The sequence below is a fragment of the Necator americanus genome, chromosome I (assembly GCF_031761385.1).
Source record: "Necator americanus strain Aroian chromosome I, whole genome shotgun sequence".
In the NCBI taxonomy this organism is placed as follows: domain Eukaryota; kingdom Metazoa; phylum Nematoda; class Chromadorea; order Rhabditida; family Ancylostomatidae; genus Necator; species Necator americanus.
Genome location: NC_087371.1, coordinates 23414909 through 23539341, shown reverse-complemented (window position 1 = coordinate 23539341; position 124433 = coordinate 23414909). Strand labels below are relative to the sequence as shown.

Below are 124433 nucleotides of genomic sequence, written 5' to 3'. Positions count from 1 at the left end.
TTTCTGTCTGAAGTACATCTCCTTCTCTTTACAAGTTTCTTTTGACAAAAAAAAACTTTTAATTTAACTGAGAATTTGAATTGTCTGATTCTTAGCTTTGAGGAAAGTGTGGAACGTAACTGTTGTAGTAGTAAATGGAAATCTCCAACCGTAATCTTAATTTTTAATGATAGGTAATAGTCGACTGATCATTTTCTGCCCAGACTACAGTCTGCGACTTTTATTGGAGGATTGTAAAGAGAAGGCAGAATGGGCACTGAGAAGAGAAGTGTGCGTAGCAGAGACGTATCGTGCTCAACAGCTTGGGTGCTATAAAAACATTTGCGATCAAAAATGAAATGAATTTTTTTATACGAATAAGAAAGACATTGGTACAGTAATATCATACAGTCGGGTCAAAACGACATGAAGCCCGGTGCATTTGTGTACGCGCTTGAAACGGCGCGGTGGAGGCGGCAGTTGGAACCGAGGTGGGACCATCGCAAATTGCAGCAATGTGCAGTCCCAGTACGCTTCTAACCGCTACACTTCGCCGCACCGCTTCGAGAGAAGCAGCGTACGCAATTGCGCCGTGGTTCATGTCGTTTTGAAACTACCATACATCCATGAAATATCTTTCAAACACGGCGATTTTCCGACTAAGGTGGGTTAAAATCGAGGGGAATATTGGTAATGTTTACTGGAATGATGGTATGATCGAGTGAAACTCTGTGCGGTTGCGTAAGCAGCGGCGCTCAAATCACTGGGATCGTGATAGGATCGTCAGAGTCAGAGTGAAGCCAGCGATGGTCCCACCTCGATTCAACCACTTGCTCAAAACGAACCGATTATAATTAGAAGTAGTAAAGATTCATTTAACGGGCTTTCGCAGATAATGTGTTTGGTAGTGAGCAAGTAGCATCGAAGCTAGATCCTAGTCCTAAACTGGAAGAGAATTTAGTTCGGGAGGAAGGTGGTGAGGGAGGGCACTCAGTCGCGCTATCATTTCTGGAGGCTCGAACTTCCTTCTTTCCCTTAGTAACTTTAGCTCACATGTGATAGATCCTCTAAGAATAATGCTTAGGTCTTAAGGCCCCTACTGATTTAGTTATTTACTTCCAGAAATAAGAGCACGACTCAGTGGTCCAACTATTATTGCTCCTGCTGTAAACATATACTTGATAAGCACCGTCCACGGGCAAAGTGATGAGCTGAATTAATTGGAAAGGGATGTACACCTTCGAAACGCACTTCTCTTCTCTTGATCACTTTAGACGTGGAAAAGTAGGATTTTTCTCCCACTATTAGAGACTTTTGGTCTCCCTATTCTATAGATAAAAATCTCCTTCGTACTTTGAAACCAAAACGGGTTAACGAAGGAATGAGAAGTTAGTGCAAAGAAGTCAGAACACGAAAGGAACAATATTCTTTTCGAAAAAGTATGTTTTTGTTAGTGTTCTATAACACTGCCATTTTATGTATGACTATATACAGCCAACTTCATTTCTGGCACCTCATAAGAGAAGGAATAAAAAGGAAATAAATAAAGCAGCAAAGAGGAAGTAAAAGGGAAGAAGAATTGAAAGGAATAATTAATGAATATGTAGAAGAAAAAGAAATACCTGCATAGCAGCAACGATGTATGAAGCAGTAGAAGCATGGAACAGTTCGAAACAAGCTGCTGGATAGTGAGCTGGACAGCTCGAACATTTCTCCACTTTCTGGAAAATTTTCTAATTTATTCAGTCACCAGTAAAGCGCCAGGAGGAGTGCGGTACCGTTACTAAAGCGTTTGTCATGTTCCTCAATGCCCTTCCTTACCGGCACAGGAAGATTTCTGTTTTCTGAAACTACGTGGTCTTGAAACGGTAAGAGATGAAACTGAAATTATAATATTACGTGCGGAATGTTCAGCGGATTATCGATCGTACTGATCGTAGCAGTTGACCTGGATTCTTCGAGGGTGCGCGATGACGATTGCGTGAAGCGATCGATACTCGTAAAGGTAAAGGTCATGAAAGGTAAGCAACACTAAACAGGTCTTCTACGCTCTGGTCATTTTGTGTCAATTTATTGATGACATCCAGATTTATCATTTGGGTTTTCGATGAGTCAAAATTCTGTACTACTTAGTTAATCCCATAAATGCTCGCTTAGTTTGGAAAAACTAGAATTTCTTCTTTTTGGTCCGGGAATATTTTGAAAGTTTTTCATGCCTATTTTTTCTAAGAAATTGCTTCATACTTGTATTTGGGATTTAAAACCATTTTTGGTTAGCTTACACCATGGCATATCTCAAGTTAGGGATCCTACAAAATACATGATGAGTCAGAATTTCTCCTCTTTTCTTTCTCTTCATTTTTAGTTTGATTCTTTTTTCATGGATATTCTGCTGCAAAGAATTTTCCTACAAGAGTTTAGATGTTGAAAACACCTGATCATTTACAAAACTCATCTGATACGATACGTGCACTCGTCAGTTTCAGCGAATTGCTATTGGATTTCGATCAATTAATTTTCTGATGGGGCGGGTGTGGTGTAGCGGTTAGAGGTTCCGCTTCCTGCACAATCGATCGGAGGTTCGAATCTGCCCTAGTGCTCACCAAGCCTTTTATCCCTCCGGGGTCGATAAATTGGTACCAGACTAGTCTGGGAGGATAAAAAAATACTGGCTTGACACATCGGCTAGCCACCGCAAGTCATTGTATAGGCCAGATATGTACACGTTCGTAAACCTCAAACGATTCCGAATTGAAGTGAACGCGGGGGCGCATCCAAAGCGGATCGATTAACGCCAGAAACCTTATTCCTTATCCTTTAATTTTCTGCTCGCCTTATCAGCTGAAACATGACATAAAATTTTGGAACAGTGTTTTCGAGAATAAGTATGAGCGAGTATAAATATTCGAAATCAAGAAGACAGTTGTAAAGGTTCTTAAGACTGATAAAAACCTTAAGAACTGTCTTATCGATTCTGAATATTCATAAATCTTAGCTAACTCCTACTAGCGATCCATAGATAATTTTAATTCATTTTAAAGACTGGTTTCATTTAAATAAAACATAATGATAAAGATTTAATTGAAATTCGAACAACAACGAAACAACGCAGCGATATTGTGCTTTTTAATTACCACATGTAACAAAGACCTCAGTACCCCAATCAGAAAAAAAACAAAAAAAAAAGAAACTCCCACACGATTAGTTGGGCAATAAGACAACGCGGTAGTATGATTAAAAATGCTGCACAGTTAAAAAGCGAAACTGTAATCGATTTATTCATTTATTTGTGAACACAACTAATCACATTACGTATTTTATAAAGTGCGATTTTTACAGATTATTGATCACGGTGAAGTATTTATTTTATTTTTACATTTTATTTTTTATTTATTTATTTTCTTGTTATTTCATTTTATTTTACATTGGTTACAGAATCGTAATGCTTTTTCTTTTACAGCGATTCCACAAATCCTTAAGACCAATATCCTAACACTTTGTGGGTTTATGTGTAGCACTGCTAAATTTTGTACTGATTTCCCATGTTCAACCTTCGGGAATAAAGTTGTGCATCCGTCAAAGGTAACGCCTCGAGACAGGTGCGAATTTATACGCTCGCAAGAAGCTTTTTACTTATTCGCTTGTTGCACTGGCTACTGTACCACAAAAAGTGGATCTGTCAAGGGAGTCTAGGTCCGTGAGAAACGTGGGGCGAAATTCCTTCACGCAGGTCCTGTTCGGAGTGATCGCGATCCATCCACTTCGAGACCGACGCACACCACTCGTCCAACCATCACTTCTGCCAGCCGTCTAGTGGCTTCTGACCTGGATTAGCCGTAGCACGTTGTATCTCTTTATTCAGGATATGTGGTGCCTGAAGTGTGCGAATCCGGTTCGACGAATGTGAAGAGGGTCGGCCTCGCATTCACGACGATATCATCTATCCCGCATCGCTTTTCCATACAGTACTATGTGTATCGTGTGTTTTCGGACACATTCCGCTATTAATCCTCCTTATTTCACAGCTAATCCAGCTGGTGTTTTGGCGTATTATCGCCGTTTTTCACTCACTGATAGGGAGGAGCAGCGCTGATTAGCTGCACAAACAGCTCGCAAACACCCCGCACGTGTTTCTACGCCTTTCCCCATTTGTTTTAAGGGAAAATTGTTAAAACTTCACCAGTATATATTAGTTCTACTGTAGTTGATTAGTCGTCAGCTTCTGTGTTTCCGCAAACACTTCAGGTAAAATCAATTTGTTCGGGGACCAAGTCCTTTAAGTCGCTCAACCAAGACTGTTCTTTGAGTTTGAAGTGAAGAATTTCTGCTTGTGGTAACTAGTGTTTTATCTTTTTCTTCCTTGCTTGAATATGGTTTCTGTACTGATTAGAACCAAACCGAGTCCCGCTGTTGTATCTCTTTTTTTTTTCGTGGTAAATTTGCTCATATTTTTTTCTGGGGAGAATATCACGTCTTTTCTTTTGTGGTTTCCAGACTCTCCCTTGAATGAACTAAGGAGATTTCTTCGCAAACAAATTTTTTGTAGTCGTAAGTAGAGCTTGTAGTGCTTCTACTTTTTCTAAGAATTAATAGAGTAAAAGGATAAAGTGAACGGCGTTGATCAATCCCTATGGGGATGCGCCTACGCATTCGACTCTGAATCGTTTGATGTTTATGGAACCGTATGGAGCCTTAGAATGACTTGCGGAGGTGAACCGATATGTCAAATCAGTGTTTTTATCCTCTTGGACAAATATGATACTAGTTTATCGACACCGGGTGATGAAAGGCTTGGTTGGGTCTACGGCGGTTTCGAACCATCGACCGCTGGTGCAGTTACAGCCGAGTCTTTTACCGACTGTCCCTTCTTAAGTGCCAGATTTACTTAATTTAATTATTTCCTTTATTCGTAAATTATTCCATCGATTTAGTTACTATCTTTACAATTTATTAATTTAAACATGAAATCAAAAGCAGCGGTGTACTAGGAGCATTATTTCCAAAATTACTTCAATATTATATTCCCAATATTTTGAATAGTAGACGGACACAAAAGCTAGGCCTTCGTATCATTCCAACGGAAAAATGGTTCTTTCTTTCTCGAGGTGGGTAAAAACATTGAAATGAAAGAAAAAGTTTACTTTTACTACTCCCGTTCTTCTGTTTCTGCTAGAAATTTTCACATCACATAAGAAAGGAGCGGAAGTGTGAGTCATTCAGTATCGTAGTCGCCATCTCAACACACCATTGAATTGGAACCCTTTGTTCGACTGAAAGTATAACAAATGTTTGAAATTGAATAAATAGCAAATGTGATCGTCATGCTTAGGATCCGCTTCTTTTTTTTGTCAGATTTTGCACTGCGAGTGCTACGCATGCCCTGCTTCCGTTGGAAAATTTGTCTAAAGGAAAAGGTGTGATGTTGTTGGTGTTGGTGTTGGTGTGATGAAAGTGAGAGTAAGAACCTATCAGTAATGTATAGCTATGTAGCTACAGTATCCTATCAGGAAAAAAAACGGTGCGTATGTTATTATTGTTATTTAATTTAATTTAGTTTAATGTTATTATTATGCATGTTTTTTGCAGCAAAAACAAAATATACTGCGGAATAAAGATATCGAGAGTGTTCGGGACTATTCGTGATTTACCGTCTAGAAAAACAACAAACAAAAGGAAGGAAAAAGCAGGAAAAAAGATTTGTTTTGGATATTGTTCAATCCTCAGGTTGAGATAGGTTTTTGTGTAGTTCAGCTCAAGTAGAATGATCTGGATTCCACGTGCAAGTGGCATGTCGATTTTTGAGGATGGAACTGGAAGCAGAAATTTTTCGAGAAGTCTTCGTGGAACGAATTCCATAAAGAAACTCATTTTCCATGCTGAAGAGCGGGATGGATGTGCTGCTCCGTTGGAGCCAGGTACTGCTCAGAAAATTTCTTTCATCTGGTCAGAGAAGAGCAAATCTTCCAAGCCTTCTGAGTTCTCGAATGACATAGCTCTATAATGACCGCAGAAATTATTCAGTTCACGTTGCTTTCATGGATGAACGGTTGTACAGAAATAGCTGCAGGCGATTGGCACGGTGCCAGAATTGCTTGGATGGATTAAGAGTACTTTGTATTTCCGATATAAAAGGTAAAATGCTTGCGAGTCAGAATTCCAATCCTCCCAGACAAAAGTGGAACCAATTTATCAACTTCTGAGGGATGAAAGGCATGATCGACCTAGGGCGGTTTCGAAGCATCGATGCTGCTGTCGCAGCAGAAGCAGCCTCTTACCACTGCGATAGACCCGTAACAAATCTTTCGCATATGGTGTGATTGATGGGCGTAAGTCAATACTTTACATATCGCGAACAATCATGTAACCAATTTCCGTCGCAGGTTTTTCGATAATGTCCAACAGCATCGTACTGTAAGTGAGCGAAAAACTGTCGCCATAATCGCTTGCGCAGTAATCGCTAGTTTTTATAGTGCACACACAATCCGTGTAACTGGTACAGATCGTTGTTATTTCACCGTTAAACTGTGTAAACCTACATTTCCACATTTCGATAGCAAGTAAACCAAAACGACCTCCAATTCTACGATAATTCCCCGTTTAAAGCCCAGTCAGGTGTTACGAACTTAAGTTTGGGGTATCGTTGACGTGCAGGTACTTTTTCAGATGATCACAAAACGAGCGGTTCCAGCTGTGAGTTATGCGCACTTCTTTGCGTTTTGGACGATGACAGTAACTGGTTCTCAGTTCGCTTCTCCTCGTGTAACCTCCCTGTCGTTATCCGATATAATAGTAGAGATTTAAGGTCATCGATGACATCTTCAAAGGAATCGAGCTGTACGTTTCTGAAAGAAATATGGCGAGTCGGTTTTTCTGTCCGCCTGCGCTTCGTATTGCAGGACAGGATTCAAACGCCAAACCAAACAGATTATTGAAGAAAAATTAGTATGGATTAGTTGAAAAACAGGTTATATAAAAATCGCATGGATTAGTCGAAAAAAAAAAACCAGATTGCATTATTTCAATCCCACATTCCATTATCTAGACGTGTTCCAAATATATTTTTTCGTCATAATTCAGAACTTCTAGCAAAGTTGAAATTGTGTACTATTTTTTGAGCAAATCCAAGCTTGTTGTTTATTTTGGATAACATTTCGGCATCATCGCCTCCTTTAGAGCCTGAAAAATCGAAGGCACGTGTAACCTACCCCTCAAACGCCTCATCACCTCAAAAGATATGTCTCAGAAAGCTGACTGCTAAAAGTCAACTTCAGAAAGCAGACCAAAATAGTGGTCGTCTCGATAACCAAAGAACCGTGAGGTTAGCGGACCACCGGATGCTAGAGTTGCGCCGCTTATAGTAGCTAACGATGCCCCTTGCATCTAGAGGTCTAAACCCGCGAAGGTCCGCGTTTTTATCCACTATTCATAATTGGAGCTTTGGCTGTTATGCGAAACGCCTCCAATGTTTGTCGTACTAAAACCTCGTTCTCGCGTGCCAAGATCGTCACTGCTGTATTGAAATGGGTGTTGTCATGACACTGTCTACAATGAGCGCCTAAGGGGGCTGCTGGTTTTTATTTTAAGAGCACATTAAGGTGCTCATTGACAGGAGTACATGCTGCTCTTTCTGTTTCGCCAATGTACTCAGCCCAACTTAATTGACAGCAAATCAGATAACACCTCGCAACCCCCACAATTCCCTTCTCTTCCATTCGGACAAACCACACAATTAGGTGTCTCAAAAAGCCCTGCATAGGCACAATAGTGGACTAGCTGCTTCTTCAGGTTCGCAAGTGGTATGTCCACTACTCTGACCGAGTATTGGAGATCCGCGTGTGGTGAGTTTGTTCGCACTGAATTGCTCATATCATCCGAAATAAAAGGAAGGCGTTCTACTTTGTGGCACTGGCCTTCTGTTGCATTGTTCCGTTTTAAATGGGAAATCTTCGCTGGGTACCCATCAGACTAAGCAATGTGTGTTTTTAGCCATGTTCACAGATGCAATACGCCCTTGAGCCTTAGATGCAACCACTGCGGATGTCTCAAGGCATCAAACCACGAATCTGACGTGGTATGGATTTCCGATGGTCAAAGAGTATATAGAAGTGTAGATTGCAAAAACGGGTGGGACCTCGCTAATCTCTCCCTGCATCACTGTAAACAGACGGCTCCGGAATGCGGTTCCTTGTGCCCTGCCCCCGCCTGCGACTCGTCGAATGAAATGAATTGTCTATCGGGGCATCCGAATGGATTTCCGACGGATCGCAGGCGGGGGCGGGGCATAAGGGTGGCGCGTTGCAATAGAGGACGTCGTAAGGGACCGCATTCCGAAGCCGTCTGTTTATAGTGATGCAGGGAGGGATGAGCGGAATCCCACTAGTTTTTGCAATCTACGCTCCCGTATAGTCTTTGGCCCTCGGAAATGCATATCACATCAGATTCGTGGGGTGATGCCTTTAAACATACTCTTAGTGGGTGCTTTTTTTGGTTTTCCAGGGGTGCACCGAATGGGAATGAACTAGAATGTTATTGCAGCTCGATTTTTGGTACCACTTTGTTTTTCAGTTTTCCCCGGACAAATAACCTGAGCACTGAGACGCAGGAGCCAAATGTATTTAGGTTTTGAAAAAAAAATTGTCGATAATTTCCTAGTGGCAAATTTTGCATATTTTCGTACGTTGGGACATTTCTGGAATATCTGAATAACTTTCGCTGCTTACCACGCTCTGCAAGTTATATAGCACGTACGTGCCGCAAGCGTATACTCGAACGTCAGATTGTCTTTCGTGCAAGCAGCGCCACCGCGAGCGGGTAGCAAGCAGTTAGACCCGGATACGCGTTCCAAACACAACGGTGTAGCCTTTTTATTCTTATCGCTTTCATTTTTACTACGTTGATGTCTAACACACATGCGTTGTGGTTGTTGACTTAATTTCAAAACTTGGAACCACTAGTTTCACATAATGTTGTATTATTATGCTTGTGATGTATTGTCAATGCAAAAAAGAGGTGACGTAAGAATAGAACCAGACGAAAATGTCATGAGAACTGACAGACAGTGTCAATCAATCTTCTTCTCAATGTCACACATGATTTTTCCCTCTTCTGTTTGTAAGCTTCAGTCAGTTAGTTTCCGTTCTATCATTTATTGACATGGCTAGAATTCTCTTCATTGTGAACTTTTCGGTATTTTTTTTTGTCAAACCTCTTGTAAAGACAACGTTTTTGACCTTCTTGATTCACTCCGAGTTATCGTTTCACATATGTCACATTTTTCCCTACTGTTGGTGTATTAGTATTTAATTTCAGTTTTGTCTTCATAGAGTACTTCACGGTCGATCTCCTGGAGTGCTAGCAGCAGTATGTTTGTGAAGAAAAAAAAGATTTGAAAAATCACCCAGCTCAAATGAGCAGAAACTTTAACTGATACACCCAGCGATGGTAATTTACTCAGCGCTTCAAATGTCCATAGCTATACTTCTGAACGTTTCGATCATTGGCGATAGTCATAGTTGGTGGCAGATATGTTCAGCTGGGTGCGCTCGCGCGCAGTGAATCTGCGGCAACGCGCGCTATTTCTTTGCTTTACTCCGGCTCTCTCTCTTCTATCCGCTCTCCACCGATCATAGAAGAATCGCGTCCACTCGGCTGAACATACTCGGCGCCAACCATAACTCGATGAATGAGAATTAGTGGATGTGAGGCGAAAATGCTCTCTTGGGCAAGAAAAATATGGATTGTGTCTATCAAGTGATTGTAGAACACTTTCTCCTGTCCACCATTTTCACCTCTATTTTCTTCTGCTTTTAGCTCTAAGATGTACGAAGCAACGATCAACAAAAGACAAGAGGACCGTCTAACTGTTTATTTAACGTTCTTCAGATGAATCTTTTCAAATAATTATCAAAATTTGCGGAGTTTGTTTCATTGTGTTTAGAAGAAGCTACCGTAAGTTCGTGGAGGTTTGTCGACGGCAGGATTTATAGGCGTAGAATTAGTTCCTTGATAGTATTTACGTGAACGAATGAAGATGTTCACATGGTGGTTAAGTAGTTTCAAAACCACTTTAAGTAGCTCATAACGTCACCCACCCCGTCAGGAAGCAAAGCACCAAAGATGTATTCCTGAACCTGTATCAACTATCTTCCATCGTAACTGTTCGCTTTTTTCCCGTATCCGTTTAGGTTTTCCGGATGATTAGCAACATTTTCCTCTAAACAGATATAACTCCATGAGATAAGTTTTGTTTTGACTTTCAGACCTCTGTTTGCAAATTATTCAAACTCGCAAATGTCGCAAAACAAAGAAGAAAAGAAAAGAAAAAATATGCAGACGCAGACGTAGACGAAATAATTCAGGCTTTCAAATGGTCCTATGAGGCGAGGAGCTTCTGCATTCGTAGGAAATTTCTAATTTTCATATTTTTTTCTCAACTTTCCATACTCTTTCAAGAATTGCAGTCCATAGAATTCATAGAACAACCTTCTTTTTCCATGAACGAGAGTTTCTTCAGTTCCATTCTATTTTCTGTCGGCTGGACTGACATCTTCTGGGATAAATGCACATAGTCGTTTATCGTTTCAGCACCTTCTCTCGCATCCATTTCAGTGTGGTTTTTCTGTGTGAGACGTAAACGATATCTCACATAATTGCCTGTCTAGTGTGGTGTTCGCTAAACGTTTTGTGGTTTCCTGCTGAATTGTTTCGCAGGTAAGACCATAGCTGAAGTATACGCGTTTCCGTTTCTTAGGCATCACACTTCACCCAATCCCGTTTATCGCACGCTTCGCAGCCGGAAATCTTCTATCCTGCTTCTCAGGCTCAGACTTCGATTCACTCAGCTCCTCACATCTTCGACTGCATGAACCTCGGTTCATCTCTTTAACCGTCACACTACTAATTAAAGTCGGATTATCATTCATTTATCTTCTGCCAGATCTTAGCTTGATTTTGTCTCATTACTTACGCAAATGGCCATTTCCAGGTTCACGCGAGGACCTCATTAGGTCGCCGCAAGTTGTTTGTGGACAATGATGGGTGGGCAATCAGTCCCAGAAGACTTCCGATGCCAGTCGAAGCAGCTGTCCCCATTTTAGTACGTCGAGTTGGACTAACAACAGCCTTGGAATTGCTACTCCTTTTTCTCTCAGCTGTATGTTTTCCTCCTCGAGGATATTTTTGTCAATCGCGCCTCAGTTTTGAATACAACTGAGTGATGCGACTTCCTGTAGAATTTAGATTTATTGTGTGGAGAAACAAAGTTCAAAATTCGCTCGAAAACTCAGTTTTTGGAGATGTTGGATTCTTTTTAACCGTAGAGTAGGTCTGGGGCGTGGTTCACGTCGGCTAAAACGTGAAATACTCCAAGCAAACTCAGGAAATGTAGGACTTCGAAGCGTTACGGCCATCAGTTTATCCAACGAAGCAACTCTTTACATCCACACCATTGACGAAACGGAACCATATTAAGCGGATTATTAGTGAAATAACCCGATCGAACAGGTCTTCACGTCCGTGCACACGGTAAAGTGTACTTCACGAATTCCAATCTAATGGACGTAATGAGTCGTTTCGTTGGACAAACTGATGCCTCCGATTCCTGGATTTGCAAGGAGTGTTCCGTTTTTCTGTCGGACTGTTACAAACCACGTCTCAAACTCGACCTCTTAGTGGAAATGCTCCAGCATCGAATATCCGCTAATGCTGTCTTTAAGAAAGCGCCTGGGCTGAATCCTTGATCCAGCACCTAAATAGACAGCTGTTTAAGTAGAAGAGCTGCACTTTCGACGAGTGAACTCAGACTTGAACCAAATCCTCCTTAATGACATTCTTCTGACTCTGAAACACGTTTCTCATTTTACGTCTTGACGTCAAATCTCCCTATCGTGGAGTTAAGTGCTAATACCTGAAGCGTCTTCTTCTTAGCGCGTTTCTTCTAGCAAGTCGTTTGACAAATCTGCTTGACATTAGGTGGATACGCCCTGTTGGACTTTCTAGCTGATGTAAGAGTCCTTAAAATCTTGGAAATGACTTCTTGAAGAAGTCGGTGGAGGAAGTGCTAACAGCTGTGATATAAGACCTTACAGGCGCCATATCATCTTCATAGCCGCCACAAAATCTGTTCAACCTCGTGACCGCGCCGCACTGCTGGAACGCACGCACTTCCTCACTCGGCCTTACACTTTCTATTCTTTCTGATTTGATTCTTCTCTTGGTGAATACGTTCGACATCAATCGTGTATCTTTTCTTGGGAGATCCATCGATATCAGTCCTATAAGACGCCAAAACCAATTGTTGGTGTTTTTAGGACTGAGGACGTGCAAGCTCTCCTGTTAATTGTGAGAGACAATTGGAAACGGCATCGTGTGAAATGAAGACATATGTGAAACTCGTTTTAAGGACGTCGTTATGTAACAGCAAATGGTTCCGCCATTTTCCAATCACATTTTTCCCGCTACCAAAACATGTTTTGTGCGATAAAACAAAAACGGACACAGTGCCTTCCAGCAAGAAGATCAATAGGAAAAAATCATCTGAAACTCAAGGGCTCATTTTATTTTGCTTTCATTGATGTTTAATAGAAATAGTCCTTTACAAGTACACAACTACAACAAATCGTTGTTACCGTGTACAAAACTTTCTGAAGCTGTTCTCCACAGGTACCTCGATAAAAAAGTCGGAAACAGTTTGAATGTTTTAAACCAGAGCGCCTGTTGATTTCGGTGAAGTACTTGACTTAATCAGCAAGCTCCTACTATTTCCAGACGCGGTCTTCGCCGAGCCGTGTCGTCCTTGAACACAGCTCTGTCCACAGCACCTCGATCTACAGCTGGAGTTCGCACAGAATCCATCCATTAGTCCGTGCTCCATATCCTGCTTGACTTGGTGTCTCGCGTCTCGCGTGAGCTGCCTATCGACACCGAGTGACCCTCAAGTCCTCAGCACAGTGTCCGGGAATTCAGCGAAGCGAAACGAGAGTACCGAAGATTTCACGCTCTCTCTTCGACCTTTTTGAGTGAGTCTTTGGGAGTGTGCTGGACGACAACACCTTTCGCTACATCTGGGTAAGTTCCACCGTAGAACTGTGCAAGTTATGCAGCTCGTACGTGCGCAGAGCGCATACTCCAATGTCTGATTTACATTGGCAGAACCAGGGCCACCGCGAGTAGGCAACAATCAGACTCGGATGCGCGGCCGCTGATTTCGATTATTTTTTTCACGACCGACTCACTGAGAGTTGAAGTAGTGAAATATGACTTTGCACTACGATGCTTTTCAAATTCAGAAGAAAAAACCTCCTGATTCCAAGGCCAAGTTCGCCATTTGACAACATTTATGTACAAAATAATAGCACCAAGTGCTCTTTTTCTTCTCGATACTTATCCGGTGGTTTTTCCATCCATTAACACAATGACCTGCTCTCGACATTCACTCTCCGCTCAAATTTCGCGCAATTAGTGCTTTTTTCCTAGCTTATCTACTATAGGATCCAGAACTTGATGGTGTATGGAGTGTTCGAGGATCGTTTCAAAAAACAGGAGCACTCATTTTGCTGGGTTTTCGATTGGATTCTATTCTATTTGTCTTGGAATTCTAGTCGTTGAAAACTCTAAATTGAAGTTTTCCTCGAAGCAGAATTTTTCGTCAATACTTCTGACATATGAAGTAAAGGATAAAGTCCTGGCGTTGGTCAATCCGCTTGGGATGTGCACCCTCCCTCCCCCCGTTCACTTCAATTCAGAATCGTTTTGAAGTTTACGAACGTGTAACTGGCCTATACAATGACTTGCGGTGGCTAGCCGATGTGTCAAGTCAGTGTTTTTATCCTCCCAGACAAGTCTGGGACCAATTTATCGACCCCGGCAGGATGAAAGGCTTGGTGAACACTATCGCGGATTCGAACCTCCGATCGATCGTGCAGGAAGTGGAACCTCTAACCGCTACACTACACCCGTACTCATATATTTAACATAAATTATTATTATTATTTAATATATTTATTATATTTATTTAGTAGTATTAATTATTCACTTATTACTTATTTGGCGCATGTTCAGTATTTATTGGACCTATTTTCACCAGAAGAAATAACGACGATCTTGTTGAGCGCTGAAATCCCTTCGGGATCAGTTTTTTTATCATAAGCGTACGACATCTACGTGTATTAGTTCATTTGTAGTAGTTCTAAAACTACTGCCTGAAGAGTTCCTACTCGGTTTTTTCTCCCTTTCCACTTCTGTTCTTTCTTAGCTTCTTAGAGTTTAGTTCTTTTGAGTGTTCGAAGTTTCTGAGCACCTCTGTGTTTATTTTTCTGTATTCTGTTTGGGACGGATACAAATCCTTATGTTTTCCTCCGTTGCCTTAATTTTTTAAAATGGTTCTTGGAGATCCGTGTAATGTTTAACAGCTTGTGTGAGCGGACTTGACGAGGATGTGTCCAAACTTAGTGAATTTACGAACCATTGGTAGGAAGCAACGCGGATGCTAGGGAAGATCCCAGTTATTTCATGGAGCTTAAACTACTCGGCGAACAATATGGAGACTACGCTAGAGGATCCTAGACAATATGTGCGCTTCGTTATCGCTCTCTTCTTTTTTTTACCGGCCAACTTATCCGAACAAGCGGCTTTTTTTCCCCGAGCACAACATCTGCTTTAAACACCCTGCACAACACTACGTCGAGTAAACAATTTTTGTCTTCAAGGAAAAACAAACATAATCGGCTGAAGCCGTGGATAATACACGGATTAGGCAGGCCTGTTGAGTTTTTCATTAAGCAAATACCGTGAACACATCATCATCTTCAATAAATTTTCGAAAACAAATTGTTTCACTTTGCAAGAAACTGATACAAATGGTAGTATGAAATAATATAAATGGAATCGTTTCTTATCCTACGTGCTCCAATTCTAGAGCTCACTGATGTTGTGAAAAAGCTCGGTCTGGATTCAACATAGATTTAATTCGTAGGTAACTTAAATTTTCACTTCAGACCTTGCTTTTTCAGTTTCGTTTTTTTTGTTTTGAAAATTTCGAGATTTTAATACAGATAATACATTACATTAATTACATTACAATACAGATAATTACATTCATATGAACATTTTCTATCACAAGAATCTACTTTTCCTCGTTTTTATGAACAAGGAGCGAGTTTTATCAGGGGAAATCAAGAAATGTGTCGCGTTCAGCATTCTGGTGTGCCTTGTGATCAGCAGACATCCGGTAGTATGTATGTAGATGAGTGTTATGAGGTTTCTTTCTATTACGGCACCGTCATTTACTTTTTTTCCTCACTACTACTACATACTCTGTTTCCACGGTTGAATCATATGTGGCTTGTCGGAATTTATTGTGTTCAGAAGAAGTGTGATAGCTCCGTGGAATGAGTGAATCATGTCACTCACATACTGCTACAGGTACAATATTTCTTCACTGCTATAGCTACGTACTTCGAGGAGCATTAAGGAGTTCTAAGGAGAATCTTAGGAGATGGTCAACAGAAAGTCTTTCACCTCTATACACTCCGTTGTCCGTTCCATGATCGCCGTAGAGGCGACACACTTGTTTAGCTTTTTTCCCAACTTTCAAATAGAAAAAAATAAAATTCGTTTGTATCTACGGTTTTATGCACTGTATTTTTACATTTTTCACTTTTTTTATTCACATATTACGGAAAGGAAAGAAAAGAGACCGTCTCGTATGTTCAAACAAAAAAACTCTGTCGTATGAACAGACAAAAAAAAAGAAGAGAAATTGATCTGAGACCAGCGAGTTTTGTGAAGCTTATCCTGGAAAACCTCAAATACCTATGAGTGATTGCTTCGAAAAATATTATATTTTTAGAAATTTCAAAATATACACGACTTATTTTGATGCTAATTTACGAACTAAAATTAGTTAGTAGTGGTGTTTTTACAACAAATGAACAGTATTGCAATAACCATATTTTTTTATTTATAAAATGTGTGACTTAGAATTAGGATAACATTTGTGACGAAAAAGTGCTGGAGCTGCTGGTGTTCCATGTGGATGACTGGACTGGAGTGCAAAGGGTTAATTTCATCCTAGAAAAAGTGAAGAAGACAAGTGTAAAGGACAAATGTTTTGTGTTAAAAACAATAACGTAATCCTATACCTTATCAACACGCTTCATTTTTTGAGACTGTATGTCCAGAACAAATCTTTATTTTCTTATCTTAGCACATTGCGGTCTTTAATTTTTATGCATCACGGGAGCTGGGTGTTATTTTTGATCTCTCGTGTGCAACCACTGGTGGGCTTTGTACTGTCCTCAGTTGTGGTAAATTTGTATGCGCACGTCTTTTTTGTTCTTTTTTTGTCAGTTTTTCTTTCGTTTTGGGTATAATAATGGAGGAACAGGATTACGCACGTAATTACGGATTGTCCAACGCGCCCAAATGTGTGCGATCCATACGTAGGTCGTTTTGTCATCAATGTGTGTTCCATGGGGTCACCGACTGTTTTCGAACGCATGAATTTCTCTCAAGGCTTTCTCTCAGAGCATTTTTTGCTAATAATTGTGGATTTCGCTGCAAAGGAGATTTCATTTCTGTTTTTTTCAATTTTTTTTTTTGGTGAAAAATTGAAGAACTATGTGTTCGTGATTCAATGAGCACGTTGCATATGAAGCTCGTTTTCTTTTCACAGCGCCTACGGCAACTACGTAAAAACGAGAAGGAAATTGAAAAGGAACAAAAAGAAAAGATAGAAGGGGAAGGGAGACGGCGAGTACTTTATCCCTTAAGGTTTTCTGTGTGTCTGGAGTTACCATGGAAATAGAACCACTATGGATCATTAATAAAATATTACAACGTAATATTGAAACAGCTGTTATTGAAGGGAAAAGTCTTCTGCTTATCAATATTCAATTCCGTGTTCTCTCTAATGCTAATAATTCCTCAGTTAAAGCAAATTTGTTTTATATTCTCAATGAAATGTTGTTATGATTGTCACGAAACCAGCCTGCAAACGCTCCGTTCTTCAGCTACATTACGAAAAAAATCGGAGAGGTTAGGAATGTACTTCTTTTACGTCTACGTTGTTTTTCTTAGCGCATTTTTTTTAGCTCAAAACTTCTTAAGTTTTCTATTGCTTCAAAGATGTTGCATGGATTTTTTTTCACAAGCTTTTTTTCTTTGATAGATTCAAAAACCAAAAAATTCCGCAGCGTGTATGAACAGTCGTTAACTAACTGCACTTACTCTTCATGAGGTTAATTTAAGAAGTGCCAATTTGGTTATTTCATTCTTCCAAACGTCGGAATAAATTTAGAGGACTGTTAGTGCAAAAGAAATCCAAGCATCATCCATCTTTCGCTCTTATGCAAATCGTACCCCTAGACGCAAATGAGTGCACTCAGTGGCGCCCAGCTAAGCTAACGAGGAACTTCAAAAGGCAGCTGCGAGGCCGTTTATTTTCGGGTAATCCATGAGTATTCGATTCTGGAGCTCTCCCTCGCTCTGTCCTGACCTTTGACGAGCAAATGCAAATCTGGTGACGCCTAAGTGGTCCTTAACGTCCGCTAATGCGTCCCCTTCTGTCACTGGAAGTGCAATCACTACGGCAATCGCTAATGGTTTCTTGTTAATCGTACGTAGTCTAGCTCCCAGACGTACTTCACCGATGCTAGGCGACGCTGCCGTCGTCGTCCTTGAAACCACTTTCGCCTCATTTCAAGTATGATGGCGAAAGCATTTTCTGCATCCGTAACAATAATAGTAGTGTGGTTCTCTTGGATCTGCCCGCAACCGGCTGCGAAACCGGTCGGCCGAAACAACCCTCAGCCTCCGAATGAGGACACTTTCCCATGGCATTCGGCGACATTCAGTCCATCGTCGTTTTTTTTTCTTTCAGCTTCGAACTCATCCATTTTCCTCTATCGACATTTCGTCATCGATTTTGTTGCAGCGTGAGTGTGCAAACTAAGCAGCCCGCTTTCACGTGCTGCTGTCTGTTCGTTTGGTCTGTGAGGTGAGCATGAGGTGGAACTATGTCGGCTGAGTTAACGCTACTGCCGAGACTCAGCAGCAGCACATTGCTGACATTGCTGTGATGTGTCGCTCAGCTGACTCAGCTGCTCGGAGAACGTTCCTCGCGGTCTGTTCCACACCTCCTTATTTTTCCCTTGTTTTCGTCCCACTGTTTCATTCCTAACTACGCTCAGAGCTCATTTCCCCACCTCACAATCACTGCCTGACGATCGACTACAATTCCTACCGTAGTCACTGGATCACATTCCACGGGTTGATCTACTTCAGGAATCGAAGGAAGAAATCCTCGGGGAAGTAACAGAATGACTCACCAAATCTACAAAACGACTTCTTGCCGCGTCCTCGGGGTGACGGCACGGCACACCTGTCACTCGTAGGTCCGTAATTAACCTCCCACACATCACACGCAGCGTACTCTGCCTCTCTGTCGTCTCACCTACAGCTGATCCTTCCTTATTTCCCACCTGTCTTTACGAATGCCATTGTCACTTATCCGAACCTCTCGATTTCTTTGCTACGTTTTTCTTCTCATCCTACATGGATTCCAGTGCATTTTCGCCAGGATAATCCTCCAGTGTTCTCTTTCCGTCTATCCAATATCAATGTTATTGATGGCGCTGTCTGGGCCACCATGTACATTTGCTTTCATGAAGAATTAAGTCTATTTTTTAGGGGAATGTTTTTTATTTGGTGGTTATAGGTCTCATGACCTCAGCTCCCTCTTTTATTTAATCTGCATGTGTCCTTTCGTATTTTTTTCTTCACGAGAATGTTTGTTTTGCTCTCCGCTGCGAGACTTAAGAGATTCTTATGCGTGTGCAAAGCGTGTCATCGTTCCTAACGGAAATTCGCACTTTCGCAGGATCGTTTCCTCAATTTTCACGAATGATGAGCTCCTTTGTGTGGACGACTTCCGTCCAGTGAAGTATGCATCGCATCACACACACAGAGGGAAGAAATTCGTTCGGAGCTCGTCATCGTGGCGTAGAGTGCTTCCACATCACTTCACCACTGACCTCCTTAACTATTCCTGTTTGTCCTGGAAGGTTCAAAATGCAGATCCTTGGTGTTCGGCAGGTATTTCCTGCTCGTTCCTTGATAGCTTTGCGTTCTTCGTTCGTTTCTGAGAAAGATATGTAGTGTTTCTTCTTGACATTGGAGTATTTCATTGTTCATCTGTGCACCTAAGATGAATGCTAAAAATTTCTGGGTGATTTTCTGACGTTGTGCACGCTCCACTGGTGCATTACATATGAAACCATTATTTACTTTGAAATGTAAGAACATTCCCGTAAAGGAGCAATGTTTTATGATCGCTTCCTTATTTTTACTCCTTCATCTCAACTCTTAGGAAACCTCTTAGAATACGTCGAGAATATATTCTGAAAATTCTAAAACAGTTTAAAACTAGCCATCAAAAAACTGAAGAATTCTGCTCTGGTTCTTGCTCATTAGAATTTTTTCACTTTAATTTTCTTCTTTGTTTTCAAGAATTCGTTTTGGGCTGTTGTTTTAAAGCGCATATCATTAATTCATCAGAGAGGTTAGTTGTTTGGAAAAAGGAAGAGAGAGCGGAAAAACAATCAATTGTCAAAGAAAGAACAACGTGGAATTTCTTCTTCTGGTCTTTGGCACTCCTTATTGTGTTACGTCTCCATTTTGCTGAGCTCTGCTGACGTTTTAGGGCAGAGCACAGCGACAAGAAGCACGTAATCGAGGACTCGTTCTTATCGGCGTCAACCCCATCGACACTGACGTTGTTCCAGTTGTCTCGCTGTGAAAAACCATTGTTGTTTGTTTTCGAAGAAAATTTCGCTGCAATTATACCGTCGTTTAAAATCGTTTGACGAGTGGTGCCGGTAATTTCCGCGTATTTGTTCCGTGCCGGGCACAAATTACGTATTATTCTGGACTTTTAGGAACTGTATGTACAATACACTGGGCTTCTTTTGAGAACGTGGGATGAAAACAGTTGGATCTTTGTTCTATATCAGTTTTTTTTTCGAATTGGAATTCTTGTTATTTTTATCTGATGTGACTGTTTAGATTTTTTTCCAAGAAAAATACTGTGAAATCTGTTGACAATGCCAAAAAAGGACATAACCTACTTTGTAACGAATAATTCCTGGTGTAGGAAATCTTCTCTAAAATCCTCTTTTCATTCTTTTCATTCTTTATAACTTTTCTACAGAACATTACATTGCTACCACTAATTTCTAACCGTAGATTCAGTAGAGTCACCCAACTTCCCCACTCCTCCTCCTCCCACCCTCACATTTCTTTTCTCATATGGATTCTGAAGATAAGTTTTCTCTCGCCTTTTAGTCCAGCTCCGCAGAGACTCTTCCCATTGACGTCAACTGAAATATTAGCTCGCCTTTAGCCGTGATATTGAAGCACCTCCATTTCTAGGAGCTTCTGCCTGTCCCCGTCCGCATCTGTCATAGGGCAGTATCATTTCCTGTGCTTCCATCAGGCAGCTAAGCGCAATTGAGCCGAGCTGCGACGCCAGCGAAACTATAATCCTCCACTTTTCATTGCAGCCACCCTCCTCGCAAAACACCTCCGATACAATTGCATCGCCCCTTCGAAGAGATTCCGCGATTGCTTGCGATTTTTTTTACACCCTTTCCATCCCCAGCTCGCATAAAATAACCCTTTGTAAGATCTTATTGGCCGTTCGTAGAATATTTAGTTGTTTGTGCTTGGAAGTAGTCTTTGGCTGTTCAGTAGAGCCACAGCGGACGAATGGCCAATGCAATTATCCGTCCGCTTGTTTCGTGAACACATGCACTGCATGCCAGAAATTTCGTACATAAGACCTTCCGACTACTCACCTCACGTGCACGCGTTTTTATCGATGAATTCTCATCAGAATTGCATAGTGCGGCCCCGTTTGACAGGTACATAGAAGCCGATTTCGACCCAGATCTTTAATACGGGCTAGCGTTTCCCTCTCAGCTCAACCGAGTTCAGCACACCACTTTTTCTTCTCGACCACATAGTTATTGCCGTAGGAGGAGCATATTCATCTTTTCTTCCTTGTTTTCTGTTCTTTCTGAGGTATCAATAAAGCTACCTGCGAGATTTTAGCAGAGAACTTTCTGGGATGCCCCTGTGATGAGTTTGTACTTTCTTCTAAATTTCTTTTTCCAAATCGCATAGTCATTTGTGTTCGTATCTTATTTGATTTTTTCTGGATATTCGGAATCTTCTGTGAAACACTCTTATTGAAACTCACACAAAGATTTTCCTTTTGTCAAGTTTTTTTTCAGTTGAGAACTAGGAAAATCTGAAGTTGGCGCTGCATTACCTTATTAAGGCCGGCGATAAAAAAATCCACTCTGAATATAATGTTCTAGTAAAAACAACTCTGCAGAGCCGTTACAAATCTTATATGCAACCTACGCTATGTAATTCAAATAGCTAATTATCATTTTCTTGGATAGTGTAATTTTTGAATTTCGTTCCATAGAAATGTACTAAATTCTACTTGAATTTCCGTCTTTTTATTAGAACTCTGGAATTTCTCGATAAATTAAATTTTAGACGAATTGCATTTGAATGGTTATCCGAATTTGACATTGTCTCCGAAATGGAATGTGGGTAGAAAAAATCAGCTCTCCACACTCTTAACATGTTCTGATTTCCAATCGCATTCGCTTTCCAATCAGGGGAAGAACGTTCTCGGAATGAACAGCACACTACAAATCTGTGAGAAAACAGAAAGCTATGAAAAAAAAAACAATAAAGCAGCGCAGCTAATCGATAATATGTTGTCATTGCCCACCTACGAGTGCAAGATCCACTGTTTTTTCCTATCTGCTCTGCCTCTCAAGTAAGAAGCTGCGTCAGAAAGGTTTATCTCGAGGTCATGTCCTCTCATGTTCTGCTGTCCTCACCACGAAGAAAATTCAAAAATACAAAGATTCCAAGATAAGAGGAAAAGAATAAGATTTTAGTTGCTCGCATGGGTACAAGAGAGGAGCAGAATTCCGAGTTCCGGTCCCGAAATTTCGGGAATTCCGGCGTATTTTTGCCCCAGAATTCCGAATTCTGACTTCAGAAATTTCAAGGCCGACTTCCTCTCACCTTTGGTGGGCACAATCTGCGCAAATTATTGTCTATTAAATATTGTTATATTAATAAATTGATATTATTGTCAATTATTTCATTATTATTGTTACTTTATTTATTATATTTTTATTAATTATTAATCATGTAGATTTCGACTGTCTGATGAATTTGAGCGTTCAGCTATTCGTGTGAAGACCAAATCGAAAATTCACCTCTTTTTGGAGCCAATGTTCGCCAAAAATTTGAGAAAAAAAAACACACGATGGCATTAAAATAACGACGGCATGGCCATATAATTCATGACATCATCTTTATTTATAATCTAGTGAAAAGTTCTGAGATTTCGTAGTTGTCCACGAATTCTTCAAGAAGCTGTAAGCTTATTTCGGATATTGTAACTCGTTACTTTTCTATTCAAAATGAAACTACTATCAAATTCTGCGAGTTATTAGAGGTTTGTGTCAAATTCTTTTTTTTCGGAAGGGAACATGGAATTCATGGAACTAAGTTGGCTTTTATTATAATAATCTATGTAGAATCAAACGCATGAACGAAGATATGAAGGAGTGGAAGAAAAGCAAGCTTTGCTCCATTCTTTTGTCTCCGCGACAATCCTTTTTCTTTTTTCTGTTGTCCCGCTGTAATTTGTCACAGCCAGGATATGCTTCGAGACGAAAACTCGTGGGTGAATATTGCATGGATTTCTAGATGTGGGATCAGCAGATTTTGTCGGTGTTTACGAAGATTTACGACACTGAAGTGAAAAATTCAGTGAAAAAATGATATTCGACCTGTACTGCGTGCTACTTGGAATATTCATTCGCTTTCTGTTGCTAATTATCGTGGATTTCTTTTGTAGTCGTTTCACAATGGAGTATCCACTAAAGAAGAGTTAATCATTCGTGCAAACAGTTGGAGAAAAGCGAACGAAAAAAGGCTACGGATATTGCAGGAGGTGTCATCCTTCATATCTTTAATCTCCGATCTGTAGTAATGATGAATCACCGTTTACAGCGCGGTCAAACACATCTTGATTCATGGTGCAACATTGCGTAAACGGCTGCGTACTATCTGTTCAGTCCTTATCCTCTCGCTAGTGGTTGCGACTTTACTGTGGAGCTGGAGCCAGCGTCAGCTTGACGGTGAGGTTGGGGCGAAGGTCCCACTGCCCAGACATTCCATCGAAATCAGAATTTGTCGCGGCACAGAGATTGCTGACTTCGCTTCGGATTACCTTTTAGCTTAATCCTCTAATCCATGGGGAGAGATCCCACCTGGTCTGATATCTTCCAAGACTAATCAAGCCTTTCTACGGGCATTAACCTATGCAGTAGATTTGTCATCCAGCACTTTTTGTTTTCCAGGGGGCGGTAGTGATCCTTATCTTTAATCGCTGGACTGTAATAGCCATGAATCATCTTTTGAGCCACCCTCTTCACTGTTCGATTAGAAATTTTCGTTGAAGTTTGCAGCGACTGAGCACCAACCGATTTATTCCTGCTTAATCCATAACCACGATATTCATGGATTCGCTGCGGTCGCATCTGATCCTAGTTGTTGTGATGCGGGTGTTTTCATCCTGACAACAGCAACTCATTAAACGAAAGTCATGTTGTTATTTTATACAGAATTACTCCCGGAAATTGCATGTGTGGGTTCGGGATTAGCAGCATTTCAGGCCGCAAAGCATCTCCTCGGACGGAGAAAGCGCAGCAGACGTTGCCACTGCGATAATTTGGACCTCTATTGTTCGCAGAGAGCGTTCTGAGTGGTCCCGGGGGTGCTCGGGTGAGAGCCGTTCGTCTATCGTCCGCTATCCGCCCAGTGTGTGCGAAGTGTCCTCGCCGAACCACAATTACTGCTCATTGCTGCACTCGTGCTCATCGGTTCTATCCGAGTTCCTAGTTACTGTCCAGTCTTCTTTCCATAAACAACATCATTTCTTCGTTGATATTGATCGTGTGGTTATGTTTTTAAGGAATCGACGGGGAAAATTCAATTGCCAGCGTCGCGGGCGCGATAGAAAGCCGAAGCGGCGATTGTGCTGACAACGATTCATCCATCTAGCCGACCAACTTCTCATTTCTCCTCAAAACATTTCGATCAGAACTTCAATATACATTCCTAGGATTTGACTCCACAGAAATTTGCCTCGCTCTGTCATTTAAAAACTTTTTAATTACGTTTTTAACTTTAATTTTAATTTTAATTTAGTTTTTATTTTAAATTCCTCTAAAACAGATGGAATCTGGCATTCCTAAATGCTTCATTTCCGGATCTCTGTTGTTTAATTTCTTTCTTCCCCTCCCGATCAGATATTTTTCTCGTAGAAGTCAGAGTGGCTACTCCAACGTCGCTCCACAAATAATTAAAGGCAGCAATTACGTAATTTCTATAATCTGAGGTATTATCCTCTGATGGTAGCGTTGCTGAGAGATGATGAGGTGGTAATTACGCGCTATCTGATACCGCAGGCAACTGTGTTTCCCACAGCACAACTGCATTTTTGGTGGATTATTCGAGAAATTTTGGTGCTATTCTGTAGACTATGGAAGAAAAACTCTTCTGCTGAACGCACAGGTCCCAGAATTCTTTAGCAATCTAGCTGAAAAACTGAGTAGGTCGATTTTCTTAGTTCTCTCTTTGGTTCCCAGAAATAGACAGAAAATCGATGTTAAGTTAATTTTCGTCGTAAATTTCTAATTAAATTCTCCGAAAAGAAACTTAGGTGCTGATTTTTGAAATGGATTTTTGACGTTTACCTACTCTCTGCAAAATATTGATGATCTAACGAATTGGAAGACATAGCGGGTAACTTGGCGAAAAAGAACGCCTTAATTCAGAAACATCTACTGTAACATACTACTGTAATGTACTGTTGTCGTCGTTGTGTTTTCTTTTTGTTTTATTTATGAAGGAAGTAAGCGTGGAAAGACTTCCACTTCAATTTTTTGTTATTTTTTGCTTTGTTTACTCTTCTTTTACGCTGAAACATGTGTGAATGTACATAGAATTTATGCAGATCTAGAACTGGAGCATTCTGGGGAATCATATTCCAATTTCCATTTTATATTTGGTGTATTTTTTTGTTTTCGTGCACTTAATGAGCGACTCATGAACGATATTTCCATCGTTTCTTTCCGAAGAAATCCTGCATTGTCCGCTCTAAAAGGGCAATGCATTTAGTCTCATCACAGTAGCCTTTTCTGGAAGCTGAATTCCCTGATATTTCATGCTATTCTCAAGCAATATTTCGTGAACAAACGAGGAATCAAGTGAGAGCGTTATTTCCGATGGTGTTTGTTTGGAATTTCAACTAATACTTCAGGAAAAAAACGATATTTTTATACTCTGCAAAAATAGTCCGATGTTGTTCATTGTGGTGTCAAATATTGACGATTAAGTAGCTTACTTTTTTGTGAGGCAAAACCTTTGTTTACTCCTCAGAATTTCTTATGTGAAAGATCAAAAGATAAACAGCGTGAGTTCATACATTTTCTTCGTATGATCTGCTCTACGGTTGATTTTAATGCAATCCTCCAGGGAATTGAAAAGAATGCGATCCAGAGCTCCGGAGCGAAACAATTCCACCAAACACAATGAATAATCTTTGATTTTTCCTGAATCATTGTGGTGTGTGAGAGCGCTGCCGTGGATTTTTCTCATTACTCGCATAATATCCACCAGAAAAGCTTACTGGGTCGGGGTAACACAACGTCGATGAAGTAATTTCATGGGAAAATATACCTATTGAATTTCTTCTTTGACGGAAACAATTACGTTATCCTTCTTATTCTGTCACTTATTTACTTTACTATAAGTAGAAAATGATGGAATTTTTCGAAAAATGAATGTTTTGGGGTTGTTTGAAGTTTTAGTTCTTCGTCTTTTCCTCGTTTTTTTCTTCGTCATTTCCTTGTTCCTCCTTCAATCTTTCGGCTTACGGCTTGCTTAATTTTGATCTACATTTGGTTCTCAGATGAAACAAATCCCAACAATCTCAAGAGAAGTCTGTAATACCACTCCGTTATCTACTTTTTTCATTTCTCTTTCTTTTTTTTCTCTAGAGAACGGTGTTTACCATTTTACCGACGTTGACTTATGCGTCTATCACGTGAATGGACGCCATCTGTCGTTTCTTTCCAAAATTTTCTCTCTTTGTCAAGGCAAGGTCAAGACCTCCAAACCCTCCATATTATCCCTCATGCGAAAGTGCTCTCTCACATCGAAAAACATTTGTCTTGCACAAGATTTCCAATATATGTCTGGGAAGCAGTAAATCTTCTCCCGACATCACTTGGTTTTTCTCTTACCGTAGTTTTATTTGAGGAGGATTATTCTCGTCAGGCACATGGCAATAAATCAAATATCAACGGGTATTGTTTGTAGATTAGAATAATCCGACTTGTTGCATGGTATTCCAGCACGAGAAGAAAAATTTTTGTGTGTTATTCTGAGTTTCTCTTTTGCTATACTTTTTACATTTTACGTTTACATTTACATTTATATTACATTTTACTTTGCCGTTTCCTGAGAACACAAATATAAATATTTCCAAGGAGCTGATAAGCTGCATTATCTTGGGGGATATTTATTTGGGCATTTACTGATGATTTGAATATTTGTATTCTGGCCTTTCCTCACTGTTATATATTGTATTACTAATACTAATATTTGGAAAATAAACGGATAAATAAATAAATAGAATAGGTGTCTTAGATCTTGAAAAATCAGAAAAAAATTTCTCAGAATTTAGTTTTATATTGAATCTATCACGATGGGAGGAAAACCTATGCAGTTTTGTTTTTCAGACAGGCATCTCTTTCTAGTTGAAAACTTATTTACTGCTTCAATATCCTAGAAAGTGTCCAGTATTCTTTAAAGAGCACTGTGAACTACGTAAAGAAATCTGGATTCGTATCTTGTAATAGATTCTAGTTAACAATTTGCGAAGTATGATTAAAGGAAAGCGTTTCCAACGCTTGCAACTCTAATAATCTTCGGTCAGAAACAGTCTTGAAATATTTTTTCCTTGGAGAACAGCGATTTTTGCGGAAATTCTTAGGGAATTTTTCCGATTTTTCAAGGCCTAAGATACCTATTCTATTTATTTATCTTGTATTTTTTTAAGATTATTAGTGTTGATAATGCAATGTATAAATGAGAAGGAGCCAGGACGAAGGGATTCAAACTAGATCAGCAAATTCCCATGGAACTCCTTAAAAAGGAGGACTATGCAGTTGAACGGTTACTCTAAGTGTGCATAATTACAAGCCAAGGAGATCATAAACCAGCTGTTTAATGGTGGTTCTGGAAAGAAAAGACGGGCAGTTAGTTGTGTTTCGAAAAAAAAAAACTTACACGCTTTATCCTAGCACACATGGTACCGTTGCTTTGTTTTTTTTTTTTCATTACCCTAATTTTCTATGTTCAAGCCCGCTAGATCTGGCCAGGAGCATCTCTTAAGTGCCTCTTTATATCTATTTTATATATTATTTATCACATAATATTATATTTATCTTTTTTGAATGTAGAGTTGACCAGGTGCTTATGTTTACGTTTATAAAAGTTAGCATAGTGTTTTTTTGTTCCTAGAGAGTTGTTCGGTGCAAAAGACTGGTCTCAACCACGAGAAGTTAGGGCAGCTCCCTCACAGCTCACTCAAAATGAGGAGTTTTTAACGAGAGAAAGCACAGCATAGCTTTTACTGTTTTTCTCTTCATTTACCAATTTGCTTAACAATCCTGAAGATTTAATGAGGCGAGATTTATAGCGTACATCAGAATAACTGGTAGTATCTGTAGAAATGAAACTGAGCAAGCGATTATTTTTCTATCTTTTTTTTCGATGATTCCTGAAGCTATACTGATCACACTGCTCGTGCATCGAATTTCTTTTCCCCTTCCGCATCCCGGCAGCGATCATATCCGATTCCCGGATGTCCTTGATTTTTGTTGCTTGAGCTGTGTTGCTGTGTGCTACCAGGACAAGGAGGCCGACTCACGGCGCCGAACAGGTGTCATCGCGATCGCCAGGCCATTGATCACTCCGATCAAATCCGACGCCAACCGATGTGTTGCCAACGCCGACTGCATCACTCGGCGGTCATTATTTCCGGCTTGGAAAAGAAAAGCGACTCGTCCCTCCCCCTCTCTTCCTTTTTATTACTCCAACAGATCCACTAGCACATCTGGCTGACGGAGTCCTAATGTTTATAGCCGCTGTTGTAGCGAATTTCACACTATCGAAATCGTCATAAAGTCGATTTTATGGACCTCGTTCCGCATCCTCACAACTTTCTTCTCACGGTGATTTTTGTGCTTAGCATTCAAGTCGGATTTTGAGACATTCATGATAATCCCAGCGGTACTGAAAAATTCGACTCAACTTCCGCATTCTATCCTTAAGAAGTCTTTTGCTACCCTAAATGGATGGATTTGTTAGAAGCACAAATTTCATATTTCATTTACTTAAAATTAGTCTATATTTTTTTCGCTAATATGTATTTCTCACAAGTGAGGATGTAAAATCAGCTCCTTATTCATTCATTGAGAATTATCCGGAAAATATGCGACCACGAATTTCTTAGTACTTTATAAACTATGTATTAAGATCCAGCGAATAATACGTCACATCTCAGACACTTTCTTGGGTGTTTGTTTTTGATTCCATTATACGGATGTGTATGTATGTAGTTTTTCCATGAATTTTGGAGTTGTTTACTCAGAGATCAGTTTTTTGAGGAAGAAGATGTTTGTTGGAGTTGGTGGTCGAAAATCATAAATCAAAATCATGCGGTAGAATCGTATGTATCTTTATGGTTCTGTTCTAGGATTACTGTAAAGTTTTGTCATTTTTTCCTGGCTTTGTAGACTTTTCATTTATATAGAAGAAGATTTGGTTGCGTTATTAATATCTCTCCTTAATAGAACGAGAATATCATAGGATTTCTTTACAACACCTTGGCAAGGTTCGGGATTTTTTTTGGCAAATTCGTGCGAATTACGGTAGCACGTACATAATGCTATATGCTTAGAGGAGTTTGGATTAAGGGGAACCAGTTGGATTTAGTGGGCTTAATCCAAAGATCGTCCAAAATATCACATGTGTTGAGCTGATAATAGTTTTTTTTGGAATCTTAGTTTTCATATCTGACCTGGATGTGAAGAAAAAAAGCAGACCTTCGTTGTTTCTGGTCCTCGAAGGACATCCAATCGCTGCTGTTAAGGCGCGTAAGGCTTCAGAAATTCGAACCCAGTGGTGGCTGACTCGTTGGTTGTGGTTGGCAAAAGCCGAGGAGGTCATTGATCCCCGCGTAGGACGCCTGGTCTAACACCACTCAGCTTCGTGTTATTGGATATGTTTGTAGTGTGGAAACAGACACAGACAGCACTGCGTGACCCTTGCGATATACCCGAAACGAGGAAACAAACATCGCAGGACGACCTCGATCGCACCTTGCTCCATTGTTGCCCACCTCCTCCACGTCCTCGTCCTCCTCCTCTTCCCCTCCTCTCAGCGTTCGTCGGACTTGTAGCAATTCGCCATCGCGTCTCCGCTCATTGCCAGTAAACATTGCCCGCTAACCTGTCGTCGTCGGTCTGCTGTGTTTTGTGGGTTTTCTAACGTTCAGTTTCTGAAGGGTATCCAAGATTTCCGTGGCGTCAGGATTATCAAAGAGGCTGATATCTTCGAATTTCTCACGGGCAAAAGTGTTCAGAATGAGCATGTGCTAGTTTGCCGCAAAAAAAGAACTGATCCCTGCTCAGATAAGTGAATAAAAAATTATAATGCTTCTCCTTGACGAGAAAATCACCTGATTGTAGCATACTTTTTCGTAGAATTTTAGAAAATGTTCTTTCAAATTTATTTCACCCTTAAAATTGCCAGTTTTTCCACAGCTTATCATTCATTATCTCCATTCCAGTAACCGGCTCTTTTCAATCCTTGGATAATTAGTAATTAATTACTGACTAATTAAATTAAGAGTGACAAACCCGACGTTATTGAACGCGGCGCTCGATTTAAATAACGAGACGTTTTTGTTATTTGCAACTTATGGAAAAAATCTTCTTATATCTCCAAATTTTTTCGAAAGAAGACGTATCCAAAAGACTTCCTCCATGAAATGAGGATGTGTCCGCCAAAGGGAATGAAACAAAGTAATCGACCTGTAGAAATTTAATTATTTGTCGTTCAAGGCAAGGATTTAGTGTTGGTTCGGTGGAAAAAATTCAATTCCCGCTGGCAGGCTGATTGAATTTACTGGCGTGTCCTGATGGAGCTCTATTGTGCAGAAAAGAAGTTATACTGAAAGGTTTAGTTGTGCTGGGAAGAAGACGTAGCTAAGCAGGAACCGCCCACCGTCAGCTCGCTCATCCCGAAAAATAGAGAACATTCGCTGAGGAACATCTTCACGTCATCGATGTTCCAATAACCACACTGTGCTACATTTATAATGGGGATATCCGTCATTCTATCAGATCCAATGCCTTTTTCTTGTTGAGACCGATATTTTTGCGATGTCCTCACGCTGATTTACCGCGACCTTGTCTCATAATCTTCACGCGATTATCGCACGTTTCCCCAATTCTCTTTGTTGCTGCAGTTCCATCTCACGTACGTATTTGCACTTTCATTTTCGCAGTTTTTGGTTGAACATATAGGATGTTCCTCTGGAATCCTCCGAATTCTCACGCTCATTCCGCATTTTTGTAGCTTTTCTGCGATCACGAGGCGTCAATTTCCCAGTTTTACTTCATCAACGCGCTTATCGCTTATCAGTTCGCCAGTTTTTCTCAGCACATAATTTCATATCGATTTTGGCGTTTGCTGAGCATTTTTGTGAGCTCTTGAAGGATGTTCCGGCGCGACGGACGGAAGACGACCCGATCGCACGTCATTCGTGTTCCTCCTCGTTACATAGTCCATATATCCTCTTACATCCGTGGTAATTTGCCGTAAATATGCACGTGTTCTCACATTCCAGAAGTGTTCGCGATGTTTTTCGCTGTTTCACGCGTTTTTACACTTGGAACGTCATCGTTTTCTCAGAATTTCTACATAGCATATTTCAGCCCTTTCAGTAGCGTGTGAGGACTATGCTTCTGAGAATTTTTTGACATTTATGGATACAAGGCAAAGACGACTCAATGGCCAAGCGAGGGTTTCACGATGCGAACGGTAAGCCGAGCATGTTTTTCGTAAATTTTTCTTCATATTATCATTTTTCGTTCACTCCTTCATCCTTCGTTTATGAGCCCTCCTCTTGCGAGAACCGCTAACCTAAGCAGAGAACTTCTCTGCGGATTTTCATGTGAATCTCCAGAATCTTCTAATGAGTTTAGAGACCCGTTTCAATCGTCTGTATGTTTTTAGGGGTTTCTTGAAAAGCGGTTTTCCATATCTGTCTAAAAACAACCGCAGGGAGAGTTAAATGTTTGTCTGAACTATTTCATTCATCTTTTCTAAATATCAATCAAAGTTGTCGGTCCGAACGAGAACAAAGTTGGACAGTCGCTTCGTGAGTGCATGTGTAGCGCTGTCAGACGCTCATCCCATGGGTTGCTTTCCGAGAACCCCTTCAACGAGTCCATATTGGGATGACTAGACTGGACAAGCAAGCTTTGGCAAGCTCAGTTCCTCTGACTATGACTGAAGTAAGAAGTCGAGTGGGTCAAGCTGCGACGACATTGACGGCCAATCTAGGTTTTGCGGAGCGAAGTGAGTTTGGACGTAAATTGCTTGCGCTCGAAGCGGATGCAGCACCTGCAAAATGCGCTTAAAATTCATCTCATCGGCAATTTCGATGACGAATTCCAATTTTCACTCGAACACCGTGGTGCAGTCCATACAATATTACGTAGTAATACAGCTATCTCTCTCTCTCTCTGAGAAGATCTCAGAAGAATTCTACGGCGACAAATTTCCGGATTTTAGATTTCACGGAAACTTGTACTCAAATTTCCGCAGGATTCATTGTTGTAGTTTTTGATCGAAAAGGAGGGTTGTGCCTGAAAAGTCACCCTTGGATTTGGGTACCTGCCTTGGATTGCGATCTGAGGAAAGTGTGGGAAAGGCGGACGCACTACATGACTTTCTCCTGCATGGTCGCACGCGATGTGTTCGTGAGGCGTGACAGCTGCTTTGCTTGATGCTAAAAATAAATGCGTGAAGTTGAATTCCAATGTTTCAAACGTAATTCTTAACTTGGATCCTTGGGATTCAACTTTTGGGATTTTGTCTGAGATTTTGGCATCGTATTTATGTGTAGAAATTTGTTAGTTCAAAAATATGATCTCTGTGATTCAACAATTTTTGCTCGCAAGCACTAATTTTGACACAGTGGATTTGTTCCTGAATTTGTTTTTGCACTACATATTTTTTGATATAGATTCCGTAGTCTAAAACAATTAATAAATTTGCACGTGATTGAAATTTTATTTTTTTTTGCTGACTAAATATTGTCTGTAACTCATCTTTTCATAATAAACACTGGGTTCGTTTTTCTAATATTTATGCTATGTAAGTCTAAAGGGAGATTTTTGTGAAATTAATCCTAGTAGTAACAGATTTTTCCCTCAAAACAAGCAATCTTGCACTCGCTAAGAAAGTACTTTCACTTTTACTGACAACCCTCGGCCAGCGCTATGAATTCTTGCAGTTCTTAACTATCCCGGAAGTGCATTTTTGTGACCCTCTAAGTACCCTGGTGTTAGTACGGTACTCTTCCAAACCTCGGGTCAATGAGTGAATCCATTGTAATTTATTGCTCGCTGCTTCCCTATGAATCGTGCGCATTGCCCGGCTCGCATGTCATATTTCTTTCGAGGAAATTTATCGCGGAGAAGAATATGATTCGGTGCCTGGGGACTTCTTTGTCGATATTCGGGCGCATTTGGGAGTTTCAGCGCTAAGTGCGACCCTTACGTCATCGAACGGATCCGCTTAGCAATTGCTGGAATGCACTGAGCACTGCCCTTCTGAGATTTTCTTTATAGAAGCTGCATAGAAGAAAAGAAGAAAAATCAAGAGAAAAAGTGTGCATCGGAATTTTGTTTTTCTTTTTACTTTGGGATTTTGAAATCTTTTCGATTTGAAAAGCAGGGGAAAAAATTGTTTTCCGGACATATTCTATACTTTCAAGGAAGTAATTGGCGAAAATGCAATTTTTTATAAAACGCTGAAACGAGTAGTTGTGACAACATTCTGGAACTCTTCTAATTTGTTTAAAACGAACAATTTCCAGAAAAAAGTTAGAAGTCCGGACTGGGTTTTTTTTTAGAAATTTCCGCCAAATCTATGCACATTTTCTAGATTCTTCTTGTTTTCTCTTTAATATGGAATTGGCACACGTCTGAATATACACGTAAGAAAACATGTTACTGTAGTAGGTGATAGGACTCCGATACGTTGAAGGTAAAAAAAAAAACAGTAAAACAAAGTCAATGGTCGTTCACATAATCTGGAGCGAATTTTCTTTTGGAAAAGAAATATGAATGCGCCTAAAGTTGTCGATCCTAACGCCATATTGTCATATTAAAAGTCGTTCTCAGAACGATGCTTAGAGTTTCTTACTTGAATTGTTTTTTTCTCTCGATAGATTCTTTGCTTTAGCTTCAAGCTATCATTAAAAATGAAAAGGAAATATTTATTATAGCTAACAGGTGACATTGTTCCCAAATACTTTATTTTCTAAACCGTTTTTTGTCACAATTTTTCATTTTCTCTCTTAATTCCTACCCTGGCCATCGGGTGGCCTCTCTCGGTCCACTTCACTAGCTTTTTCTCACCGACGAGTGTTCCTCGATTTTGATTTACTTCCTTCACAAAGCGATGGAACAACTTGAGAAGAAAAACGTCAATGCGTATTCCATCGTTCTGAGAGCATTAGAGTAAATCCGGATGCAGTGAAGGATGCCGCAAACGCATCTATTTCCGTTTTCTTCCACCATTTCTTCTGAACAACTTCCGCCGGAGCCATAAAGCTTCCGTTGCTTAGAGAGGCTTTTTTTTTCGAAGAAAAAAAAATGCTTTTGACACTAGTTACTACTCAAATGGTGGTGTATTCACGACACTTTTTCAAGCGTAGGATATAGAAAAACTCTCTGCACTTTGGATAATGATATTCGTACTTTGAAATATGAATAGGCATCGTCTTCGATGCGGAATCTAGTAGAAAGCTCCTTTGAATGATGAAACTCAAGACGTCGTACATATAACATGATACTTCAGCGGTTTTTTGTTTGAAAAGGACATAAATATTCCATTTCTACCCTATATTTAAAAATAGGGAATATGTACTAGGAAGTTGAGCTAAAATTCTGGCAGTAGACTAAATATGGGTTGTTACGACGTTTTTTTATTTGTTTATTTGTTTATTCATTACAACAGTAGCTCATGTATAATTGAAGAGTCTCCAGAAGGGAACAGTACAGAGACATGTAAACTCCAAAATGACTTAGTTTTTCACTCGATACAAAGAAGAAATCCCGGATTATTTGCTGGTCATGGAAAATCCCTTAACAGTTTCTTCCTTTAAATATTGAAAGATCAACAAGTCCGGAAAACCTTCTGCTCGTAATCAAGTAGCCGGAACTAGCTGTTCTACCGATACAAGTCCTTTTTTTCAGGATACGACTGACATTTCATGACCGCAACACTTCACTTTGTATATTAATTTTCGTCTCATTACTTGCTGTTCTCGATGCGAATGAGTTTAATTACGAGGTAAGCGGTTTATTTTCGTTATTAGTCTCTATTTCTTCTTTTCTATTTTGTTCACAGTTCATCTAATCCAATAAAATAGTTGTCATCATTCAAAAAAGTACACCTATTGATATTACAGTATAAATAGGAGTTTTATTTAGTTGAAATAATCTTTTCCACAATTCTTACGCTTAGTTCACGCACAACAATTAAGAAAAGCTTTTTTGTACTGGTATCAAAAATACTGTTCAATCTTTTAGATCAGTTCCTACCCTTAAGTCCATATCTGCTGTAGCCACAAGTTTACAAAATTCTTTTCGTCCCGTTCAGACTTCCAAACTTTTTAATTATCGAATAATTCTCTAGTTTTTCTGTTCAGGCTTCCTTTCCTTATATTGTAAAAATCTAAATATTGGAGTAAAAATTTTGTGCTCAAAAAAATGTTGGGTTTCGGTCTGAAGGTTCAGTTTCGAAACAAGGGTTAATTATTCTCCCTTTTTTGTTTCTTGCAAATTTCGTTTTTTGGCTAATCAATCCAAATTGTGCCCAATTGAGGGAAAAAAAGAAGAAATTCATTTGTAGCAAAAATTTAGCATTCGATTTCTGCAGGATCAAATAAGCACTACGAGTTCACAAGCGTCAAGCCTTCGAAAAGCTTACACCAACGAATGGGCGGTCAGAATTGCTGGCGGCTCTGATGAAGAGGCTGCGCGACTCGCGGCCAAGTACGGGTACCAGAATTTGGGTCGAGTAAGTATGAATTTCCTGAACCTCTCGTTACTGATTGCGTGTTTGTTCGTGCGTCAAACAGATTGGAAGATATGTCTCGTTGAAGTACGAGTTTTCTGCCAAATTCTTATGACCATCGTTTTTGGGACACCAACGCTTTCGGAATCTTCGACGGAAACAAATCGTTTCTATTCACTGCATTGAAATGACCTGACAAAGTGCAAACAAGGATAAAAAGTGCAAGAATGTTTTCTCCATCAAGTTTAAACGAATTGTGGTGGGACCTGTCCTTTATTGCTACTGCTGGTGGGACACCTATTGGTGTTATTTGTATGACTAAATAGATAAATTTTAGTCCATGCCACGATTTTCTTGCTGAGAAGGGCTGCATCGGATCAAACAATTGAAAAATCCAATTTCTCCATCGGAAATTATCAAAAGCGCCAGTAAAGCGCTGTTGTTAAGAAGCTCGAAACAATTTTCAAAGAGAGCACAATTGTCCGTATTCCATTTCCCGAAAATATTCCCTGCACTTCCATTTTAACATGGTAGCGTCCATGAAGAAACGCAACGCGGACATATATGAATTTTCCATGGGACAGGCGTATGATTTGGTCCGCGATTTCATGGATCAAACCACATTCTTTCAAACTTTTACCCCAACTCCTTTTTCGCAATTGACATCCTATTTGTTGAATTTGAATTCTGGGGAAATTCTGGGGAAGCAACGAGCCTTGACCTTTGGAATCATTTATTTCTGCCGTTCCGTCCCAAAGAACACCGTTCCATAGTTTAGCACCGATCAGCGCACTTTTTCCACTAACTGCCGCATGTTTTGCTTTGATGGGTGCCGGATTCCAGTCCCTAATGCCAAAGTAGATCCTTTTTTGATTCCACCGGCTCATGCTTAGAATTTCGAATTCTTTGCATAATTGCTAGCATTGGAATGGAATTTACTGCCGTTGAATTCCGTCGTGAACTTCAACAAAAGGAGAACGAGTCGGTTTCCAAGGTGTTCGTCATAGTTGAACGCTGTTTTTCCGTGACACCACATCGCCCATTATATGCGTCAACGTCTGGTTATAAGAAAACTGACGTACTTATGGTTTCCGAATATTGGGCTTCCTGAGCGACTAAGTGGGTATTCAAGGGGGAACAAATATGTGTATGACTTGCACAGTTTAGAAGCAAAATCTCTCCGAATAGTCTCATCCTGAAAAGGCCAGGGCACAGATATTAATTCTATGAAATACGCATTTCGTTTATTTCCTGGCAATTTCCGTGATTACTGTCAGGTCGTGGTCGACAATACTGGTTTTATTTTTTTCTCCTCTTACCACCAGGTGTTTCGGAACTATTCGTACGCATGTTGTCACCGTACACAACGGAACTCTTTTTTTCGCACTCAGTCTCTGTGTTGTACGGAAAGAAAGAAGCGAAAAACGCGCAACGCAAATAAACGGAGAACCCCGCTGCTCCGGTAAAAATCGCGCTTAAAAAAAGAGACGAACGTGAATCAGAACTACCGTATTTCTCGCTTTTTTCAGATCATTCCGGGTGAAGAGTATTTTTTGTTTCGCAATGTCAACCAACGAAGTCGTTCATCACGCAAGACACGAAGTCTGCAGCTGAGTCGCATCTCGCATGAACCTGAGGTGAGCTGACCGCACACTTGCGCCTTTCTGTGCCGCTAATCGCGTTTTCGCCGCCTCAAAGGACAACCCGGAACCGCCAGGCAAAGCCGTTTATACAACTAATGACATCGAATTCCGCTACGGGATCGCCTTACTGCAGTACATTTGCGAACAGAATTTTTTTCCTGAGGAAAAACTCTTGAAGGTGTCAGCCCGAAGAAAAAGACTATATAAAATTTGTTCGGGCCTAACGAAGAAGAAAAGTTAACGCAATATCAAGCCAAGGTTCACGGATAAATGTACCTGGAGATTTTCCAGTAGAATTTTTGTTTTCTGAGGGCACCGACTCCAAATTGAACGACTTTTTTCTGTTGTGATGTCATTTCTGCCACCGAAACTTGTGCAGCATAAAATGGATGATTTTAGCGCATAGAAAAAAGAAAGAAAGAGAAGATGAAGAAAACTTCTTATCTGTGAAAATGAAATGAAAATAGGAAATGCTTTATTCGCGTTAGTTCAAAGAGAAAAATAAGTAGAAGAAAGAAATTACTGAGGGCAGTGAGGAGACACAAAAGAGACGTTTGGTGCTAAAAATTCACTTAGTAGCCAGAAATAATCGGTAAGCTTACTGGAGGTAAACTCGACTAGTACATTTATTGCTCTCTCTGAAGACGTTTCATTTGAAGTCACGTGCTTTCTGTAGGTATCTCGTGAATTTTATGAGATTTATATATCTGTTAAAGAACGGAGAAGGAGAGAAGCAGGAAAAGGGACCATTCCTATTGCCGTAACGGCCCGGAAAAGGCTATTGTTTGGCGCACCATTTGTACAAGAGGTTGTGGCGCAGGTGCGGCGCGCATTCGGGCCGTTTTACGGCATTACGTGCGTCTAGTACCATAAGTACCCACCATCCCCCAGATTCGGGTCCTTAAGGTATTGCAACGCAAAAACTAAAACAGGATAGCGAAACGACTTCCAGGAAATTTTATGGGGACAATTTGAGAATTTCTAGAACGTAGAACATTACCTTAGCAGGTACTGCTAGAACATTCTTCATTTCTGGAAACCTAGGACTAAGATGAAGCGTTTCAAATCATTCCTAGTCACCGTTGATTTAAAAAAAAAAACATTGTTTTTGGTTGATATAGTTTAAGTTTAATTCCAGTATTCCAGAAGAAGCCGAAACGTCAGGCAAATAAAAGGTTTCATCTAAAAACCTCGCAGGCACTATTACAAAACAATTCCAATATTTTTTTATCGTGAGAGTAAGGACGCCTGGTTGAATCGCGATGGGCTGAACGGCGACTGTGAATGGGATGTTACTGAATCCCTCAGTAAAGGCTGCGATCTTGCAATCTCGTCATTCTTTGCCCGCAAAATCCCACATAAGAAACATACCCACAGCTGAATGGCCGAACTTTTCCAGATCCTGTGGATGGAACAGCAAGTGGCGAAGAAGCGTGTGAAGCGCGACTACAGGCAACGGCCGCGGCGAGGTCGACCTATGAGCGTACGTGCTTGCACCGCTACAACGTATTTCACGTCTTATTTATACTCTTTTAGGAGAATGACATTGCTTTCGGTGAGGACGAAGCTTTTGTGAGCAAATCACGAAACAGAAAACAACCGGACCCAAATGATCCTCTTTGGACCGACATGTGGTACCTGGTGAGTTCATACTTTCGAGGAAACGGACATAACAGCAAAACAATAACCGCTTTGTTAAGAACCGCGCTGAGATCACTGGGAACTCAAAGATGGACCATAATGTGAAGGAAGCGTGGGACCTCGGCTATACAGGTCGCGGCGTTGTGGTGACGATCCTTGACGATGGCCTGGAACGAACGCATCCAGACATTGCGCCTAATTACGTGAGTAGGGAGTGCGTTTTTTTTCACGGACTGAATTCCATGCCTAACGGTTTTTCAGGATGCGCGCGCTTCCTATGACGTCAACGATCGCGATGACGACCCGATGCCTCGCTATGAGTATTCGGATGAAAACAGGCACGGGACAAGATGTGCTGGAGAGGTGGCTGCTATCTTCAACAACAGTTTATGTATCGTAGGAATCGCCTACAATGCCAGGATCGGAGGTATGCGCCTAAGATTTCCTAGGTTTTTTGATATCGGGTAAAATTTGTGGATGTAGGTATTCGTATGCTTGATGGCGATGTCACGGATGCTGTCGAGGCAGCGTCATTGGGCCATAACTCGGACTACGTGGATATATACAGGTATATGGGTTCATAATTCAGACGTCCTAGTAAAGTCAATACCTTAGAGATATTAGTACTCATAGCGAAAGGTGTATACATGAAGGTGTCATGGTAATTTACTGGATTTTCAGTGTTGTGGACAAAATGTTGCTTTTCAGTGCCTCTTGGGGTCCGGATGATGATGGACGGACCGTCGACGGCCCTGCAAAGCTAACAAGGGCCGCCTTTGAGAGAGGAATCAGAGAAGGACGTCGAGGAAAAGGCTCAGTTTTTGTGTGGGCTTCCGGCAATGGAGGGAAAGACGCAGATTCATGCAATTGCGACGGATACACGAACAGGTATGGACGCCATTAGGGGCGAAAAAAGCATCGCATAGGAAAATGTTCATGTTATGAATCAATTTCCTTTGTTTATGTTATTGTGTTTGGATTGTTGGGTTTGAGAGCTTGGTCTCGAATTGTTTTTTCCCTCATGTACATCGGAAATGATCTTTTTTGTTTTATTTTCGTGCTGAAATGAGTCTGAGGACATATTTGCCTTCCCGGGGGCTCTTTATGCTTTGATTGCTAAGGATTTTTTTAACGTAGTTTTTCTAGTTGCATAGTGTTCGGAGCAAAAAGGAGGAAAATGAGGCCTGACCACTCTCGAGGAGTTTCATGCACATGTTTTCTATGCATTATCGGCTGCGAAAGTGTAGAACTGGTTGAGCGCGATGCGCATTCGATTGGCGCACGGCAGAGGGAAGGAGGAGTGTGTGAGTGTGTCAAGCAGAGAAAAAGCGTGTGCTGCGGCAGACACGTCGCGCTCATCCAGTTGAACACATTCTCCGCTGACCATCCACATATCATGTAGTTTACTTCCAAGATATTAGAACAGACGACGAGTCTAGGGTATGAGCGCGTGGATTTACTGGATATTTACCTCAAAAACACAGCAGAAATTGCAACAGTTACTACTTATTTTATTGTTTCTTTGGTCTTTTTACTTGAAGGGATGATGGATTTCGTCACCACTAGATTTTTCTGACATTGTTTTCTGACACGGTGGGATTTTTTTCGAAATAGAATCGAAAATCGTCAAAAAAAAAACACTTCAATTTGTTACCGTTACATTTACATATTATGATCACTATCCTAAAAAAAGGAGGAGGAATCTTGTACGAAGTACACGACATATTAATACGTATCTGCGAACTAGATCCACACGATTCCACTTTAAACTCGAGGGGTTTTTTTGCGAACATTGTTATTATGAAAGACGAAGAATTATACAAGTGGAACTGGATCCCAGTGTTTCAGTATCTACACTCTCTCCATATCAGCTGCTACTGAAAACGGAAACATTCCATGGTATTCTGAAGCGTGTAGCAGCACATTGGCAAGTACATACTCGAGTGGAGCAACAGGAGAGAAGATGATCGTCACCACTGACCTACACCATGCTTGTACTAACACTCACACTGGCACGTCCGCAAGTGCACCCTTGGCTGCCGGAATCGTAGCGCTTACACTTGAGGCTAATCCGGATCTTACGTGGCGCGATCTTCAGGTGAATCCATCACATAAGTTTAATTGCTGCTCTTCTCAAAGGACTTTTTCTTTAGCATATCGTCATTCGAGCAGCCAAACCTATAAATCTCCGTGCAGGCGATTGGGTGACAAATGGTGTTGGAAGAAACGTCTCGCATTCATTTGGCTACGGTCTGATGGATGCTGGCGCAATGGTACAGCTAGCTAGGAACTGGACAACTGCTCCTGAACAACACAAATGCAGACAATTCTACCCCAGCAGATTTAAGTAAGCCGCGGAATGTAGAGTAGGGTTAGAAAGAAATGAAGCACGGCGCAGTTACGTAAGCGCTCGTAGCGATGCCGTGGAGCTAGCGGCAAGAATGGACCACGTGTCAAGGACGCAACTCATCTACAGTGATGGAGAGCTGGGAAGGTACCTCACTCGATCCTAACCGCTACGCTCCGCTGCACCGCTTCGAGCGCAACCGCTTACGCAGCTGCACAGTGCTTCGTGTGGTTTTGACCCGACTATAGTACTCTGTGAACAGCAATCTCAGGAAGTTCACATAGTTACTAACAATGGTTTCCCTTCAGGACTATACCACACGGCAATCGCCTACAGCTGCAATTGTATACGGACGGATGCGCGGGTTCTCCCGATGAACAAGTTGTGTACCTGGAACACGTACAGGCTATCATCACGCTGAAAGCACCGAAGCGGGGTGACATCCAGATCTACCTCACCAGTCCTTCAGGTAGCGTGGTGTTGCTTAAAGATTTACTTTTTTACTGGTCCCCTTAACAACTCGGCTTTCTATTCAATAATTTCTTATAAAGAAACTACTTTTAAAAGAGAATATTTGTGCAAACAATCGGAACGTAGGATGTCATTCTTTTAGGTACAAGGTCCACACTGCTGACGAAGCGGGCTCGGGACACAAGTCGAGCGGGCTTCATCGAATGGGCCTTCATGACCACTCATAGTTGGGGAGAGCTTGCCGCTGGTTTATGGACGCTTGAGGTTGACAACGACGGATGGGACGGTGAGTTTCGGTCTTCTTCTCTTTATGAATACCTTTTCGTTCTTTTGAGGTTGTATCAGCTTTGATTGCAGACGCCGAACTTGTCAAATGGGATTTAGTGATGTTCGGGACTGTAGATGAGACTACACAGTATGGCGGAGGACATAACTCAGCTCTTACTGCCCGATCCTTGGCTCACATTGAGGAAGTCCGCAAGAGCACTGCTCTGTCTACGTTGAGGCGTTTATTCGCATCTCTTTCGTTGCCCATGTTAGTTCTTCTTCTTCGATTATGACGTGATTGTGCTATCCAACTCTAGTGGCCTTAAGATTCTTTCATATGATTCTTCTTTTTGTATTTCTGATGACGTTCGCCCGAGACCCTTGATTTATAGACTACTCACACTATCGACTACTTGTTTTCATTTTTTGTTATCATTCTTTGATCTCCTGCTGAAGGGAAGCGAACATTCCAGCGGTTTTCTGAGGATTGTCCCCGTTGAAAGAGGATTAATCCGTCCCGATTCCTTCGCACTCCCCGTTACGGTACCGGATTCGTTTGTGATTTTTCGCTTCACTTTCCCGTCATCTTGTCGTTGTTCCACGTTTCTGCCACCTCCAGCGTATTCTCTAGTCGTCATCTCCGTCGTGTTTATACTTAGATATGAGAGCTTTATGATTCCGAACAGTGCAAATGATTTGTATCCTTTCACAATTTCGAGAAAGAGATAAAGTTGTATGAAAACCCGTATTTTATGAGTTCTATAAGGGATTGCGTACGAATCTCACAATATCCTGACTATGAACGTCCTGCACTCGTCGCAAAAGTGGAGAACAAGCGGAAGAACGGCGCACGGAAGTTTCGGGTATTTAGTCGAGCTGTACCTCTTCTGCCAAATAGGTGTAGCTGAGATTTCTCGACGTAATCCATCAAAACTAAGCGATATTTGTGCAGCATCGTCCTCTAGTACTGAAATTTACTTGTCCAAAACAGCCATGTGGATGTTTTTGGAGCGAAGGCTATTTTTGTTTAGTCAGATACCTAACAATCTGTCCAAACAATCCACCAGATGACTTGGTTTGGTTTATTCAAATCATATAGTCACATGAGCTCCCCAAAAAGAGCATAACATCAGTTTTATGCGGTTATGAAGGTGTATGTGTACTTTTTGAAAGAGCAGCATGTGAGTTATTCAATTTGAACTTCTACGAGTAAATGAGGCCAAAAAAATACTGGATAACCAAAATTATTTGCTAAAAACTCACTTGTAAAAGAATTTCCAAGTCTTCTTTTAAAATTTCATTGAAATATTCGCAGAAAACAGAACAATAAATAGCGATCAGGTGAACCAGATGAGCAGTGCACATTTAATAAGTGACATAGTAAAGTGTCTCCTAAGGAAATGAATGCTCGAAACTTTCCTTCTGAGCGGAAGCAACGAAAGGAAAGGCAATTCTCGACAACAGATCAGAGCAGTATAAGACGCAGGAACTTCAAGATGAATAACCAGAGCTTCCAAACAGATTGTAGGCTTGATCGGGAGCTGAACCAATCGCAAAGGTTCGGAAGCCGTATGAGCGGAGTTGACGTTGGTCGAGGATGAGTCGACCGTCAAATATCGACGCCGGATGCTGCATCGATTTGTAGATTCGCTCGTAGTCGAGTTCCTACAAATAACTATTCAACTATACAGTATAGTACCAGTCGTTGCTAAGCGTACTGCGTCGGCATGACGCGCTACCTTTGAACGTTAACGAAGAAAGATTTTGTTGCATTTACGACTACAAAGTAACCCTAATCATGCACAAATAAAGGATAAAGGATTAAGTTTCTGGCGTTAATCAATCCGCTTGGGATGCGCCCCCACGTTCATTTCAATTCAGGATCGTTAGAGGTCCACGAGCGTGTAACTGGCCTATACAGTGACTTGCGGTGGCTAGCCGATGTGTCAAGTCAGTGTTTTTATCCTCCCAGACAAGTCTGGTACCAATTTATCGGCCCCGGAGGGATGAAAAGCTTCGTGAGCACTAGGGCGGATTCGAACCTCCGATCGATCGTGCAGGAAGCGGAACCTCTAACCGCTACGCTACACTACACCGGCCCTCATGCACAAATACACGAAAACAAAGAAAACTATTTCAAAAAACAAGAAAAAAAGCGCTTTGGGGAGTTTATTGGCGTCATTCTATCGAACTATCGACTGTGATCCTATCGATCAGATTGTCATCCTATCTAGGCGGGGCCCAATGATGCCTCCGTCGAGAATATTGCGCGTCGCGCTCGGCGGGGACTGTACAATTATGCTATGATGCGATAATCGAATTTCTATGAAAGAAATTCCAAAAATAATCTCGTTAAGACAGCAAAAGATTTCCGTACCCACCTTGAAATCATCCCATTCGGTGAGGACGACAATAGCATGCGCGCCGTCTGCCGCGGTGTACGGATCTTGATGAACCGTGACTAATTTCGACACTGAACACTACCGGGTTAAATTTGAAGTGATAAGTCCTAACGTTCCGATAGGACCCACCTTGCTCCTCCGGTGATCTTTGTTCTAACTCCCAGCGCATTTGCGTTTCGGTCACCTAAATACAGAGTTGTACGTAAGATACTTCTGTACACTAATTTCAGCAAACACAAACACTTCCGACTTATCTTGTAAGGAAACTCTTGTGACATTAGCTTGGATGGATTACGATACTTGATTGTCTCCATATAAAATAATAATAACAATATGTAATTTTAAACTATGAGTAATACCTACTTTAGGATCGAAGATAGAAATGTGGGCATGTTCCTCGAGAAGATGACTGATTATGTGAATAGCGGACGACTCTCTGAAAAAAAAAACCCTCAGCTTTGCCCTCTTCCTGCACGGACACAGTCGAGTCAAAAGGAATGAATGGAGCAACTTCGAATGCAACTGGGTAGTTGCGAAAGTTCGAAGTTGCGCGGTGGGACCCTAGCTGAGTTCATTGATCAGGAAGCCAGCCACTCGCTGGGGTACAACGCCGTATTGTACCATAGGGCAGATCATTTTGACTCAACCATATGGGTATTACACAGAGAGAATTCGCTCACCTAGTGTCCCCGGTGTTCTTCTTGAAAGCAAAGCCGAATACAGCAATTTTCTTATCAGTGACGGTGTTGAATAATTCGGCGATGATCTTGTCGGAGAAACGGCGACGTTGCCATGTGTTGATGTCAATCACCTGGACTCAAACTACCTCGTAGTGGTGTTGATTATACAGTTATAGTTGGCGCCAATTATGTTCACCACGGTGCACGCGACGCGCTTGCCGCAACTCCTTTGCTTCACTCCTTGACGCACGCTCCCTCTCCCCTCTACCCTGTCACTGGTTAAAGGCGCATCGCATTCATCTGGGTGATCGCAATCGACTCCGATTGTAATTTCTGACTCACCCCCATCCAGTAATCAGCGACCTTACGCAGATTAAGTGATTCACACAGATAAACCAGAGATAGCACATCTTTCTGGAAGCAGCTTCCACCGAATCCTGAATTTTCTGATTTGTGAAACAGTGCTTTAGACTCTCATTTCTGTTATTATTCCTCGTTTGGTACGTACCTACACTAGCCTGCAAGAACTTATTTCCAATCCTAGAGTCAAGTCCTACAGCGTGCGCGACTTCCTTCACATCAGCACCAGTAGCTTCACAAATAGCAGAGATAGCATTGATCGATGAGATTCGTTGGGCAAGAAAAGCGTTCGCAGCCTTTAAATCCATAGAGATGGTACTCACAGACAGTAATCATGAAATCTAGCATCTAAAAGTACCAGTTTGGAGAGTTCTGAGCTCCAGGTGTTAGTGGTGATGATTCGGTCACGCGGAACCCAATTCTCGTACACGCGAACCAGTTGGGCTACAGCATCCGCTCCTGAAAGAGTGGACCATTAGATGAAGTTAAATTTTTTAATTTTAGATCATTGATTAATTTCTAATTTAATTTTTTTAAGATTGGATAGATAATGAAAAATATAAAAGAATAATAGAAACAATAAATTTTTAGTCTTGTAAAAATAAGACAGAAATGTCCTACAAGGTATTTCTATAGATTTCATTTATGAAAAACATAAAAACTCCTTTAACTCACCAGTTATTTCTAAAGGGAACAAAATTAGAACATTAGTCTCTTCTGCAACATCACGTACTAACTAATACAGTAACTATCTGAGGTCACAATACAATTTCATAAGTTTCGAAGGATATTTATACCTTCAGGGGACGATTCTCCACCAATGAGAACACGATCTGGATTAGACAAATCTCTGATAGCTGTGCCTTCAGCGAGAAATTCCGGATTGGAAAGCACCTAAACGTTCGTATAAAGTTTTCCGCAGTAGCCAACTGTTGCCAATGGCAACACAGTACCTGGAACTTCAGGCTAGGATCGTTTCGTTGAGCCTCTCTGAGTATCGCGTTGATACTCTCAGCAGCTCGAACGGGTACCGTACTCTTTTCAACTACGATCTAAACAAAAACAATTGAGCAATGGGCGAAAAAGTTAGGAAGTAGCACATAAACCTTTGGTCCAACTGCATGTTTCGCGATTGTACGTGATACCGACTCTACGTACTTGAGATCCGGAGCCATTCCCTGTAGCAGCGATACTTCCAGAAAAACCGGTGATCAGCAGAGAATGACCACTACGCTCACCTTTCCTCTACCGTAAGTCTTCGTCGGTGTATTCACGGATATAAAGATTAGATCCGCTTCCCTGATAGCTTTGGGAATATCAGTGATAAAATGCAGATTTTTCCCACGTGCGGAGAACACAATCTCGTCCAAACCAGGCTGAAGAACAATAGATGGGACATAGCCTTTAGGACAGCAATCAACCAATTAATTAACCAATTAACAGCAATTAAGTAACGAACCTCAAAGATTGGCAGGTTTTCCGAGTTCCACTGTTCGATCTTCTCGAAATTCATGTCCACGACAGTGACCTAAGCTGTAAAACTTACAGGATAAGTGGCCAAAGAGCGGCTAAGAGAAGCCGAAGCAGTACCTGAATTTCTGGACACTTGTGCGCAATCATTGCACAAGTGGGACCTCCAACGTAACCAGCACCTACGCATGTGATCCGTTCCACCTAATAGTGGAAATATGATGAAAAGCAAAATGATTCTGGTGACATTTCACCGGCAGAGGAATTTAGGTAGATCTCTGGATAGCACCGTGTGAACTGAGGCGCTTTGTAAAACGCCGCCAGCACAAATTTGGTTAGGACTTTTTGTAAACAGTGTACTTACACAACCTCTAGCGGAATTCAGGTGAGCTGCTGATAAATTCCGCCTATTTTCGTTGCTTGAAAGATTCTACCTGAAACCCTCTTCTGTTTTCCAGTTTTTAACCATGCAGAGAATGCTTTCATCGATGGTTATGACGCGATAATATCGTATGGTTACAATGACATTTTGCATTAAATTCATCACTGAACAATAATGACTACTTCCACAAGAATTTCCCATTTAACTATAAATCGTTATAAAAGATGTTGATTTCACGTAGAACATTATTGTTGCCATCGCAAATGGCTACAGCTACCTAAAGCGAGCAGAGAAGGAAATTCACGATATGGGAATTTCTCCAGAAACCTGGGGTTAGAGGCGTGGCTCATGGGAGCGAGCAAGATCACACTTAAGTCGTCCTAATTGTCCTAAAAAAACATGGGGCGTGAAGAAATCTTGTCGATCAGGTTTTTCTATGAGGCACCTTGCAAGGCACCACCTTTACCTATACGCTGCTCTCCTCAGCTTAATCATCAGTTTTACTCGAATGCGCTACTGAGGGAATCTCATTGATTTCCGTTCGTTTGCTCGCAGACGCGGCGCGTGTACGGAGGTACCTCGTAGGAACATTCGATTGATGAGGCCGTTTTCTCTCCTCAGTTCCTCTGGACAATTAAGGGGATTGAGCGTGAAAACGCTCATACTCGTGATTTACACCTCTAAACCTTTCTTCAGAGATCCGAACATCTTATCCTAAAAAATATGGGGCGTGAAGGAACGTTATCGATCGATCGTGATATAATGCTTTAAAATATCAGGAACTCATTAGGAATATGGACGAAAATTCACTGGAATTTGATCGGAAAGTAACGGGAGAGTCTCTGGGAAGCATGACAAATGATAGGTATAGCGTAAGGCGGCTGTAATCGGAGAAAAGCATAATTACGGGCATCTCCCAAAATTTATCTGGAATCCTAAAAAGTTGTGAAACAATCAAAATTTCCGTCATCTTCTATAACACAAAGTATTTAAATGCTGTGTTGAGCACTGTTTGGAGCAACAAGGATGCAACTACACAGATCGACTAGAAAAAACTTTTTCAAGAAAGCGTATCAAAACGTCTATTCATTTATTTATTTTAGAAAAATTAAAGTGAGTGTGCTCCTGCAGAGAGCTGTCTACCCTGCCTACTATCTACTGCCTACATATACTCGCTATGCGAACTTTTAACATTGGCGGCGGCAGCGCTGAATATGAGAGCTACTCGCCTTTGATTGGGGAAAAACTGAAAGAGATGTGGTATGCAGATCAAGCAGGAAAAGAGCGTATGTTGCGGCAGACGCGTTGCGTCCATCCGCTTGAACGCATCCGGCAACGACTATGTAGTCGCTTTTTTCTACTATTATCCAAAGGTCAGCGCCGAGATAAGCGGAAGGTTGCTTTTTTTTGTTGTTATATATTTTCCAATCAATGACCTACAGTCATATGTAACTTTTAGGGTGGTGAGCCTGAAAGTACCCTTGGGTTTCGGATGCAGTGCCAAATTAGCAGTGTTCTGGATTTATTGGAAGTTACCTTGCCTAATTCTATAGAAAAAGGGATGGGAAAGCCAGGCAGAAGGCAAACGATCACAAAAAGACACAAAACCAATAGAAACCAACGGAGGAGATCAATCACGAGTGGTCTTTATGGAATGAAACCGACCTTTTTGAACATTGCTCTGTCTGCGCCCGGCTAGAACTCGTCCTCCTGTCCTGGAACAGGACATGCTTCAGGGAAAGAGTGTCAAAAGAAAGTGAAGCATGAGCGAGAAGAAAAAAAGTGACGTGACATTTATACTGAAGTGCCCTTTTCGAAACGTTGTAGACGTAAACTTTTTCGTTTCGTTAATTTAGCGAATATTCATACTTTTAAGAGAGGAGGAAGCAGCAATGAAGAAAACGTGAATAGAAATGAACTTAAGATTCTCATTAAAGTACCTTATTACCTTATAGAACTTTTGAAAGAAGTTAGCTTATAACCATTCTATTGAACAAATAAAAATATCCTGATTTCCCGAGAATTTCTAACATGAGAATTCTTAACGAGTCGTGCTACGTTAAGTTTCCCAGCATTCAAAGAAAAAAATCTAAAAAAGAAAACTAAAACGAAAACAAAGAATTCTGATTTTTAGCTGACTCTTTATCAGCTTTTTTATTTCAGAACATATTGAAATGAACGCTTGTTTGCCATTAGTGCTAAGCAAAAGGTGCTCTCGTATGGTCTTTTTACTATTTACCACATAGAAACGTTAAGTAACGATTTTTTGAAGAGTTTCAGGAGAACTTGTAGTATAAAATGTGATGAATAGTGGAGAAAGAAGAACTTGGAGCAAAACTTTCAAACTGGCACATATCGGAAAGATGAAGAGATAACGATAGTCGATGAGAAATCTTGGGAAACAACTGCGGATCGTACACTTTTTCTTTTCTCAAAACATTGAGGAACGGTTGAGAAACTACGAACACAAAGACAATACATGAAAGGAATGGAAATAAAGAAAGGACGCTAGTATCTTCTTTTTTTTAGACTTTTGGACTTTGAGACCTATTTCAAGTGATTTTTTCTTGGATGTAGCTAATTAGTTGGAACTAGTTCTGGCGCGGTGATCAAATGCAAAAATGATGTTACAGTAGTAAGTTACAGAAATTTAAAATTAAAGAAATTTCAGAAACTGTACGGCAAAATCGGGCTAGATTCGTTCGAGTATGTAGTTAATCTCATCGTAGTAGAAAACTCGGAAAAAAGATCGCATCTGGGGGGATCATTAGAGAGATCCGCAAGAATCGTTTTAAGAAAACCAGAACAAAGCAAATGTTTTTCTTACGATTAGATGAAACAGGTTTGAAACTCGCCATGGCTCCGATTTCTCGTCTGCATGTGCGAAAGAACATAAGATCAAATTTGTTTGTAAAAATTGTCTATGAACAGGAAAACTGTGTGGTAGTGAGATGAAAATATGAATAATAGCAGTGATCGGAGCGGAACGAAAAATCCAAACGCTTATTCACCCCGTTCACCGACGACACTTCATTCAGCGCATGCATCACACACGGAAGCGCTTCTGTGTCAGATCACAGGTGGGCGTGGTGGACACAGGAGGGGCGTAGCTGTCCGGCTGGTCAGACTTTTCAACAACGAACATTAGATTTCAAAGAGAACAAATCGGACCAAAATCCAGCGTGCAAATGAAAGAGTGGGACAAGGAAACACTTTTCTCCAGGAGCCATTTCGCCCACCTCTCCAACACATAGAGAAGAATAAATGGAGCGATCCAGGAACGCAGAAATGGATGCGACAGATCCAAAAGTGAAGGTAATTTCGGCGCAAAAAATACATCCACAACCTGCGCTGTAACAGAAAGGTTGCCTTCAAGTAAATATATAGAGCAGAAAGAACTCTCATCTAGATACTACACGCATCTACATACATCTACATAGACGAATGGAGGATTTAAAGGAATTTCCAACGTCGGATTTTCCCTGATAGAGGTTTAGAAGTCTTTCGCAAAAAAAAAAACAAGGACAAACGGGAAAGAACATCTAGATTCTGGAAAAAAAGGAAAAAAAGAACCATAGGCAGTTGCAACGAAATCAAAAGTATTATGAAAATCGCATGTTTGCTACCACTTTCGTTCAAGCATCGTTATGGTGTAAAAAGTTTTTAGTCAAGAAAACTCTTGCCACTAACTGCTCTTTGTCCTGTAGTTCCTGGATTTGTGCAGAGCGTCGCTCCTTTTTTCATTACACTCTTCGCAAAGTGCATGCCGAGCTCTGTCTGGCGCTGCGAAAATCTCAACGTTAAAAATTCCCCCGAAAGCTACCTTCAACAGAGCTTTCCTAGAGCAATTGGAGGTCGAAATAGGCAGAGAAAGTATAAACTCACTAGCGATGCAGCACCATCTATAATAAAAGATTGCTGGATGAATAAACAGAAGACAGATGGCAAAGTTCGACAAAGCGTAAACGATTCAATGACGGCTCGTGTTCACCGCACGTGCTGGTCAAACTTTTATTGCTATGACCAGCTGTTCAGGAAAGAACAAAGCACGGGAAATGTAACTAGCCCCAAGATCTGCTGTTTCAGTAATTCTACTCAAACGAGCTCATAGCAACCGAATCATGCCTCCAGGAAACTAATTTCCTGAAAGAAAAATTCAGATTTTTCATCTTATCACCGAATAGGATTCAGAAGCTCCAAAATTTAACAACAGCCATGCAAAATGAAGTTTTGAAATTATGTGGATTCGGAAAACAAAAATATGATGGTTAAGAAGATAGTGGTTTGGAAACACACAGCTGCGACCGACTGCAGTCCAGCGGTCGATCGATCTGTGCCTCCATTCACTCACTCCAATTCCTCTTTTGCTCTTTCGGACACCTTACAACAACGGATCAAAGAGTAGAGCAGTGAAGACTACCGAGACATCATTCATTCCCTCCCTCTGATCTGATCCGCTGCTATCGATTTCCTTTGCAACATCAACTTTCTGAATTTAATTGTTTATTTTTTGTTTTTGTTGTTTTCCAGGAGATGTTCGACTTCATAGCGTTCGCAGTGCAAACGAAGAGGCGACAAATAAATAAGGATAGCGGGAACTACGTGTGTTTTTCATTTCGTGTCTTGCAAGCGCTTGTTTGATTGGCAAACTGCCAACAAGCGAGCAAAAATGCTTTTCTCCGTAATCTGCTTGAAATCTAATCCCTATAATGTCACATTATCGGCCGATCAGAGCAGTTCTCCGATGATTCACTGCATTTCGAGGACTGTTCAGGGAAATTAATCCAGAGAATGTCCACAAAATCCTGCAAATCTCTTAATGACAGATGGAAATTTCTGGAGATTTGCTAGTAAAATATAAGTTCATTATGAATCAGAAAGACTTGGTAGAACTCTAACAAATCTTCAAAGGAAAGATTTTTAGGGGTATCAAAAATGCCTTAAATGTCCTAAAAAAATGTCCTAAAAGTACAACTCTCCATAGAAAATAGGCAATTTTTTATCCACTGATGTTTATATATTTTATTATTCGGACTCCTTCCTGCTAATTCGTTGAGAATTTAGAAATGTTTCACTGACTCTTGTATTACTAAAAAAATTACAGGAAAAATTTCACTCCCAACCTGGACAGTAAAATAATTCTTTTGAGTCTACCACTAGTAATTTTTCATTGGTATCTTCGACTTCGAACCACTAGAAATTATAATTACTTCAGAGAACGTTACCTAATTAAGCTCTTTTCTCTCTCTTTTATTTTTCCTTGAAAATGGAGGAAGGAAATTAAAATTACTAACGGGATTTTCGCCCAAGAACAATGCAGAAAATGAAAACAATTAAGCAATCTGCTCTATTTTCACACAATAAAAATTATAATATCTGCTTCCCTTCATTAAAACAGGAAGTCATAAAAATTTACTCTCCCCATTTCCATGTTGTCCACGGGCAAAAGAAAGATAAAAAGGAAAGAGATGTTCAATAACGCGATTTAAACATACCACTTAAATTTCAAACAAGTTCGAACGAAGCAGCAAAGCAAACGCAAACAAACCCCAGACACCTCAACGTTGGTAAGGGCAAGGTTAGTACAAGAGGTTCATGGCGCTTTCTACAAGGTCGACGAACTATGCTGTGCTCGAATTGGTTAAAAACAACCATGTTTGCTGTCCAATATTATTTCCTGACGAATCCAAATGAAATTTTCAAAAACAGCGCTCCACGGAATTGAAGGTGTTGGAATCTCTCCAACGTTAAGTTTAATTCCCCTTATATAGTGCAGAAAAAGGCGTATGAAACAATTTCGGTTGTACCGGTCTTTCCTACGATGCAACTTATTACGGGCAGTAGAACGAGACTGCAAAATGTGTCTCTTCTGCCTTTTTTACAAGAGAAAATTGAGCGTTATCAGGCTCATAATCGTAAACTACACCACACATGCATGTATTTGCAGTGAGATGCCAACACCGTCAATTTCGTGATAGTCTGTTCTTCATAATACTTTTTATATGACCAGATAAATCCACGTATAGAACAGGAATCTTTCTCTCTTACAAAATTCCTCAGAGTTTGCATAATTTCTCAAAATTTGTCATCTCAGAGTACCCAAAATGATATGCGTACTTTAAAAATCAAGACTAGTTGAGATACCGCTACCGCAGCAGAAATACGCAGAAATACGATTACTACATATCTGTTCCTTCCCATTGGAAATCACATGAAAATTCTAATCGTAGACCCTTTGACCCCTAATGATCGAGCATTTTCCGATCTTCCTATGCATGTGAAGTTGCTCTTTTACACGTGTATCTCTGTTTTTTCTTTTTCTGTTTTTTTTACAAGTGGAGACTGATAATAAATAAGTAAAGTAATGGTGGTGAACGACGACGACGTTTTGTTGGATTTTCTAAAATCCTCTGAAAACGAACCAAAACACATTGCTAACTATTCCTCTTGAAATTTCGGAAGAAAAATAGAAAGTGTTAGAAAAGTGGGAAACTGGGAAACAGTTACGCCTGCAAGTGACACAAACGAGAACATTTTAGGAGCTCATCCCCGTTTCTGTCGGTCGAGTTCTCCTCCGTTATAAAAAGAAAAAGGTTTCTGGAAAAGCGTTGGATCTCATTTTAAACTTCAAGAAACTATCCAGTAACGTTAAAAAGGGGAAAAGATCATCACTCGGCAGCCCAGAAGCACAGCACAGAATGAGGAAACCCAAACAAATCGCTAATTCCAGAAACATGTGCCCGTCAGCCTCGATCTCATAAATAAACTACAAATAAACTATGGATGGAGAAGGAACACACTGATGTACTTTATGTTTACAAATCGTTTCTGCCTTCGCTTCCGGCTCCCTCACATGCTGTGAAAGCGCAGACATTGACGTCCGAGTGTGGTCGGCCACCGCCGGCGAGGAGCTCAAGGCATTCGGACGAGATTTGTGGCCGGAGCGCAAAATCCTCCGCCGCGGCGGTCTGTTGGCTAAGCAACTCCTTTGTGAGATTGACGCAAACATTCTGTTGTGCTCAGATGCAAAAAAGTAGAGTGATATTACCCTTGAAAAAAGTTTTTAGATATAACTTGCTGTGGGGATCCCGTTTGGGAAATCAAAAACACATAAAATGCGGGTAGAAGGTAATTGGAAGGGGCAGGTTAGATTTCTAATTTTTTTTCTAAACTTTCTAGCCGTCCGAGACTAATTCTAGGGTTATTTTACACGCTGAAAGCGAATATGAGATCAATTCGGGATATAAATCAAATCAATGAATTGTTTTCGAAAAAAAGTCGAAATCAGCCAAACTTGATTCTCGTGGCTAACCTAAGTATTTTGTGTAACTGTTTTGAATTGGAACTGCATTTAGTTCAGAATTTTACAATATGTTAGTGACAGGTCCGGATTTTTCATCTGAAATTTCTCCGGGAGAGGCCTCACCGACCTCAAAATGGGGCCTCGCCTAGCCCTCTCCTTCCCATCATTAACAACCTCAGCACTAAAATATGTAAAAAAGATTACGAATGATGAAATGAAAGGTGAATTTGGAAATCTGCGTGCCTGGAAGACAAGAGATCGACTTGCATCAGTTTTAGCTCAGTTTTAAGGCCTAACTTCAACTGATTCTTAACATACATACTACAAAGTCAAAGTCAAGACATCACGTTTTCAATAAAAATGCTCAAGTAAATTAGAAATTTGGAAGTACTTGCAAAATTCGAGAACAATGGGATCTAATCCCTTAATTCTGACATAGATATTAAAAAGAATATTTACACCCTTGTATGTTCCTCATGTACGTGTACTGTCCTACTCGAAATGAAGGGGTGAGGTGAAAGAACAACAATTAACTTAGATTGAAAGTGTGTAATTTGTTCTAATAAAATCGATTGGAATAAAATATGTCTACATTACCAGTAATGTTTTCTAATACGCTACGATATGAAAGGGCGAAAATTCTTCTCGCTTCAGGTTCAGGTAGGCTTTAAAAGGCTGGAGTTGCCAGAAATTATGGATTCAAAGACTCAAGGAGCGAGGAACAGCAGCGTCCTTCAAAGATATAAGTGAAAGGTTTCATGGCCTTAAGAGGCTGCCTGTCTAGCACAAGTTAGGCTGATTTTCTCTTACTGCTTTGCTAATTTACTTTATTTCAGTATTAATTTAAATCTTACTTAAATCTTCAATATTTAATTTAATATTAATTTAATTTAAATTTGATAAAGCACTGCCCGAGATCGCCGTAGAGGAGCACCCCGTTATTCCGAAGCCTTGACTTCGTTAATAAATTTGGAACAGACTGCGGATGAGGAATCAAATGGACCCCCACAGTTCTCCTGTCCCTCTTTGATGCTTATGTTCTACCACGCAAAAGACGGTCATCTGAAAAGAAAAAGAGAAGAGAAAATGACGAGAAGAAGAAAGTTCTAGACACAATAGACGTTATATGTTTGCGTCTATTTCCTTATGTGATTCACATTTCTCCTGTGCACAATAAAATGTAAAAACATACTAATATTCGACAGCAAATTCGTATTTTCTCGGAAAAAAAAGCTGGCGAAACCAAGGACGCCTGGACAGAACCTCTCAAACTTTCTGACATCTACACACGAGGACACCTTACCGAACCAAATGTGATTGCTGTTCCGTTTTTTACGAACAAATGGAACGAATACGCGACATCCAAATTCATAACTCTCTCTAAACAGGAACTGGCACTCTCGCGCTCAATGATTCTTATTCTAAGTACTCTAAAAGTGTATTCGTAATTGATGTATTATTACTAGTAATAATGTGTTATTAGTATCACGCACTTCCAATCTCGTTAACAGACAACTTTTCGTACATGTATTAGCTTCAGGACACCTCAATCAGAGTAAATCCATAGCTCCAAGGAGGGGCAGCTTCTGTTGTTCATTTGACTTGTACTTATACTAGTTGATTCGCGGACGTCGGAAGAAAGCGGAACTGTTTTTACCGCGCAATAAGTTGCATCGTTAGGAGAACAGGCCCACACGGATCTACGAAATAAGGCTTTTCTTGGACTTTAAGGGAAGAATGAGCGTGATTATGCCCATAGTCATTCACTACAACTCTAAACCTACAAAGAGATTTCAACATCATTAATTTCTGATGGCTTCAACTCAAGTAGGTCAAATGCGACTCTCCGGAAGGCGAAAGGAAGGTGAATCTCGGGAATTCCGGCGACGTTTATCCGAAAGTTGCGGAAGGAACAATTATCATGCGTAAAATTTACTTCCACACGAGAAGCAGTGTGGAGTGGTGAGCTAGCGCAAAAGTGGAGTTCTGCAGAAGTCGTGAGGATTTTCACTAGGAATGGCAATATCTAAAAACAAATTCAGGTAATCGTCCATGAAAAAGAATGAAAATTCGAAATAACCGGCAGTTGGTTAGAATTAATAGCACGAAAGACAGTGAAGCTTCCTTTTTTTCGTTACGGGGAAGTAGTCGGAGAATGGATGCGCTTTTAATATTCAAGAAATTCGGCAAATGCGTCAAAAAAAAAACTAAGAGAACTAAGGCGGAAGTGCTGTTTAACGGAAACACGAGCAGTCAACCGGCTATTTGAATAACGTAGTTTTTCCGATGTGGTTCGGTAGCGACGTTCTGCGCACTATCTTACAATACCAATCAAAAATAGCAAATTCGCGCTACGACAGTCAACATTTGATGACGCATCACACCAGAAAAGAAAACAATGTGCGGTCGGAGAGGCGCAGCACACCAAGTCACAGGGACTATGCAGTTGCGATGACCGAAAAATGTCGAAACGCATATCCTAAACCTGAAAAGGGCGGAGCGATATAATACGCGTTTTTCTTTACACTCCACCATGGTAACCTTGGATGAGCGCTTTTCAGTCGTCACAATGCCGCTCAGCAAAAACGGCATATGTATAGTGCGGCTGGTAACGAGTGACAGGTAACTCGCATACGAAGTGAATGGATTTCGGACACTACTCCACGAACACACAGCCAGTTACTGTTTATAATCCAATATCCAGATAAAGAATACAAAATGAAATAGAGTGAAACAGTTTTAGCAGTGCTGAACGCATATCTTGTACAATCAATGCCTATTCAAATTATTAAGAATACTCCAAGATGGTGCTGGATGCATATCAGTCATCGTAATACGGCTCTTCTTCATCCATCCTGACGTTAACGCTGAGAAGACGACGATCGTCAAAGAAATAAAGTCGACTGTCAACAGGATTGTAGTGAAGCATGGTGAGGCCTTGGTACGGATTGTACCATGCCACTTGTCCAGGAATCGTCTCGTTCCTGAAAGATTTGTATCAAAAAATTGAAAAAAAAACCACACGAAGCAGATCCGAAATACGAGAATGCATGGGTATGGTTGAAATACAATGTATAAGCATATAGTTGGCCCAAACCACTTGAAGCCCAACGCAACTGCGTAAGCGCACGAAGTGGCGCGGCGAGACCCCTTCTCATCTCCGCAGTCTATCTAAGGCAACAAGGTCCTGGTTCGATCGCAACCGCTTAAGCAAAACTGCACCAGGCTTCACGTCGTTCCAACTCGACTTCAATTTAAAATAAATTTTTGAATGAGGCCACGTTTATGAGTCTGATTGCTGTCAGCAATCGGGTCAGCATGACATGAAATGGTCCAGTTCGTTTTGAACCGACTATACCTGCTTGCGCTGGCACTCCTTATAGTAAATGCAACTGAGGTACTTGGATTTACTTTCAGAGCACATACCACCTATACAACTTATCGTTCCGTTTCGTTACGGTGAACTGCCGGAGCTGTCGATCTGAAGTATTCAGAACACTTGGTTCTAGCGAGACACCAAGTCTCGCAGGAAATGGAACAGTGACACATACACGATTTCTGTACGAGCTCTCGCTGTAGATCGAGAAGGATGAGCAGAGCCGCGTTCAAGAACGACACGCCTCGGCGAAGATGCGGGCAAGTCGGATAATAATACCAGCCCACCATTTTAGTCGAGTAAGTCGAATTTTTTGAAATTTGAAAAATCGGGTACAGAATGTGAAAACGAGACGATAGTCATTAATCTCCATTTTAATGTGCAGGCGACTGTGCTAGAGCGGTCAAAGATACGAGTTCGATCGGTGCAAGAATTACAGAACGGAGGACGTGTAAACCCTGAGAAGAACGTGCGTTGCGGCAGACGCGTCACGGTCACTCGGTTGAAGTACTCGTGTAGGCACTCATCAATGGTTACTTTCGAGAAAAACGTTAAATGCAAAAAAAAATCTAGATGCAAAGGACTAGTAGTTGTCTGGTGAAAATCCTTCAAATACTTAATTAATAAAGTTCTTCTTATTAAAAAGAGTGTTTTTTTTTAACCATACTGTTAATGGAAGCATTTTTTGCTTGTTTTATTTGCAGTAACAATTATAATAGTTTTGCAATAAAAATGAATAAAAATAGAACTGGTCACTTGAATTTTTAGGATAATTCCGCGTTCATTTCTTGAAATTCAATTCATTCAAAGTTAGTCGACATCGTCCTAACTCCTCACCTATTTCGACTAATCCAAATTTCAATATTGAAAAGAAATATGTGTTCTCAACCTTCCAATTCAATCTGGAACTCTAGAATCTATACAGGGTTGCTACGTGGGATTTTTGAAGGCGACATACAAACCTTTCAAAAGCGTCCGTGTCGCTAAATGTACCTTTGTTGTATTGAAAACTCTTGAAATCTCTTTAATTCCGCAATGACGAAAAAATCAAGCAAAATTTTTGCTCTGAACATCCTACCATGCTGCAGAATCCAAGCATCACTCAGAAAATCCGCATTTCATGTCCAATACATAAATTAGTGGACAACGAGAAGCTTAAAGTTGCAAACCTGAAGAGATCGTAAGCGAAACTGATCCGAGAATCACGAGTAGTTGCACTCTGTAATCCGTACAGCACTCCGCACATTATGAAAGCATCTGCCAATTGGGTTCCGTTCACATCCGGAATCTCCCAAGAATCCACGATAAAGAAGTCCTAAGAGATGGTCTTGTTGTGCACGCATAGTGACATAAACAAAGTACTCAAAACATCAAAACATCAATAAAAACTCAAGAATGCTCCAGTGATTTTGTTGAAAACAGTATTTTTCCATGACAATTATGATAATATAAGGTGTCCCAAAATTTGCATCCCATTTCATTTGCGTCCCATTTGCAAGATTTGAATTAAAAAAAAAACGCAGTTTTTCCACTCGCGTTTTTTTAAAATTGAAACATAAAGTACATAGGATAAAGTTCAAGGTAGCATACCAGAAATCTGGGGCGGTACGGATTTCAGGTGTACGGGGTCGTAGATTATGGAGACCGGGTGGTTCCGCTCAACTCTCCCTGAATCACTGCAAGCAGCCGGCCCCTGAATGCTGTTTTGTACGATGCCTTCTACTGCACCGCGCCACCCTTGCACCATAACGTCCCTTACTGCCTATCGGGGCAGTCTGAATTGATTTTCGACGAATCGCAGGGCGGAGGCGGCGCAAGGGGGGGGGGGGGGCGTTGCAATAGATGGCGTCGTACAAAACAGCATTCTGGAATCCGCACCACCCTCGATTCGTGGTATGCTGCCTTTAGCTATGGAATAGCATCCACAACATGTCACTGTATGGACCGGAATCTGGGTTAGAAGCGTAATTGGACCATACTTTCCAAAAATTAAGGTGGTCAGGCAGTTACTGTTACCTGTACTGAGCACCGCGGCCTAGGTGAAATTCTAAATTGGATGAAATTGATGTGGAGGACATGTGCTTTCAACAAATGGTGCGTCATGTCGTACAGCCCGTGGAACAATCCAATTACTGCATGAGAGATTTCCTGCACGTGTACTATCTCGTCTCGGTGATCGACGACAGAGTGCACATGTGCCAGCAAAGCCGTGGAGGTCATTTGCCGGATGTGCTATTCCATACATAACCCTGTCCTATGTACTTTATGTCTCAATTAAAAAAGTACAATTGAAAAACTGTGTTTTCTACTTAACTCAAACCTTGCGTAAGTTTTGAGACACCCTATACAAGCACAGAAGGAGTTGAGCACGTGCATAAAATACTGTTTGAAAAACACAGTTGAAGAAGATCCTCATTTTTTGTGATTAATTTACATTCAAATAAAGCAGAGCACATCAGGTATGTAAAAAATTAATTATAAGGTTCCTAAACTTCGCACAAATATTAGACCAGCTACTATATCTCGCAGCCGTGAAGATGCTTACATAAAAACGCTAATTTCGAAAAAAAAATTCTTAAGGAATCTTTCGAAAAATTATCCAGCGATCAAAAGAATCACAAAGCGAATAAATCTGCTCATTCTTGTACTTACCGGTTCAATTTTACTAACGTAAAGAAAATCACTTTCAGGTCGCATGTAGATCACCCACAATCCATTTTCGTCCACCGCAAAATCCACATAATTGTGAGGACGATTGTACAACCACGAATGTCTATCGGTTTCATTGCACTCCTGCTCAATTTTGTACGGTAGAGAACAACTCGTAGCTGTTATAACGTGCCAAAGTAGAGGTGGTCAACTACGCTCAAGTGAAAAACGCTTACCTCAAAAGTGTGATCTGGAAGACGTCCGCAGTCCTTGTGTGCAATGTCACCAAGTTCCGCTTCAATTTGGTCAGTCGTTTCAAGATCATAGCTGAAAAATCGATACAATCGGTTTATCCCATTCTTTCTTTTGCTTAAGTAGTGTGACAGCAGGAATCAAGCCCTTTCGTCAACCTATATTGAACGGATAGTTCTCGCCATCTCACGAACCTCATATGAAGAAAAATTTCAGCACTTCTGCGCTAAATGTATCACCTCCACCACATCACTGGCTTCAAATTTTGGATGCAGAATCGAAGGTTCCTCTCCTACTATGTGTGCCGTTGGATATGCACGATTTCAGGAGTTGATAGTGCTTGCAAGTTGAGCAAGACGTTAGAGTGATCTCTTCAGATCGGCAGAGTTGATACACTGTTGCTTTTCGCAGTGTTGAGGACTACTCTTTCAAATCCTCCACAACGGTTCACAGTCTCATAGTGGCGTGGAGGTGGAGGTGACTCTGGGCGTCGTACTGCAATGGGCAGTGGAGGTTCTTCCCCCGGCACCATGTCCCAAGCTGAGAAGGAGTGCGACATATCCAACATTCGGACTTCTCCGAATTGGAAGTCCTCTAAGAGTAACCCACCGCTACCACCTTGTGACATTTTGCTGCGACTCACCACCGTCTTAGCAAAATGTCACAAGGTGGCCCCCTGATCCACATAGGTTGGGCGACCACCTGTGGCGAAAGCCAAGCTCGCCATGCAGGGCTGCTTAGTTTGGAGAAAAGTCGCCTTTCCACCGCAGTATACACACTGCCTCAATACCCTACACACTGGGCTCCGCCGTCTCAGACGATATGGCGACCGGTGAGAGACCATCAAATCTCAGGTTGCTCAGAACGTTTGTGATTTTGGACCAATGCGATGCATGCGCGACTCGCCATGAAGACAGTCTCAGGCCGTGTACATACAACGCGAGAACAGTGTCCACAGACACTGACCTACATGCCCTTTTCAGAGCTGGAGAGCGTATTAAAATCGACGTTACTGCTCTGCGAGAGACCGATAGCAGGAAAGAGCGACCTAGGACAGGTGATCGGCAGTACGCCGCCATTAGTGGAGAGGAGACTCCGTCGCGAAATATAGGCGCTATTGGTTTTGCTATGCACCCATCTGTCGTCCACCTTGCCAATTCTCACAAGATCCTCTTACCTTATCTGACTATTTTCCATCTCCGCTCTCTGCGTCAAAAACGCATTAGAATCGTCAAATGCTACTCACCAACATAGGCAGCTGATGAATTCGAATTGAACGCGTTTTGCGAAGAAGTAGAGAGAGTAATCCGCAACGAGAACTCCTACACATTCGTTGTCAGGGACTACAACGCAAAACTTGGAAATTTTACAGAAGAGGAATACAGGATTAGAAGATTTGGAACCAGAATGAAAACTGTAGACGTCTTGCCGGGCTGTTGTCCGCCGCTCGCCTCTTTCATAAGAATTCTCTTTCCATGAAGAAGAATCGTCGTCAGTGGACATGGGAATCGCCACATGACACGACTCATGCGGAGATCGACCCCACGCTCACAAGATGGGGGTATTGACGTTTCGGCAACAACATCCTTTTGTAGTTGGTCTCATCAACTTCTTCTTTATGCAAAAATACGGCTTAGCCACACGACGGAAAAGAGCATGTGCAGCCAGCAACGCAGCAGAAAAGAAGTTGTATACGATGATTGCATACTCGAGGACTCCTTGTCCCAGGATGACTGGGACATAGAGGAGGACCTAAACGTGGTCTACGACCTGCTGCTCGGAGGACTGTGAGCCTGTGCCGAACGTGCCACAAAGCCGCGCACAACAAGCTCGGATCTAATTTTGAAGACTACCAAGGGACTGTTAGAAAAAAGGACTTCGAGACTTGATCCAACTGTATCGCACTTTGAGCGGTTAGTAGCAAACACTAGCTGTAAAAAGGCGTTGCAGAAGGACCTTTCGAAATATAGGCAGAAGAAGATTCTGGAAGAAGCACAAAGAAGGTAGAGTCTAAAGAAGTGCCCCAGGGACTTCCGCTAATATACCATTCCGCTAACAACCTTGCTAAGCAAAGACGGGATTTGGAGCATTTCGCTTTGTGACATCTAAATCATTACGAAGAGATTCTACTCGAGTCTTTTCCATTTGTCAACTCCTGCTTCAACCTCGATCAATTCCACTGGTGAAGTTAAACCACGGACTCTCCCTTCGGAAGTACGAGTCGCAACCAAGGGCATGAAACCTGGAACAACTCCCGTACCTGATTTTATATCAGCAGACTTTCTTTGTGCTGGTGGCCATCCGCTTCATGTAATCTTAGCAGCGCATATGACTTCCTACCTTCAGAAAGAATGAACGACAGAACGGCACCAGAACGGAGAGCGTTCCTTGCAGCATTCTCGATAGGTGTTTGAACGAATATGGGCCGTAAAGTGGTTCGTATCCAACATGAACAGACATATTGGCGGGACTTCTTTTTGCACTTTTCGTCAATCAGACTTGCAATGTCAATTTTTGGTTCAAAAGAAACTCCTCGGTTCTCTACTGGAACCGTTTCTGGAGAAGAGCTGAAAAGAACTGGACAGCGACCAGTGTCGAGCGAGACATAGCAGACATGGACATAGACAACCAAATAGCTCTAGACTTCGATTGAAAAATCTCCGCGTCAGGTTATAGTCGTGCTGAAGTTTGAGTCTTTTCAGTTTGATTTCTTCCACTTGCGCTGTTGTTCATACGTTAAAGGTGTCGACCTTGCCAAGAAAGCTGTTAACATTAATTATTCTTTCCAATCTAGATGCGTTGGTGGCCTTGATGCTGTTCATCCAAGTCAGCAAGGTGGTGATCGTCCTCAGGTGTGTGCTCCGCGGGATAATACCATTTCTCGAGCGCATCCGATGGTTGTTAAAGTCCCATCTTCGCATCTGCGTCGATTCCAATAATCACCACCTGCTTGCTGGATACCTTAGACGTTAACGCATTAAGTTGATCTTAGGAAGCGTTCTTATTGTCGTTTTTAGCGGCGTTGACAATTACGCATTTTCTGCGACTCTACAGTCATATAGAAGAGCATCTTCACGGTGTTCAGCCAAATTCTTCCATCGAGTTGTTACAGTCGTTCCTCACAGCTGCCTGCCTGGTTTGTTGGAGTTCACTCGACAACTTTCGGCAGTCCAGCGCGATAAAACGAATGTTTGCTGCCATGGACTGCATGCTTCCTTCAGGCAGTTTACCTTCTAGGTTATGGGCTTTGGCGATGTACTGGAAGGCAGCACCTTTTTGCAATGTATGGTAAGCTTTTGCAATATAACTGAGCAGGTAATATAGCTCATACGTTTCAAAAGCGTTCACTCGAATGCCTGGTTGCGCTTGGTTCGCCACCGCGAGCAGCAAGCAGACATGTATAAGCGGCCACAAATAAGTTCTAATAAATAGTCAAATAAATAGCTTGTTGAAAATCAATAGAAGGTAAATAAATAATCAAATAAATGGAAAATCAATGGGAATACATAAGTAAACGGATTCGATAATGGATAAATGCATAAGCAGGATAGTGGTAAAATGCGCCAACACAAAAACAGATCCACGATAAGTGTTTTTTCCAGAGAAACAAAAACACACCGGACCAACGCAGTCGAGCCATGTTTATGGTAGTAGTAGGAGCCGTTATAAATGAGATTACCGGTACCCGATGCTAGGTAGTCAACGTAGTACCTGGAATTGTTGCGCTAATCAGCATTGCCGATCGAGACAGCGAAGAAAAAGAACTTACTTTATTTTCTGCACCTTGTTCATCATTTGTCTTTCATTTTCATATTCATAAAGAACCGGCGAAGCATAGCCGTCGGTAACCCAACGCTTCTCGGCCATGCTGTCTGATTGGGGATGCGCATCACGCATCCATGAACCAACCTAATGAAAGATTAGAGCTAAAGTTGGCTTGGAATGTGTTCAACTGGCTGATGGCGGAGTGGGACATGGAAAATGTGCCAAGCAGAGGAAGAGAGTTCATTGAGGAAAGATGCGTTGCGTCCGCTCAGTTGAGTGTATTAGGCGGATATATCACATTGACGATAGAGCTATACACGAGTGGATTACGCACTCAGGCGCGTGATTTAACAGATAATCAAATACGTAATAATATTCATCCACTATTATGTGAAAAAGATGAAACACTACCAAAAAGCAAGGAAAAAGCTGGTTCAAAAATAAAATATATGCTGCTGGGGACAACATGACACGGATGGTCGCATGCGGAAGATTAAAAATAACACTGCTTACAAATGAGAATTAAAAAGCGCGCATTCGTCAGTGTGATATACTATTTTGTCGACTGTCTATATAATTTGTTTTGTAATTTCCATGTATAAAATTTAAGATATATTTAAGATAAGAAGAAGAAATTATTAAGATTGCTTCAGTGACAGCACGTCCCGTGACAATTAATTTTGTCCTCTACTAGCAATAGCTGTTTTTCAGAACAACGGAAGAAGACGTCCTCAAAAGGATACCTCGCCGTATTGGGACTCTGCATGTAGCACTGGGATTCCTACAGCAGCCAGCATACACTCTGAAAAAGGAAATTATTAATGTGGCTCCAGACACGAACATACTCCAACCTCGTCTATTATAACCAAGAGTAGGTGGACCCGTGTACGGAGCTGGAGTGGTGAAATTCGTGTAGTTCCCCCACTCGTCAGTGAAGTTTCCGAACAAAAGCGTGCCATTTTCACCTTGAGTAGGAGATTTTTGTGTGGAGGAAATCTCAGTTGTGGAATAATTTTTATGCGCTATAGTATACAGTACACGCGCGGAAACTGACCGAATACTGGTGGCACAAAGTATTTGGTAGGTGTTGTTGGTCTCCGCCGCCTAGTCGGCGGTGGAGTAGGTGTAGTGGTAATCGTGGAAAATCTGGAAATTTCAGAGCTAGAACTATTACAAATTGCTACATTTGTAACATTTCAGTTTGCGAGGTTGTGGTTCACTCTCAAACAAATCTTTTTTCAATAATCTCCTTGCTAGAAAGAAACAAAATTTTTCACTGGCCAGAATGATGAGGTGCAACTTTATGGAGCTGAAGGGACCTTGGCAACTTTCTTGTTCTACTTAGGTCAGGCTTCGGCATTCCAGGTGACCATCCGGGTGGCGGACCAAAACCAGGAGGTGTCGGTTCAAATGGAACAAGTCGTGTAACCTCCACTTCTTTCACCACAACAACTGGAACAGGCACCATCTTTTCTTCTACCTGAAAATAAGAACATCTAAGATTCAAGGATTCCGCTCGAAAAGTACAACCCCTAGCATACCTGAATAACAGGCGGTCCAGGAATTGGCACCCTGTGAACATACATATCGGGGAACGAGCAGTTACAACGACCTAAAGTTATTCCCTGAATTAAGTAGAAGATGTACTTAGGTATAGAGTAGTGTAAATCAAGTGGCTCAATGTCTTCGTAGAAAAAAAAAACAAAGAAAAATTTAAGGGAATTTGTATCAGAAAGTAATCGCCGGATCGAAGATACCGAAAAAAGCTGTTCAAAAATAAATAAACAAACAAAAAATTACGTAATAGAAATTTTTAAACGAAGATAACCACGTTAAATAATGGAGGAAGAGCCCTTTAAGTTTGCTCACCGTCTCTTCCAGGAGCTCCAATATCACCAGCTTCTCCAACAAGTCCGCTAGGACCAACATTTCCAACAGGGCCTCGCTTTCCTAAAAGCATATTTATTTAAAAAAAAATTAAAATATAATTCAGGAAAACTAAAAGATATGCGTAAAAATCTTCCTTTTGCTCTGAGAATACATCGTTTAGGGAAATTAAAACCCGGACGTCAACAAGAATAAACATACCTGGCGGACCAACCGGACCCTGTGAGCCAGGATCACCTCGAGCTCCTTGAAAACCCATCAGTTTCATGCCAACATCTGAGCAATGGCGATGAATACGTGCACATGATCGCTCCAATACATCTTTCTGGGAAGATTTTAATTTCGTTCTAATTTTTAAATAAACATACGAAATAAACAATGCACATCCATCGACTACATAATTTTAGTAACCTTCACGCTGTGGGACGAATGTGCATGTGTTAGCAATCTTACACATCTGCAACATTAACGACGGTTCTCATCTGCCGGGGCTAATAAAAAGTACTCGTTTTCATTTTTACTCAACTAATGAAGGTTAAGGTTAACGTTCGGTCAAAGTTTTAAACCGAGCCCGAAAAGAAAATCGAATGTTGTAAAGAAAGTAAGCATCAAAATAGAAGGTTATGTCGAAAGAGTCCAATTTAATGATTTTACGGGAAAAATAAAAATGTAGAACTCTAAAAGGTCATACTGGAATTAAAGTGTTCTGCCCTAAAATGATAGTGTACTCCTCAAGCTCCAACGGTAACGTTCTCTTCGCCGATCTTCTCGTACGAACATTTTCAAAATCCTTCACTGGTTCCTCTCCTAACAAATCGCACTCGACGCTCTGTAAGCACACGAATCCCCGAGTTATTTGAACGTTCGTAAACAGCGCGTGTAAACCCACAACAAACGTGACGTAAGCGTGTAGATATAGTACGATGAGCAGAAAGAGGTTACCCAATTGGGCGACAATAATCCAGCGACGAGCACGTGCTGTTGTGATCGCCGCCGCTGTTCCGGACGAATTCCCCACGGTTCGCATACGCTCCGGAGTGAACAGTCGCCGTTGCCACCGACGTGTGAAATGCGATACACAAACCATCATCGAAATAAACAGCCAGGTTCAAGCCTGGTCGAAAATCAGAAAGCGACCTAGCATGTTGAGGGAAGGTTAGACAATACTTCTAAACAACAACGTATGAAGCTGATTATATTACTATATATAATTTCAAGGCGGGTGTAGAGCAGGCGGTTTGAGGTTCTCGCTGTCTGCACGATCGATCGGAGGCTCGAATCCGCCCTAGTGCTCACCAAGCCTTTCATCCCTCCGAGGTCGATAAATTGGTACCAGACTTGTCTGGGAGGATAAAAACACTGACTTGCTAGCCCCCGCTGGTCATTTTATAGGCCAGTTACATGTTCGTGAACCTTAAACGATTCTGAATTGAAGTGAACGTGGGGGCGCATCCCAAGCGGATTGATTAACGCCAGAAGCGTTATCCTTTATCCTTTGTGATTTCAATCGGTAGCTCCTAGCAACAACCGCTTATTCTCTGTAGCTCCAGAAGTCAATAAAAAGTACATCATGAAAGCAAAATCGTTGAGACGGTGCTCAAGTGCTTAACGTTTGAAAACATTTGGAAACTGTTTTCTTTACTGTGCTAGGTTACCTCATTCTCAAGTGACTGTACCGTACACTGATCACAGTTGGACGTAGAAGCCCTGTCTTTAGCCCTATACTCGAAAGAATACTTTCAGTGATTTCAAGCCCTTCGTCTCACGTCACCTCTGCAGTGCATCAACGTCTGGCGGCCTACCTCCGTCAGCAAGCTATACTAACTTCCCCAATAATATAACCAAGAGGAGGACCATATACAAAAAAATGCAATAGGGTAGGAAATTATTAGTAATTAATTGATAAAAGAAGGGTCGTTGGTCCATAATTGTTTCTTAAGTTCATTTCGAAAACCCCAACAAATGTACTTGTTGAGCAAAGGGCTACGGGCTACACGGGGAGGGGGAGGAAGAGCGAAAGGGGAGAGCAAAACTAAGGCAAATGATCAAACGGAGACAGTGACAAATACACGCGCTCCAACTAGTCAGTGCCTCTACGTCCCAGAAGACCTGTGTCGACATCGCTTCTTTTCTCATACACAAGCATGAGACAGTGGCTACAATGCTACTAAAGTAGCAGCAGATATTCTGCCAGATCAGCGAAAAAACATAATCACTTATTACTTTGTTTACTTCCAGAGATCCCGCGTTGGTTCTCAGATTTTTGGAAAGAAATCATTAACGAAATGTGAGATTGAGAAATACATCTGTACTGCAAACACAACGTAAAAGAAATCGTAGGTTCATACTCTGTAAGCATAACTACAAGACTGGGACAGGAAATTTCGTTCACAGTCGAGAGTAGCAAAAGGCGCGACATCACAATTGACTTGAACGGATTGCACATAACATGAATCAAAGAGAATTTAGAAATACAACGGTGAAAAGAGAAGAACAACAGCGGAAGCTCTGATATACTACATTTTACTAAGGCGAGTAAAGCATCTCAAGGGTAGATGGAGCACACATAAATCAGCAGTTGAACCTGATCACAAAAATTGGAAGAGAACTTATCTAGAAAGGTCAAGCGCGACACTGGGACTGCTCTATATCTATACCTTGACTAATGTACACGTGAAGACAAAGAACTACATGAAAGGGGCGGCCGGTGGCAGATCACATCACTTGTATTCTGGCGTAAAGAGCATAGACCGATAATTCCAAACAGAGATTTCATCAGTCTTCCTTCCCCAAACGTCGCAACCTTACTGAAAGACAAAAAAATGAAAATGACAGTACATAAAGAAGACACGCTCGTGCACCTACCTCGTTCATAGTTCTTTTCTAATGCTTCTGAAACTCGATGACGAGCTTCCATTGACTGGAAGGCGACACCCACTCGGAGGAGCGACTGATTTTCTTCAACTGACAGCATCATATCCATTTCGATCTGGTTTCCCAATACTGCTTGGCGCTGTAGTTAAACATCTTAGCACATGAAAAGGAATGAAAAAAGAAAAAGGGAAAAATTTGAACTGAATTAATTCGGCATGATTTTCACTAACTTTGCACGAAAATGCGTGCAAGCTGTGGTGATAATCGAAAACGTATACAGCATTCCGCTGAAACTGCATAAAGAAAACCCCACAAAAATAAAGCCTTCGTAAACGCTTATTTTCAGTGAAAATGATACTTAAACTGGAGGAGAAAGCTAGAGTAGATATGTCTTAGTATTATTTACACTAATTTATAAGCAATAAAAGTAGCATTACAAAAGTATTAACTACAAGTGCCCAAATAATGATATAACAATATAAGTTCTTGAAGCCACGATTTTCTGCATTACTGGACTCTTAGTTGTTAGGTTCTTACACGTAAAGCATAAAAAACCCATGACACAGGCATTATATCTCTTTTTTTCGTCCAGAGAAAAGGAGATTTCTCGAATATGCCTGATACAGAATGATCTATTCTAGTTAAACATCATCTAAACCATCTACTTCAAAGAGGATATCAGAAAATCATCTTGTGGTAGCGGAGGAGAAGATGGGCAGTAAACATCAAAGTTAACCTATGAATGAGGCAGTCTGAATAAGGAGGGTTTGGCTCTCCAACACATGTTAATGACAAAGTGCTGTTGTACCAAAGTGAAGGAATCCAGGACTTTAATTCAAGGAAGTGAGTGAGCGGGTTGGAGCGACTTTCACTGCACCATTCATGACGAGAAAATCCATCATTTTCCGTCCGACCGCAGTGAAACATTAGTTTCGCTGATGAAGGAGCGACAATTGCTCAAAATTATGTGCTGGAGCGTGATATATAGAATCGGTCGGGCAAAATAACGGCAACTGTAGCGTGGAAGTGCTTTTCCGAGCATTTCAAGTAAACAACTCCACTAAATTACAAAAGGGTTTAATATTTATGCACGATTAGTTTCACTATCTAGCAAAATACCTCACACTTACCCGAAACGGATGAATTTGAAGCAAACATCGAAACAAATGCACCCTCATAAGGGACACTAAAAAGTTATTAGTGGGGCTATTTCTCATGCTTGAGATACTTCAAAGGCAGAAGTGAAGCTGTGATAAGAAATGAAAGATGTGCAGGAAGAAGTAGATAATTAAAATCGAGTAAGCTCGGCAGAAAAGTATTCTGATCATAGTCGTATGATCACCACCAATAATAAATATGTACTATTTACCAATACAATTAATTATAATTACTATCATAAAAATAGTAGCAACACGGAGTGAGTAACGAAGACCAAGAAAACGTTGTCCGAAGAATATGGAAGCAACGTATGTTTTTTCTTAACAGAGTGCAGCTCGGAAGAAATAAACACGCTCCGCGATAATGCAATATTTGTAGTTGGCTCTAAACCTCATAATTCAAGGAAGAGGAAAGGTGCGCCATCGTACCTGATTTTCCGCACGAAATTCTGTGAGACATTGAGTAACGAGGGTCGCTCGAAGAAGTTTCGCTAGTAACTCAGGGGTAATGAAGTTCGATTCAATGTTCAAAATCTTCAGGGATGGTGACGTCTCAAGAAGTTCGAGCAGTCCCTAAAAATAATTATGAATAGATTTGCGAGATGGTTTAAGATATATTTCGTAAGAATGAAATACCCGAGCTTCACTGTCCGATATCGCAGTGTTTGCCATACTCAGCTTAGTGATGTGCTTACTAGCACAAGCGGCAGTAATAAGTTTCCTGATTCTTTCCTTAAAAATTCTGATAATGAACTTGCACACATGAACTGCTAAGAGAAGGATTAGTTTGAAAAATAGAACGGCAGAAAAACAAACCTTCGAAACCCGCTTCATATTGTTAATATTTACTTCCTTCATATCCTCATCATTCTCCTCCAGCCGCCTAAATGAAATGGATCAAAACCAAAAGAAATAAAAGAGCAAATAGGATGCTAGGAAAGAGGAAGAACAAAAACACACGTAATGCAATCGTCCACATCTGTTTCGTTGTCTGGTTCATCTGGGGTTTCCTTCGGTTCATATCCTCGAATAACACCCGCAAACGTCGTACCCGTGGAATCGTCTTGTTGCTTTCCTTTGAGTGCGTTATAGTACTGTGGCTGGTTCAAAATGTTGTGCATTCCTGCAAATTCCTTGTTGCAAAATGTGGGGTCGCACTAATGACTCCTCCGATAAAGTTCCTAGATACTCGACAAGGATTATTGCTAAATACCTACCAAGTATTCCTGCTAGATCTACAAGATCTCTTTCGGGAGCATGATCAAGGGCCGCCTCAAATTCTTCCTCTTCGTCGTCTAAGTCAAGCTCAATTGGCATCTCCATTGCAGCGATTCCCGAAATAGCATCATCGCCACCTTCTTGACCACTATCTCCCTCCCAGACCTTGCCTAAAGTTCAATGTCCATAAATGAACATTCTCAGAACCACAGCAGGAGTAGAAAACAACCTCGCTTAATTCCAGGAGAAAAGGGGACAACATCTTCCCAATCCTTTTCGTTTTTCGCCTGTTCCTCAAGAAATTTCAGCAAATGATCTCTCTTGAATGGGCCAGTGGGAGTTTTATTGGTTTGGTCACGACAGCGCTGCGATGGCGGTAGCATGGAATTCTGAAGAATAAATAGAGAATTAGCAGAGGAGACTTCACAAACATTATCAACATTGAACTCAGAAAATCCACATATATAACTTATAATTCCTTCCTTTAAATATATCCACGCAAATTTCCCCTTTTAGAAGTTATTTTTTTCAATGTAACGGAATAAATCGCCGTTCCAACAAAAGGTTATCAAAAATTGAGAGAGATTTAAAGACCCCAAGCTAGACTTGCATCAATCTAACAAATATCCAACGAAAAAATGTACGTACATCCGCGCCAATACCTGTGCACTTGACTCTCGCTGAATATGTCTCGAAGCCCAGGAATTCCAAACAAGTTTTTGAGATTGCGGTGGGAGTTTTTTTAGAGGCTGCGTTTGGTTAATTTGGCTGTACAGCAATATTTAATTCAATGCAAAGAGAATGATGCAAAGAGACTGAGTCATAAATGATGGGAAAAGTGTATTTGAATGGGGGCACTCAGTGGCGGTCTTACTTCCAACTTACCTTTTCTTTTAGTAACTTTAGTTTACATGTCATAGATCCTCTGAGATTAATGCTTAGGCCTTAGGGCCCCGATTGATTTGATTACTTACTTCGAGAAATAACTGAGTGACCACTGAGTGCCTTCCCCAAATTACATTTTACCCATAAATGATTTAGCATTTGTTGGAGTGAATATCGATTTAAAAATGTAAAGGGTGTTATTTTGATCAGATCACACAACATGAATATAACCTACTCCATAAATGAATATGCAAGGCGCGCTCAGAAATTTCGACTTGGCTATGCATGACTTCATCTTTCTTCTCTTTTTTTCTGTTAAAAGTTACTGACAGACAACGGAACGGAGAAAACATGGATCTCCCAGCAGTATACTGTAATATGGAGCACATTCGATATCCAATAAGAAAGGAGGACTTTTTAAAATCAAGTCCAAATGACTGGGATACACTTTTGTCTACTCCCATACTGTATCCATATCTTGGCACTTTGCATGTGCACTTGGTTAGACCAAATTGTACAATCGTTTTAGGTTTTTCGCAACTGAACCTTCATGCTAACTGCGATTATTGAGAACAACCACTTCTATTTCTACTGCTTGTGGATTACGTGCATAACACTTGCAGAATTCGGCGTATGTAATTAATCCCTAATAACGCAAAATATATGACCTTAATTTCGAATAAGGCATAATTTAAGAAGGCAATCGGATTCTTTTTTCCGAGATAGTCCTAAATCCAATGGTTTTCCTTATGAAAAATGACGAATGGATTTTAAAGAATAAGTCCAGTCAGGTAGATAAAGAGGTAAATTCGATAAGAGACGCGAAAAATAAGTAAACGTTTGTAAGAGGGTATCAATGTTAGTTTCAGCGCTTGACTTTTTACATTCTTACAATGTGAACCTAAACGTTTCGGGAACCTGTAGAAACGAAACTTGTGCACTTCTCACACGCACAAAATCCGATGTTCAAATGTTCTTTCCGAATGTTTGCCCAGCGATGCATTTCCAGCTCAGCCAACGCATGAGACCATTTGTGTCTAGCGCACTGTTTACATTTCTGAATCCATCGCACATAGCAAACTTTTCCGATCGTCATCGATCGCAGTGTTCGATTCTATCCTGCATGCATTGCCTACTGGACTAAACTATAACAAACGGCAGCTCTTTGAAAGAAGTAAAAAATTAACAAACTGCTTGTCATTTGGTAGATATTTAAATATAAAATAATGGGTGTCAGTTGTTGCTGAGAATACCTTCTTTGTTTCTTTTTTTTCAAATATCATTTCTATCAAGTTCTAGAAATTAAACTTGTTACAGCAGCAGAAGAAGAATAAATTCAGGCGCAATTAGGAAACACATAGAAGAGATGTGGAAACGATGAGAAAAACAAGAAACCTCATGTGGGCAATGGGTTTAGTGATGTCGTTCTCTTCCGCTCTCCGATTTTCTTCAAAAAATATTCAACAATTCATATATGACTACAAGGCAACTCAAGCGATCCTTTGGAACAGTGTTTACTGGACTTTCAAAGGGATTGATTGTTCATATGAAGGAAAAAAAGCAGTCTCTTTCATTTAAAAAAAGGACTGAATGATTTAATAAGTTCAGCCGAAAACGAAACCATGTCGCCATTTTTTAAAGCTTGGACGCTTCACAGCGTTTTAGCGGAATCTGGAGTACGTGAGTACTTTTCTAGACACATGTGCGTAAATTTCCAACTCTTTTTCATGTTTTGGAAGCGGATAATGAAATGTTTGTATCAAATAAAACTTCCCGATTCTGAAAGGTGCAAACTTTATATTTTTTAAATTAGAGGTTACCACTGCGATTGAATCTTCTCTTGAACGAACACAGAATTTTACAGCAATTCTTACAACATGTTCGAAAGGGTTGTTATGGAGATATTGCTACTCTAAGAGGATTTTTATAAGCGCTAACATAAACGAACATTTGCGATTTATCTAAAAGAACTAAAATCTTTAAATTCAAATCATTCACGAATTGTGATGGAACAAGGGTAAGAAATTAGAACAAATTCCTCCGTAGTTGCCGCTGAGGAACTCAGTAGCTCGAAAATACGTGGCGAAAGAAAGAGCAGATAAATAAGTACTTTCACAAATATAAGCTAAAAAAATAGACTAGAAAACAGAAAGAATTGGAACAGTAAACTATAACAACGGAAATACTTCAACAAAATGGAAAAAGTTAGATTCCCAACTTAGGAGTGAAACTTACGTCAGGATCGAAATCATTGTTGAGGTCTTCAAGCTCGTCTATGCTCAAATTTGAAAGCAAACCGTCAATATCATGGTCATCAAGATCCTGAAAAAGAAAACAGCAGTGATGAGGAATTCGTTAACAACTTCACAATGGTGATGAGTAGGACGAAGGGCTAGCACTCACCTTCATCAGGTTTACGCTAAAAGAAGGCCACCCACAAGTTTTAAAGAATAGAACAACAGCCAAGTGGTGGAGCCAAGACGCCCGCTCAGTAGTGAGCGGGCGTCAGATGCAACGTTTGCTTCAAAAAGCTCGCTCACCTTCAAACCTTTGCCATTTAGCTTCGCCTGAGAAATTGGCGGATGCCTCCCAGATTTCGGGAACGGCGCGCTGAATGTCTTCTCCTCCGAGTAGTAGCTGAACAGCATTTTAACTAAGCCATATTCAATATAACGACACTTCACTTCAGTATTCTGAATGACAAACCAAAGAGTATTTTGCTACAGCTACTCCCCCGTTTACAGCATACTTTAACCTAAGAAGGCTTTCAACGACTATACCATGAAGCAACGACGCCCAGGTATGATGGACTAAAGCAATGCCTCATTGATGTCATAGTTATGTTATAAAGAAAGAAATGAGGGCACATATCCAAATATTCACACATAGCCTCGGTATGTTTCTTCATCTTTCAAATAAAAAAATCAATTAGTAAAAAGAAATTAATTAGAAATTAAGAAGCCACTGAAGAGAATTGCTAAAATGACTAAGTATACAACAACAGGGTTCATTAACTAATAATCTGAATGCGAAAATTATTCAATTGAGCTTATAGAGGAGTATTCACTATCGCTGAACCTCCCAGGCGCACAGAACGTACTTGAACGTGAACGTACAATGAGGTCGATTAATTAAATATTCACCTGACCATAAGGTAGAACAGATAGTATATATCAAAGCGAAAAGGGATCATGCACTTCATGAAATCATCTTCAACTTCTTCAGACAAAAAATTGATAGAGAATCCAATGAAAACAAAAAGAAAGGAACGAAATAGAAGAAAATCTAAATGAATGGTGTATAATGTAGGCAGAAAAACAAAAAAATAAGGGGCTTCAAAATTTCCGAACGTTATTCTTCCTTTCTTTTCAATGACAATGATATACAATTCGGTTAATTACAACTGAAGAATGACTTCCGATATCCGCTGCGGATTTGCGGATATCCATCAACATAATTCTTGACAAAAAAAGAATGGTCCGTCCTCAGCCAAGAAAATTATAATTCCAGGAATGCGAAGAAGTCAAGATATTTTTTGTGCGCAGAAGAAAAGTAGGTAAGTAGAAAGTGGAGCAAGTCCGCCTCATCTGTTCACTGAGAATGTCACGGAACGATACAAATAGCGTACAGTATGGATGGATGGATCCTCAACACTAGCAATAATATAAACGTTATAGAACGACAAAATAATATTTCAGAAGAATTTGAAAAATAAGCCTCTAAGCACAACAAAGGAAGAAGTATAAAAAAGCACACAAAATGGAGAGAGAAAACCTAATAAGTAGATTTCTTACAAATGAGCACGCATAGAATCTGTTTGTGCCTGCGCAGGAAACATCGATATACTTGCTGAAGAGATTAATATTAGAAAAAAAGCAGCGCAACAATGAACTAGCATCTCTTGTTACAACGAAATCTATTGACTCCTATTTCCTATATCTGTAAAAAAAATGAAGAGAACATGAGGAAAAAGAAGATTAACGGGGGTTTTTATGCTACCACCAAGAATTCAGAAACCATAGCTAGCTTTAACCGATTTACATGGAACGTTAGTATCGGTTTCCTTTATTTAAAGATCCTTTCCCAAAGGATTTCAATTAGAACTGAGAAAGAATTGAGACAAGAGAGAATTCATTGACTGCTACCGTCGAAAGTTGTTTTAAAAAATTAATCCAGTAAAAGAAGGAAGAAATCACTAAGTATTTCACGATATGACTGCCAGTTTGCAAATTTCCGCTTGAATGAAACTGATACGACGTCTGATCTTGGTTAAGAAGTCGCTCGCAAGCAAAAATTATAAAGAATTATACAGTGGGGCAACCCTCCCGTATTCCAAAGAACTACGAGGGCAACTGTGAACATTTACAAAGGACTTTAAGCCGAAATGTGCTCATGAAGTGCATGAATCAAGGAGATCAAACAATTACAGAAGCATCCGTATTTTCCTTTCTATGGTAGTCACTACGGCGCTCTGCGCATCGCCGTCGTTCACGAGATCAATCGATAAGCACGTGTATGCGGGGAACAGTCGTTCTACGCGCACTTATGGCAATAAAAACAGCTTCAGCACATCGTCAGAGGAATTGGGAACAGCCTCACTGAAACATACCCATGATAGATCCGGGAGCGTGGGAATCTGGGCTCGGATAGCTCCGACATAACCGCAGGCTACGTAGGGAGAGTATGCGCAGGTCGACGAGGGTCGTCGGCGAGGGTCGCGCCACCCTCCCCACTGTGCAAACATTCCCCGATTCGACACAACAACGACTTACTGCTCGAACTCACTCGGATTTGTTCATCTGCGCGGCGAGACGACGACTGCTCGAACGGACCACCACCTCTGTCACTCGACCTCCGCTGTCCTGCCGCCGCCGTCGATCGATAACGGCACCAAATGTTCTTCGGCTGAGTGTCGCACGTTCGGCACACGGCTCGATACGCAGTGAAATGGCAACGATGACGTACGGCGGCGGCTGGCTCCCATAGTACTCAACTCGGGCATTATTCGAGCGCAGATCTTCGGTGCACGCTGGTGACGGCGCATCCAGAAGGGCGCATGGGGGCAGCACTAGCTGTCAACACTCTGCAAACACCTCCACTTCATGATGGCGCCCAGACCGCTTTTCTTGCCGCGCAGCAAAGCAGAGCGCGGTTGGGCCTCGAGGTGGCTTCGGGCAGAGGTGTGGGGAGCGCGGACCACTCGAAACCACACGATGGTGCGGTGACCTCCGTGGTGATTGCGCGTTACGGGTCATGCGGAACGTCGCGCACTGATAGCTGGCGGTGCGGTGGAGCGGTCGTTCGACGAGATCATCAAAATTGTTCCCACCAAACTGTACAACACTGATTGATCAGACAGCGAAGTGTAGGAAAGGTACCTAATTTACAGAACTTGCTGGCCAAAAACCGGAGCCAATGTGACTTGTCGGATCTGCTCATTGCAGTTCCGAAGAAAAATGTCTGGAAACAGTTGTTTCCTACTTTTTTTTTCGTTGCTCTAGTCTTCTACCCCATCGTTTTCGCTCAGTGGTGGTTCTACAATCTAACTAACAAAGTGCTGAATAAAGACACTGGTCAAGAATTATGTAAGTACTTTGGGACCCTAACAAACGGTAAGCTGACTATGCATGATCTCAGCTGGTTCGGACGAAAACTATGTGGATTGTTTTTCCTTCGAACTCACCTCATAAATCTCAGCAAATAGCGTTAACGTAAGTACAGACTAAGAATACTACAGTTTGCTGCACGCTTGAGGGTGCTGGGAACATAACGACTGATGGGCTGTGCCTCTGTTCGCTTTTTAGTCACGCAGAAAATGAATCCTTACACTGTCGTGTCCGTTTGTCTGCCCCTCTGCAACGGACACGTACAGAAGTGTAAAACTAATTTGCAAGATGCAACATTGCAGAACGCAAGGTTTTCGCATGTGCGAACGCAAGAATGGCTACGATGTTGCGCGAGTGATTGTTTCATACTTATGGATTTATTTCGTGGATTTACGACAGCCGCTGCACACAGTAGAGATTTATGAAACGATACAGCAGGGAATTTCTTTGCTTGCATTTAGCTCAAGGAAGAGGGTAGAAATACAGTCTGCGTCAAATATGTTGGACCGGCAGGACGCGACGCGTCCGCCGCACAACACACATTTTCTGCTTGAAACACACACTCCCTCTCTTCCGCTTTACTTCCTCCTTCTTTTCGATTCGGAAGCGTGTCGCGCTCACCCGCTTGAACGCATTCGACGCTGACTATAAAGGTCAGCGTTTGTGTTCAAGAAGAACAGGTGTATTATAAAGTGTGGGGACAATGTTGATTGCCGCATCATCAGCTCAATAAGTTATTTGCACCATCATCAAGAAATTTCTCCTTCTGGACAATTGGGGTATGGCTTGGTAGGTTCCATTAGAAGATCCATGAAAGTGTTACTAATCATGAAACTATGAAGTTTACGAATTTTCCTATATTTTGCTTAGAATGTGGAGTTGAACGCCTTTTCTTTAGAATTAAGATATTAATCAAAGATCAAGCTCTAATTTGAATTAATTCTTAACGAAAAAAATTGCGAACTGACTAACAAACTGGAAAATTTCATTTTGTTCTCTTAGATTGTTCGTCCTTTTCCATAAAAAAAGTAGAAAAACACTCAATCTGGATCTGCTGGAAAAAAGTGGTCTTTCCGCCAATCGAGTTTTTTTTCTCGAAAAAATTCCGAAGTCCGGAAACGAAGAATGATTTTTCGAGTGGTTGTGTTGGTTGGTTGAGTGTTGAATCCTTTTTTTTAAACAACAATTTGAAGTGCACTAATTAAATGACGCTGCACATTGTCGCAACTGGATCACGATTAAACACGAGGTGGTTTTTGCCGAATTTAACTACTATCCTTTCCGGAAAAGCGTCGAGCTTCGGTTCTACAGCATTTGACCCTGAAGCTGCTAGCGTATAATGAAAAAATAGTGGGAATTTCATCTCATTAATCTCGTGAATCTCACATGCGTACAATACCCAGCAAGTGATGTTACTCTAAGAGAATTTACGCGCCTCTCAGTTGGAAAAAAATAGTTCCTACAAATTCCCGCATTTTCTCGATGCTCATCAAATATTTGATGGACATCTTGTGATACTGGGATTAATTTCGTCTAACTGTGGAATATAACAGAAGAATTGCTTCGTTGCCGCTGGAGCCAACAACTTTACCTTTTTTACCGTTTTTTTTTACCTTCACATCGGTAGAAGAGGAAACGGTTTACAAAACAAATAACACGCATGAATAAGGTGCAGACTTCTGAGCTTCACATGGATACTTTTGGCTGGTGGAGACGCAAAAAAGAAGAAATGAAGAAAATACACATACGGGATGGGAAGAGAAATAAGAGAACACGGTCGATCTGATTTTTTTTTCTGTTTTACATGTCAGTTTCAGTTGTTTAGCTGTTTTAGTGTTATTTTTTTTTATTCTTTTGAAGTTTTACTAACCATTGGTGATTTATCAGTAAAAAAACACAGGCTAGTAAGAGGTTATGTTCCTTTTCATTATTCCTTCATGCGCGTATTTCTGGTTTCTTGAATTCTCATCTTGTTATGTAGAAGAGCGAAGGAGAAAGTAAGCACTACAACGACTGTGCCTTTTCTCGGAGTATCTTAGCATAGTGGGCTGGACGAAGACCTTGAGGATAACATTCAAAAAGTGCTGCGCTCTTTCACCGAGAAGCACAAGTAGTGGACAGAGCATCGCTGTAAACCTGTCACCCTAGGAACTGGTACCAATCGTCACGAATTCTTTGTTTTGTCCGCAACTTTACTTTAAATTCTCTCTTCAAACATTCTTTTTGCTGTGTCCTTTGAGATGTCGGAGAACGGACCCGTGTTGGTAAAAGTGATGACGACAGGTTTACAGCAGTAGTGACCGAAGTAGGGAATTCGCATCGCATCGCTTCAAACACACCTAGCTTAACTAGCTCGAATTTCAGAAAAAAATGCAGGTTTCAGCCTCCTTCCCCCTTTAATTATCCCACTCAAATGACACTTTCTTTTCATCTAATCGTTTATTGACACGTGATAGGATTGACTGTTGTAAAACTCAAATGAATGAGTATAAAATGAGATTTCCCCGAAGTCACAATTAGTACCGAGGCAATTCTGTAGCCTTATTCGACGATAAGGCGACTTTAACCGCAATATCACAGGATGTCTTCTTAGAACGGAATGGGCATCAACAGAATGAAAAAATTTGGATTATTTTTTAAAAATGGGAAGTGCGTGAGGCGAACGTGTACGGGACCACCTTGCGGATACTCGAATGGATATCGTAACCGAGTGTTTACAATAGCGACATTGTTTTGTGAGATTGTGTAAATATATCAGACGAGATGGATGTACCTTAACGATGATGGGTTTCTAAAATTAAACGTGAAGGGATTTTTCACTTATACAAACTATGAACGTCAAGCATTCCCGTTGTATGTTGCTCTATTTCCTGTTTATCTGTTTATTTCCTATTTCCTATTTATTTTCACTGCCACTATCATATATCTTTTCTGTTTATTTTGTAGATTTTATTCTTTCACCGGTTTTTTTTTCGTGGAAATACGATAGTGGTCACATATGAAAAAGATGTTTAAGACCTATAGCTTACCGTAGTGAGCCGTAAAGGAATTAATTTCTCCAAAATATGCAAAAAAAACCGTTATTTGTCATTAGAGTAAGTTTTTTCAATTTTGCTTAGACTCAACTCCACGCTGATTTCTTAGGCGAAAGATAATGGCAGTCTGGTCAAGCTTGAAGGGATCATTCTCGTCTTCTTTTTCTTTCTCCTCCCCTCTCTCTTTTTTTACGTCTCATTTTTTTTTCTGCGACAGATGAATTCTTTTCATTCCTCTTCTCGTAGTTTAAGCGAGCTCAGCATTTGTGTAACTAGACACAAATACGTGCAGTACGTGCATATTGAGAGCTATTTAGAGAGTTGCGTTTGCGTCCGATACATCTACATGTTATACATTCGATACAATTGCATCCTTAGCAAAGTACTCGAGCGCAATCACATACAACTACTGATTACTGCTAATGCTGAGACTAGTAAAATCTGTGTGTATGAGTTTAAGAGGACCTAAATAGTTCTTTTTTTAAATCCAGAACTTGTAATGTGAAAATGTACGTCAAGCTACGAATCTAACGAAACTTTTGGATGTAAGACGTAGAATTCAGGGCAAAGTATCTGGATAACCTATTCGTGCGTATTTCGGAAACTTATCAATAATATCATTAGATCGAAATATTTTTTCTCACCGATGGCTAGTATTGTAGATTTATTTTCCAAAATAGATTTAATTTAACTTTTTTTATTATTCTGGAATCGTTGCCTCATCTTCAGAAAGCTAAAAATGTGTTGTTCGTCCATTTTGTAATAAGAATCTTTCTTGTCCAGTTGGCTGACACAGTGGTAGATTCTCTTGAGTGACTCAGTGTTCGAAAAGACAACAAAAAAAGAAGAAAAAAAAGGAACTTTTTTCATCACGTTCTATTAGCGTTGGATCTGTCTATTCGCAATACGATTTCATTGCGTTCACTTTTCATTCACTCTTTCTTCAGCAGAACATCTCGAAAAGAAATGGGCGTAATGTTTGCTAATACTATTACTATATTACTACCAGGTGCATACCTCTACAGTAACCAGATTTCGTGCATAGCTTTTCATATTAATTTTTATGTGAAGGATGTATGAAGTATTACAAATTGTTATATACTTTTACACTACACCTTTAATAAAAATAATAATACACTATAAAAGTATACGGGACTAAACGATTAGGCACAAACAAATCGCCGCTTAGGCTCCTATGATCTACATAGAGCTGATAGTTCCCGTTTACGTGTGTTACGTTAACTGTTACTGTTTCAAGACAGTTACGAAAAAGAGATTGAGTCTCGAGTGTGGTAGAGAGTATCAGAAGAGTATATGTATGAATATAATGTAGAAGTGTCCAGTAGAACTATCTGTTATCTGTCTGTTGAATCAGAATGAGAAAAATAGAAAAAAAAAAATCAAATAAAAGTATACGGGAATAAACGATTAGGGGCAAATTGTGTGAATTCCTATGCCAATTTCTTATAAGAAACATTATTGAAAGTTTCGCTTCCTGCTTGAGCCTGCACTGCTTCCTTTATGAAACATTGAATGCACTGTGTCCGCCTGCCTCAAATCTTTATTGAGAGTTTAAATAAGGAGAATATCTAGCAAAAAAAAAACGTTCTAAAGAATTTTTATCTGGCAGCATTTTCCATTCTCGAGAAAATCGGGCGAAGAGTTTCTAACGATTGGTCGTCTATGCAGAGCGTTTGCTACCTCACACAACCTCATACGCAGACTTCTCTGCCTTATTTTCTTCTATCAGTCTCGCGACACAACCTTTAGAAAGGATTTTTCTTTTTCGCTTGTTAAGAAAATTAGCACGAGCCTGTGCAAATGACAATTTATCACTATGAAGTCAGTTCGTAGGAGTGTTTCCTGCTTTTGACGCTCACACTTTGATTTCTGGAACGGTTAGTCATTTGTCATTATCTTCATTAACATGAAAATTCTCCATTGTTGTAAAGTCATTAGTACTTATATCGTTGCTGCAAAGTTGAGGAGTGGTTCTTTAACGATTTTTCCTCATCGGACTCTGCAGCCGGAGGGAGATAAGCGAGCAACTCTGACATTAATTCTTTTAATTGCCATTTACCTTGTTATCAGCACAATGCTGACGTGTTGCTGTAACATAAAATAATCGCATCCTAGAAATAATGCGATTTTTTTTCAGCTCCATAGATTAGAAACCAAATTTTGGAAGAAGAGAATTGACCGTCTAGCAAAAAGAGGGACGGACTGTAGTAAATAAATGAGAGTATGTTTTAAAATAATTTTTTTTGTCTATCTTTGTCCCGAGGAGTACATAGAGGGGGCGTAAATTATGTATTGCAATTAGGTATTTATATGATGACCGAGTGCAATAATTACAATGAGAGTATGCAGAAAAAAAGAATTTTAAAAAAACATAATTTAATTTCGAAGCAAAATTTCGTGACATTACCGAACATATGCGTAAGCAGGCATCAAAGTGGAATACTGCACTCTACGACTTTTAAAATCTAACCATAATTTCACATTTTTTCTCTTTCCTCTCAAGAAGAAATGGAAGAAAAATATCAGAGCTGACTGCTAACAATAATTTCTGAGCATCTATAGAACATTTTTCCTGACTCCCTTATTTCAGAGATATAGGAAATAGTATTGCACAAAAGCAATACTATTTTCACGTTCTTCATTTTTTTTCATTTTTTTTTGCAATGCTATTTTTCATGTAGTAGAGTAATGAATAGAATCCACGGAAAACTCTTCTTAAGACTGGCCAAACTGTTGATAATGGGCTCTTTATTTTCGAACTAAAGACGACATGTAAAATTTTGCAAATGTTCAGAAATGAATGTAAGCAGTCATAGTAAATTTCTCCTCCCTGCGAGTAAATTGAGTCTTTCATTGTCCAATAATAAATAAATTGAGTGTCCAAGGATATGGGTTTTCTACCAAGAAATCCTCACTGCGACTGCATTACGTATTCCCACTCAACACCGTTGTGCATACTTCAATCAACTGATGACTGTCATTGTGGTTCGGGGAGATCTACGGGGTAACATGGAGGTATGCAAGACTTCTTGTGAACAGAGGGACATTTTCTCGAGTAGACAGATACACATTCAAAACCTGCGTCATTCCATGTTTAAGGTTTCAAATTTCACGACGAAACAATTTGAAATCAGGTGCTCTTTTGTTTACAAACAACACGGATTCGATGGAGTTTGATCAGCATTGTTTCTTATCGTGAAGCTAATATTAAATACATCATAGAACCTTTCATGACGTAGGCTCTAACTGGAACAGTGTTTATCCAAACAGGATCCTCCATGAAAGTTTATGTCTGCGCAGTTTATCCTTCCATTTTTTTCAATGCATTCTTTCACTTTTGCTGAACAATTATAATGCCTATAATTAATATGATTATAATTATAATTAATTAATTATATTATAATGCCATTTTTACTTTTGCCATTACTTGTGTATGCTTTTTTAAATTTTTTTTTGTTCAAATTTCTGTTTATGAACTCTTGAACACTTTTCTCATTTGTGTTCACTCCGCTACAGTCCTACTATATTAGGTTTCGTTTAGAACTCTTTACGGTACACACTTCTTTGATTCTTTCTGTCATCAGTAAATGGTACAAAACTGTATAAAAACAGAAATGTTGTTTGTGATATTTTTGAACTAGGATTCTAAGTGCTTAACATAGTTTTGAATTTTGAAGAACTTGAAGAAATCGTTTCGTGTCCAGAAGTGACTGGATTGCGAAGCGCATACTTCCAGGAATTTCTGGTCACGATTCGTGTTGATTGTTGCGAAGAACTAGTTTTCGAAGATGTCAATGATTTTAGGTGTTCTCACTCCACGAAACATCGGTTGTCACGAGTTAAACAACGATGATGCAGTGAGCTGATGTACAGATACGAGGAGAAAAAACGAAGCAATTCATCAGCGTATTTTTAGCCTGTGTTCTTCTTTTATCCTGAATTCAGCGTGATAAATCCTCTTTCTTGTACTCTTTTTAGTCAACAACTCTTTCAGAGAAGAATTGCATGATTTTTTTTCTTGTACAATTAAGTGTGCTGAGGTCCCTGGAGAAGATCCTGGAACATATCGTTATGTTTGTGTGTTTTCATGTGTGACGTCTCATAAAATAGCTTAAAATTATTGATTCAAAATGTCAGATATGTGTTTCGGCTGTCATAAACAATAAATGAGACGATCAAACGATTTTTGTTGATCCTGGTTCCGTCGCTGCTGTAAACATCCTGGACAACAGCCATAGGATCCAGGAAGTTGAGAACATTCCCAGGGCTAACCAATAAACTGGAGTGAATTTTTTGCAAAGTTGAAATTTAGGTAAATTAAAAATATAAGGTGGAGAAGATGATAAAATATAGATATGGATGCATAACAATTAACCTTAAATCTTATATTTTCTGATTTAAAAAAAGTGGGACGGTTCATTGGGAAAGGTTACACATATACACAGTTCGATATTTATGAATTTGTGAATTTCAATTTATTTGCGATAGTGGATGTTTCGGGAGAGGAATCCCTCTAAAAGTGTTTCTCTGCCAAGATTTGCTGGCTTGAGGAGTGGAATTTAGTTGTTTATCGAATACTAACCACTGATAACTCAAAAGTAAAAATTCCACAGCGGTAGTTTAACGAGGAATGAATTTTTTTGCTTGGAAATTCAGCCACTTTCTGAAAAGGAATAGCTGCGATGAAGTAAGGAACTATTCTACCTTTTTCTGGAACGAACTTTAAGGATCTGTTGACAACGCCATGTCTTAAGATGTCTCTAGACGACAACCTCTGCATGTATTTACACAAGACCGATCATGTGAGTTCGTGAAGAGCAACCATTGATTTCGGGCTGCTTGTCAATGTTGGCTAATCTCTATTGATAGAGTAAAGGAATGCACGATCCTGAACGGAAAGTGAACGGAATTTGAAAAAAGCCACGGAAACATTTGCGAATATACCATTGTTTTACAGTATTATACGTCGAAGATTGTCCTGTACAGACGAGTACGACGAGTTTCTCCACGGGAATTTCTATCTAGATGATTGCAGTTTTAAAATAGGAGGAACATAGGCGTTCAAAATAATTCAAACATTTTGATTTCCTCAAATATATGAAGTTTCAAGGTGCTATCATTCCATCGTTCAGTTGAATTTTCTTTTTGGTTATCGCCGTAAAAAGTTCATGAACAGGGAGATGAATTCTTCAAAAACGATGAGTATAAGCGAAGTTTCGAGAGAAAACTATGGTTAGCGGCAGGTCTACATAGTTATGATGAACTTTTTTAAAACACTTCGTGTTTCTCCACGTTTTCTGGGTTATTTTCTAATTTATAAAAACGTTTTTAAATAATACAGAAATGTAGCCGATCTTTTCAAGCGACAAGTCTTTCAGTAAACCCATTACCTGAGCAGTTCCTTAAATTTAGCACTCCTCCTTTCCTATGAGAATTTCGGGACTACAGGTACGAAAACAATAGGAGCGGGGAGAAACTATGCAAACTTTATGATTTCTGCCACATGACTAAGAAATTTTGCGCACTATCACCATATAAAGTGTAAAAGTTGTCCGTTCGGCCTACACGAGTTTCCAGGGGCTTTCAAGGATCAATTATTTATAGTCGAATGAATGCCTTTACTAAGCTTTTACTAGGACGTTAACAAACGAATTCTAAGTCTATTTTCCGAACAGTCTGCGTAAAAAATCATAAATAAAGTATAAGTGCTTCGTACTGATAGGGGATAGACCTAAAAAACCTAGCGAAAAGTAGAAAAAATCTGTTGTGCTCGTCATAATCGCATTGTAATGTCCGTACGGACTGTCATTAGGGGCGGACAAACAACTCGTTACAAACAGCAACAATAAAAAACCTGCTTCACGTCCATTCTTCAGGTGTGAAGTGTGCTACAACTCCAAACATGATCGTTGTAAGAAAGTGTAACAGTGTAAAGAAAAAATATGCAGATGCTATGACAGTTCAATTCGTAACAATAAAGTACAAACCTTGCTCTTATTTTCGAATCCTTGTTTCGGATAGTTCCAAGGAGTGACCTGTTCTGTTGTTCTGAAAGAAGTGAACCTCATTTCCTAGGGTTAAGTGCGACTGCCCCAATAGTGGCCACTAGTGGTCGATACACATGAACGTGGGATACGGGATGTGGTGCAAATATCACGTCCCTAAGATCCATGTTTATTTGTTTACTTATTTGCCTGGTGAGACATACCAACTAATGATTGCAAAGCAAAACAAGAGTTTAAAAATTACATGGTAACTATATCTGTAAGTTTCCTTTGACTCACAAAAAACGCCGATTTCTTCAGAGAAAAGGTCCGCAATTTCACTCAAGCGTAAGAATGTTTGGGAAAATTTTTCGAAAATCTTTCCAAGAAGATGTGAAAAGTGCTATCAAACACTTAAACTTCCCTACAGTTGCATGTTTTACTAATTTTACTGAATCAAAAAAGTATAATAAATTTGAGCAACATTAAGGATGATGAGAAAAACTTTAAGTCATGTGGATTTAAAATGGCCTTCGACATCCACTGCTGAAGAAAAACTGTAATTATTTCTCAAAAGCATGCAGGTAAGAGCCGGAACACAGTTCTTAGGAATGCAAAGAATACGAAAAAAAATTAGAAAAAAAAAACTAGTGGATTAAGAGGTTGGAAGAGGTTAAAATATACAGTGGGGGAATTCCCTGCCACAGTTGTAAACTACTTCCGTATCTCTAATGATTAATGGAAAGAACCTAGTATCGAAATTTTCTCTGAACGTTTTTTTCAATTAGAGTAGAACCCAGTAACATTCTTTGGTTTGCAGAGATGTACTCTGAAACGAAATCCCGTTGTAAGAGCCGAAATCACATGGTCAGAGGGCGTAGTAAGCCAGTTGTCGGAACAACCTGCGCTGACGTAACTGCGATGCTGCAAGGGGGAATCGTCAAACAGAGAGAGGAGCCAAGTCCACAACTTGTAATGTGCAAATGTTTCTTCAAGTTCTTGGTTGTAAGGGAGTCTCTCCCTCTCCTCAATTTTGGAATTTTATCAAATAATGAGGAAGGGGATTTTGAAGGATAGATGAGGAAATCATGAAAAAATTAAGAATATCATTGAAATTTCTACCTTCGAATTACCTTGGAATGCGTTATACGACAGCTATGATATAAGATTGCAAGAATTTTATAATGAAGAAGTATTGTTTTTTATTTTTTCCTGTTTTCATGTTTTTCATATTTTCCACCATTCTTTTTTTTAAATAATTTATCAGTGTCTGGTTTATAACTATCGTTCCAAAGAGTCAGTTCGATTTACGTTCGAGAAGATTCTTATGGATTCTGGACATCCTTCCTAGGTATCAATTAGAGAGCACTACAGCCGACAGAAGTGTCTTCGAAGTTATTGGTCTCTAATCAAATACTGAGACGAACAGTAAGGATCGTACTGTTAGTTCCACCAAAATAAAATCCTACCAGGGCAACCGTTACGATCAACACTGTATGTCAAAATAGTGACGACTTTGCTACAGCAAACTTATACATATATTCTAGGTATTTTACTTTTTTTTCAAGAAATGGCAGACATCATCCTATGAGCTTCTGACGGAGCTCGTAGGACTTTTGACGGAGAAGTTTTCAGCAAGCATCTAGTAGGTGAGATGTGCCAACTGTAACTTTCGTTTCTCTTGCGGATGGATCGAACACATTTTGAGGATCCCCGGTAAACGGAATGAAACGTTGAAGATACTATGACCGCATCTAAACTCAATCTTTGTGATGGTCGGAGCAACCCAAGTTAAACTATTTCTGTAGATGATTTGGAATGAATGTTAAAAAATTTCCCTGTTCTGTGGATCCGATAACGTTAACGTTGAAAGTTACCTAACATCACAGACATAATGGTCGTTCATTACCTTGCCTTGTGAACTTTTCTTTCAAATTTTTACTTTACTTAAACTTTTAAATGTACTTTTAAACTTTCTTTCAAATTTTCAAATAACCAGTCGCTTAAGTTATCTGCCAAACAGATCAACAGTAGTAGCCTGTCTATGTACACCACGTCGATGAGCGAAGGTCACTGATTATTTTGTTGACTATATTCTTCTTCTTCCTAGCGTTTGTCCCGCGTTGTTGCAGGGTCCGCTTTTCTGCTTCTTGTCTTCCATTTGGTTCTATCCATTGCATCAGCCGTACAGAAACGTGCATCTATCATATCCAACTTCACTAACCAGCGAATCTTTGGCCTCCCACGCGGCCTCACTCCTGAAACGCCGAGCTTCAGTGCGGTTTTGGCAACAGAATTTTCCTCTCGCCGCAAGACGTGACCGAACCATCTCAGTCGGACCTCCTTCACCTTCTCAGTTATCGGGACGACGCCGAAGATGGAGCGCACAGTGTCGTTGGATACTTTCTCTTTTAGCGTTACACCTATATCTATCGTCCACCTTAACATCCGCATCTCCAAAGCAGCACTTGCATCCGTAAAGGGCAACAGGACGCACAACCGTCCTGTAGATCTTCGACGTCAGTAGAACAGGGACTTTCTTGTCGCACAGTACGCCTGTTGCCATTTTCCATTTCATCCATGCCGCATTAACACGTGCTCGACCTTCTTGATCAATGTCGCCTTTGGAAGTCACTTTGGATCCAAAGTACTTGAAACAGTCCACCTTGTTTGATTGGGTGCCATCGACACGAATTGAACCATCCTCTATCCTTGGTCCGCACTCCATGTACTCAGTTTTTGATGTGTTGAGGCGCAATCCATATTTCTGCAGCCGATCCTTCCAAGACTGTACTTGTTTCTGAAGATCACCTCGAGACTCCGACGCGAGCATGACATCATCGGCAAAGAGTAGAGTCCACGGGTGCTGCTTCTGGATTTCCTTCGTTATCGTGTCCATGCACAGTATGAACAGCAGGGGTGAGAGGGATGAACCCTGGTGAACCCCTACTTGTACAGGGAATGGCCTGCTTGTTCTAGCAAAGCAGCTTTCGCCTCAAAGCAGCGCACATATTCTTCTGGCACTCTATGCGACCTCATGGACATCCATTACAGCCCATGTGGGACACGGTCGAAACCTTTCTCGAGATCGAGAAAAGCAAGATGCACACTGTGGTTCTTCTCTCGATGTTTCTCCAGAAGGATACGGACAGCATGGATAGCATCTACAGTGCTGCAGTCCTTCACAAAACCGCACTGGTTGAGTGAAACGCTGACAATTTTCCTCAGACGAGCCTCCAGGACACACTCAAAAACCTTCATCGTATGGCACAACAGTCGTATAGGCCTGTACGAGGTGCAGACAGCAATGTTTCCTTTCCCTTTCCAGACAGGCACGGTCACGGAAGTTTGCCAAACGTCTGGAGTCCGTCCTCCTGCAACGATCTTGTTAAATAGAGTTGCGAGCCACACGGACCCTCGATCTCCTAGCAGCTTCCAGACATCAGCAGATATGTCATCAGGACCGGTTGCTTGTTCGACTTCATTTTTGCGAGGGCAGCACTGACTTCGACGACAGTAATTGGTAGAACAGGACCCTCGACGCTGGGGACAGTTGGGATGGGAGGATGACAGAACTCTTCGTTATACAAGTGGTTGTAGTACTCTCGCCACCTCTCCAGGATCTGACCAGGGCGGCGCAGAACGGCTCCACTCAGCTCCCTTAACGATCTTGATGTGTTTCATATCCAACGTTGAGCGATGTCGCGCTCTGATTAAACGATACACTGCCCGCTCGCCTTCTCTGGTATCAAGCATGTCGTACACAGTCTTGTAGCCGTCCGACTTCGCCTTGCAGACTGCCCTCTTAACCTCCCTCTTCGTAGCTAGGTAAGCAGGTAAGATAAGATCGAGAGAAGAGTAAGATAAGAAAGGTAAGATCTTCAGGCTGACGTGTCCTACACCAGAGCTTATACTTGGACTTCTTCTCACGAATTGCCGCCTGAACTTCCTCGTTCCAAAACCACGTAGCCTTTTGTACTTTGGGCTTACCTAGAGTCGTCTTTCCCAGAGTGTTCTCCGCGGTCAAGCGTATAACGCTGGAAGTAGACGACCACATTTCCTCCACACTACGAGTAGGGTGGGGAAGTGCAGATGGAGCCACGGACGCAAAAAATATCTCCTTTCGATCCTTCAGATTCCACCATTTGATGCGCTGTGTTTCAGTTCTTGGATGTCTCTTCCTTGGACGGGAGATTTTCAAGTCCATAACGAGCAGATGGTGCTGGGCAATGACATGGTCTGTAGAGATGACTTTTGAATCCTGCAGAAGTCGGCGATCTCGTCGGCGTAACATCCAGAAATCTATTTGTGTTTCACGACCGCCGCTGGTGTACGCGATCAAATGCGATTTTCTTTTCCGATACTGCGTGTTAGCAATGATCAAGTCACTTGCAACAGCATACTCCAGGATTCACAACCCGTCGTCGTTGCGAGCTCCAAAACCGTATCCGCCATGACAACTGTCGAATCCGTCTTTAAGAGAACCGACATGTCCGTTGAAGTCTCCTCCAATTAGAAGTACTTCTTCGCCTTCCAGGGATTGGACGTATTGCTCCAGATCTTCCCAAAAGCACGCCTTCTCTTCTTCACTACAGCCCATCTGTGGCGCATAAGCAGATACGACTCGCAATTCCACTTCTCCTGTATCTACTTTTACAGCCATCAAGAGATCCGATAGTCGCTCCACCGCTGTGACGCTATTTCTAAAGGACTCATTCAATATGATACCAACGCCATTGCGATTTGATGTGCCGTGGTAGATGAGCTTTTAGCCATCGCCTAATTCCCTTGATTTGGAGCCCTTCCAGCGAGTCTCTTGTACACAACATATGTCAACACGGCGTTTTCTGAGACTATCGTTAAGTGTTGCCAAGCGCACTGGCTGTTGCTGGCGATGGCGGACTAACTTCTTTGGCCGGCTCCGTCCTCTAGCCGGTAGCCTTCGCATATTTGCCACATTGCCCGGGCGAGGGCAATGTGCGTCGCTTCTGGGGTACGCCCTAGCTTCTGAAGAACACATAGTAGACTTTAGCAGTATGACGCGACGGGGGTGTTGTCCTCGGTCGGCTTGTCGCACAAGCAAGCTATCAGCCTGGCACCGGAATCGTCGTGCTACCCCCTCACTTAGCTAGCCTGTAGCCTTGGCCCAAGGACCGAGCTACTAGCCGGACACCTTTGTGGCATGGTTGAACCTGCCGAGACGAAGTCTCGTCACCATAGCTGCCCGACGGCCTGGGCCACCGCTGCGCCGCTTTGAGGCGTGAGGTAGGATTTGCAGCAGAAATATTTACTATTATTCCTACGCAGAATATATGTATTCGGATCCAAAATGAGTAATAAAGACTAAATTTTAGAAAAAAAAAGATGAAGAATGGAGTGTCTGGCCTTACTCAATCCGCTTGGGATGCAACACCACTTTCAATTCAATTCAGAATAGTTTAAGATTTTATGGACGCGTAACTATTGCCTGTACAATGACTTGCGGGGTCTAGTCAGTGTGTCAAGTCGGTGCTTTTATCCTCCCAGACAAGGCTGGTACCAATTTATCGACCCCAGAGGGACGAAAGGCTTGGTGAGCAATAGGCCGGATTCGAACCTCCGATCGTGCAAGTAGAGGAACCTCTAACGGACTGCGCAACACCCAATTTCTTTCAGCGAAAAATGTTCTTCGAAATCTATTTTGTTTGCTGACTACAACAAAACTAAAGTAAGATACAGAATTTACCACATAAATAAAAAGTGTAAAGTAGGGTAAAAACGACATGAAGTCCAGTGCAGTTGCGTAACCGGCTGCGCTCGATGCGAAGCGGTTACGCAACTGCACCGTGGAGAAAGCGGTTGGAATCGAGCTGGGACCACTGCAAACTGTGGCGAGGAGTGGTGCTAGCAAGGTGCCTTCCTCGATCCTAACTACTACCTGTACCGCAGCGCTGCGAGCACAGCCGCTTACGCAACTGCTTCATGTCGTTTTCACCCGACTACAACGTGGTGTTCTCGGCAGTTCTTCCCGCTCCGTCGCGCAAGTCGGCTTTTTGTTGAGAGAAACAGGTTTCGTGAAGAAATCATACTATTCATTCCAGGACATCATTTCTGTGCTGCGCACTATTTATTTTGTTTTCAAGGAAGTCTGTGGAATAAGGCTTAAACAGAAGAAGTGTTCGCTGAATTTCTGCTGATCAAATACCAAGGATTAAACTGTGCAGAAATGCAGATTCCATAAGTAGGAGCTAATTATGTACCTGCATAGCACACGCAGTGATTCGTTGCTAGAAGCTCGTCGAATTAGTCGCCAGTCGTTGGCCTTCAAACTATCGTTGCCACGGTACGACTAAAATCGCAACAACAGTTCCGCTTTCGGCAATGACCATCACCAACCTCAAACTTGAGTAATTAAACTTTTTTTGTAAAATTAATATACATATAAACACACGTACAAGTATAATACGATCAACATCATGGGAGAGGAAGCAAGAATATTGGAATGAGATGGGAAATAAACTAAAATAGCCATTGAAGATTTAACGGAGCGAATTAAATAAACACAAGAAAGCGATGAAAGTGTGGTTTTCAAAGAGGTAGTATAAATGAACACGTCGGGTATTTATGCATTCATTTAACGACAAGTAACATTTGAAGCAGCTGCAGTGGCGATGACTGTCCAACTGTTTAGTTCTCTCCGTACTAAAGAAGATGTCCAGCTTTGGCTTCTGTGTGGAAGGTTGGGGAAGGAATCTGCATAATGACGCATAAATACTGAATGAAATAAATTTAATAGCGACAGAGATTGGCCATAATGCATGTTTCCTTTATTAGTGTTAATCAAGACATACAACACATACAAAAGTCTACGCATAACATATGCGATTGAGGCCCATTCCTTGATCTTCAATCTCCTAGTGGTGGTTAGCCGTTCATGGATAGAAAATTTGATGAGCTTACCCGCTTAAAGGCAACATACTTCGAATCTGACGTGGTGAGGAAAAGATGGAGTTGTGGATTGTGGATCCATGGTGGTTCCACTCATCTTTTCCTAATTGTCATGAAAAAAAACAGCAATTGAAAACGCTCTAGCTCCTACGAAGTACGTTGGAACATGTTTCCATAAACACGTTCCTCGTCCTCTGAGCAGCCTACTCATTGGTTTCACTTTTATAGGCTGGTAAGAAAACATCAGTGACCTTTGACTGCTCGCACTTGGATGCGGCGCGTGCAGAAAGAGTGCTTGAAGGGGGGGGGGCAACTGTAATCGTGGTCAAAAAGGCATCCCACAAGCCGTTTTTTTTTCGACTGCGATTGGGAAGAGGTGAGCGGAATCTCAACGGATTCCGAAATCTACAACCCCATCTCTGGCTTTTCCCGCGGATTAACTCACCACGTCGGATTCCTGGTATGCTGCCTTTAACGATCCCACACCCATTCGCCCACTGTCGAGCTAGTCCGTTCCTAGTTAAAGACATCACCTCACGAATCTGAGGTGGTACGGATTTCAGGTGGAGTATTCGTATACGGGATCGTAGATTATAGAGAGAAGGGTGATTCCGTCCATTTCTTCCTAACTGCCGTAAAAAACGGCCCGGGAGATACGGCTTCGAGCGTTCCGGCGCGCTACTTTCTACAACGAGTTCGATTGGAGCGCGCCAGCATCGTGCACGCGCCGCATCTTCCGGGCCATTTTTTACGGCAATTAGGAAGAAATGGACGGAATCACCTCCTTTCCATAATCTACTATACCGTATACGAATACTCCACCTGAAATCCGTACCATCTAAGATTCGTGTAAAATGTAAAAAGAAAAAATGTAAAAAAGCTGTGTCCCTTTCCGGAACACTAAAAGCCATGGACATCTTTTCGTTCCCATAAGCATTACATCATTCTTCACAAATGAAAAATCCCAACAAGTTTGATTCCAAATCTAGGGTTTATCCTTCGAAGGAAGAAGCGAATTTCTAGAAACTTCTAGAAACTGCCTAGAAATTCGCTACAAATTCAGATTTCATGACTTTTCACGACCGCTACTAGAGTCACGAACTAGAGTGAAGAAGAAGGAAAGGGCCGTTACTAAACACAAACAGTGATGTGTTTTCTTTGATAAATTCCTGCGAAAACCTCAAAAAACGTCTTAACAGCGATCATTAGCTGATCGATCCGCATCTAACATCGATCGATGCCAAAGTGCCAAAATTCGTCAACTGTGCCGTAATCTCGTACCCACGTCGTAAAATCTTATCATGAAATGGCTTGGAAAAAATCCGACCATACGGATCTTATTAGATAGTTGTATTGTCTTGGAGCAAGATCAACCGGTCAATTATTTCTGATCAATGCTTTCATTTGGAAATCAATCTGTTAGTTCTGCTCCTTTGTTACTATTAGACACAGCGCATCATCACCACACATGGGCCAATGTCTTTAGGTTACGCATTGTTTTCCGGAATAGCTCGTTGAATGGTAAATTTTGGGGTGTTTAGGAGGATAGATCCCGTTTTTCCTTGACCTTCCAGGCATTAAAGAAGCCGATGGCGCTTTTATTAACTCTGGCAGAGCAAAACCGAGTCTTCGTAATCCACATTCTGTTTCTCCAATCAAACTTTGAAATTGATTTTGCAGCAGAAGCAGAATAATCTGGAGGGAAAGTTAGTTCAAAAGTGATTTTTCCGCATCGTAAGTGACATTTTTTAACCAGCTTTCTTCTCCAGGTATTTCAGCTGGCATTGCTGAGAAAAGATTTTTGACACCTTTTTTCCTATTTTGCGGAAAGATGTCAAAAACCTACTATCAGAATTAATTATTTCTTTCAGGTTTAATGCTGATTGCTGTGCTAACTATGAGGATTTCATTGTGCCCTCAGAAAACCCGCTCAATAATTACATCAAATAGACTCGCGGCATGAAAGCTGAGTACGTTGTTTTTCAGTAAGCGGACCTGTTGACAGGATCGAGCTCCCAAATCCTTCCTTATCGTCGATATTCGTGTAGAAGCTGCTACAAGCCAATTAGATGACGCATGATATGTTCCGAGCGGATTTTGTGCAGCCACAAAGTCATATTGACATTAAAATCAAAGGTTGACCACCATTGCTAGGATACCAACATGCTGACTAAGAGCTTTTGAGTAATAACCAACTCTGAAAACAGGATTATCGCTGGAATCTCCGATGTGAGTAATGTGTGAAGTAAAATGGACTGTCATTCATTTAAGCGACTTCATATATGTTCAACCGGTTGAACGCAACGCTTCCTCTGCTTGACAGACAGACAGACAGACAGAATTGACACACATACAGACAGAGACGCAAACAAACCCACACACATTCCAGGTTCCTTTTAGGGTATCCACATTCGGTCAGAGCCGTATACTTAACATTTACATTTGCAACAATAGTGCAGTATTTGCCGTACCCAATACAGTTAACATATATCGTCTGCTGAAGCTTTCTAACCATCCGCTGAATGGAAATGGAATGGAATGGGAGGAAAGCGAAATTTTCATGATTTTTTTTAATAATTTATGACCATGAAACCCTTGAAGGCAAATAGTTCGATGAGAATGGTAAACTTGAGTGTTTTTCGAAACTCATTTAAGTATCATAACTTCTTCATTTTTCCATAAAAATAGGAGTCTACTTTGTAACAGTGAAATTCCATCCGTTTTCACTGACAAAAACGTCGTAAGAAAATTGAGTTGTTATTTGGAAAATGAATGCCGCCTCTGCGTGAATAAACGTGAATTTTCTAGATTGTCGCATAAGAATCACTTGACAAAGAGTAAGAAATCTAAAAAACTTAACTCTGAAATTGTGAAGTTTAGTAAGACTTATTCTTCCATCTGGTCAGAATCGGAAGCAGATCTTTCACTTCAGATCTTCCTGAATTATACTGCATGTGGTTGTTTTCTTTAAAAATACATAAGCAAATTCAATTACTTAATTTTCATGTTGCAACTAAAATTATTCCAAACTCTGGAACTTGCATTAACGGGAGCGCTTAACAGGAGCGTGAAGTACCTTTAAGCACGCTATAGTATTCCCCAATGGTCCTCGACACACGGAAAATTTGAAGGAGTAATCGAACGCAACTCTCCAAAAGTATCTGGGATCTGCTTTCTGCAGTGAAGTTCACAGATCCGAGCCACCATAGGAGTTCCTATCGAAAAAAGATTTGGGATAAAATTCAAGGTCTTAGTTAGATACACAACTCTTTTCTGGTTTTTCTTCTAGAGTTTTCTTATGTCAACACTCCACTGAGAGTTCTAAAACTTTAAAGGTTCCGATTTTTTATGCAAGAAATTTCTTCCAGAAACTTGTATTTGGCTATATATGACAATGTCAACTGCCAAATGTCAAAAATGGTGACAAAACCAGCCACAAATCGATCTAATTCAAGTTTAAAGTTAAAAAGAAAAAGAAAGTTACTTGATTTCAGTCTCTCTTTCCAAAATAATCGCCATTATTTTACGTTCTCTTGCACCAACATATTTGAAAGAGCAAATGCTCCCTCACTTTCGGTATGTCGTAATGAGAATGCCGTTCGCTGATCCTCCGCTTACGATAGTCATTCTCATGCAAAAATATTCATCTATTAATATCCATAACTGCACCGGCGGGTGTAGGGCAGGCGTTCCGTAGTGTCTGTACGACTGATCGATGGTTCGAAATCGCGTTCGTGCCGACCAAGTCTGCGGAGTCGATACATTGGCACTAGACTTGTCTGGGAGGATAAAAACACTGTCTTGGCAGATCGGATGGCCCTCACAAAGTCATTGTACTGGCCAGACACGCGTTCGTAAACCATTCAAAATTGAAGTGCACGTGGTGGCGCATGCAAAGCGGAAAGATTAGCGCCGGACAGCTTATCCTTTATCTCCCATATATACAACATTCAATGCTTTGAAAAATTATTCAATCGCAGACTGTTTTATTTTCGTAATAGGAGCAATGTGAATTATGTGGAAGCCTAACAATGGTCCTAAGAACACTGGTGATGAAGCACAAATGACTGCGCGGCACCGTACGGTCGCGGCGCCTCCACTACGGCTTCACATCTGCCTTTTGCCTTGCTGTACAGCTCCTCTTTGATGCACATCCCCTCCGTTGAATTCCTTCTTGTTCTACAGATACTGGCGCTGGATGTCACTTTGATGTTTTCTTCCGTAACTCATTGGTTCAGAGAGAAGTGATAAGAGATTTTATGGCGTGGAGAGACGATCAAATGAAACCTATTCGAAATTTAAGCACTTGCTGAGTCAGGAGATAGCACATGCGAGTTTCAAATTTCAAATTCCTTGGCAATTCCTTTGAAAACGACCGAACGCAACACATTTTTTAACTAATGGTTCTTTCCTTGAACATTAAGCTTTTCGCTGGATAGTCTACATTTGGAGTAGGAAAAACTGTTTGGATGTGGGGACGCTGAAACCACCTATAAGGTTGGACCAATGGCATTGAAGAGCGAGTTTTCTTATATTTTTTTAGAGAAGGGATTAAGTGCTATGAAGTCTTACGGAGGATTAAGAGCTATAAAGTCTTACGGAGGCTCTGTTCTTGTTAATGGCTATCTGCCGAAGATCCAGAGGTCACTGGACACCACCGACAGGTCGTGTTGCATGCCATTGCACTTTCGATTCGATTGCACTCTTGAGCTTGTAATGGAATTCAAACCAGTCAGCGTATGCAGTATCGCGTAATGCCCTCTCAAAAGGGCCAAAGCCGTTTTTTTCACAAACATTTGAATTTCCAGGGATGTCAGTAGAAGGAAAGGAAACTTCAAAACCAACCACAAGCGTAGCTACATGAAACCATGCCTAATAATTTCAAAAAGGGGGAGAAGGAAAGAGAACAAGAAAGTACGGTAAGGCACGACAACCGTTGTATATATTAGGTATACCGGAAAGTTCTGTCGCTCCTGCTACAACAACGTACAGCAACTTTCGACACGTAAGCACGTGCTTTTTTAAAGAATGTTCGGCTGTCTATCTTTATCGCCTAATGCATACTTACTGACGTAGCAAACTAAATAAAACAGTTGATTCACGTTAGTCTTAAATGTGAGGCGATAGTGTACCCATGACTACTGATGGAGTTCATTATTCTACTGTATTCTACACGAATTTCAACAAGGAAGAAATGCTACGGAAGCATGTAGAAATATATTGAAGCTTGTTGATAGTCGAATTTAAGCAACAGCCAAGATTGTTAACAAATTTATTACGGCTAACGTTTCGGCGTTGTCGCCTTCGTCAGAGCCTGGAAAGTAAGAACATTTGCAATATATCCTCTCAAATGCCTCAAATTCATCCATTTCTATTACAAAAAAAAAAACAACTAGTAGCGGTTGCACGTGATGTTAGCGGATATCCGCGTGGTGCTATCGATCCGCTGATTTTAACAAGGATCGACCCGCATATGACCCGTAGATCAAAACCCAAAGGTCTTGATACAGAGCTAGCATGTTGGTCACAAACTCTTCCTTTCTATTCATTTTTGCTTCATTTATCAAAACGCTTCTAAAGTTCTGCGTGCTATAATTTGGGTACGATAGCATTCTGACAGCTACAAAAATTAATTGTCCGGGAACCAGGGGAGTTGCTCCTTCGATTGTTTCATCCCCCTTAGATGTTCTTTAATGCAAATCCCTGTTTCGCCAATGTATTGGTCCCCACATGTTTTGCACGAAATTGGCTCTGAATACACAGAAACCATGATCCCCTTGCTAGCATATTACACAGTCTGGAGTGAGAGAAGCGGTCGTACATTCTGTTTCAAACTAGTTTTTTTGAGATTTTAGGTATTTCCACAACTCTTTCCCCCTTTTTTTTTTTTTTTTTTTTTTTTTTTTGTTGGGATAAATTTTTTTTTTTTTTTTCTCCCCTTTTTTTTTTTTTTTTTTTTCCCCAAAATTTTTTTCCTTTTTTTTTTATTTTTTTTTTTTTTTTTTTTTTTTTTTTTTTTTTTTTTTTTTTTTTTTTTTTTTTTTCCTTTTTTCTCCTTTTTTTTTTCTTTTTTTTTTTTTTTTTAATTTTTTTTTTAAAAATTTTTTTTTTTTTTTTAGGGGGGGGGGGAAAAAAAAAAAAAATTTTTTTTTTTTTTTTTTTTTTTAACATTTTTTTTTTTTTTTCCCAATTGTCTTTTTTTTCTACATGGAGGAGGGGACAATTTTTCTTTCTTTCTTTCAAAAAAGCTTTCAAAAATGAGCTTTCAAAACCAAACGGAAAGCTCATTTCGGAGAAATACAGTCAGCAACTGGATAATTTAAAGAGAGCAGTCCAAGGAAAGAGATCGGCGATATTCAATAAGAAGGACGTGATATTGCTTCATGGTAATGCCAGGGCACATGCAGCTTTGGGGACTCGTCAAAAAATTGCAGAACTGGGCTGTCACATCCACCTTATTCTCCGGACATAGCACTCTCCGACCATCACTTACATGTTTTTTCTTTACAGAATTTTTTAAACGACAAAAAAAAAATTAAAAACCAAGATGTCAAATAATCAATGGTTCCAGTTTTCGCATCAAAAGATGAAAAATTTTTCAAAATGGGATATACGAACAGCCCTCACACTGGCAACAGGTCATTAATAATAATAGCAATTATATAGTTCAATATGGTTAATTGACAGTAAGAAAATATTTGTACTTAGCTTCATTCCAAAAACGGGCCGAACTTTCCGGTAGACCTTACAATATAGAATCTAGTCACTTACTAGAGAATACTTGAATGAATTTTGAAGGAAAAATAAAAGAATTTTTCATTCACACTATATTTGTATGCTGGCACAGGTGTTAAGAAATACTGCAAAAGAATGGGGAAAAGACATGTGTGTGAATACTACCGGTAACAAAAGTAGTAGTGCTGCTGAGCAGACTAGAGTCGCATCATTAGCATACTGTATCCCTCCAAATTAACTTTTAGTCACGATGGATTTTGTCTCTTTCTTGATACATTCGGACTCGCAAGCTGAGGAAGGAAGGCTGTATTGAGAATTCTTAAGGATTTTCAGGTTTATTTTCTTGACGAGATCATGTCATTCGAAACACTGGACTTTCAAAGAACGTTGGGATAGTAATATGTCGTGTCGTGTCGTTATTTTTTTTATGAGCTGCACCCGAGGCTGTTAATTGATTCTGCTGGCTAACGGATCCGCTTCTGAGCCTGAAGTCCAATTCAATTCACAAACTAACCGACAAAATCTCCCTACAATTAAGCAAACGAACACCAAAGCTGCTTTTTTGATCACTAAGGTAGCGACTACACTGAATGCTCACCCTGAGTTGGAGAAGACTACCAGGGACCGCTGACCGATCCATCACGGGAGCGATTCGAACGTCTCATTCGGATGAGACGAACCATCCAAGATACGGGCGAGTTGTCGTGTTATCGAGAGACATTTGCCATGTAGTGTTTTACCCATTTTAGGATTTTTGGCTTGCATCTAAGGTGCCTCCAACGATTTTCGAGCAAACCTTTTAAATTCATGCACTATGATTTATATCCTGATTTCAAAATAGGCTCCGTCGTATTTTGGTGTTTTGTGGGCACCTAATGGTGTCCTTTTTCGTAGCCTATTCTTTCAATTCAAGTGCTCTTCGGTGCGAGCTTAAAGCGTTTGTGCCGTTTCACCAACATATTCGTCGCCACAGCTAGTGCAAGAAAGCAGGTAGATCGCACCAGATCTGAGGCAGACTACTGGTTTACCTGTGGTAGAACCAATATAGTTTGGTGTTGTGCACATGGCATTGTACAAGCGATTACGAACTGGCTGACGCTTCAAATTGTTCGGAGATGTTCCCATAGTCGAAACAAAGGTATTTAAGTTTGCTCCCTCAGACACTGCGTAATTGCAGTGCTCATTTCATCGGAGATGTAAGGAAAGCAGACATCTCATCCTTGGTGGGGGTTTCCAACTGTAGTGTTCGTATACTTTGGGATCGCTTTGTTTCAGACGTTCGAATTTCATAACCATTAGAATTAATTTCTCAAGCCAGAGTTAACGATTAATCCTTCTCAGGTCCAATAAAAACGGTTTTTGCCGTGCAGAACAAGTTCTTCATCCCAACTTTCGTCATTTGAAATAGATGAGCAAAGAGGAAGTGAACCAATATGTTTTTGTTGCTATGTTTGCAATACCACTTCGTTTGGTACCTTCTAGATGTCAACCTGAACGTTGAAAAAAGGAAGTCGATTGCTCTCTGGCTTCTCCCTAGGAAGTTTTATGCGTTCGAACTGTGTCTGTTCAACATCTCAAAGTCTTTTTTCTATCAGCGCTTGGGTGGGGCACATGACAGAGCAATCGTCAATGTAAAGAGAGTAGAACAAAGGACAGTATTTCACAACAGGTGACTCAAGTTTGGTTATAGAAGAAACAGGTAAGGTATGAGCCAATCTCTGCTTCATAGCTATACCTCTAAGTTCTGCAAAGGCGCATATAGAACACAAAAACACGACGCAGCCAATCTTGAAGTCAGGGTTCAAATCTTGGCGCACGAATCTAAAACGTTGCCTCAAAAATCGTAAAATGGGCAAAACACTACAAGGGCAAATGTCTCCCGATAACACGACAACTCTCACCGTATTCGGATGGCTCGTCTCATACGAATAAGACATTCGAATCACTTACTTCCATGATCGATCAGTCAGCAGTCCCTAGGCTTCTCCAATCCAAGGTGAGCATTCAGTGGTGTCGCTACTGCAGTAGTCGAAAAAACAAGCTTGGCGTTCATTTATTTAGTTGTGGAGAGATTCGGTCTGAAGAAGAGGATTTAGGGTTTAGACAGCTCACCAAAAATCAATTCGATCGTTCGATCGATCTTCACTCCGATCGTCACTGTTGCGTTGGCTCCATTCTGGTTCCATTCTTCAAAATAGTGGTCTAAAATATTAAGGTTTCTTAAGGAAAAGGACAATGTCCCAATTTTTAGAATCTAGCCGAAGCTTACAGTTGAAGTGGACGTACACGACTTTCAATCAAACCGAGGATAGTAACAAGGATTATGGAGTAGGCTACGACTTTTTATACAATCTTTTCGCTACTTATTACCATTGGCCCAACCTAATATTATCTCTTTCACGTACTAATTTAGCGCGCAAAGAAAATCTCGCAACTCCACCCGGTTTCCCGTTTTCGCCTACGTTTCAGGCATTGCATTTGCCGGAACGTCCTCTCAACGTGTTCGAGGTTCTTTTATGTGTTCGTTGTGTTCTTAGGAGTGTTATTACGGGTAATATATGAGAAATCACAGGTTTAATGGGGCGTTTAAATGCCGCGAGGAACGTCCGGTGCAGTATTTGCAATGAAAGGACCCGAGATTCGTTTTTGGGAATTTTTGGAAATCTCGATGGAACGCGAGCACTATAGTGCATGAGTTTGGAGAGAAAATGCACATAATGTTCAGTTAAATTAAAATTATTGGATTTATGGATAAATTCTCCGTTTGATTTGTCCGCTAGTTGGGTACTGGGTAGACCGGATATTATTGATAAAGGATCACGATACCCTCTTGGAGTTGTATCGCTTGGATAAGTACATTATTTCGTCAATCAAGTGAAGACAAGGCGCAGTGGTAGTTGGAGGGCACCAGTCCGACTTTTCCAATTTTTTTTGTTTGATTTTTGAGCCTTCCTGGACTACTGAGATTATTCCACACACTTGAAACGAATGTGGCATTTCAGCATGTACACTAAACCGCCGAACGGTTTATGAAAAGATCTAAATCAACCAAAACCGCTTCTCTTGACAAAATTGAAATGAAATTAAAAATTGAAATTAAGGATTTGTTTCACAAAAACTGTGTCCACATTAAAATTTTACAATATACATTCGTGTTCTGCATTTGAAATTACCTCGAAAGATGCCTTACCGATCTTAATAGCGAGTCTACCTATTGTCCTCCCCTCCCTTCCCCTGAAAACTGAAAAAAGTAAGCGGGAATCGTAGTGAACTAAAGCATAAAAAAGTGGAAAGGAGAGCCACAAAAGGGGACAAAAGCGGAGATTAATTGTTATAATTATCAAGAAATTTCAACTGAAATTCATGACGGAAGGTACCGAGTAGGGAAGAGTTTTTTTTCATTCAAATTTCATTAATATTCATTTCTTCTTTGGGAAAGTATCAAGAGACTTTTAATGCAAATTGAAAATGTATATTCAAAACCGTTAACGCTCAGAATATGCCGATTACAATACAATCCGATCCTTAAGAAATGAATCCAGTTCTGATTATTGTAAGTATGAAACATGCGTGAGAAGTTCTTGTAAGCAATTTAAATTTTGAATTCTAAATTAAATATATGATATGTTCAAGTCGAACACCTCACGATTTATGCCACTGGCTATCGCCGAAGTTCTAGAATGTTCTATAAAGCGTTCGAAGATTAGAAACGAAAACGAACATTATAAAAGCAATTCAGGAGCAAGAAACGTGAATGATAAGCGACCACACATAATGCCGAGGATATATTGCATATGTATAGTCGGTGAAGTGTAAAGAGTGCATAAGTGGAACCATTTGTTCGTATTTTCAACCCATGATCTACGTCATCAAAAATGATGTCGCCAAATCTACGACGTTACGATGAAATGATCGTCCGATGTGAGCTTTTCGATCTTCTTTGCTTATCATTGTTTCTGCAAGTTGACAAAGGGTTCAGGCGAATAGACTGGAGCATCTCACTTCGAAGAAATTCTCAGAACTTTACAAATATCTACATGTGCTCGATTAAGAACGAATTCGAGTCATGGGATTAGTGAATGCCATTACGGTTAGATCTCTTAAATGTCTTAACTGCAGTTGAGTTGGAAAACTGCGGTATGTGGTGTATTTGCAAAACCATTGTATCGGTTTGGAAACGGCCGCACTTGATAAGGTTAAAAAACCCACAGAGGGGTACGGTGGAGTATTCGTACACGGGATAGTAGATTATGGAGAGGGAGGTGATTCCGTCCTTTTCTTCCTAATTGCCGTAAAAAATGGCCCGGAAGATACGGCTTCGGGCGTTCTGGCACACTATTTTCTACCAGGAGTTCGACTGTAGCGCGCCAGCCTTGTGACCTTGTGAATCTTCCGGACCGTTTTTTTTTACGGCAATTAGGAAGAAATAGACGGAATCACCCTCCTCTTTATAATCTACTATCCCTTATAAGAATACTCCACCTGAAATCTGCACCAGCTCAGATTCGTGGGGTGATGCCTTTAACAGAGTTGGTGATTGAGTGTCGGCACTTGCACTACACCGGTGAGTGGAGCTAGCTTGGGTCCCACCTCGATCCCAACCACTCGCTTCGAGCCTCAGCTCGTTTCGACCCTTCTCCATTTTACTCAGCTAGTGACTCAATCAGATATCACTATTTTTTGGCTCAGCTATAGCTCCTCTCATTCATGAAGAGGCAAAAAAAAAGAACCGCTGTACTATGTAGAATGGTATGCAGGTTACTTAGTAAAGGACTTATAATTCTCCTGATCAGTTACCTTCCAACAACGGTATTCTAAATAATGATCAAGCTTTTGTCCAGAATTCAGTCGTAATTCTGGACAAAGGCTCCATTACTATTTTTATTTGAAAAAGAAACCTCACTGATTAATCTCTGTAACTGCTACTACTACAGCATGCTATCTACTACAATTCATAACTGATTGATAGTAAAAAAGAGTAAAGTAAGATGTAAGTAAGATAAATAGCACACTTAACTCTGCAATGTCAAGATTCAGAGATGCCCGAACATGGATCACTTCACTGGAACTAGGACCAGACTTCTTTGCAACTTACTTAACTGATTGATAAGTTGGTAAAAATCAATGAACTAGTTCTGGTAATTGCTATTATTACTGCTTTATTTACTTCAAGGATTCAACACGCAAAAATTGTAGAACCAAATTGTGTAGCCTGTCTCAGGTTAGGCTGCTCCTGCTTCTCGAGAAGTGGAAATCTCTTTGGTGGTATCGATCAATAAATAGATAATCCCTATCTTTTTGTACGAGGACACAACAACACTGATAATGCTGACGGGTGGGTTTATGATAATGATATGATTTTAAACTACGTTTGCAGCAGTTTGCATAATCACCGACATTGGCGACTGTCGGCACTGGCAGTAGCCATCGTCGATGTTAAGCAGTGAAGTGCAACAGTAGTCGTTATGATATTCCAAATCAAAAAAAAAGAGAGGGAAAAAAGTGAAACGATTGAACTGCTCACAATCGATATCTATAAATAGCAAGGTAAAGTAATTGGCAACGAAATGGACTGTGACGGCAATTTTAATTAACACAAAGTTCTTGTTGAATACGGTCATCGATCGCTGACCGTACTTCTTTCAATGGATAGTACAACAGTGGTGGAGTTATTAGTGAAAAAAAATTATCTTCAACTGTTTAGGGACCTCCTGAGTTTGGCTATTATTATTGGATGCTCTTGATCTAATTTGCAGTGTATTTTGCCCTTAATTAGGCACAAAGTGAACTTGAAGAGAATGAACATTTCCTAGTTGCAGCTTGTTTTCGTACATTCAGACAACCTAGTGGCCATTTCCAAGGGTAAATAGTGAAAGTGGAATTAAAGTGTATCCAGTTTTATCCAGATTTCCAACGGGAGAACTTCGGAAACGTTTTTAGAAACGTAGTAAATAAATAAATAATTGAAATATGGCAGCATCCAATAATACTAGGAGTTCTACCAAGAGTTCGACTGGAGCGCGCCAGCCTTGTGACCTTGTGAATCTTCCGGACCGTTTTTTTACGGCAATTAGGAAGAAATAGAAGGAGGTTGGAAGTTTTTGGAAGAGGGAGGTTATGGTGGAAGTTGCATTTTTGCACTGATGCTTTTTCAGGTGGATGAGCAAGACACATCCACTAGAGTTTCCCAAACAAATATAGAAAACCTACTTCCTGTCTTGTGAAGTCAATCTCAGTTAACTTACTCTTGAACCTCTCATCTTATTTTTTATGATATTTCTCCTTATCTGAGTGGTCGTATGTGTTGTATTCGACTATCGAGACAATAAATCCGGATTTTTTTATTTCTCATTTTATTTTCTTCCAAAACTTCTTTTCTTCATGACCTGCTCGTTTATTTCAGAAGAACCTTTGCTAAGTCATCTAATGATGTACCCTACTGTAATTTTCTGTACGTCGACTTGAGTTTGCTATTTTCTAATATAACATTGATTACAGTAATCAGTAAAGCAGCCATCAGCACTGCGTTCACGTGAAGTGAAGTTAAACTGCACAGCGGTGCTGTAGTGGACGATTTTCCGCCGCTTAATGGAGCACTTAGCTCTCGTGGAATTCAAAGCGGATATAAATTGCTCAGACTCACACGTTTTTCACTCGTTGTCACCCTGGAGAATTCCATTAGTTTTGCTCGTTAGCATTTAATGCGCTGTTTTATAAGTACACATTATGACTTCTCGGATGTGCAGTACTTTCTTCACACTGTTTTTCTCTTTTTGCTCTTCCCCATCAGTAAAATTTTGAGAAAATTTCCTCACGAAAATTTTGTTCTAATGTTTTTGTTGTGAAATGAAAAAAAAAATTAATTTGAACGAAATTTCCCCGTAAAACAAAAACTGACATTTGGTGAATTTGTATGGAAATTTCGAAGTGTTTTACAGAAATTGATGAAAATCCACTAATATGGAAGGGTGCTAGTTTAACTCCAGAAGTATTGAGCACATTCAACTTCGTATGGATTTTAGGGCTTGAAAGAGTGGACAAAGATCAACGAGTTGAATAAAGAATTTGCAAAAAAAAAAACTGGAACCGTACACTTTGAAGAGATCTACTTAAAGTTTCACTAGTGCTCTTCATTTTTGTTGAAATTTGGTCCCACGGTTTTACGATGAAAACTTCTAATTGAACGAGCTTGCGCGTATTCGAAAATTCCTGAACAATTTAGAGAAAAAACAGACATCATTTACAGATTCAAATAACTCTTCAACAAAGTCTACTCGACCTTATTTTTTCCAAGAAAAAATAACTGTTAAAGTAAGGAGCAAATAAATTCTGCAGGATTATGTTGTGAAGTTCGTTTTCAAAATCCTCCCTCTTCGCGTTTTTAGGAAGAAAAACAAGGATAAAACGAGCATTTCGTGAGATTTATTGATGGATGATATTTGAAATAATTGCCTGAATAAATACTGCTCAGCTATCGATTTTTGATTGTATCCATATTTATCTGAAGGTTTAAGGAGTGGAACAAATGAGAAGGTTATAGAGTGGGGAACCTAGTCTTTTTTCAAAAAAATTTCAGAACTACTTAGAGAGCTTCTGGCACTGGATGCAGTCATTTTGCAACTCCCAGGAGCGCTCCCATTGCCTCCTATGATTGTGAGACAAAAGATGTCAGATGTTATTAAAGGGTCCAATGTGATGAAAAACGATGAGGACGATGTGGGAACATAGCGCGAGCAGCTAATTGCCGTATGCTGCGTGTCCTCTGCAAATTCTAGACCGTGCAGCCAGGTTTATAAAAAAAACGTTTCGTTACGCTACTCTCTCACACAAACACACACAATGGAATTAAATCGAGGAAAACTTGTTCTAACATCATCAGAACTACGCTTTGTCTCAAAATGTCCCTCACCTCCCAAGGAACTTCTTGTTACTCTCTAGATAGCCACTTTGAAATTACATTTGCTGGCTTTCAGAGAATTCTCTGCATGCACCTGTTGGGAAGTATCAGCTGCTATATCCTCGATTAATATAGATCCTAGATTCCAAGCACGAAAACAGAGCTCCACCTACAGCCAACACAATCCGGCCTTCTCGCGCCTCGTAATGGAAAAAACAAGTCCTCATCCATATGTGGTCTAGCATTAGATCCACTCGACCCGCAGCCGTCACCAAGGCCCGGCTGACTGTCCACACTTCCCCGTTCAGCAGGGAAAATGTAGAATTGATCAGCTCTATGACGAACGCACTCTGTCACTCACTCGTCCGTAATAATCGTCTCCAAACCTGGTCCTCCCGGCCCGCATAATCAATCTGCACTCGTTAATTCATCGCTGTAATCGGACGTTTACGGGTCGTGTCGACTCATTGAACGGATAAGATCAGGTCGTGGAAATCAGGGACGGTGGTCCCTGGAGGTGGATTGCATGTGTGCGCGAAATTGCAGTCCACGGGCTGCCACGTAGGGTAATCGGATAGGCAGGTGTGAGGTGGTGGCGGCGGTGAGTGTGCCGGGTGGCCGAGGAGAGCAGCGATGTGTTCGTCCGTCCATTCATTCGTAGTGCTGGTGTCACAATGGCACATTGCGTATGCATCGAAGCATTGATCTCCTCTCCCGTCCTGCTCCGACCACGCCCCTTTCCTCGCCTCGGACGATGAATTCTCGAAAAAGCTGCTGCTGCGAACATGGCGCCGGCGCTCTCGTCGTCCTGCTGAATCAGCGCCGTTTCCTTCTCGCGACGCGATTCCCGTCCCATTTCTTACGTTTCGCTGATGTTTGTTGGTTGAAGGAGCTTCTGAAAAGTTCTCCTTCTTCACATCCGTCACCGCACATACCTTGCGCTCCTCTTGACACCACTTTTCTGGATTCGTTCTTATTGTCCGGCTGTGCACTTTAACGTCTCGTCGCTCCTCATTTCGGTGACTGAAAGGCAATTTACTGCTTTTTCTTCCCTTCACTGCATCCTCGTCCTCCGTCTCGCCTATTAACATAGTTAATTTGTTTGCTTGCTTTCCAACGTTCATTCGCACGAGTTTTTCACGAGAAAATTTTACGTTCCGTTGTAATCATTCGTTTCCTTCTCGTTACACTTGTTCTACCAAAAACACATCTGAAACACCACTTCTGCTGCAAGTTTTTGCACGTTTAAAATTACCATCTCAATTTATTCCAATTTCTTCGCTTCTGCCACGTGTGCGTTGTACTAAACGCTCTTTGAAAGCACTTCTGAACTGGTTTTTATTTGTCGTTTTATAGAACTTTTGCTAAATGTTGCCAAGTGAAATGAGTAGGTTGATTTTATGTGTGTTTAGTGTACATCGAGAGTTTTACCGAGTCATTTTGGGTGATTCACTTTCTGTGCATTGAATTTGAGTCCAGAACCGACCCTTCCTATTTCCTTGTTTTTATGCAGTTATCGCACAAAATGCATTCGTGACTCTTAACCGAGTCGATATGTTAGTAAACCTACCGAGAATCTTGTAGTTCTAAGAAGTTCTTTCAAGGCGCAATCTGTTACACTCTAATAATCCTAGTAAATAGCGATGTGACAAAGCCGTGACAGCTGTGGATCTGCTCCCGAAAGACGGATTATCCGAGAGATGTCCTCATTGTGTTGCTAATGAATAATTTTCTTTGCTGACGTTCAATCACTGAAGAGATTTTTTCCTTGAAGTGGCCTTGAGCACGAAATTTGAGAAAATAACATTAGCACAAGGAGAAATTATCTCGTAAAATGATTAACTTGGTGTAATTTACCAATTTGTTTTTCTCTGGAAAAAGCAACTCTTCCGTTTCCGAGTGCTAGTTGCGACCCGTGCGAATTCATTCCTGGAGGCTCGCCTCGCCCATGGCTGTTTGCCCTTTTCAGCTGGCGGTGAAGTCATGAACTGGCTCTGCCGCATGTTCGGCTTTCTGCGATATGTTTTGTGAAGTCAACACTGATGGCGTGGCTTCCCGCTTGGAACTCCTCCTTGCAACCGTCCTCCGCTGCCACTGCCTTTTCCGCACGCCGCACCCTCTAATCTGTGTCGGAAAATCCTCGAAATGGTCATTTATAATGTTCGGGAGCAGAGATTGCGATCTGCGCTGATCTCTGTGCATCTACATATGCGATCGCACCCGCGCCAACCACTCACAACATCGCGATTCCACGCCCGCATAGTTTCAATTTCTGCATATCCGTTCGAGTTTTCTCCTTCGTACTTGCTCGGTGGAACTTCTCTCGCGCGAAACTCGAATCGCTTCCATAATTGAGGGTCGACGGTGTTCAGAGTGGGCTGTGCTAGTCGCTAGGGGCAACCAGATCCATCAGCGTTATTACTACTTTTCTTGTTTACTTATTTCCTCCAAATGCCAAACGCTCCAAATGCCAAATGCAAGTGAATTCTTGTAGGTATCCTGGAAGAATAAACTTCACATTTTACTAACCGAAAATTGCCTTGTTTTTCCCGAGTGGCATTGCTACGCTACATTCGCTACACCACTACTAAGAACAACTATACATGGAGATTGCGAAGTGAAGTGACCGCACATAATCGTCGTATTCTTTCGTGTATTCGGAGAGCAACTAACTCTCTGTTCCCTCTATTTCTTTCCATTCGCTATACTGCCAGATTTTCTAGGATTTATTCTTGGAACCTTCTCTGATCAAAGAAATTCTCCACTGCTTCATAATTTCCGGATAAGTTCTTTTTCTGCGCGGAAACTCGCTACAAATAACCTTAAAAAATATATTTTGTAGCCAGATAAGCGCAGTTACATCTGAAGAAAATCATGTAAAAGTAAAGATACGAAGCTCTTAGAGTGGAGTTTCAAAAAGCTAAAAGTAACTTGCGTTCACCATGGGACCTAATCATTATTCTAATTGAATTACCTTCCACACTAATCTCTTCACTTTCGTGAAATCCTTCCACGACACACAGGAATCGATATTCTTTTTTTTTGAATTCATGTCTATTGTATCCAAAAGAAGTCTTTTTTCGACAAAGAGCAGTGAAATCTCTTTTTTTCGTTCGCTTTTCGGTCACATCTTAAGAAATTGAGATCTAGTATTCACTATCATACTCCCACATGTGAAATGCACGGAAGAATCCATGCCTTTCTGTGCTCATAGTACGAGAGCGGAGAATGGACCTAATTTCCGACAACATTTCCATTTAGCTCTGAACGACCAAAATATTATGCTAAATATCCCAAATGACTGTACTATTGCTCTATTTTGGGTATATTCACAAATTACTCTGCCTGGATACGTCACTTTTTTGATTTTAATTTTAATTTTATAATTTTATAATTTTTTTTATAATTTTAATTAATTTTAATTTTGTAATTTTAGGACATATAGTTATTTATAATTAAAAGGCAGCGAACTGTAAAAATGAACGGATGATGGCTGCTGGCTGGCTGCAGGTCATGTGAGGTCAGCGTACATGTGACAGCTGGATGGGCTGCAGCCACCTTGACTCTACGTACACAGTGACTTTTTTTTACAAAGTGATGTTATTTAAGTGGTATTTGTTTATGTAGCGGTAGTATTGCACTAAGTTTATTTATTTAGCAATATTGTACAAACAAATGGCTCCGGCTCATTGTTGCCCGTGCGTGTAGTTGTCATGTACTGGTAATCGATCGCCGCGTTTCGGGGATTGCGTCAATGCTGTATGGGTTGCCTTTTATGGCCGATGTTTATGCGAGGATTGACTGAGAGGCGGCGGCGAGCCTCTTTGTGAGGAGCCGAGGCTCCATGACTCGTTCTTTGTGATTTGATTCCTTAACGAACGAATTTTATGTGGTGTCCATCCATGTGCTGCGCATCGTTTCGCTTGGAAAAGTACGGCATTCATCTTCGCCTCCCTCTCCGGACTTCTATCGGCACTCGCTGTCGTTTGCTTCGCTTCCAGACGATCATTCGCTGAATCGAGACGGACCATCGCGAACTGCAGCAATGTGATGGCTACGGTCCTCACTCCATCCTATCCGCTGCGCTCCACCGCACCACCTCGAGCGCAACCGCCTACGGAATTGCACCGTGTCGTTTTGACCCTACCATGCAATCATAGTCACACCTAAACACAGAACTTGCGAACATGAATATTCGATGTTCATTCGTATAATTTACCAGCATTCATGTGCAGAGACTGCAAGATTGATCTACCTTTGCTTACGTATCGTGAAGATATTCAGTAAATATTCTACGAACACAGGTCTCGGATTTCCTACTGGTTCCTTTCTCCCTTTTTTTTCTGGTTTTCCTTGTTTATTTAGGTGTCATTCAAGGATTTCGATTTCGGCTTCGGATTCTGTTTGATCCAGATCTAGAGGAATTTCGTTGGTGTTTTGGTTAGCAGCATGTAACGCTCTATTAATATCACTATCACCGATCCTTTCCATTTCAGGATGAAACGGAACAGAGGTTATGTGAAAGTGCCTATATCCAATTTTGTTCTTCTGCCTTGATTTTTCCCTTTCTTTATTTCATTAAGAGGGATTTGTAAAAGCTTATGGTCTAGTCACAGAAAGTGCACAGCACAGCAATTTTTTTTATTTATTTTTATTTGTTGTTGATTATGCGAATGTTTTACTCGGTCTTTGGATTTAAAAATGCACTCAATATTTATACACCGATGACGAGAAGTATCCTTTGGCCTTTCTGTCCATGCAAACAGAATTTCTTACGTTGTATGATGATACGACATAGGTTTTTGACTGCAAGTTCGTTTTCCGGACAATATCGATGTAGACAACCATAATTCCCATAATATCTGTCTAATTATGCCCATCAATCGTTCCGTTCCTATCCTAATCTTCTCTTTTCCCGGACCTCGTTTTGCGCGGCTAAGCTTCATAGCCAGTCTAAACGAATTTCTATTGGCGGTGCCTCTTTCAAGCTTGACAATCGGAATATTTATTGTCCAGAAGTCGTACCCGAGTCGAGCAGAATACGCTGCAGTTTCGATGCAAGCCCAGCAGCAAATCGGCGGCCTCCTTCTGGAGGGAGATTAGTCGTTTTTCTGGAAGTAATTGTCCACGACATCCGCCCAAAAAAAGAGGTCCCTTCTCCTTTGCTCTCGAATGTGCACAAGTTGGCTCCGGCGGCGGTACTCATGCTGCTGCTGCCAGATGGATTTGCTCCCGAAAGGGAGTGCAGATCGATTAATGGAGCACATATGTCGCCTCTCAACTCGTCGGACTCGTCGATATCGAGTGTTGATCCTTACTGGATGAAGGCGAGGGTCCGGAGCAATTAAGCCAAATGTAACGAGGAATATGGAAAGTGTGAATAATTGGCAACGTATAATCGCGTTAGTTTTCTTCGCACGAAACGTATCTCTACTTTTCCGACGAATAAAATGTGAGCGAAAATGTGAGCGTAGAGGGATGATTGGTCTTGAAAAGAAAAACGACGACTTCGTGACGCGTTGCAGATGGAGAAGGATCCGGAAATCGCTATCATGTTTGTTATATCCAACATTTTCTGAAGAGGAGATGTTTTTCAGCGGTAATAACAGCAGGTCTTAGTGGATGAAGTAGGGTTCCTCTTAAAAAAGGGGTCTAAACATATTAGGTAAGTGCTGAGATCCAACGAATCGTTTGTTTTTATCAATTCTTTTTTTCTTTCGCTTGCAACACTCTCCGCCAAGAATATGTGGATTTGATTAAGGATGAGCTGTGAGAATATTATTTAAATTTTGGGTCCAGCAGCGCGCCTTTGAGTCACTTATTTGTAGTTCAAATGTGCGAACAGGAACACTTCTCTTCTTTGCTAATTTTTTTTCCTTCAAGCAACGAAGTAAAATCCGTCCATGACGTAAAATGTTTCTTCCAGAAGTTTGGATTCTGTTCCACATTACATCCATGTTACAGGCTCTGTAGCACAGTAATACCTTACATCAGTCTTACAGTGCTGCAGAGTCAGTAGCATTCACGAACAGATAACGATAAAACGGGTTGACAAAGTGATTATCATGGTTGCAGACTCAAAGTGGAAAAAATGAGCGAGGATCAAGAACTGAATTGGTTTTGTTTATTTGTTACGTTTGGAATTCAGGAATCATAGCAGTGCACGATGACAATCCTTTTGGCAAATTTCCAAATTATGAGATTAACGTTGGAAAATCTCCAGGACATTCTTCATCTGAAAAATCAAAGGATACTAGAAGATAGCATTCACACGTTCATCGTTCATCATTCATCGCTGTCTGGTAGATGAAATAAGAAATATGAATGAGTAGTAGATGAACGAGAACTTTTCCTGCATTTTTGAATTTCTTCTCAAAACTTGATAGATTTAACGCCCTCAAATTTTATATAATTAAATCCAGGTTGCCTTGTACCAGTCTTCTTTGAAGGGAGTCTACGTCAAGTAAACAGTAAGGTTTCTACAAATAAAAAAGAAGTCGAAGGAAATTAGGGAACGGATTAAAGCCAAAGGTGTCAGTACGAGGAGGGAAACCGCGTCGTCATATCTGATGAGGGCTGTTTATGTGTACCTTTACATCGGCTTCTTTCAATAGAAACGGCTTCGTTTGAATACGTTTTTCTGTCTGTTTGCCGTCGTTCGAAGCTCGTTTACGATCAGACCGCTTAGCAAGTTACGAGTCTTCCGAATACGTTCTTTTGCCGTTTACGGGGCTGGCTATACACGTTTCACCAACATCAGGAGGACGCCTTCGTCCGTTGCTCCCTTACCCTTTCGGCTGCGCTCGTCCAGGCCGTTCCCATCGGTCGAAGAGGTCGGTGCATGAGGTCGTCTGTGCATGTTTTGCGGCTTGGAAATATTCACGGAAAAACGAGACGGCTAATTGGCATCGCTCGCCGAGCACATCTGTGTCTGCTCGATGTGTCTTCTTTGCACAACCACACCAGTCGCCAAGGCTATTCTGTCCGTTCATTCATGAACTTTCCCAGATGAACTTTGCACCTCATTTTTTACGAGGATTCTTTCCTCCTTTGAAACTTTTTCTTTGATGAACTCAGGAACATTTTTGTGTTGACCGTCACCGTGTTCAGCCTCTTCTCCTTCTTCTTCTTCTCTATCTTTAAAACCCTTTATTTTCCACTTATTCTTACTGTAGATGATTTTAATAGCAGATTGGAGTAGTGAAGTAATTTTGAACGCTGGATTATGACGAAGAATATATAGTTTCTTGGAAAACGACTTAGGAAAGCTCCATTATAATCTTACCACTATAAGAATACGAAGAGCTGGACGTGCATAGGGAGGAGAACGAACAATCTCTCAAATAGACCACCTCGCACTGTATCTATGTACGTAAAATAGAGAGTTACAATTTGATATGAATAAACTTTGGTTTTCACAGTTTCAGTAGAATAACAAGGAAGAATACCACTTGTTTTAAAATTTAGTGCTATTTTTTGTTCCTGAAATATCCGTGATGAACAATAAAACCTTCTGCATTTCATAGACGCCATACGGCGTGCTGTTGAAATACCATAGCTGTGCGTTGAATTCTTCCTAGTCCTTGTGACAATTTGAAACTTTTTAAGTTTTTTTTTTGCACTAAGAGGCAGATCCATGTTTTTGCTTGTGTATAGATAACGTTATGTTCGGTGTTTCGAATTTCCTCTGTCCTAACAGTTGTGAAAAAGTTAGGAACTCAAAGAAATACTGGCTGCGGCGAAAGGTATTCATGACGAAAAGTAAACTCAGCGGAAAAAGTAGATCCCAGTAAAATTATGAATAACGGAGAAAAACCTTGGAAAATTTTCGCCGAAACTATTGTTTCCGTTAAGGAACTGAAAATAAAAACCTTGATAAATGGCTAGAAAAATCTATGTCAGATCATTGCCCTTACTAACTGTTACAGGGTCATTTGAACGTCAGTTACACTCCGTCTTCGAATTTTGTTCATTGAATTTGTTCAGTGTTTCTTGAAATTTCCAGTCTTTACTATTATTTATATTATATTCGTATTATATTTTAATTATACCGCTTTTTTCCATAGCATTACGACCACGCCTAATACCTAAAAGTCTACATTAAAATTGGAACAATAATCTCGTAAAATTCATAGATCGGTTGTAGATTTTCTGAAAAACGTGAAATCAACATTGACGAGAAAGGAACAGGAAATTTCATGTGTTTTCTGACAAATCACGATCTGTCTGCAACTTTCTTGTCTATCGTAAGCGCCTAGTGTGTGACTGCCACTAAATCTGACCGATTCAGTGATTTTTACCTCATTAACGCGGTAGTGAACGGCTTAGAGTGGTCACAGACAACTTTGTTTGTACATCATTCCATTGTGTTAACGCTTGAACGTTCCTTCTTTCGTGCTGTAACTTTACCGTATCCATAGGAATGTCTGACCTTTTTTCGGTTAATTCCTTTGGAGCTTTGTCATTTTAATCTTTCATTCTTGCAGACTCATTCTGAGAATTTTGAAAAAAAGTGTTAAAAAAAAAGTGAAAAAAGTGTGGTGTGTATATTAGAAATATCATTTCGGTATAAAATATGTAAAAAAACAATACTATCATATTTGAAACGTACTGAGTTCGGGACAAACAAAACAATTTCCGAAGTACTGGGTTTACTTTATAGGATATATATTTAGTTGACGTGTTTATCATTTTTGGTAGGCTTTTCTTCAGTGTATTGAATTTAGAAGATGTCTGACGTCTTCTTCCGGATTAATGTTGACCTCTAATTTCACCTCTAGAGGGTAAAGCGCTACGGCTTTACCCTCTAGAGGTGAAATTAGAGGTCAACAAGGAAGGAAGCTTAAAAACCGTGCATGCAACCCCTAACATTTCGCTCTTGAAATTTCTTCGTAGAAATTAATTTTTTTGAAGCTTGAGGTTATCTAGGCCCTCTGAAATACAGTGCCTATTAAAGGATTCTTGACTCTTCCTTGAAGTAGAATCTATCAGATGATTTATAATATATGCAGCGCTCTAATTGGCTCGACAAAGGAATATTTTCTTAGATCTTTTTTTTTCAAGTTGTCACTGATGTGGTGTACAGATGTAAATTAGGTGCACAGTATGCACTAATGTCAAAGAAAGAATTGATTTATGTATATAGAGATGAATACTGCTAAGGATATGTTTTCTACCTCTTCTAACTCCCAGTGAGCTGCCAGTTCTTCTCTCTTTACTTCATGTCACTCTCTCTCTCCCTACTCCTCAAACTACCTCCCTTAACTTTCCTATGAACTTCATACAGACGCTAGCGATTCCATAGAAAAGTAACTTACTTGTTCAGCTCCATTCGTCATCTGTTCCGCTTCTGATATGAACCTGCATGAGTTACTGCTGCGGTACTCATCTAGGTATATTCTCTAGCGTGCACACTAAGGACTACTTTAGAGTATAATACCTTATTTCTTTATAACTGGTTCTAATCACCTACTACACTTAAAGCTGCACGAACTCTTTATTTCCTCGATTAGATAGACAAGAACGACTGAGTGTTCGTGCTTCGTTCGGACTTTGGTTTTTATCCTGAGGGAGGTTTCCTCTCATTTACTGGATAGGACTCGTATTTCGTTTTTGGTCTCAGTCACATTAACTCTTGCAGCTCTTTATTATGAAGAGAAATACAGAATAGTCTAAAAAATATTTCGACTGGAGTACTCTGCTAAATAACTAACTGAAGTACTGTATTAAAAGTATATTATATTATAGTATATTAATGAATGAGTATATTAATGAACTGGAATGAAGTCGCACATTCTTCGAGCATCTTCGATTTTCGCTTCAAGGAGTAGTAATTGCAGATTGCAAAGCGATATCTATGACTACATGTGTATTGCGCTAAAAAGGGCTGCGCATTGGTTCTTTTTCGCCTGCGAAGAGTTTCTGTGGTTTCTATAATGATGGGATTTAGTTTTTTTTTGTGGTTGCATAGCCATAGCCTCATATCTTCCACTAAAGTCAATGCTATTTCACGTTTTGTGTCTCAAAGAATTAAGGAAAAAGTGCTGAAAGTTGGAATGCGCAACGTTGTTCAACTTGAATTCGAAGTTATCTCATTTGTGGACCTGGGATATCCAGATAGTCCTCTTAAGGCGCTCTTTGAGGATTGAACACGTGCGCATCTTATGTGTAGGTGGCGAAATTTGATTGTGTTCCTTGCGCCTAACAAGCGTAAGTATGGGAATTTTCCGCTCAGTTTTTCTTTCAAAATTAGGTTAAGGTTTTCCAAAAACAATCTCGGGTTTTTAAAGAGAATCCGGATACTTTTTAGCTCTCTTGTATCTCAATCAGAGAGTGGAGACAAACTTGCGAAAAATTATCGGAAAGATCAAAAGAAATTTGAAAATTCTCTTGAACTTTGGATAGTAAGAAAGAGTAGAGCTCTGAAGGAATACGGTACGAGGATGTTCCAGATGTGTAGATGAAAGCAGAGTTGATTAAGACATGAAGAAATAGCTGAAAACTTGGGAAAACCTGCGTCGGGTTTAATTGCTGGACGTGCCATCGCATTCCCCGCACTGGAACTGTTTACGTTCCACGTCGGGGAGAATGTTGAAGCTTGCAGAAATTTTCGTTCCATAGAAATGATTGATGTGTTGATGTGTTCGCTAATCCTTTAGGGAATTGATTCCTGATCGTTGTTGAAAAGAAGAAGAGAAACAAATCTTCCTAGTTAATAAACTGCTTCCAATTGGGACCTAAGCGAACAGTAGTCTCCGCCACCGCTTCCGCAATGGGCGGAAGTGCAACAAGAAAACGCTTGGAAGAAGTTTAGAAAGTGGTATTTTCACTCATTTAAAGGCATCACCCCACGAATCTGAGGTGGTGCAGATTTCAGGTGGAGTATTCGTATACGGGATGGGAGACTACGGAGAGGTGGGTGATTCCGTCTATTTCTTCCTAATTGCCGTAAAAACGGCCCCGAAGATGCGGCGCCGCACAAGGCTGGCGCGCTCCAGTCAAACTTGTAGAAAATAGTGCGCCAAAACGCCTGAAGCCGTATCTTCCGGGCCGTTTTTTTACGGCAATTAGGAAGAAATGGACGGAATCACCCTCCTCTCCGTAGTCTCCCATTCCGTATACGAATACTCCACCTGAAATCTGCAACACCTCAGATTCGTGGGGTGATGCCTTTAAGTTCGAAAAATGTCCGAAAACTGAGAAGAATGGAAGAAAAACTCCACCGTCGGCATACTTCACCAATTTGTGGCTGCGTATCTCCTTACGGATTCCTCATTGAGTGCAATTTTCTCATTGTTACATCGTAAGACGGCAGTTTTTCTATAATTATAAATGTAAATAGATCCGAACTTGTAATTATAGTTATATCTGTGAATAATTTTCACTTATAGATAATAATTTACTCATCATGACTGTAATTATATTTACTATATTAATTATTAACTATAGATTATTATATAGATTTCATACAAATAGATTCATCTCGGAATTAATTGAAAATGAACTTTGGAAATTACGATAACAGATTGCTATTAAGTGCAGAAGTTAATTTTTTGTAGAAATAATTTTATGATAATTTTGTATCAAGTCTGAGATTTGTTCAACTAATTATCATTCAAAGAATGTTGTGAAAACTGCCGTTATCTTGTTGAGAAAAACATTGGTGAGAATTTGAAGGTTCCGGGAAACATTTCGTTTTCCTGTACTTTAGTTTCTTAAGCATTCTCCATAGTTGCTCCTTGTAGATATGAAAATTCTTTCAAAAAAGTGTGGAGAGAGAAACGGAAGAAGAAAAAGCGAAGATTTAGTGATTCATTGATAGACAACGAGAAGGTGACAGGGGAAAAGAGCGAGTAAAAAAGGAAAGAGAGAAAGGAATGGGAGAAAAAGAAGGACTATGTACTCGGTAGTTAATAGTGCTCCCATTTTGGTGAAAGATTCAAAATCGTAAATTCAATTATTGGGTTTCGATGTGTGTATCACCTACGGTAACTTTTTTGCACTCATCCAGCTTCAACGGGCTTATCCATTGATGTTGTCCCAATTTCTCCATTCATTTGATTAGACTTTTCACATTCCATGTCAATTCCGTATTGGTCGATCATTTCTCATCGGAAGTTTTTCATTAGTGCATCGTCTCACTTCGAAACGTCGTACGCTAACGCAACGATAGGAGAATTTAATCGAAGAAGACAGTTGTGGAACGAAATGCTAAGAATTATCATTGAATCTTTGTCGTAAACTGCTTACTTGGAATTTTTTTTTGTTTTATGTCTTATGAATTGTGATCCGAATGCTTTGAAGGCATGGCGGTTCATTTTGTGAACCATCTGGGCCAACAGAGTACATGGATCTCGCTTGCATCGTTTGAAAACTCGGATAAATTTGCAGCTGAGAAGCAATCGCAATTGGTTCTGAGAATTAAAATTGAGTGCTAGTTGTAATTTATTAGCTATACTCCAAGAAATTCGTTGTTGTTCAGGCACTTCTCCTGGGTGGAACTTGTACTTCAGCGGAATAAATGATTGAAAACCAGGAAAAGAACATTATTTTAGAGTGGGAAGAGGCAAAGTTTTAATAGCTGAAAGAAGCAATCCCGAATTCTAAAACATCTACTCGCTTCCGTCGAATCTCATTCCAAAAGAGGAATTTTAGCCAAAAGAAACTCAGTAACTCGCTACTACATGCGGTCTTTTTAGTCGCAAGGTCGATTTCGATCACTGGTTCAATTTTAACTGACCTTTTTCCGATGCAGAGCAAGCGAAGCGAGTAAATTAAGTAACGAGTAGAGATTTCTGCACATATGTCATAAATAATTCAAATTTTCACGTGAAAAATTAGTCAGTAGTGCGATAGATTTCTTGACGTAAAGGACAGAAGATAAAGTGCACGGCGCTGACCAATCCTTATAAGAATGTGCCTACGCGTTCGAATTCAACTCAGATTCGGTTGAGTTTCGTGAACGGGTCTGCAGCCTTAAAATGAGTTGCGGGGGCATGTCAAGTTTTCTTATCCCCCAGACAAATCTGGTACCGATTGATCGATCCCAGAGTGATGGAAGGCTTAATTTGGTATTAGTGCGGTTTTGAACCAACAACCATTCTTATGGGGAGATGTAAGGGACCACCTTGTCTCGTAAATCTTCATGGATTATCATAAATTCAAATTGATCACGGAAAACTCTCAACGTTGTTTGAAGCTTATCGATCCCATGCCATAGGGATCTTGAAACATTAAACAGAATCACAAAATGAGCTTTTTAGTTATCGCAGCAGCAGAAGTGATCTGGATGCCAATATAAGTTTAACGTACAGGAAGAGTCAAAACAGCATCGGTGTGAGGGGAAAGTTGATGGTCGACAATTCCAAAACCGACAGATCGAATGATCTTCAAATTCTCACCTTTCGGTCCATCTTTCGGATTTCGGCTCTAGGATCTTCAGGTCGTGCTATATTCGCTTATCCTCCACTGCTTTTCAAGAGGTGATCTCCGCCGCCTCGATTTCTATCCAAACAAACACCTGTACGCATCACTCGAAGCGAGACCAACAGCGAATACGATCGTAGTGGACGGAGAGGGGGAGATTTGGTTGCGGCGAGGTCTACCGGGTAAAGGTGAGAGCGAGAGGCAGCGGGCGATCGAAGGAGAGGTCCTCAGCGCCGACGGAGGGCACTGCGAGGAGACTCGTCGACTGTCCCGTCGCTCCGTCTCTCCATTACCGCATAGTTATTCCACGGAAAGAGAGTTGAGCACCTGTCCGAACGAAGTTTACGATGTTCGCCCCGTCGACAGCTGATTCATACGACCCCTGCGGCCACGTTTTCCTTCATTCATCATAGTCTTTGTCCAGCATAGTGGCACATTGCTTCGTTTTATGCACGTAAAACAAAGCTTCCAGCTTTTTTTTCAAAAGCTTCTCTCTATCGCTTGTAACAAAGACTGCATCTTTGGATTCCCTCACACTTTACAGCCGTAAACGGATCAAATGTCTCGCATTTTCCTGCAAATCCTCACATAAACATCTTCATTAACCATAAGCCATCGTGGTTTATATGCTGGTTCCTGTTAGCGGCTCAGCTCGTCGGTCTTTTCGGCGAAGTTTTTCTTCCACCCTTCTCATTTTACAGACATTTTTCGTACCTAGACAAGAGAAAATACCGCTTTCTAAACTTCTTCTTCTAAACGTTGTTGCTTGTGGTAAAAGAAAATTGTAGCGTTGTTCACTTTGAATATTTACATATCGTCATTCATTCATTCTCATCTTCATATAGTTATTCATATATATATTTATAAATATAGTAAGATGAGTTTTTGGTACTGTTACAGGTGTTACCGATAATAGAACGAGTGCAGTTCTTTGAAAAGCTACCATGGGTCTACGAAAAAAATATTTTAAAAAAATATAAATATAGTAGTCACATTTCCTATGAAGATACAACAGTCACGTATTAATCCGCAACATTTTTCCTGCAAGATTTCTGCTCTAACTCACTGGTGACTATGGCTTCACCCTCAAAAATATCTAATTTCGAAGGAAATATTGCTTATGTTGTAAACTTACTAATGCCCGTCTTTTAATTTAGTTGTTATGTCAGTTGTCCTCGTAATTACGTCTATGTACATTCGAACAGGAAAAAAAATCCCCCATGGATTTTTAGCGGACAAAATGAGCGGAATGCGTTAACACTTATGAAAATGCGGCTATCAGAACACGTCAAATTCAGAGCGCTAATTCTTCCTTCTTTTCCCTTTTTAACGTTTTGATTGAGGAGTGAGAGACTTCACCAAATGAGAGATCCCTGGGTCTATCGTTGCCTCGCTACCTCCATAACAACTAATTGCTTGTTTGACGGGCACAAAATCTATTGTATTTATCATTTGAGCTGCGTACGGGACAAACATCTCCAACGCCTCGCTGAATTTTACGATAATCGAATAGAATGGATTTTCCGCGACTTTCCTTTAAATCTGAGCCAAGATTATTGTGGAGCGCCTCGAGTTCATAAATAAATAAATGAAAAGTTAATAAATCGACTAATGAGTTAATTAACAAGCAAATAAATGGGGCTTTAGATGGAATCATTTCTCGAAAAACTGTTTGCAAGAAAACAAAAGCCAAAGAAGAGCGGTTATATGTTTTTATTTGTTTGTTTGTTTGCCATATATTTTTAGGCAAAATTTAGCTAAATTGTTTGGTAACATCTCAGCCATGAAGTCGGACCTGTAAAATGCATAGATTTAGTGTTAAATTGCTGAGAAATAAGATTTTGAGGCCGTATTGAGGTAGATCACACAAAGGCCCATGGATCGCGAAGAAGGACTGTAGAAAAAGCAAAGGCCCCTCAAAGTTTCTAATAACTTAGCAACAAAATAAAAGAGTTGAAAATTCTTCCGAATAAACTTTCTTTCTTCCGAAATCCAACCTTCATCGTCTGTGGATCCTCCTGTAGTAGTCCTCGCCTTGCGCTCTGAACCGGAAATGAAGTGCGTTGATCTCTTGGATCGATCCGTCACGCATCACTGCAGCATCTTACTTGTTCCTGCGCCTCGTTTGTTTGTTCTTTCACTTTCGCATCCTGCGAATTCATCCAAGCTTACAAGTAAAACCTCATTCGTGTGCACGTTTGTTTTTCTGTTACCAGAATATCATTGGTTTGCTCGAGGGGTTCCTTAT

At 40.7% G+C, this 124433-nt stretch overlaps 16 protein-coding genes across 22 annotated transcripts in view; 3 read left to right on the top strand and 13 right to left on the bottom strand.

The window, feature by feature from the left end:
- RB195_006624 (uncharacterized protein) overlaps window positions 1-1778 on the bottom strand; it is a gene marked incomplete at both ends in the record, with an annotated part of 4339 nt that extends 2561 nt beyond the window's left edge. Inside the window, 2 exons of the mRNA XM_064179813.1 lie at window positions 1602-1700; window positions 1758-1778. Of these exons, the coding sequence (XP_064036741.1) occupies window positions 1602-1700; window positions 1758-1778 (120 nt within the window). The remainder of the gene's footprint in view (window positions 1-1601; window positions 1701-1757) is intronic.
- A 26529-nt stretch (window positions 1779-28307) lies between these two features.
- RB195_006623 (uncharacterized protein) lies at window positions 28308-29647 on the bottom strand (the record flags this gene model as incomplete). The annotated part of the gene is made up of 2 exons (XM_064179812.1): window positions 28308-28440; window positions 29529-29647. The coding sequence occupies 2 exons, from the start codon at window positions 29645-29647 to the stop codon at window positions 28308-28310; spliced, it is 252 nt and encodes an 83-aa protein (XP_064036740.1).
- Window positions 29648-31198: 1551 nt separating this feature from the next.
- RB195_006622 (uncharacterized protein) lies at window positions 31199-42624 on the top strand (the record flags this gene model as incomplete). Of its 2 annotated transcripts, XM_064179811.1 has the most annotated exons (16): window positions 31199-31254; window positions 34704-34800; window positions 35389-35529; window positions 37056-37163; window positions 38569-38652; window positions 38706-38810; window positions 38870-39013; window positions 39072-39237; window positions 39294-39378; window positions 39519-39698; window positions 40659-40908; window positions 40964-41157; window positions 41466-41626; window positions 41771-41914; window positions 41986-42163; window positions 42369-42624. In XM_064179811.1, 16 exons carry the CDS (start codon window positions 31199-31201, stop codon window positions 42622-42624), a joined length of 2349 nt encoding a protein of 782 aa, XP_064036739.1. The 2 variants fall into 2 exon arrangements, with proteins under 2 accessions (XP_064036739.1, XP_013307727.1); XM_013452273.2 differs by lacking the exon at window positions 42369-42624 and having other exon boundaries at window positions 41986-42188.
- Window positions 42625-43386: 762 nt separating this feature from the next.
- RB195_006621 (uncharacterized protein) lies at window positions 43387-48866 on the bottom strand (the record flags this gene model as incomplete). Its single annotated transcript, XM_064179809.1, has 15 exons — window positions 43387-43560; window positions 44277-44368; window positions 44427-44481; window positions 44661-44733; window positions 44978-45108; window positions 45320-45414; window positions 45486-45633; window positions 45696-45796; window positions 46135-46231; window positions 46291-46389; window positions 46444-46515; window positions 46576-46713; window positions 46797-46865; window positions 46928-47011; window positions 48855-48866. 15 exons carry the CDS (start codon window positions 48864-48866, stop codon window positions 43387-43389), a joined length of 1440 nt encoding a protein of 479 aa, XP_064036738.1.
- An 8447-nt stretch (window positions 48867-57313) lies between these two features.
- RB195_006617 (uncharacterized protein) lies at window positions 57314-67511 on the bottom strand (the record flags this gene model as incomplete). Of its 4 annotated transcripts, XM_064179805.1 has the most annotated exons (15): window positions 57314-57476; window positions 59038-59183; window positions 60521-60661; window positions 60754-60844; window positions 64388-64480; window positions 64539-64678; window positions 65278-65336; window positions 65386-65499; window positions 65589-65680; window positions 65854-66014; window positions 66076-66146; window positions 66404-66484; window positions 66623-66746; window positions 67113-67250; window positions 67311-67448. In XM_064179805.1, 15 exons carry the CDS (start codon window positions 67446-67448, stop codon window positions 57314-57316), a joined length of 1752 nt encoding a protein of 583 aa, XP_064036732.1. The 4 variants fall into 4 exon arrangements, with proteins under 4 accessions (XP_064036732.1, XP_064036737.1, XP_064036733.1 ...); XM_064179803.1 differs by lacking the exons at window positions 57314-57476; window positions 59038-59183; window positions 60521-60661; ... (1 more) ...; window positions 67113-67250; window positions 67311-67448 and adding an exon at window positions 63851-64190 and having other exon boundaries at window positions 66623-66689; XM_064179804.1 differs by lacking the exons at window positions 64388-64480; window positions 64539-64678; window positions 65278-65336; ... (6 more) ...; window positions 67113-67250; window positions 67311-67448 and adding an exon at window positions 60928-60968.
- Window positions 61143-61397, bottom strand: RB195_006620 (uncharacterized protein; the record flags this gene model as incomplete). The annotated part of the gene is made up of 1 exon (XM_064179808.1): window positions 61143-61397. One exon carries the CDS (start codon window positions 61395-61397, stop codon window positions 61143-61145), a length of 255 nt encoding a protein of 84 aa, XP_064036736.1.
- On the top strand, window positions 61592-62023 carry RB195_006619 (uncharacterized protein; the record flags this gene model as incomplete). The annotated part of the gene is made up of 1 exon (XM_064179807.1): window positions 61592-62023. The coding sequence occupies one exon, from the start codon at window positions 61592-61594 to the stop codon at window positions 62021-62023; it is 432 nt and encodes a 143-aa protein (XP_064036735.1).
- Window positions 62426-63708, top strand: RB195_006618 (uncharacterized protein; the record flags this gene model as incomplete). The annotated part of the gene is made up of 2 exons (XM_064179806.1): window positions 62426-62556; window positions 63564-63708. 2 exons carry the CDS (start codon window positions 62426-62428, stop codon window positions 63706-63708), a joined length of 276 nt encoding a protein of 91 aa, XP_064036734.1.
- Window positions 67512-69196: 1685 nt separating the features above from the next.
- Window positions 69197-83327, bottom strand: RB195_006616 (uncharacterized protein; the record flags this gene model as incomplete). Of its 2 annotated transcripts, XM_064179802.1 has the most annotated exons (12): window positions 69197-69228; window positions 69287-69434; window positions 70882-71025; window positions 71089-71184; window positions 71269-71335; window positions 71413-71575; window positions 71670-71840; window positions 71900-72059; window positions 74791-74877; window positions 75096-75192; window positions 77341-77627; window positions 83277-83327. In XM_064179802.1, the coding sequence occupies 12 exons, from the start codon at window positions 83325-83327 to the stop codon at window positions 69197-69199; spliced, it is 1503 nt and encodes a 500-aa protein (XP_064036730.1). The 2 variants fall into 2 exon arrangements, with proteins under 2 accessions (XP_064036730.1, XP_064036731.1); XM_064179801.1 differs by lacking the exons at window positions 77341-77627; window positions 83277-83327 and adding an exon at window positions 80222-80287 and having other exon boundaries at window positions 75096-75248.
- Window positions 83328-89554: 6227 nt separating this feature from the next.
- Window positions 89555-90100, bottom strand: RB195_006615 (uncharacterized protein; the record flags this gene model as incomplete). The annotated part of the gene is made up of 1 exon (XM_064179800.1): window positions 89555-90100. One exon carries the CDS (start codon window positions 90098-90100, stop codon window positions 89555-89557), a length of 546 nt encoding a protein of 181 aa, XP_064036729.1.
- Window positions 90101-90249: 149 nt separating this feature from the next.
- Window positions 90250-91495, bottom strand: RB195_006614 (uncharacterized protein; the record flags this gene model as incomplete). 2 transcript variants are annotated; one of them, XM_064179799.1, is made up of 4 exons in its annotated part: window positions 90250-90575; window positions 90737-90861; window positions 90926-91097; window positions 91192-91495. In XM_064179799.1, 4 exons carry the CDS (start codon window positions 91493-91495, stop codon window positions 90250-90252), a joined length of 927 nt encoding a protein of 308 aa, XP_064036727.1. The 2 variants fall into 2 exon arrangements, with proteins under 2 accessions (XP_064036727.1, XP_064036728.1); XM_064179798.1 differs by lacking the exons at window positions 90737-90861; window positions 90926-91097 and having other exon boundaries at window positions 91192-91408.
- A 117-nt stretch (window positions 91496-91612) lies between these two features.
- RB195_006613 (uncharacterized protein) lies at window positions 91613-91864 on the bottom strand (the record flags this gene model as incomplete). Its single annotated transcript, XM_064179797.1, has 1 exon — window positions 91613-91864. The coding sequence occupies one exon, from the start codon at window positions 91862-91864 to the stop codon at window positions 91613-91615; it is 252 nt and encodes an 83-aa protein (XP_064036726.1).
- On the bottom strand, window positions 91613-101988 carry RB195_006612 (uncharacterized protein; the record flags this gene model as incomplete). Its single annotated transcript, XM_064179796.1, has 3 exons — window positions 91613-91904; window positions 92109-92208; window positions 101892-101988. The coding sequence occupies 3 exons, from the start codon at window positions 101986-101988 to the stop codon at window positions 91613-91615; spliced, it is 489 nt and encodes a 162-aa protein (XP_064036725.1).
- A 7236-nt stretch (window positions 101989-109224) lies between these two features.
- Window positions 109225-109884, bottom strand: RB195_006611 (uncharacterized protein; the record flags this gene model as incomplete). The annotated part of the gene is made up of 1 exon (XM_013452280.2): window positions 109225-109884. One exon carries the CDS (start codon window positions 109882-109884, stop codon window positions 109225-109227), a length of 660 nt encoding a protein of 219 aa, XP_013307734.2.
- Window positions 109885-112533: 2649 nt separating this feature from the next.
- Window positions 112534-112791, bottom strand: RB195_006610 (uncharacterized protein; the record flags this gene model as incomplete). The annotated part of the gene is made up of 1 exon (XM_064179794.1): window positions 112534-112791. One exon carries the CDS (start codon window positions 112789-112791, stop codon window positions 112534-112536), a length of 258 nt encoding a protein of 85 aa, XP_064036724.1.
- A 974-nt stretch (window positions 112792-113765) lies between these two features.
- On the bottom strand, window positions 113766-115752 carry RB195_006609 (uncharacterized protein; the record flags this gene model as incomplete). Its single annotated transcript, XM_064179793.1, has 2 exons — window positions 113766-113871; window positions 115550-115752. 2 exons carry the CDS (start codon window positions 115750-115752, stop codon window positions 113766-113768), a joined length of 309 nt encoding a protein of 102 aa, XP_064036723.1.
- Window positions 115753-124433: the final 8681 nt, after the last annotated feature.